Source organism: Seriola aureovittata, chromosome 4 (genome assembly GCF_021018895.1).
Source record: "Seriola aureovittata isolate HTS-2021-v1 ecotype China chromosome 4, ASM2101889v1, whole genome shotgun sequence".
Taxonomy (NCBI): domain Eukaryota; kingdom Metazoa; phylum Chordata; class Actinopteri; order Carangiformes; family Carangidae; genus Seriola; species Seriola aureovittata.
In genome coordinates, this window is record NC_079367.1 from 25,198,185 (window position 1) to 25,342,363 (window position 144,179).

Here is a 144,179-nt window from a genome sequence, read left to right on the forward strand (position 1 = left end):
GTATCAGTGATGTTGGACAAAGTGTTTCATCTTTTTCCATCCTTAAAGAAGATCCTGCATTTTATCAGTGTATTCTAGCCACCAAGTCATTGCAGACTCTTTTCTTCAATAATATGCTTGTCAAGTGTATCTTCTCTCTCTTTCCCTCCCCTCACTCCCTTTTTTTTCCCATGGTGGCTTATAAGCAAACAACACAGTGCTGTGAATGGATGCTCAGTGCTCCAGGTTAATGTACTTCATTAGAGGTTCAGTTTTGCATGTCTGGCTTAATTTAACGGGCCGGAAAGCCTTGGGACAATTCTTTTGACATTTCAAGAATGCCAGGCCCGGCATAGGAGGTTTATGTTTATGTGAAACCACTGACAGAAAGAGCGAAGGGGTTTGGGAGAAGCTACAGCTTACTTTGCCTGTTAATGATGGTTTAGAGCCTAAGGAGACAGGATGCAGACAGACCCAAGGAGCACACAGCTGGAGTAAAAAAAGGAGGGGAGGGGGGGGCATTGCAAGGTAAAACACTGCCAGAAGGGGGGTCATGTCTCCCCCATACATGACAGCAGCAGCTATTCATACAGAACTCCCTTTTGGTTTTCTAGTTTCCACTCAATACGTACTACATTAAACATGAATGTATACAGAAATGGAATATAATATATGTAAAAGAAATGCTATTATTTATCATACTGCATTCACTGCATATGTATGCACAGGCAACATAAAAGGCAATGTGAATATTAGATGACTTGACTTCGTTTTTATGACACAGATTTTTTATGGGGCACATTTGGCACTACAGTTCATGCAGCGCCAAGTTATCCATTGTTTTCCTGCTGGTTTGAACTCCTTATTGAAAGCAGGCAAAACTAAAACTAAAATACATTTTTGAAAACCCATAGTGTTGTGATATGTTCAAAAGCCTCACAGATAAGTGTAAAATCTGGATCCTGAAAAAACACATTGAAATATCTTAATAACTGACATAACAGCAACTGGAATCATCATATCAGCCCAGGAATTATACAGTCAGTGCAAATGAACCAGACTTTGTGAAAAATGTGCAATAAAAGAGCTGTCATTGATGTGTTTACTTTTATTGACTGCAGTGACCAGAAGGCAGGCAGCATAGACAGGAAACAGCAAATGGGTGCAGTAGACACAAAAAATAAAAGGTCATATTAAATTGACGAACATGGCTGGATAAAGATGGCAGAAGGTTTAGTTAATGGCTTATACATAGTCCAGTCCTCTTAAGGAGAACCTGCTCATTATGTCTAGTGAAGGCAAAGGTTATTATATTGCAGTGTCTTCCAGACCGACCAACCTTTCTATCATTGAGACCCACTGTCTTGTGATGTGTTGGAAGACTTGTGTATGTTAGGTTGTTCAATCTGAATTATGTGTTTTCCAGATCACAAATGTCAATGTATATGGTGAAAAACATTGTGTGTGACTTTAGTTAAACAGTTACAGTGTACAGTGCATTACATCTGAACACAGTGTTCTCTAAATACAATATTGTCTTCCAGGCTATATTATCCATGACCTTGAAGAAAATGCATCTTTGTTGACACTAATGTTAATCCTCACTTTTGTTTCTCCAGTTATAAAATATCATATCTGCTTTGTATATTAGTTTGAGTACATTTTTGTATTTTCATCTGATTATATTAGTTTCATGTTACAATTTATAGAATTGAAATGCACTAATCATATTTACTCATATAAAGCCACACGTAACCTTATGAAAATGAAAATGACAATAATGCTTGATATAATCTATTACTATGTTGAAGATTGAAACACATGTCTATTTTTGGTAGCTAGTCAAAGTAAAATGCAGAACAACTGCTGAACCTGTATCATTACACTCACACCTGACATACTCCATTAGATGCAGCACATATGCATCATACCTTTTGCAAAAAAAAAAAAGATGGCTCTGTTTAAACTGGCAGTAACCCCCTCTGTGGTTTGCTGTGTGCTGCAGTGCTTGTTTTGCTAACTCTGCTCAGCTCCAGGAGACTTGTAGCTGCTGTTGCTGCTCCTGCAGCTTTACATAAACAAGCTGGCAGAATACAGTCCGATCATTTAGCTTCGGGAAGGTTTTGTGGAGGCAATCATAAAGATTGCATCGCGCTCAAAGGATTTGTGCTTCTGGACTCATCAGCTGTGGTTGTACTTGTTGGCAGCTTGCACATGCAGAGGTGTAGAATGAGGCTTCTTGGTGTCCGCAGTGTCCTTTTGTCGAAGTGTTTTAATTGCGTATGTGTGGAGGCCTGCCTTCCCCCTATAAATGAAATGACCTGGTTGCAGTCAGTCGGATTACGTCACCTGACGACCTTTCACCTGAGGTCATCTCTGCCCTAACAGAGCAGCTGTGACCCGGACGTCGCCGACAGACACTCATCAGAAGGAATATTGGGAATTTATTTCACTCTGAAAAAAAGAAACAACTGCCGGTAAGTGGCATTTGCAGGGGTGTCATGTGCACGTTGTTTTGGTTTGTTTTACAAGAAGAAGTGAGCATGTTTGTGGTTAGTGTTTATTTGCAAGTCCAAGCCATTAGCACAGTCAAGCAGCTGTTAGCCGCCAACTAACGACACAGTTGTGTTGCGAGGGTAAGTATGAACACACTTCTATATGTTTAATGGTCTTAGTTGCTTGCTTTTTTCATGGGCAAATTGTATTTCTGTTCACCACTATACAAGTTTACTCTTGAAGTAGCATCAGAGACAGTAGAGAAGAGGATCTTTGGTAGCATTAAAGCAAGCTGGTGGCTAATTTGGCTAATCCACATGATGGCACCGATTATTTACTGGTGTTTGCCACTGGCACAATTTATAGTTTCACTTTAAGTAACTTGTATGTGTACAATTTATTGATAATGCTACTGTGATGTTTAACAGGTGATAATCAATGATACAGTATATTGAGGGATACCATGCTACACACTTTTTGAATATGGTTTGCCATAATTCAACAGGTTATGCTGTAAATTATGTTTGTGTATGTTGTTTTAAAATCATGTTCAATGTTCCCCTTTATAACTCTGAGTACCTGCCCCTCTAAAGGTCACTGCACAGCCCTGGTTGGCAGCTTGGGACTTCCGTCTGTCTGCTCAGATGCAGAGGATCTTTACTTCACTTAAACAAGGTAAGCGTTTACTGTATGTGTTAATGAAGGACTTGTGAGTTCATGTCTTGGCAATGTGTTTGGTCATCTCTGCCCTTGCTGCTAGCATAGCTCTATCTGTTTGCAGCGTTTGCATTGTAAATGACTTGTTGCGGCTGAGCTTTTAGTTGTTGTTTGTCATTGTGCAGTTCAATATTTTCTTGTGCTGTTTGTGTAGTGGTGAAATATGGCTGGTCGTGTTTGTGTATGATGGTTTTTGCAGAATATTTCCCTGCTGCCTTTTTTTTGGTGATGTTCCATAGCTGACTGTAAACAGGTGTGCTGCTTATTGGTCATAGCGATGTAAACATACCTGTTGTCTTGTGCACATACCAGTAATTATGTCCCTGCACAACTGGCTTCATGGAAAATTCAGCCTGGCTCTGTCTCTTGCGCACACACTTGGGAGTCACTCACATCCACATTTGTTTGCATACTCTTCTTGTTCAGCTGTACTTTAAAGAAACATTTCTACTCAAAGCTCTTGGTTTATGTGACAGCTTGCTTTATTATTTTTATATCATAATCATATCTAAACTGCTGAGCTGCTGTTCTGTGCTTTAGCTGCTCCTCAACTCATATGCACTCATTGCCAGCCTTTTGAGGGTCATCTGCTTTTTATCAGCACTTCATAACTTTCTATAAGAAGAGGTTCTTAGCTATACTCCATGAATTCTGACCATGCCACGAATTCCAGTGATTTTTAATGTCTGCTAATTATCCGCTCTAGAGCTGACAAGTCTTAACCTGCTGCTGCATGGCAGGTGCATTGCTGGTTTTAGATTTATACATCTCAATTCACTGGATAGTAAATTTCCTGTAATGGAATAATGTTTTACTGAGAAGTGGTCACAAAGCAGCTTCTGCTGCTTGTTAACACAGACTGAGTAGATTTTGTGTAGTAGTTGGCAACCTGCTCTGTTTTTAATCTGGTTATGGAGGTTTCATTTATGGTCGTCTCTACTGTGCGGAGCTTTATATATGTTTGCTGTGAGTGACAGTGTCAGAAACTAGATGTCAAATATCAGCTCTACATACTACATGTATTCACATAATAAATTCATTCCATTGCCACCTTGGTGACTTGACCCTGGCTTTATATATATATGTGTGTGTGTGTGTGTGTGTGTGTGTGTGTGTGTGTGAGTTAAAAACAATTCTGTTATCAAACAAGGCAAAGCTTGGAGAATTAAAGCTGTTGTGTGAGTGGAGGATTTTCAGCTCCTGTTTAATATTTTAATATTGTGTCTGGTTACATTTGCCATTTGAAAGCATTTTTTAATCACATTAGGACACACTGGACACACAAAAATCGGATTTTACTCACACTGCTATTCGGAAATTTGAAACCTCTTTTGGCAACAAGCAGGCTTCCATTGTGACAGGCACAAAATGCACCTAGCTGTTATAAATGCGTATCAACATCAACATTTTTAATTAGATACAAATAACATGATTATAATAAATGTAGGATCTTCAGTGTCTAAAACTGTCATAATAATTAAATGTTTTGAGATGAGATGATTGACAGCAGCCATTGCTTTGACATAGAGGTCAGCACACTAAATGGTCCACTGCCCTTCTTGATATCCATAAAGAACCATGGCTAATTTTTCAAAGAGCAATTTTCAAATGAATTGCACATTCTCACTGTCACGTTCACTGAGACTCTGCAAAAGAAAAAAAAGAAAAAATCACAGCTTCCAGCCTTCAGTATACAGATATAGATGTGTCACTCATACGATGACTTCTTACATTTGTTTTGGTTTTAGCAGCTTCCATGAACCTCTTGTTAAATCCGCTCTGGAACCTGAAAAATGAGAGTGTTTACTCAGTATTCTTTCAACACAGCAGTATTTGAGCCACAAGGTCAATCCGGATTTCAATTTAGCCTCACACAGTGTAGTTCATTAATACTGTTACCAAGTCGCACAAACCCAATCCAGTGAGTGTAGGCATTTCACTGCATTTCTTATTCATAATATATGATACATTTCTAATTCTAAGTCAGTTTATTACCCAAAGTTGTCAAGCAGTGGTGTTCATTAAGAGTTTTAGATGTTCTAGGTTACTTAGGGTAATATTCTAGGTTTCTGGTATCCTAGATAAAGACAGCTACTACTCACTTATTTACATACACCCTCATTTTAGTTACTTTTGGTTTTATGGGGCCAAAACCATCAAATAGGTTGTACCAGTGAAACGAGGAGAGATTAATCTTTCAATGTTCCAGCCCTCTCTGGGTTTTCTGCAGAATAACCTATGTTATATTTTAGCAATGGGGGCACAGACAGATCCCAAATAAATATTTTACACCTATAAATAATTCTATTTGTTTCTTCTGCCTGTGAGGAGCTGGTGCTACCTGCTTTGCAAGCTCTGCAGGCCTCTGTCACACATCCTGAATAATACGTGCGACACCTCAGACTGCATCTCCAGTTTAGAGTGCAAAGTCAACAATGAGAAAACAGGCAGCTTATTCTGCAGTAAAACAATGGAATATATATTACCCTGAGGGCTTTCTTTATTTTGCTTCAGTTTCCATAATGTGCCCATTATTGTAGTTCATCATTACGAATAGTACCTTAAATGTGAAGAAAGTCACCTCCATAATGCTATATAAACATGGAAATCATATTTTCCATGCTGTTCTTGAATTAATCAGGTATGATAGTTCTTTATAGAGGAATGCAGGACAAGGTTTACCATTAGGGCTTTATTTGATATTCTGTTCAGCAGTTATACTTTTGTTGTTTCCTGTAGTATGTTTAAGCTTTTTATGTGGGCAGTGTTTTTGGCGTGCCTCAGGGAGCTGCTATGGTCCCGCTCTCCCTCTGTGGTTGATGATACTAATGAGGCAGTTTGTGAAGATTAAGACCATTATTCACTCATGTTGTGGTGCACAGAGTGTGTTCCAATTACTGTATCTTACCTCCAGCTAGAACAGAGTTAAATGCTGTACTTACCTTTCTCTTAGGAGTGCCGGAAAAGAAGAAAAAAAAATGTCCAATTTATTTGTGTGGTCAAGTTGAGTGTAGGAAATGGTGAAGTGAAAAAAGGATTGACTAATAACAAAACTCAGCAGGAATTTTTTGGTACCATCTCATTAAGCAAAATGTTTATTGTATAAAACAACCGTATTATTAGTTTTTAAGTGACTTATAACACGGATGTATCCAGGGTTTAAAGGGGTTTATCCAGTATTTTGAATTCCTGTTGCACGTAAATATTTTTCTGCACTTTATACATATAATGTCATTCTATTCATTTTAGATTATCTTACTTTGGTATGTGATTTACTTTTCAAATGAATCATACAGATTGTGTCATTAAAATATGCTATATTTTATTTTAAAATCTTAATCACAGCCCCTGTGCCCCATTGTAAACTGTTAAACAGCTAACCCACTAACTGCAGCTGGTGACCGCAATCCTTGTTCTGCTCTGCAGCTTTAGCGTTAGTGTTTAGAATCACTGTTGATTGACCATGGTGATAAGATGAACATGTGATAATTGCACTCAAAACTATAGTTAAATTAATCTCCCTGCTACAGTTCAGGTGCTAAAGGCGGGTTCTACACCCAGAATAATCACATAGACTGGCCAGTTGATAAAAGAACTGCCGGCCCTTTTCGCCACTTTTTTCTTTTTGAACTTCTGGCACTTGAACTCTCTTCCATTTTACATTTCCTCTTTACTTTCTCTTCAGTTTTTCGTCTTCACTTTTTGTCCTTCAAGATTTCCTTATAACTGCTCACCAGTCTTATTTTACCTCTTCTAGACTGGTTTTCCTGCAACATTTTCTCTTCATTAAGATTTGGATCTTTACTTGAAAAAAGCCGTGGTTTGTAACTCAACACCAAACTGAATGAACCCAAGTTTTGTTTTATATACTTTTGTACTTGAGCAAAGCCTCGCTTTGATAGTATTTTGGATGTTTTGTAGTCTGGCCAACAAAATTACTTTCAAGACTATTTGAGTCTGGTTAAAGAAATGAACTAAGTAAAGCGAAAGAAGTTGAGAGGAGAGGACATGTGAGAAAGGGGGCAGAGACGGTAAATTTATCTAAGGGATAGTGCCAATTTAAGGATTACCAGGAGAAGAAGCAGTGTACCTTTCCGTCACTGCAAGACCATGTGGAGTTTTGAATGGGATCAGTTGGGATGGCAGACGAGACTGGTTGCAATGTTAAGGAGAGGGAACAGAAGGAACGCTTACCGGCAGTGGTGTGATGGCGGCATATACTCCATAACATAATTGCACTGTCAAGAAGGAGATATGGCCGAAGAACAGCCAAATAGGAGAAGGTCAGAAGAACGAAAACTGAAAAAGAAGTGCTATGATCTGGCAAGGGCAAAGAACTGCATTAACATTGTTGAGGCTTTCCAACTGAGAGTTGAAAGGCATGAAGATGGATGCGGAGGTTGCTCTGTTTCTGTTTTGACAGGTTTTCACAGAGCCAATAGGTCAGTACTTTTTTTTTTATCCTGTTTGCCAATGTTTGTGATTGCTAACCCCCACTGATTACTTAGCAAGCAGGTACCAGTGTCACATTTGTGTGTATGGTGATGTTAAATTACTTGCTTGGGGTTTGGCTTATTTTCTGGTTTGACAAGATATACTGTTAGTTATATTAGCAGAAGAGTTGTGAGTATCACAATCTGTAGCTGGTTTGCTCGCAACTGGAAACTGCCTCGTCTTCTCAGCATGTTAGCTCTGTATCGTGGTATTTGTCTGTACGATGTGCAAAGGGTTTTATAGCCACAAACACGTTAAAACACAAGTTTGCTATTACAGCGGGATTATTTGGATTAAGGGTTCAAATATGCGTTGTGTTCAAATATCAACAGTCAATCTCCAGAAACGCTTACTCTTCCTCTAAAAAATCTACTCCATCAAGCCTGGAGCAAGATCGCCAGATCAGCTGAGGAACTCCGCTATCTTACTATCATTGCTGGGCAACCGCTGTATCCTGGGTAGCGTCACGTCGCTGTAAGAGTAAGTGAAGAAGTTGGGTCTAGCTGAAAAGGGCTCAACTCCAAGACGACATTTCGAAAGTATGCAGAAAACTTTCCTTCTCCTGTCTGTGATAAGAGTTGGTGTTGAATTATCAATTTTCCCTTTTTTAACTGTGATCAGTTCATTTTGTCATTCAGAGATCAACTTCATCAATTTGATTCTGACCTCTCTGTCATGTGTTCATTATTATCATTATGAATGCCTCACTTATTTAGTTGTTTATATACATTTAGCTATAGATAAATCCTCATTTATCACAAAGTTGTGGTCTTTTGTACTCCTGCAAAGCAGAGACAGAGACCTGTATCAAGAGTTTACTACCTCTGAGTATAGGACTGATTCATTTGGTTTGTCTTTCTTACTTCAATCAAAGATGGTGACCCAATTTTCCACAAGTGCAAATTTGAATTCAAGTGTAGTAGTCACTAAATAAGAAACATTAACAGAAAGGCACATGAAAGCAGGTCTGTTAAATTGAGTTGAAGAAGTGAATAAATTATGAGATTTACTGAGCCACAGGCAGGTTATTCTGAGGTCTGGAAGTCCTGATGGCAAAGGCACCATCACCTCTCATCTCTAATCTACAGTTTGAAACAATCACTAGAAACCTGCCCAAGACCGTCAGGCTGTAATTTGTCTCAACTGGAGTCAAAAGATCTGTGATGTACTGTAAGGAGTTTAAACCCTGACAACTTCAAAACTGATCGGAAAATCATTTCTGAAAATTGTGCTTTCATCAATTCCAGCTTTCCTTTAGTTATGATGATTCCAAAGTAAAAAATAATCCAATTGAGATCCCTCATATTTTGAAACTCACGGCTGAAAATCATACCGGGTATTCCAGTGAGATTTTTTTAAGACTCAGACCAAAGTTCTGAGAAGTCTTACTGCACAGACATCGTCAGGCACTTCTGTTTTAATCATAAATCTTGAATCTTAACACTGTGTTCTACTAAACTGGTTCAAAAAATAGGACACACTTCAGTTGTATTCTGCTATGTTTTGAGAAAAAAAAAAAAACTAAATGAAAGGAATTTTCACATAGTTTCCTTAAAGCCATTTTGTGGATGGAATATCAGTTGTGTTTCACTTCTACATTGTTAATGATACAACATCTGTGTGTATTGAGGCTTGTTACATTATGTAATTCCATGTCTCACTGAAAGAAAACTACTCCTGCGACAGTGTTTTGTTGTAAGTAAGACATGTTATTGTAAACATCACAGAAATGTGATGTTTTTAGTTTAGCTTTGATTTCAGTTCGACCTCAGTCCTCATGTGCATTTCTCGGCCTATGGGGCATCCAAAAGATGAAAGAGAATATAGCTTTGTAATGTGTCTGAAGTGGATTACAAAATATACTGGTAAGTGGTCTCTTCTGAATGAAGGTCAATATGTAACAGAGCAGATGATATCATGCTTATCATTCCCCTAATCAAACACCTTTCTGTAGATATGAGGAGGGATCTGAGTGATGTCATTCTCAGTATTGCTTCAAAAAAGGATCACTCATTTACAGATAGCACTGTTGATAGCACCAACCTCCTCCAAATAGCGAGTTAAGCTTTCAAGCTGCAACATCCAACTGTCAAGCACTGTATCTTCGACCTTTCTCTTTCATTCTGCTCTAATTGAAGTTCAGAAAGTCTGCATCTCTGCAAATAACAGCAGGGTTGCACGAAAACAGGAATGGCACACTAGCATATGCTCCTCCAAGAATAACTTCCATTGTCTAGGTAATTACAATGGCTGTTCTACAACCTTCAGAACTAAACATATATATTTAACTTAGTCGATGCCGTCATTTCAGCAGGCAATGATAAGCTGTACTGAAATAGGTGTCCTACACATACACATACAGATGGTAAATACCCCTTGTCATCACTTGCAGATCTGTCTAATACAGTGGGTGGTGGAGCATAACATCATCATTTTAATTTCACTGGCCACTAATCCCAAAAACTGTGAGCTACCGGTAATGTATGACAGCAAAATGTCACATGGCAGAAAAAATAAAACGTCTTTATCTTTTCCCCTCTCACTGGTTGATGGATGTCTTTATTTTGGTTGGGTGTACAGAGGCTAAACCGAGTAGACCATTATCACAATTCCATACCGAATTTATAAACCCCCTTCACATTGTATCGCATAGAAATATACTTAATTGCAAGATTGCACAAATTTAATTTACAGGTGCTTAAGCTGTGATCTATTTTTTTACATGCACAAGCTATTTCAATAATATGATATAGCTACACAGGAAAACATTTAATTTAGAGACATGTCCACTGGCATTTTAAGATAAATCACATTGTCATATAAGCATGGTTGTGTTTTTACTGTTTTTGTGAATACATTGTTGATAAGAAAGCTGGGCTGCCTGCTGTAAAGACCTGTAGAAAGGACAGGACATGTCTCATGCAGGGGCGATAAGGTGGCTATTTGCAGTACAATCTTATAGAGTAGACAGATGGCTATATATATTATAATATTTATTTTAATGAAACATTTCTTTTAAAAAGTAGCATGTGTGATTTGTACTTTATTCTCAAGGTCACTGATCAAAGTTGGATATTTGAGACACATTCAGATGAGCTGGTAATTTATGATTTGTATATTGTATGTCACCCCCTTAGTACAGAACATGTACTTCTATATTTTTTCATTTCCATTTTCAGTGTAATGTCACAGTATATAAGTTGTTTGACTGGAAGAAAACAACTCAACTGAAGGACTCGGATATTAAATTATTCTTTAATTTGCCTGTGACTGACAAACACAAAATATAAAACACAAAAAAGCAGTTCAGATGTAAATTAAATGTAGTGAATAACGTTTTGTGTGGACAAAGTCAACATGTATTTAAAGAGACATTTATTTAAAATCCTAATGCACTCTCATTTTCCTTTCCACAGTTCCTTTGGTTGTGTAACAGGAAGTGTAGTTACATAGTACATTGACAGCTGAGGGTCACAGAGAATTGTATAAACTCTGACAAGTGTCTCAGGAAGTAAGCAGTGAACCTGGAGAGGAAATTAAAAATTAAGTGGGTCCTATATGCCGTGCCAAAACTCCAACATCATAAAGTGCCGCTCTGATATTCAATGTGATTATAGCGCAGAGTGGAAATCTGAATGTTAATCACCTAGATCTCTTGATATAAATCATGTCTCAGAAGTAGTATTGGGCTAATCACACATGCATTTGCTGTTCCTAAATGAATGTTCCTGGTTGACAGCAGGTTATTGTGTGTGTTTGGATACTCAAGGAACTGTCCTAGGTGCTGAAATCTTGTGTTGAACCTCCTGTCATGGTTGCATTAGTTTTCATGAAAGTATACAAATTAACAACACATAACATCGTAATGGTTAAGTCTGAATAGAAATGCACAAGTAAAGCCTTTTGGTAAAACATTTTAATTATTGAGTTTAAATTGAAAAAAAAAACTGAAACTGTTTTTTTAGTATATTGTAATACTTCTGTAACCTGTAAAATGTCTTGAAAGGTAATTCTCAAATAGCTTTACCGTTATTATTCAATGCAGAAATAACTCAATGCTGCTGTATATTCTGTTGTGACAGATGGGGAGATAAAGACTGTCACATAAATCCAAACTGTATCTGAAATCATTTGTAAATTAATAGCTTAATTTATCACAGAAAATTAATCTGCATCTATTTTTCATAAGAAATAATTTTTCATTCAAAAATGCCAAAGATTCACTGGTTCAAGCTTCTTAAATGTGACAGCTTTTTAAATCACAGTAAGCTTAATATCTTATTGGACTTTTTAACTATTTGCTAACATTTTATCACATTAATTGAGGAAATAATAAGCAAATTAATCAATAATAAAAATAATCGTAAGTTGCACTTAAAGCCGAGACTATTTGACTTACTTATTTGACCTTAAATATTTGATGTTGCTATGGCAATATTTAACAATGCGAGGGCTAGTTGTTGTCATTAGATCTCACAAACATGACGTGTTATGCGTCTTGTCAGTCACACACTGAAAAGAAAGTCTGTGAACATAAAGAAATTAATGCCAATAAGAAGACATTATTGAAACTTAAACCTAGGAAACTAGGCATGAAAGACTCACTGTGTCATTAAAGCTATATTACCTTGCTGTGTTTGTAGCAGAGTCTTAATTTATCACATACACTTTATTCTCCTGCCCAAGGATAAAACGAAAGCTGCTGTACTGGATTGATATTGCAGGTATACATTTGAAAATATTTAATGTGTGAACTGCCTTACTAATAACATGAAGCTAAACTGACTTCACAGACTTCACATTATAGAGAGTACTGATATCAATTTATATAATTCTATATGCTGTAATACTTGAATATTTTACTGACCCTGTTTCACAAGGATTTGGATGATCAAAGGTCTACTATACAGCGGAGTGCCTTTTATGTTCTTGGTATTGAATGAATATGTCCATAGAAAGCAAAGTATCGAACTAGCGAGAGTTACATGCTTTTCTGTCCTAATATTCATGCTCCTTTTTTTAGCTCTATTTTATTCTCTGCCAACTGCAGAGGCAAATATGTGGCTCTTTAGCTGCTAAATGCTCCACTGTGCTCACTAACTTTATCTGTCTGAAGGGAGCTGGCAGTACCTTTCACATTATACATATTCAGTTCATTCATTGCTAAAATAAAAATGCTGATTAGAAAGTTTTGCAATCTTCACAGTGTGAGGTATCAGCATATAGTATTGTTTTGGTATCTGACTAAAGCTCAGGTAATGTTTAGGCACTAGGAAACATTTTAACACCACCCAGCCCAGTCTACAGCAAGTTCAAGATAGGGTTGCAAGAGGTGGAAACTTTTTTGAATTCAGGGACAAGTTAGTAAAGTACGGACTCTCTTGCTTTTATTAGCACACAACAAAGAACAAAATATAAAGGTAGTTATTTAAGAAAATGAAAGTTTGCTGTCGGGTAAACCCAAAAGACAAATCTTTTGTTACTTAAAATTACTGAAAGCTAAATATAAATTGCTTTGATGAGATGTTTCAAAAAGGTTTCATAAGATGATATGATGTTTGGTGCTATCGAAGCACAATCGTTATTACAGACATGAAATACTGTATAGTCTGTCCACTATAACACATTATTGCAGAGCTATATTTTGACAGTAACATCATTCAGTAATGGCTTTACCAGTGTTACAATGTTAGAGTGTCTCTATTCAGTAGCGGTTCTCCCTGATCCTATTGATTCCTATGTGAAGACTGTCCACATGAACGTTTTTGTCTCTCTTTGCCCGAGCCTGTATTGTAACTGATTACAATGGCGTTACCTTCTGCTTGGCTGAATGCTGTGATTAGAAGACTCATTATATTGTCATGCTCTGATGCTCTTTTGCTCCCCATCTGGTAGCGCACACAAAAACTTACTGATAGAAAGACACACAACTTCACAGGCCTTGTTGGCACTTCAACTTGAGAGAAAAGCGATAGGGAATCAAAATTAAGAGGAACACCCCCACAAACATAAAAGCCTTTCACTATACGCATCTTGAAAAACTGTTCAAGGGCATGATCCTCCAATCGCAGCGTACACACCAACCAAACAAAACAAAATTTAAGAAACTAGAAAATTATAGGCAGCACGCCCTTATAAGGGCTGTTATGTTTGTGAATTGCTGACTGTGACGAGGGCTGCGCTCTCCATTTCACCCCGCGGATCATTTGCTGTCTCTTCAAAACTCTTACAGTAGCTGTTGTTCACACCCACCTCCACTCCCACTCCGTTCTTTTCCCCTCTCAGTCTCTCACTTGCTCTTCGTTTCCGGCTGTGTGAAGCTCATCACATGTTTTTAGGATGCTTTTCTGGCAAGCACAAATCCAATTTCTGGTGACTAATCTGCATTTTTTTTTTTTTTTTCCAGCCTCCTCTCACTAAGCACTTCTCACCATTTGCTGGACAGAGATGGAAATAGCGCAGGCAGAGGGCACAGCTGCAAATGTTTAACCTTGCTTGCAGGTCCAATTGTTATGCTCAGACTTTTATTAGCTGTATTTGCAAAGGAAGATAAGTCTTGAATATATGCAATATGAGCCCACTGTAGTTGCTTGGTTTGATTTGCATAGCTTTACATTTTGCCTGTGGGGAAAGAAATATAGCCATCCTTTTATTAATGGATATTTTCAATGAACCGCGAATTTCATTGTTAATGTGAAAGCATTTTATCAGTGTAGTGAACACTTAAACGGCAAAAATATGTATTCACACCCTTCATAAGTTCACATTCATGGTGACTTCTACCTGACCCCATGACAGTAACATGGCAAAAAAGGACAAATATTTATCAATGACATTGCAGCTCTTTTGTACTGGCACTAACCAGCACTGTATTGGCAGCTGAATCACTGTTCTTCATGGTGCTGGTGCCTTGATAACATATGCACAGTGAGAGAAATCCAATTGTTGAGAATCATGTCAGCTGAGCTGGCGGCCACAGCTTTTGCTCATGATTTATTACTAAAGCGCTGCCACATTTGCCAATAGGAAAACACTTTCAGTAGAGTTATGGGGATATACAGAGATGGATGAGAGTAAAAATTGAATAACATTTCTCCTGCGTTTACCTCACATTCTCTCCAGCCTTCTTCTATTTGTGGCCAGGAAGAGAAAACTGGTTACATTTGATTGAGTCTGAGTGTGTGTGTGTGTGGAATTTATTTGCAGAATGTATTTTCATTGTTATGTTTTAGCGTTCTTTGCTTATTTTCTTGTGTCGGAAGATGCCCTGGTGTGTTGCTGGCTATTGCTTCCAGACCAGTGGCGATATCAGAGCAGGAGCTGCCGCCAGCTCTGTGGTCGAGATACTGGAGTATCACTTCCTTTGCCACTCTGAAAGGAAATGCGGTTCCTCTGTTGTCCAGAGTGACTCTTGTTATTCCTTGTGTTTTATCGCCGACCCAAAAGTCTGCTTGTTACATCCGTCAGGCCCTGTATCATCCTACCCGTTGTGTGGCTGGCGTGTGAGACTGTGTGTGATGTTGCCTTATTTGTTGAGCAGTATATATCTTCGCTAAAGATAACCAGGGTTCCAATCCTGAAACCACTGATTAAGATATGGACCCCACCCTTCGTACGCAAAAGATATAAAAACAACAATTCAGTGGGGTTGAAACATTTATATATTTTCCTTACTTGTAATCACAAATATTACAATATAATTCAGACACCTCTAACCCCGAAACCATTTCTTAACCTTGACGTTAGTTGAACGCCTCGTCTGTCTGCCTCACTCCATCAGTGGCTGATGTCTCTCCTCCTGTGCGTCATCCAGACACTGTAGTTGAATGTAATTAGCAGTAGCTAACTAGCCTGTTTGATACACCTTACCTTCAAAGTTTCTGAATTAGACTGTGTCAAATATCTACAGATAAACTGCAATGTTAGCTAGTGTCTAACTTTTGTCTCAAGATACAGTTTATCTATCTAATTTTAGCTAGCTGAGAGCGCACCCTTTTGTTTCCAGTGTTGGCTTGGTGTTTCATTACCTATATAAAAAGTCATATTATCTAATTTTAGCAAACCCTGGTGCTCATTCGTGAGCAGTGAGACAATGGGTGATAAGATAGAGATACATTTTGACATCAATATAGAGTTTTTTTATTTCATTTTGAGAATCTTTTTGTGGCTGTGGTGGTTTAGTTAGTCTTTAACTTTTTGACATTAGCTTGAAGACAACTGGGGTGTCTAGTATAAAATAGAAACCCCCTTTTCTTCACTCAGGAGTTTTACCTGGTTTGGTAATTGAACAATATAATATATTGAAGGCTAAATAATTTTATTAGCAGTGCTGGAGAGTAATTAAGAACATTTACTCAAAGTACTGTACTGAAGTAGTACTTAAATAGTACTTAAGTACTATTTTGAGGTACTTGTACTTTACCTGAGTATTTCCATTTTATGCTACTTTATGCCTCTACTCCACTACATTTCAGAGGGAAATATTGTACTTTCTACTCCACTAAATTTATTTAACAGCTTTAGTGAAACAGGCAAGGTACTGTAAGGACTTTAATACTTAATTTCAATGAAGCACACGCCTGCGCTGTAGTGGGTGTAGAGGAAAAAGGGGGAAAAAAAGTGTACGGCTGTTTTGTGCTGCAGTGTTTATGTAGGAAATAAATATTTTGTCTGTGAACAATTTGTTGATATGTTCAGTAGCAATGTGTTTGTGAATTGTCAAATATGTAAATGAACAACATTTCCTCATTACCTTAATAGAGACAATAATCTGGTCGCAATAATGTGTCGTACAGATCGTTATCTAGTTTAGTTGTATAGAAACTTAATTTTTAGGGATGTTTTGTTTTAGCTATAGATTGACCTCTTTTAAAGGGGACAAAACCAAGTCTTTCTCATTTGAAGTAATAGATTTTCTGGCTAATTTTGTTAAACTGTGCCAGTATATGGACAAAAACTTCTTGTGGATTCTGTTGCTCTCATCGGAAAAGCATATAACGATGAACTGCTCCCCAGCTTGTATTGAATTCTAAGCTCAATGGTGTATGTCATCTGCAGTGTCTTTCAGAAATTCATTTTGTTAACCACAAATTGATTCTTTGTTGCTATGGTAACAATTTTCTTATCTTTGCTCTTCAGTGGTTTGATTTGATATCATAGTTCTCAGTAGAAATAAAGAAAATGAATGTGTGTAACTTCAATCACCTGTTCAGAGTATTTCAACGTAAGCAAAAACTATTGTGTGAGTTCTCAGTTTTCTAACAATAGAGCTGTCAGCTGTTGATGTGGTGATATTGGTGCGACGTGTTTATTCCAGAGAAGTTATTCAATTTTCCATATGGATTGCCTTTACACTGTAAAGTGGCCTGCTAACTCTCCACTATACAAAGCAGCAGCACTCCTATGGAAATGTGACATTTGCTTTGTTTCCCGCCTTCTAATGAGCCAGTTAACATTCAGTTGTTCACCCTAATTGACTCTTACGCTAACCGGATGGAGGCACAGGACTCCAAATAATTACTCTCTTTATGAGCCAATGTGTAATGAATTTAAGTGGCATATTTACCAGTTGGCTGACTCTGGGTAGAAGTGATGGAATAAAAAGATGTCTTTGACAAATTAAAGGCAAAACCAACATAAAGTGTCTCAGTAAGGTGTTGGGTCACCACGTGCTGCCAGAACAGCTTCAGTGCTCCTTGGTATTGATTCTACAAGTGTTTGAATTATGCTGGATGGAGGACCACCATTTTGACAAAAGATATTCCCTCATTTGGTGTTTTGATGATGGTGGTGGAGAGCACTGTCTTACGTGTTGGTCCAAAATCTCCTATAGATGTTCAGTTGGGTTGAGTTCTAGTAACTGTGAAGGCCACAGCATACGAAACATACAGTGACCTATGGATGGAGGCATTTTCATTCTGGAAGAGACCACTCCCATCCAGACTGAAATATTTCATCATAGGATAAAGGTGATCACTCAGAACAACTTTGTATTGATTTGCAGTGACCCTTCTCTCTAAGGGGACAAGTGGAGAAACCATGCCAGCAGAATGCTTCTCACAGTATGACGGAGCCACTGGATCACCGCACTGTAGGGGTCAAGTATTCAGGCCTGTACGGTGTGTGCCACTCATGCACTTGATCACTTGTCAAGAATATGGTGAGGGATGACTCATCTTCACTTCCACATCTCTGTAGACTAGTAGCTGTGGTTTTTGCACCACTGAACTCTCAAATGCACATTCATCTTTGTAATTAGGGGTTTATGCACTGCAGCCCATGTAACTATTGACAGACTGTTCTTGCTCAAACAGTTGATCATGTCCTGCACTGACATTCTCAGTCACCTGAGGAAGAGTTTCTCTTTTTTTTTTTCTTCACATATTGCACTAATGCACGTGCATCACGTTCATGAAATGTGCTGGCAACCACCAGTTTTGGCCATATTTACTGACGTCTTTCTCATAGATGTAAATGCAGGTGTCACTTTAGTTACTGTCTCTATCAAACTCCAGCCAGTTGAGCTTCTTTATGACTGAAGCTCCTGCATCGGTGCCCCAACAATGAACCCTCTTTCAAAGTCACTTAGATCTTTTCCTCTTGTCATCTCGACACAGAATGAGAATCAACAGAGCTTAATTGGAATATTAATTGATTAATTGTACTTTAATTGCATTTATTGTGTTTCTCCACTCATATATTCCAATGTTTTCCTTGAATTTGTCACCCATCTGTATGTAACAATGTATTTGTAGACTCTTTTGACATTTTGAAGGCAATGACAGCTGTTGGAGTTCTAGAGTGCTATTAATATTCAGACTTTCCTTGACACCGTAATAAAAATATAATTCTTCAATCGCCCGCGGTATAAGTAATGAGGGTAATCTGATGTCATGCCATCACAAGTTCATTGTTGAAGCATTCTCAAGGCTGAGTTGGTCAGGTAGAAAGAGAGAGAGAAAAAAACACATCACAGAAAATGTGAAGTACCCAACAACTACACATTGTTGTGAAGAATTAAGTCAAAATGGACATTGAGATAAAATTCCCCCTGAATTATTTTCATAGTATTGGCTTTTTTCTCAGCCATATTTGCCATTTTAAAGCACTCATCAATGCAGGTTGACAGTTGGCATAAAAAGGCTGAGGAGAGCTCAACTTCTCATCTTTGACATCATGTGTGCAGCAACCTTGCAGGTACTTCAACATGGCAGAGGGAGAACTGAACGAGCCGAGGAAGGAGCAAACTGTTTTCATTGATAAACAAAGGGAAATGTTGCTGAAACATTGTTGAAAAAACAAAAAAACAAACAAACAAAAAAAAAAAAAAACTCAAATGTACTGTTTAATAATTTCATCAATACATATAATGTGTTTGTGTAACTGGAGTGCATCAAGCTATTAGAGTCAAATTATGTTTGAAATAATGTAAAAATCTGTCTGATAATTTGACAGCTTTATCAGAACAATTCCTGACAGATTTACAGTACCACTCAGTGACTGTTGCCATTATTCAACGACTCAACCCCCTGAGGAAATACGATTCGGAAGAATAGAGACTGTTTTCCATGGAGGACTTTATCAAATCATTTTATTACAGAAAGAAATTGGATTTCACAAACCCAAGCTGATTGTGAAAACCAAATGAAAACGTCCATGTCCATTCACTTAGATAGGGGATATTCATAATTATGCTCTCAGCAAACAGGATATAACAGCAAAGTTTGCAGCAAAACTAGCTGCTGCTAATTACTGAGTTTCTATATTTTGAGACATGGAGTTACTTTTCACCTGTAAATAAGACTGTGAATAAATACAATCACGTGTCTGTGGCTGCAGTGGACTGTATCACATCTTCCTCATTTCATAGTAAGAAGTTAAGATACTTCTCTTCTCTTGGGCTAAATTTACAGCTTTACCTTGGCTCTCAACACATAGCACGTGATTCCCTGACGTAAATAGGGTACCTCCAGGGAGATTCATTCCCATCCAACTACTAAGCCTCAGGTAACTAAAAGGAAGACTAGGCAAGTCAAGATTTGACACATGCTACTGCAAATGCAGCTTGTTAGCAAGTCGGTAATTAATAACTTGGAGCCACAGCTTGAAAGGATTTGTCAGTCTTATTTAGCATTTAGGGCAGGAATGTCAACATGAATATAACTTTCTGTCAGTGGTGGCATTGTTTGTATCACATTAGATACGTGAAATGATTTATGCTCATTAGTGTTTTATACTTAATGACTATTAAATGTACCCCATGTCTTTTTTTTCTATTGCAGATCTGTTGTACTTGAAGGTTCATTTTTGAATAATAGTTGTGATTTTTAAAATAAATAGTAACTGGAAATCTTTTTTTGTGAAAAACCAATTTCTGACCAGTATTTTGATTCCAATTCACGTAGACTCCAGGTTTGTTTTGGTTATCTACATTTATTCAACACCAAGAATCACACATTTCGTTTCAATATTAAAATAATCATCGAGAGAAAGATGGTTGTCGTTCGGGTACTCCAGGTTTTATTCAGTCAGTATAGGAAAAGTCAATTTGTAAGGAAAATGTATTTGGGTTGATGGTGTCTTTGACTTCACTCAGTAATCGTGGCATTCAAAAGTGGCATTATATTTACGGATAAATGCTCTATAGTTGTAAGGAGTAGTACAGTACAGTGCAGTTCAGTGTAAGAATGACAACCTGATGGTAGGTCACAGTTCTGAAAAAAGTTTTGATATTACTCAAGGCTAAATGTTGAACTCTCCACATTTAGACAGTGAACACAATCTGAGCTGAAGGCAGATGCAGGGTTATCATGCAACAGTCAATGAGTTAACAGTTTGTCACCTTTGACAGCAACCATCTCCTCTGTTGAAGTGTCCTTGAGCATGACATAGATTGTCTATCAGGCTCAGGGACTCTGTTGTGTTTCTGTGGCTATTGAAAAGATGAATTCTCCTTTCAGGGGTCCATAAAGTGTCAGAAAAAAACACCCATCTAAAAGAAAAGTAGAAAGCTGTCAGCAAAATTCTCGCTGTGCAGTAGAACAGCATGATCATGAAGGCAAAAATAATGTATGCTCAGTAACGTCCTTGTGTTTATAAGGCAAAAGAGAACTTCATCTGCATTATTTAAGACCTGTGTTGGACCTAACTGCTGAGATGGATGAACCAAAGGACAAAATGTGGATTGATCTCCCAGAACTTGTCACCTAATTTTCTTTCTTATTTAAAACCACTTTACTAGTTACATCTTTTCTCAAAGGTTAAAAAGTAACATCACAGAGAGTGAAACCTAGTATAGTGACTTTGACCTACAAATAATAAACTTTCTAAAGTAAAATATAAAATGCCCTTAAGTAGACATAATTAAAACATTACAGCTTACTTCTTACTCCTCACCCTCTGGCCAGCCCACAAAGGTGAGGCAGGCATCAGAACGGGTCTGATGAACTTCTCAAATATCTGGGCTGTGGCATCTGAGGACGGCCCTGTGCACTTGGCATTGCTGAGGGGGTCAGATTTTGGATGAGCTCCTCAAAGCATATAAGAGCATCCTATAAAGGCTCAGCAGAATGTTGAACACCAAGGTGCTGCTTATTCCCTGCCTGCAACAGCATGGTGGAGACGGACAACAGACAGCAGATTATTATCTGCTCCGAAGCCTCCGCATACAAATGACTCCATCAGTCCTTCATCAGGACGACTTTCCCCCTGAATGTGTAGTATCATCACTTAAAGGTTAATGCTGCTGAGTTTAGGAGTTCACATACACAACTACCAAGAACCCCCTAGGGAAAATTATGTTTTAAAATAGATTGTCCCATTGAAAGCACCAACGTAAGATCCAAAAACATGATCCCACATGAACTGATCTGAATAATGCAGTATTTACTTGGTACCAAACTTGGAATGGTGCTTATATTCCCAAGTGGGGTTCTGTTTACTGCTGAAAGCAAACCAAATCACGTAATGTCTTACATTTAACTCATGCAGCCAGAATGGATTGTAGCACTGATAGAATTGACCTCCTACACAAGTTTCTGACTCCCCTCGCTTCTGCTTTAATGCTGGTGGCATGAATCTGACGGACTAAGGGCAAAGACTGCAACCGTTCAAGCAGGTCTTTGAGGCTGTACTCGACACAGCTAAGTGCTAACATCAACAAGCAAGCTAACATGCCGATATTAATGCTGATATTCATCATGTGTATGATATTCATCAGGTATAATGTTTACAAAGTACACCTGAGGCTGATGGGAATGTCATTAGCTTTCCAGGTAGGTAGTCATAAACTAAAGTATTGGACAAATTAAGTTTTGTGGTGCTAAATTAAGAGTCTGAGGATCGCCAACATAATTAGAATTCATCCTCAGGGAAATCTGAATTTGTAAATCAAATTTCATGGCAATCCATTCAATAGTTATAGAGGCATTTCACTCACAAGGGTGAACTTTATGGTAGTGCAAGTCAGGGCATAGCAGCATACATCAGCCGAATGTCTGTACAAAATCTCATGACCACAGTAGTTGAAATATTTCTGGATCAAAGTGGTGGGCTGACTGACTGACATTTCTATCCCTGAATACATCCACAACAAGTGTCTAGGTCTAAATGTCTAAGTATCAAGGTAACATGTCAGCAGAATAAGAATAAATACTGTAATAATAATACCAAAGTCATGAGGTTCTGGGTTTGAGGAGCTCTATCAGCCTTAAACGATAAATCTCACTGATAAATGCCTACCACAAAGGTCACCCAGATGCAAAGTCATGTGTGGACAAAAAAGCAGCAAGGTTAGCAGCTGGTTTTCATGTTACAGCTTACACTGCAAATAAGGGGACTTGGAGTGAGTTGCTCTGCAAACTCATCAACTCCTTATGCTCTTAATGCTGCCGTTTCCTTTGGTTCCTTATTAATCAACTCAGGTAAACGCAGGACATAAATCTTACAGACATACTTTAACTGTATTTCAGGCACATACTGTAGGTCCATATTAGTATGAGAATGAAATAAAATACATGGCAATAACAGAAATAAAATCATCACAATTTACTAGTCCACAATGAATATAACACATTTGTTCCAATGTTTCCATAAACAAGAGTAGCAGCTTGTGTCTCTAAGTGCAGGCTCGGTTATAATTACATTTTATGAGGCATTTAATGAACACATAAATTTATACATAAAAATCCTCAACACAGCATGAAAGGTGAGAACATTAATTGTCACAAACATACGACTTGCACTTGTCCATCTTGCAAGCTTGAGCAAGATTTTGAATGCATCATTATATACCACCTGAAGCTTTTTCCATTTTTGCTGCACTATAGCTGCACCACAAATGGTCTTTGTAGAGTGGAGTCTACAGTTGCTTTTAAAGAGGGCTGTTTTCCCATCATGTGTACACATATGAAATTTGCGTGCCAACATGGTGCATACAGTTTGCAACAGTGGCACCACCCATCGTCCTCATCACATGGATCATTCCTGATGATGTGACCTAGATATCTTTGTTCACTTCATTTAGCACTTGGTCTGCCACAAAAATGTTGGTTTTGACCAACATGATAACAGTCTTTTTACAGTTAAATTTAATGTCATGCCTCACATCATAACTTGAGCATGCACTGAGCAGTTGTGGTGAGCCAGCACTGTGGAGACAGGACAACTGAATCATCGGTGTACAGATGGTTAATGAAACTATCCAACACCAAACAGCCATTCTTACTCGCTTTAAACTTTTCAGGCAGACCAACAGGTTGAAGAGAACAGGTGACAGTATTCCACCTCGTCGGACCCCATTGGTCGCTAGGAGCGGTGCAAATATACTCTTACCCCATCTAACTTGCATGGTTTGATGCAACAAAAGTGTAAGATCTTTGCCAGGTATGGGTCCCCTCGCTCTTGTAGTTTGACAAATAATTTGCCACAAGTAACTCGGTCAAACACTTTGGATGCATCCAGACAACACATAAATATTGTTGTTAGCCTTTCAAGCCTTCTAACTTATTTCAGTGTGTATACACAAATGTGTGCCGTCTTTATTTTTAAATCCAAATTCTCAGTGGTTCTTATGTATTCTTGAAGTCTATTCAAGAACAATTTAGAGAGCATTCTAGCCAAGGCAATTGGTCTGTAATTTTCTATGCTAGATATTTTACCGGTTTTATCTTTGACAACTGGCACTAAAAAGACAGACAACATAGAGTCAGGTAGTAAGCCATGCATCAACAATCCAGAAAATCTGATAGCAAGTAGCACAACAAGTCGATGGCTAGCATTATTCTAGTAAAGCTTTTTGGCCACGAAACTCATTTCTCTTAATAAAGCATAATAAAGCAAAGTGATACAGCCTATTTGAATCTAACCCTTGCAACTTCCTTTGTTGACACTCTGGGCCATTCCTATCTTCTCCTGAGAAAACCCAGTTTTTAAAAGCTTCTTTGGCCTCTGCATGGAGTTGATACACACTCATTCCATCCTGGCCGGAAATGATGTTGATTAGCTCTAATTGGCTGAATGATTTACTGCCATCATTTATTTATTTATTTATTTTCCCCCTTTTATTAGGTCGTAACAAAACAAGTGAAGACAAGTGTAACAAAAGTGACAGAATACTGCTATTATTTAAACAATTCACAATTTAATCATACATTATACATAGATCACTATTGTGGTTTTGGTTCTTACAGTAAATATGGCTACACATAATAGCATCTAGTCACTATATCAGTATTACCTAGGGTTTTATCAGTCAAAGATTTGTAATGCCAGAAGTCATCTTCTGTAAGCCTTGACCAATCTAATTTCCCACTTTGTTCATGGATATCATTTCTTGCCAGCTCAGGTAGACTCACAACATTTATAATTATAGAAGCAGGTATGTGGTCTGTTGTGGTCAGGTCATACAAGATCTCAATTTTCTCTCTGCAATCATGAGCGTCAGCTGTACGTATGCAGTGATCCAGAGAAGATGTCTTACATACAGTATATCATTCATGCTGTTGGTATATACAACAAAGGGAGGAGTTGAAAATGTGAGCATCTGGGGTCGGAGATGTGGTTTTTGGGGCACGTGAAGGCTTGGAAGCTTCCTGACATGGCGAGATATTTTTCCAGCCAAGCAGACATACTGATCCAGAGAACCACAGCAGAAAGGTCAGCGCCTTGTGAAGTAATCATGGAGTCATTGGTATTTATCAACAACTCTTTCAAATCTCCAGATATATTATGGCCGTTTAGTGCTATGGAGCAGTAAAAATCCCACTTATTGCTCCTGTAAGGCAGACTGATAGCGAAAGTTGAAATCTGGTGGCATTCAGCGGGGAACCGAGGGTAACCATCAGAGGGAGCCGAGCTTCCTCCCTTACCTAATTACTCAGTGGACCTGTCCATGCCTCCATGTCAGCACTGACCTCACACTGATCCAATTTGACCCTTGGCCCACACAAGGCGGTCTCTGGTGTCACTGCCAGTCAAGAGGTGGTCAATGAATCCCACCTTAATAGTCATCAGTTCAGACCATCTCCAAGGAACCATGAATAATCCCCATCATTCATCTCACAGACAGGCCATATAACAACAGCACAGGGATCCTAACTGCTTATTTTGCTATAAAGCTCTTGTGGGCCATACTCACTGCAGTGAGTGCTTTATAGTGATGAATAAAGACATATTTATTCTTCTTCTTCCTAACATTTATCTCGTTTAGGTAATGTCTGAGGCCAAGTGTAAGAATAAGGTTATGGGTGGAACTAATGAATATTGACTATTGATCTGTAAGATGTCACAAAATGGTGAAAAATGCCAATCACAATTTGAGCCTGAGGTGGCGTCTTCACTTACCTTTCATGGTCTCACAAACACTCCAAAAACCTCCAAAACCCACCTCAAAACCCTAAGATATTCAGTTCACAATGGTATAAAACTCATAGGCAGGAAATCTTTACATTAATTATTGAATTATTGAATTATTTATTCACTTTTGGTCAATCTAATTTATCATTAGACTAAGTATTTTAAATACTGGATACTTTATTTCTGTGTCTATGTTTTGTGTTATGTATTTTTTCACTATATTTAAAACAAAACAAATACTATGTACCTAGTTTGTAAGGTGTTGTGTTTTGTGCCTCTTTACCTTCAGCATACAATGGACTTTGGGGATTGTGCATTGGGAATAATGTTAGAATCCCAAACTCGTTGGAAGTCTCTGCAGTATGTACACACACACAACACATCATACATCAAAATGATCAGAAATATAAGAGGCAATTTTGTTTTTGAGCCAAAAAACTGTGAGGCATCATGTGCATAATCAGAAGCACAATGCTGAAGGATATTTTAAACAGCATTTCAGTTAAATAGCAGACTTTCTGATTAATGGATTAAACTATACACTGCCCTCTGAATTGGGGCTTTGATTGCCGGCTGGATTTGATGACTACAAAAGAGAATATATTTTAACCTCTATGTGCCCTGCTCTCTGTCTGTGAGCCTTTATTGCTACAGTACCTGCCAAGGGCTTTCCAATGAAAGGTGCAATTTCTGCCTTTGCAGTCACTTAAGAATACTTTACATGGGTTTAATGAATAATCAAGGAAAGCAAAGTGCTCCTTGGAGCCACCTCACACATTTAAAATTCAACATTTTTCTGTATGTATAATGAAAGTTGTATGAGGGTCCGATGGTATCACTGGCCACACCATCATTTGTCTGCTTTCATGTGTGACAAACCTAAATTTAGATATATGTACTTTTCCACACAGTATGACTTCTGTGTCTTTGTCATCGCACTGGAGCATGCTAGAGATGAATGGTTCTATTTCAGACAGTGTTGTGTGTAGGATCTGTGTATAGGTTGAGTCATCACAGCTGAGTGTGGACAGGCTGATGGAACATTCGCTCAGACATGCGTGCTAATCTAAATGTCGCATAAGGTGGTTTTTAAATAAAATCAGGGCTGCTGTTATTTTATTTGGAGGACTTGATGAATTTAAGTGTGGATTGTCATGTTAATTCCCTGTAGATTTACAGTGTGTCATCAATATAAACTGCTAGCAGAGCACTGATACTGTTACATTAGCTTCTGTAGGTAATGGAAGGCAGCTGAGTGTCAAAGGAGCTATTTGGACATTTTTCTATTGCTACATAGCCAACGTTGGCATTAACAGCTGTTAAGAAGAAACGTTGTGAGTTGATCATCAGAAAGTTAATTCCTTCACTTGCCAAGAGCTGTCTCCAGTGGTGGAAAGCAGTGCAAATTTTAACTTTTGTTTTGCTTCTATTTCTATCACTTCTTGAAGACATGAATTTCCCCCAGGGGATAAATAAAGTACCTACCTACCTACCTACCTGTCTATCTATCTATCTTTTTTTCTTTTTTTTCTACTGAAGTTAGCATGCTAACCAGCTATCCCTGGCCCAGTCTTGTCACTTTGTGATAGTGAGAAACTGGTCCAGCCCTCTCAGAAGTAGTGCTATTATGTATTGTAAACACAATGGCTGATGGCTTAATGGCTGAAGCTCTTAGCAAGAGTGGTCTGTAAACTGCTGTTAACGCTATCGTTTGCTTTGTAGCAATAGCAAAACTTTCAAATGGCTCCTTTTTTAAAGTTTTCTCAGTGCTCAGTATTACCAAATAACCCAGTCATTGTTTATTAGTCAATTTAAAATGTTAGAAAGGACAAAAACTGTGTATTACTGTGTTAGAGACCAAATGTATTATGTGTTTCAGAAACAGGACATTCACTAAAACTTTTATTTCTCAGCCTCCAAAGCAGTTATAAACATGCAATAAAAACCACACCAGGTTCTTTGGATGTGTTGTTGTGAGAGTGACGAATGCTCATGTTCAAGTACTATGATTGCAAAGAGAAAAAAGTACAGCAAAAGCAAGAAATTTCTTTATTGATCAAAAGTTGAACCTTGTCAGAGGTAAAAGGTAAAAGGGATAAATTGCGTGGAGGAGGTAGGAAGACGAGCGATGAGCTGGAGCTAAAATTGACAGAAGACGTACGACGGTTGCCCAGAAAGACGGCAGGCACTTCACAGAGACTGTGATTGCAAATTTGGTCACATTTATTACACGGATGATTGAGAAAACGTTACAAGATACGAATCTCATAGCTATGGTTGAAACTGCTGTGTGGATTGATATGGTTGGCCCAACTACAGTGGATACTGAAAACTACAGGCTGTGAGAAGAGTCACTTGTGAAAACGGACGGGACAAAACTGAAGCCTTATCTGGTGTTCAAAGGGGGTATCCGGGAACTCAAACAATGCAAAACATCTGTGGAGTGGTGGTAGCCCCCTACAAAAATGGCCGGATGAATGAGGATCTGAATCGCTGCCACAAAAGCGGAGCTCAAGTGGGGCTACAACATAACCATGGCTGTCATACCAGGAGGTTGGACACAACACATCCAGGCTCGTGACATCGTATGGCATCAGCCATTCAAAGCCAGTCTGCATGAATCCTATGACAACTGGATGGCAGGGGATGTGGACACGGAATACACCGCTGGAGGGAACATGAGAGCCCCAGCTCTTGTTTGTGTGTGTGTGTGTGTGTGTGTGTGTGTGTGTGTGTGTGTGTGTGTGTGTGTGTGTGTGTGTGTGTGTGTGTGTGTGTAAAATAATTTTCGCAATACTGGTATTGTCCTTCAAGCTATGTGGTTTGACAGTGGCAGCTGATGGCAAGATGGGGAGAGCTGGCTGAAGTTGGAGAGGGGGAGGAGGAGGAGAATGATGATGAGGAGGGAAAGTTAAACAACGAACTGGTCGTTGAGGATGATGATGATGATGATGAGGAAGATGGTGGTGAAGAGTAAGAGGAAGACTCTTGGCCTTTGTCATTCATCTTACAGTATTCCGGTAGTCATCATTCATTTTCATTTGTTTTACATTGATGTGTTTCAGCCAGGATTTGGCTTATTGTTCAGCCTTTGGCCTACAGTGTTACCATATTATAATAACTGCCTCGCCTACAAATAGCCTTTGTGTTCTTTTATGCAGTTTATTAGACAAAATATGGTATATAAGGCATTCAGCCATTTATTGCTGTTAAGATGGGTTTTCTTCTGGGTGCTCCGGTTTCCTCCCACAATCCAAAGACATGCAGGTTAGGTTAATTGCTGACTCTAAATTGTCTGTAGGTGTGAATGTAGCGTGAATGGTTGTTAGTATGTCAGCCCTGTGGACTGGCGACTCGCCCAGTGTCAGCTGGGATTGGTTCCAGCCCCTCTGCGACCCCTGAAGGATAAGCCGTATAGCTAATGAATGAATGAATGAATAAAAAAAAAGGCATAAATCCCAATAATTTAAGAGACAATGTGGTGTACATAATTTTTTTATATGCAGGACTGATTTGTCTAAATGGTTTTCACACTCAAAATGCAAATAAAGGTTGAAATAACTTGGGTAACCTTTGGCTTTCATCCTTTCTAAGGCAGGCTTACGGTATTTTGATATGGGTCTCTCTCTCTCTCTCTCTCTCTCTCTGTCTCCATGAGGTTGGCCTACATGCATTGTCTCTTGGAGCTAGATCAAATTAATGATTTGTAATTGATATGTTTTTCAATAGTCTGGTCATTTTTAAAGAAGTAGCTTAATATTCATAATGGATTAAATGGTTGATTTGATAGTATTCTATCTATTCTTTGCTGAGCAACAGTGTTGTGTGGAAGGAATTAAAGGCCTGTCCCAAACAAGGACCGGTTCAGTTCAGTGATATATGAAAATAGTTTGATCCTCCAGCCAGAAGATTCACTGGAGAAAAATGGCAGAATATTTCCTTGTGCAAACACATTTTGCAACAGATTAGTTGATTGAAAGTCTTTAGTGCCTGCTGGTCCTGATGGGCAGCTCTCAGAACACAAGATTCACCTTTAATATACTGCCTGCAGTCAGCAGCAGCTTCTCTTTGTGGTTGTAACACTGAAAGAAAGTTTTAAAACGGGGTCACTGTTGTTTTTGAAGAACCAGGCAAGGGAAAATAGTCTCCTCCTGGGAGCAGTTTTATGTTCGGTAACGTGTTATAATTACAGCATATTCGGTGTTTGCAGTGTGCTGCAGCTCCCAAACACAACCAGACAGTTAAACAAAGTATAGTAACAAATGTGCAAATGTCATGTAAGGATAAAGTTAATTAAGGCTACCTTTTGATTTCTCTGGAGTTCCTCACATGTTGAATAGGAGTATCAGTGATGCGGCGTGTGAACAGTGATGACGCACAACTATTCCTTAATTGTGAGCAAATTTACAAGTTAAAACTGAAATTAATCAGTCAATCGACATATTTTCAACAACAACTTTCTTTTATCCACAAAAATGAACATCTTTTGGACTGTTAGTTGGATAAAACAAACTATTTGAAACATAATTTCAGGCTCCCAGAATACTGGCTTCGCTTTTTTCACTGTTTTTTACATTTAGATTATTAAAAAAAAAAAAAAAAAAAAAAAAAACATGCAGCCCTAATGTGAATAAATGACTTGTCTCAGTTATTTATCTGCTATCTATTCAAGTAGAGGACTCCTCCTTGATAGTTCTTTTATAAGCTTCAATGCAAAGCACATTTAGTTTAGCTGTAATGAAAAGTGCTGCTTAAATGAACTTGCCTTGACGTACAGTATATTCTAATATTTGACATTTCTCTTCACGCACAGATTTACTGTTAAAGCTTCTGGAGGTGTCTGCAGTTACAACAGTGGTACATGGTGTTGAATTGATGACGCACTTATCTTCACAAACACACCATTGTACTCTTAACATTCAAAGCAGGTCACTGAACCTCACTGAGGTGAGCTCAGTTTGATGTGTCATCGGTTTTCTAAAAACATTAATATGTTCATTTTTTTTCAACAATGTTATATGTTATGTTATAAAATACTTTAAAAAAACAAAAACATTATGCATACATACTTACAAATATCCAGTTTTGTAATAATATAAACATATACATGACATATACATAGATACATACATAAAATGATTAAAAATAAATACATTGAATTAACTTATTCGTAATTTATTTAAAAAAAAAAGAAACACCAGAGGGGGTACATTACAATAGATGCATCAACAATGCCTAAATATTCAACACTTGCTCTACCTTCATCTACATCACTTGCTTTTATGACCTATTACAGATGCTATAATTATCTTTCCCCAGACTCATAAAAGGCACAAGTCTATAAATTATGAATATATGCTAAGGACAATAAACTTAAGTTCCACAGCCATTTCTATTCACAAAATCTCTTGCACTACCAGTCCAACATCTTCCCAAGATTCCCCAATTCTTGGACATTTTCATATACAATGGGAAATGTTCCTTTTGTCCTCCCTACACCTGCTACATAGATCTGAGATTCCTGGGATTAAATTGTTTTTCAGGTGTGATGTATACTCTCATTAACCTTTTGTATTGCATAAATGTTAAACTCGTGTTAGCAGTTTGAATTTTAACTTTATTGCATGTCTTGTTCCATCTTCCACGCAGTATTTCCTCTTGTAGATTGTCCTTCCCTTCTTTCAATTAATATTCAGAGGCTTCTAGTGATCATTTTTATGTTGTTTCACCCTTGTTCGTCTTTGTCACAATCTGCATCTTTTTTTTTTTTTTAAGTTGTATGCCAAGTTTTCTTTTTTGATCAAATCATTTAAGCATTTATCACTTATTTGTTTGGTTGCAATTGCACCGTTTTAAAGTTGCCACACAAAGTATTTGATGATAAAGGCAGTGTTTTCTGCTTTTTCGGGTCTTATATGTATTGCTAAATCCAGATGCCCTTCATTTTAAATCTTATACAGGTTCATGAAAGGAACAAACAACAAAGGGACCTGTTTGATTTCCAATCTTGTTAGTCAGGAAAAAAAATGTTTTATCTATCAAACAGTTTTTATTCCAGGGTGACCACTTTAATATCTGAAAGAACAGACAATCAACTATTTTCTCCAGCCCCAAATCTTGTGTTTGGAGCACAGGGAGAGAAATTTTGTTTTGGCAGTACAACAGATCCATACTGTATGATTTTCTTCAATCAGGGAACAGCACAAAGCTTACCCCTGGTGGGTAAGCACAAAGCCTTCAGCTCCTGTTTCTAAGCCAAGTGTATTTGCTCCCTGTGCTGAGTTTTTCCCCTCATTCAACCCACTCCCACCAGTATCTAGTGTTCACTGCTGATGCATTTCATTACATTTAGGATATAGGCTTCAGTTGCTTTTTTAGTTTCCCAGCCAGCATGCCGCTTCATTTTCCCCTCATTGCTGACCCAGAGGTTGCTTGGTCAGAAGTCATTGGACAGTAAAATCCAGTCCATTCAAAAGCGGGGCTAAAGATTAGGGAAATTCCATTAGCATATGGTTAGGGGTGACTGCATTTCAGTCCTGTTTGAACTTCAAATGTCATCTCACTACCAATTACAATCTAAATTGCAATTTACCTCAGTTAATTACCTTAATTAATATTCAATGGAACACCAAAAAGACTCCTACTTGATTTGTTCCAGTTTTAATTTAACATATCACGCCTCATAATCTGGCCATATGCAATATGGGTCTCCTTCACTGGTCTCTTCCACTTGAACCACCTTCACATTTACATATTCTAGACTTTCACAACAGGACAAAACACTAAACAATGATTTTATACATGTAGTTTGGTCACACAAGTGACTCATCATGATAATAAGAGCAAACATAGACAAAAGGAAGCTTTGTACTCATAAATCATAAGATAATATAAATTTTATAATCCAGTATATCATAGTACATAATGCCATAATGGATTTTAGTACTAACCCGTCTGAATCTGTTAATTTTGGGGTTAGCAAAGCTCTCTTGGCAGATTTTGACAGGGATTTAAAGTTGAAAGAAAAGCTGAATAAAGGTAGCCGAGAAAAACAAAGACATACACAAAGAATATGGGGAACGATATACTGTTGAACAATATGCTGGTGCCTGTAAAATAGATGCTGCCAGAGCAGTTGAAGGTTTGGGGCAGTGTTTTCATAGGTGATACCAGCAGGCAGTTGAAAGCTCTGGCACTGTCAGAACAGTTGTTCTCTCTGGAAATTAGTTCAAACGAGAAGAACTTCCATTTCATGCTCCCCGTTTGCTGCCTTTGTCAGCTCTCCAGACAGCAGTTCATTTTCTCCTTTCTCCAAGCCGACGCTCCTCTACCCGCTCAAAGAGTCGTGATTTCAGTCCAAAATGTTGCTGCATTATCGGTGGTACATGCAATTAAAATCTTTGCATTCATTTAAAACAGAGATTGTTAAACAAAAAATGCAATTAGACCAATACAATCTACTCCAGTTGATGGATGATACTATTCAAAGCACTATGTTACACCAGCCCAAGGCATAAGCAATGAAATAGGCTGAAACTGCCACAACCCCAATTCCTGTGGTAGCTGTCCTTAAATGTGGCATTTTTAGTAGAATGCCAAAATCCCAAAAAGACACACACAAAAAAAATCTTAATTTCTGGTATTTTCTTGGGGGATTTGGAACGAATATATTCTTGGATTATAACAAAAACAATTTAGAAGAGAGGCACAATATCAAGTACTTTTTAGTTGAATTTTAAATTAGGATTTTTGTTTGCTAGCATAGGTATGTTTTTCTGTCACTTAGGTGCTCGTAGTATGGTAACTAATTGAGCAAATAAAATTTCAAAATTGGGCGCCATAGTGGTTCAGTGGTCAGCGCTGCTGCTGTCGAACCTGTAGACCAGCTGGGGCTTTTCTGTGTGCATCTTACATGTTCTCCTAATGCGTGTGTGTGTGTGTGTGTGTGTGTGTGTGTGTGGGGGGGGGGGTTTTCCAGGTGCTCCCGTTTCCGCCCACACGCATCAAAAGCATGCAGTTTAGGCTAGTTGGCAACTCTAAATTGCCCATAGGTGTGAATGAGAGCATGAATATTTATTTTTGTTTCTGTCTCAGCCCAGTGATTGACTAGCCACCTGCTCAGGGTGTATCCCCTGCTGCGACCATCTGGATAAAGCGGGTATACTAATGGATGAATAGATAGAAATTCCAAATGTTTTGCATTGGATGTGTTCCTCCATGGAAGTGATTTTGGGGAACTGTTGAGGGTAGAATAACCAAATTGAGTTTAAAGTTGAGTTAATTGTTGCTTTGAAGGATTTTTTTTTTTTGAAGGATTATATCAAACTCTCCTTAGCGTCCAAAAAATCTTTCAGGTCTAGTATCATTAGCTGTGTAGTGGGTGGACCAGTATAAAACAGCAACCCATCCTGTGGGCATGATATCTGCTGTTTTACTATGGTACACAATTACAGTTCCCTATTAACGCACATCATCTCTGAGTGGCTTTTGACTTCTTTAAAACCAGCGTTATTGATGAAATAAAAGATTTTTTTATTTTTTTTATTTCAAAGTCTTATTAAATGTCTACTGAGCTCAGTGTTTCTCTTGCTCCAGCCGGACTGTGGCTGGTTTAAAGCTTGACAAGTGAACTGGCCAGAAAGCAGTAGTATTTTTCTGCTACCATTTAATTGAACTGGAATGAGCTGTAAAGCAAAATTAACAAAAAGTGAATGTTTTGATAACTGTAAGTGCACTGAAGTTCAGTGATTGTGCTTTTATTGTGCCAATTCCTACTTTCAATTATCTGTTTTGTTTCATTTCAAGGCCATTTAATTACTGCCCCGACACAAAGTGTCCACTTAAAGTGGCAAGTAAAAGAAAACAATGTCACAATCCCAATCATCCCAAGTGCCACTCAGATTTTTAAAGCATAAATTTAGAATGCCATTTTGTGAAACTGCTGTTCATTCAAGAACCTGATTCATTTTTTTCCTTTTATTTTGTTTTGTCGACCATTTTTTTATATTATATTATATTGTACAAACAAGTTGCGGCAGGCATGAAGCTAGATTGCAATGGAAATGTGACATAAAATTAATAAATGAAAACATTTGTTTATGTTGCATATCACGTTCAACTAATTGGCCACATCACAAAATAGGGAAATCTTACATGAAACAACACAATTCATTACACAGGTAATCCAACTGCTTAATACTTTCTTTCAATTTTAGTTGTCTCCCTTTAAAAGAAAACAGTAGGTCTAACCATAAAACACCAGGAATTTATGTCACAGCTGAATAAACTGAGTTTAGATTCCTGAGTGACTATCTGCTGTCTCCGCATCAGTAATGTACACTGATAATAGAATATGTACTGATAGTGAATTTTGGAGCCTAGAGCAAAACTATAAGCTTTTATCCAGTCCAGCAGAATTGACCCCAGATCTTGGACTGTGGAGGAGTAGCAGCACATTTCTTCTACTTTCCTGAGCTTGTGTTAGGAGGAAAATGAACCTAATACCTAAGATATGATGCATATGTACATTTACTAGCAAGTGGCAACATTTTCCAATTAATGAATTGTGCTCCTCTTACTTCAGCCCTTTACTTCTGAGTTGTTAAACTGGTAAACAGTCATATCACTCTTACCTCTTCATAAAATCAAGGTCATGGATTTGACATACCTTTCACTTAATGTACCTCATGCGTTGATGGTATGTTGTTGTACCGCTGTAGCCCAAAGGGCTCAGAGTATGTGCAGTCTCCATCTTTTTCTTGAAGTATTACAACAGTAAAGTCCCCTGCGGTCAAGCGCTGATAAAGTATCAAGCTGCAGAGTGACCTTAGACAAATCAAGAACTAAAGTGCAGGTGGGATGAGGTGACAGTACACGTGTTGTAAATCAGGAGGTCTACCGGTTGACAAGAATGCCATAAGCGGAGTGTTCCAGCACCATCGACAGATCCCAAGAGCAAACGCAGCAGTTTCTATACCGGAGTGCTGAGATGGCAGCTAAAAGTCAAGATGATCTCATATCAGATTCTTGCTTGTAGCTCCAAAAAGTAAAGCACCCTACTTTTGTCTGATATTTTATGAATGCAGGAAACAACACTCATGAGGTTTGACACCAAAAAAAAAAAAAAAAATGTTGTAGAAAGTAAAAATGTTCACTTCAGAGCTCACGCTGTGCCCCTTTTTCCCTTGTTTTGAACAAATATTTGACTTTTTTAACAATGACAAAAACAAGAAACATTTTGTTTGAATCATTATCCATTTTAACGACTGTTTGTCAGTGGTTAAAGCAATGACGGGCTTAGTTTAACTAGCGAGTTAACAGGCAGGGTTGGAAAGCTGTTGAACTGAAGTGTCTTGACACATGTTATGGCTTTACTAAAAGACTGGTAGTCTTTTTCTGTAGAAATCACTATTACAGCTCAACTGCATATTAGCTTAACTGCTTTTTAAAATGGTATGTGCCCACCACACAGAATATAGACCTTTTTATATCATATTGAATACAAAAAACTTAACAACAAGACAGACTATTATGAAACATGTCTGGCGGCCTAAATAAGATTTATTTCCCCACCTTTATGTCAAATCAACAATTGTTGAAGTAGGAAAGGCCTTTTTGGTAAAAGTCTTACCTGAGAGCAAAAGTGGCTAATCCACTCAGAATTGAGTCTTTCTGTTCGCTCTGTTCACCACAGGTTCCGACACTGTGGCCTCCAGTTAAAAAAAAAAAAAAAGGTTCAATATCCTCTTATACTTCTCTTTTAATCATTTCAAAAATAATATCTCCTGACAGGCTGTGTGGAAAATCAATAACACAGACTTGGACTCTGATTCATTTTTGAGAAATTTTGTACAGCATTTTTTTTTTTTTTTTTTTCAATTTTTGGGACTCTGGCTCAAATGCCAAGCTGTGGTGCTTTGCAGTATATAATCCATATGCAGTAGCTCGAGCATTAATTCGTCTTTATTCAGTATTGTTTTGTTCGATTGTTTTCATTTTATGGATGAGAATAAAATGAAAGTACAAAAACCCCTTTGAGCTGTTCTGTCTTTGTTGGGTAAAAACTAAGCTAACTAACACTATCTAAACTAGCATTATCACTAAGCTTTATTCCTCCTCAGCACAAAGTAAGTGAGCAATTCTCCAGATTCTAGCCTTTTCTTGTCTGAAAATAACTGGTGTTGAGTAATCCGTCTGCGGCTGCCAATCACCTACGCACTCGCACTATTTGAACTGGGAATTTTCCCTTCTGAAATAACTAATAGCTTTATGTCTGTTTTTGCCCTGGGCTCACATGATATGGACATGAAGGTATAGAATTGTGTTCAAATACTGCAGTGGGCAGAAGCTGGAAGCAGAGTTGGAACGGCTGGCCAGTAGCCTTTCATCAAAAGGGTGATGATCAGTCTCAGGTATGCTGATTTAACCGTGTCACTGTGTCCAGTGTGTGATAGGGACAGGAGAGAGCTGTGATGGGAAATGTGACGATGGCATCCTTTGGCTCAGAAACTGCTGGTAAATGGCGGAAGTGACAGACGAGAGGGACACGCTCTAGCAGGCAAGACGAAATTGAATCCCGTCTCGCTTAATGCCTCTGAAATGATGCGTCTCTTGCTCTTGTGTGTGGACCTGTTTATTCTCCTCCCCCTGTCCGCTGTTCATTTATTACGTAGAGACATTAACATTCCTGGTTGTCAGGCAGACTACAGTCCAGGTAGCTGAGGGGCTGGAATTTTGGAGAAAAAATCTTTTTCAAACTTGATGTCAAGGCTCTCACAGTGCTGCAGTCTGTAACAAGCTGTCTGAAGTCGTGGTCCTTCACTCCTGGCTACAGACTGCATACCAATAAGGATAGGTGCTTATCCGATCAGTCACTTACATGCATGCTAATTATTGGGATCAATGTGGTGTCAGTGTTGTTCAATTTTGTGCTTTGTCGAGATCAAGTTCAATTCAAGTTCAGCCAACGTCTTTGTTTAGCAAAAAAAAAAACAGACAAAACAATGCAGAATACAAAAAGACAGCTTGAAGGTTAGCCCACACATTTATAACATAGAATGAAGAATTTGATTAGTTCATGGATTCTAAACAACAAATGTTGATTGGTCAAATGATTGACAAGAAATATGAACATATCTTGTGACTAATTATTGTGACACCATGTAAAGTGAGTCTGCTTTCCAACAGGTGGTTGGAGTTCTTGGCAAATTGAAAGCAATTCAGACGTTAGCCACGTTTTAAAGAGCGAAAATTATGGAATTATGATGCGTCTAGTTGGGGTGGATTTTGATGTTGGTGATGGTAGCTAAAGTTTTCTTGAGTTTTGTCTTAATGAAGGAGGGTCCCACAGTGTCAGACTTTTAAAACCCTTGCTATCGTGCAGTGTGACATCACTGCTACACAGGGTGTGGAATAAGCAGATTGTCACCACTAGATGGCACTGCATACTCTTTAAGTGCTGTGGAAGCATGAAGTATACATTTTTTTTGATATAACGAAATAGCACTATTCCTCCTCGGTGTGATGTCATAAGTGGAAAATTTGAATTAAGCAGTAGGGCCATCGGTACTGTCAGCAGATGACATCAGTTACAGTGTTTGGATAATGCTACAAACCTGCTTGTCCACCAAAGCTTAGTGTCTAACCATGGTAAAACTGTTTAACCTTTAGTAAAAGTACCTGCTCAATAATCAATTTAATCATTATAATATTATACAGAAGGTATTCTTAATGAGATAGGTTGTACTTTTCAAAATAATATCCCTTTTAGTTCAACTTACAGGCTTCATGACTCTTAGTAATGTAAAACTAAGGAGTAGTTGACAAAATGATGGTGAATACAGGGTGTAGACACATTGAAAGCATCTTGTTGAATAATGTGATGCCATACACGTATACAAACTTCACAAAAGTATTCTTTAGGGCTCTTGAACAGCAGGTGTTGTTTTTATTATGTTTTCCTCCTGTATATTTTTTCATACAAAATTACTTTATGCTTAGATATGTGTAGCAGTGTAACAGTGTATTTATAGAAGCATAATATTTATAACAGTGTAAGAAGCAAATTGTTATTTTTCTCTAGTTTCCTCTGACTTTGATCAGTAACTGGTTCTGCCCTGCTACGCATCTGATGATATGAAGAAAGATGGATCTCTATTGGAAATGACTGTCTGTGGACCGTTGTTTCATGAAAATCTTATCAACACAATGCAGATGTCACCCTTCTTCCAAATAACCTGCCATCTCCTGAGAAACAAACAACATAAACATGGGTTTTTAACTGACACAATCCCCATTGAAAAGACTCGGCTCCAACTCGTGTGACTAAAATCTTATTGCCACGCAGCGAGGGCGCTGATCTGTTCCAGTCACAGAGATGATTGAGGAATCATTGTCCACCTGAGTATTCAGACTTGGACTTGATGCTGTCACTCACTGCCTGTCGCTGTCAATTACACGTGGGTGTCGAGAAGTGTGAAAATTCAAATGTCCCATGTGGCGCTGGGCTGCCTCTGCGCGTCCTTGCTTCAAAGTCAAGCAAGTAGCTGTCCTCTGATGAGACGGACGATAACTACACACTCATACCTTCAGCTGTAGGAAAACATAGGGACTCTGTACTCTGGACACATACACAGATAAACAGATTTTAATCAAGCCATAGGGGCCCGTCAAGTGACTTGAGTGATTTTTATGAACTGTACAGTGACATCTCACATTAGTAACGTTTAGTCATTTATCTTTGTTACACCTGCTGTTTCTACCAGGCAGTGAAGTGGAGAGAATGAGTAAAGGGAAGCAATACTATTTCATCTCAACATAATTTTAGATGATGATTCTCAGCACACAAACACACACACATGCACACACAGTATGTATATTTTTCAGCGAATTAGATATTTTCATTTTGTGGTGTTTTTTTTTTTTGTTTTTTTTCTGTTTTGGATTAACAGCACTGAGAGGGATTTCAGTCTCTATTCTTCTCTGTAGATTCAATGAATCCAGCTCCGCTGGTCTTCAGAGATATTGTGTAGGAGCTCTGAGGAAACGAGGCACACCCACAGGGCCCACATTACTATTAAAGACGGTGTTAGAAAGAGGGACTGTTTTTATGTTTGTTTCTCCCAGGGCTAACAGCATCTTCCAGCAGAACTACACAGGTCAGCAGGGGCTAAAGCCAGCTTTGCATTGAGAAAAGCACCTCAGGGAAGATAGGAAGCCGGGATATGTTGACACACAATTCAGTTCTCAAATGGAAGCATTCCATGTGGTGAATACAGAAATGCCAACACAGCAGACAATAGGGGCTGCTGCTCTTTTGCTATTCATGCACATATCGCACGCCATTATACACAAGGACGGATGACGAGTGTTACAAAATCTATCCTGAGTAGGAAGCCTGTCAGAGACATATTTAATTGATTTGCAAGCTCAGGACAGTAAAGTGTAAGCGGTGAAGATCTCACAACACATGCTGTCCGGTTTCAGCAGGAAAGTGGCTCACTTGTTTCTGGAGAATTCGGAGTGTTAAATAAATGATAGCAATTAGCGAAAAGGCTTTAAAAAACAGATGTTTCCCTTTTTAAGCAAGGTTTTATCCCTGCGGTTGTCGCATTAAACATAACAGGAGGCCATGGTTGCATTAAGTCGTTTAAATGCAAAATTTGTGACTGCATTCACCAGATATGTGCACATGTAACAACTTAATGTGCGCTCTGTGTGTCATTCTTCCTCTGAGGATATTTAAAGACACCCATTTCAACTAATTTTAAGTCATTGTATAAATGCTAATATAAAACCTTTATGTAAGGCAACATAAGATGACAGGTGAGTGTGGAGCATGAGCAAAATTTACATACATGTTGTATATACACAATTGTATAAATTAACTACATGTTAATTGAAAAACTGTTAATAGATAAACTAACACACAGGAATGTTTTTTTGTGTTTTTTTAAGGCAAATTCAGTTAAGTAAATATCTGACAAATCAAAGTAGTTCATTACTGCTATTGAGCAATCCTGTTAATTTATTTACAGCATTGCATTTGTCAATAGTTATCGACAAGCTTCATCAAACTATCGTCTGGCAGTATATAGCACCATAATACCTGCAGCTGTAAACACAGGTAACTGCATTGTAACTGAGTGGGAAAAATTAATTTCCCACTTTTAATTAAATTAGCTCTTTTCACAGTAAGAGGAAAAAATGTATGACATACTGATATAATTGGAACACATTCTGTTATCAGTATGATTTCTATAGATTTTGCTGCACAAGCAGAATACATCTTATGAAGTTTTTATTGTGAGTTAACACCACAGTTTAGAATTGGCTCTCGTTGAATCGGGGCACCAGTCCTCTGGGAGGACAACAATGAATTACTTAATTGATTAATGATATCAATCTCATATCAGAAGCCATGACTTCTCGATTCAATGGATCTCCAGTCTCTACGTCAAAAGAATACAACAGGACAACAACTGGGTGTAAATAAATGAGTTTATTTAACTAAACTACTATCTACAGAATGAACAGAAGGTGTAATAATCATAAAGATGAAAATAATAAGAAAATGAGCAGTGTGATGAGTTGGCAATGGTGGGAGAGAATATGTTATGGTTATACATTATGGCTATACAGCTAATGACGCTACATCTACGAATTAGGTTTGATGATTAAATATTGCTATATTTCGACATCAACCCAGTCATGAGCAGAGTGTTAAGACCGGCCTACTGTGAGTTGCGCTGTAGTTGAGGACCCTTGGCTGAAACCCAGGTGGCTGTGGTTGCCTTGGTAACCCTGGAGACGTGGGATCTAGGTGGATTCTCTTGGAGGCTGTGTTCCGGCGTTGACCAGATGACTCTAAACTGTCAAAAATCTTCAAAAAGGAAACCATGATGATAATTAAAAAGTTACAAAAATTACTCTGAGGCACTTCGGTTGTTTTGGTTCAGTTGGTTTATAACATTAAAAGACTGGTGTGTAGTGAAAAAGAATGTTACTTGGAGCATATGGCAAAGAAAGAATAAAGGACGCGGACAAAAGGATGAAGTGCAAAATGGCTAAGAGCAAAGAGTTTAGAGCTCCAGAGCTAACAGAGCTATTGAGCAATGTGTGAATGGATCACGACTGTTTTATCCCCTGGGGGCTGGCGCATGTTTCAGGGGCGTCATCCGTCTTCTCCTGTGTTTCAACTTGGAGAAGAGCGTAATTTTTCGTGGAACTTTTGAATAGTTTAATTCTAGAGTTTACCTATAAACTCTTCCACCATGACCATAAAACATTGACTGTGAAAACAATGATGACAGACAGGAATAATACAAGCGTGGATTTCATATTAGATCCTTCAAACATGTGGTTAACTGATCAAACAACAATATAAAAATTTACTAAAGCTAATACCGGTAGTATAAATGTGGATTACACAGCAGTTCTTTGACTGTAATAATAGTTAGTTACAGAACAGCTAGATATTTAATTTTACATTCTTCCTTAGATCGGTGTCTGTGAACAGAGTTCTGCTGGTCACTACCCAGGATTGGAATTTGGGTTGTAGTTTATAACTCTTATCTATAGAGGGGCAGAGGAAGGGAGGTAGGTGTGTGTGTGTGCGTGTGTGTGTGTGTGTGTGTTCATGCATGGCACAGAGAGGCCAGGATTCACACCTTAGTCATAATCAGTCCTTTTGTTGTTACTGGTCCTATATAAGAAACAATCAAATATCATTAGACAGAGTCTTATTGTTACAAACTGGAGATTTTGCCTATATTCTCCAGTTGCCTGGTGTCCATTGGTTGATCCTCTGGAACTGACTCTTTTACCCTTGGACTGGTTGTGTATCCCCTCTGACATGCTTAAAGCACGGTCCCTTTGTGAGAGAAGGCTCCTTTGTCTCTGTTTCCTATCAATTTGATAGTTTGATGATGGGAAGAGAAACAAAGTGTCAATTGTGGGTCCGTAACTCTGCATGTCCTTATAATGAACTTCTTTAAAGGCTTGTGACTGATCCCAGGCCAGGTATGTCTGCTACATGAGGTTTGAGTCTGGAAACAAATGCATAAGGAATTGTTGCATGATCCTGTCAGATGCATATTTGACAAATCAACTACAATCCAATACTTCATGTTTATGGAGGCTTGTAATTAATATTTGGTGATATGGATTAAATCTTCTATTATGGCGATACATGGCATTTTCTGTGTCTATGTAATTTTCTATTGTGATATTGTTATTTATTATGATATAGCATTTTTTTCTGGAGGTTCAGTTGAGACACTTTTTTAGTAGAAAATGACAAACTAAGGGGCTGGATAACACTGAAGTAACAATGCTGTTTATACTTTACTATAAATTATTTTACTATAAATGCATAAACTGTAAATTAGCTTCATTGCTCACAGTATATTATAGCCACAGAAAATAAAGGTATAGACACCTGTAAAATTAAAATAGCGAAATCTCTGACGGTTGGCAAATTGTGCAGCCTTTCTAAATCAAAAATCCAAAATATAAATAGCCGTAATTTTGTTTCCTCAGCTCAGACCTACTTTTTTTTTTTTTTGTAGTTTGGGAGAAATTGGACAGACTTTGCAGAATAACTACCATGTTTTTCCAGCTTGAGAGAACCAGTGAGATGATTGCCCAGTCCTGTATAAGAGGTGTCCAAGTTGATGCCTCAGTGAAGCGTAAAAAATGTTTTGCAAGCAAATTCACTCTGAATTCACGCCCTGCCACACCACAGTCAACAGAGCAAACAGCCAGGAGCCAGGCTTCATTTGATCCCCAGTAATTGTAAACAATGATCAGACAAAACAGTGACACATTTTTTACAAGATACATTAAAGCTCTAAGTACATTTTCCCAGCTGGATTTCCAGCGTGTGAACCGTAAACCTGAGCAGGGAGGCTTGAGATGTGGTTTACATCATCATCGATTAGCTGTTAGAGATCTTCCGGTGGGACGGCTGGAGGAGGGAGGAGTGACAGTATTGTCACTGCGTACATCACAGTCTTGGAGGACTATCACTGCTCTCCAGACTGATACTGATAGCATCTGTGTTCGTCTCTGGCCTACCGCAGATGCTGACCTTCTATCAGATCCCCAGCCTAATCATGCAGTCCTTCTGCCTTCAGCCCTCCAGCTCTGGATCCCATGAGGGCACTTCCACCGTGTTGAAATGAAAACAGTTTAAAGCACTTTCCATTTGCCACTCTACAGGGAGGAGGTGATTTGTCCTTGGGGAGGTCCGCTCAGTATAATGGTCAATATTATCTGCAGTGTATGCTGCAGCCAGTCAGTCTTTGTATTCTTCAAAATAATCATACCATATGGAGCTGAATCTACGCAACCTTCACTGAAATGTTGTATTTTCTTTTCATCCCCAGTCGCCAAATCATAAAGGCAAAACAAAACTGAGATTTCAAAGTGTCCAGTGCCATTCATGTGACTGTTTTAGTATCCCAGTGAAGGCATATCATTCTCACACTTGAGCATACCCAGAGTCCATTGTGTAACAAAAGCCTGGAGCGGTGAGTGGGATGTGTCCCCATGGCTCCGGCTCTATTCTTAAACATTGTTGATTTTTTGGACTTGTATTGTCAGATAGTAAGTAAACTCATTTTTTTGAAGCATGGGCCAGTTTTTATCCATAAAGGAAAGGTCTTTGGCCCCTGTTACTATAGCAGCAGAGCCTGACTGAATCTGCAGTCTCTCTCCATCTGTCTCTTTCATTCTTTACAGCCATTGTATCAGTGGCAATAGTATTGATATTAGTAGCAGTGTTTAAATTTTCTGAGAAAAGAAAATGCTATAAAGGTTCAGAAACCAGTAACTCAGTGCTCTTTTACTTGGACTTGATATACACTGTATTTATTGCAGCTAATTGATGTGATTCAGCTCATTAGTGGCTAATGGACAACTTCTTAAAAATCATTCATGCCTTTAATTCTTTAGAATTAGTGAAACTCTTTCGGGGTGCAAGCAAGCATTGCTTGAGCATAAATGTTCACTCAAGGTTAAAAAAGGTAGAAGAGTTAGAAAAAGATCTCCTTGTCGAACTAAGAAAACTCCATCTCCTCAGAAAGATGATGAAATGTAGTTGAAATGTCTGGAATAAGACAGTAAGTGGACCTTAAGTATACATTGTACACTTTTGTACACTATCATGTTTCATACTTTAAAGGAGCAAAGTTTTTCTATTGCTACATAGCCAGTGTTAGCCTTAACAGCTGTTTACCTACCAGTCTTGGGTGAGAGATTCAGCCATCATTGTGTTTACAAGACAAGAGGTTATAATACGTAGCACTACTTTTTCAAGCCACACTGGACACTACAGTGAGTATCAGAAAGTTAGGAGGCGGTCTGACTGGGCTGGGGCTAGCTGGTTAGCATGCTAACTTCGACACAAAACAAGTAAAGGTAAGTAAACAGCTATTAATGCTAGCGTTGGCTATGTAGCAATAGCCAAAACGTACAAATAGCTCCTTTTAATATTTTGGTTTGTTTTTGTTATGTTAACAAATAGGAAAATACTCTTACAATATGAAGAGCTTAGACTATGTTCAGACCAAAAGCTCAGCTGGAGATAAGAAGCAAAAGCATTTGAAACTTTTCAGATCTCATTTAAACCACAGGTGGTGAAATGTAATTCAGATGTGCAACCCTGTCTGACCACTAATGACTCACTGAAACACAGAGGAGAGCCAGGAAGAGAGCAGATGTCTTTGGTAAATGAAGAGTGTTTCACCTCCCCTCACTGCACTCCAACTAGAAACGACCATCACAAAAGCAGCATTAGCAGCGGTGAAGCTCTAATGTTACCTTCCTATTGCAGCATGCAGTTGTTGGTCAGAAGAGGCGCCCTTCGTTCAGCAAACACACTCTTGCATCATTCATGTCAATCAATGTTGCAATGACAGCAAATCATTAAACTGTCCAATCTTGTCGTGTTGCTCGTAAATTACAGCGGTGAGAATCAACCTCGAAGTTCAGAAAAGAATTGGGGGGGGGGGGGGACAACTTTTGATTTGGCTGTCTGAGCCTAGTGACAACTGCAGCTGCATTTCTTCTAATGGCTATGAGATGCTGACTCCGAGAAAACTGTATTGACGTCAGATGAATAATTCTCTATCTCCTCTCCAGAAATTCAAAGTTAATATATTTTTTCACAGTGAGATAGAGGCTCAGTTGCTTTTTCCTCTAATGTTCTATTTGGTGGCAATATTTGAGAAGAATTTTTCCATTAGGGATATAATGAGCCTCAAAAACAAATGTAATTTGTGTTTGCATGATTGATAGGTGTCGCAGGGTATCACAGTCAACTTTAACCAGACTCCTCCTCCTTTGACCAACTCGGGCAGGGGCTGGAGTTGTAATTTTATATTGTGGTATCAATAGTACAATGATATGCTATATTTTCTGTGTTCATGGGTATGGTGTGGAGAGGCTCTGGAGGCAGAGCAGTTGTCTAGTAATCAATGGTTCCCAATTATATGACTCAGCCAATGAGTGTGTCGAAGTGCCTTTTGTACTCCTAACTGCTCCTGGTGCTGCGCTGTCAGTGTGTTAATGTGTATGAATGGGTGAATGACCCATACATTGGAAAGCGCTGTAAGAGAAGCGCTATATAAAATGCTGTCCAGACCAAAATGTGTATCAAGGAACATGAATACCTGACATGAAGGTTTTCCCAACAATGCCATGAAACAGCCCTGCTTGATGGTTTCCAACCTTTCTCACAATGACCTATAACAACCAGAAATATTTGAGGGCAACCAAGCTATAAATCCTATGGCAAAACTACTAGTGTTAGACAAACTTATGTTTTCTGATTTATTTATTAGGGCTGCAACAAATTAATATTTCCTTATTGATAAGTTTCCCCATTGTTCTTGAGTAACCAGATATAATTTCGTCTATAAAGTGACAGAATATAATGTAAATGTCCTTCAAATATCGGTATATGTAACCGGTCTGTAATCCAAGGATATTTAGTTTACAAAGCCAGAAACAGAGACTGGTTGACATTTTTGATTGGAAATTGACAATAAAATGATATGAGTGATATTCAATTGTCAAAAAAGGCCATGAATAATTTTCTGTTCATCTCCAAGTCAGCTAATCAACAAACCGTCTCAGCAGGAGACTGTATATATTATCATATCATCTAACCCTGGAACAAATGGTTCTAATGTTTTCTCTCTGGCTCTCAGAAATGCCAAGACAGCAGCGAACACTAAACCCAAATCCAGGATTCCAAATCCCTCCAGAAACCTGTTGGTGCTGTCACAGATGCCATGTCCATGTCTAGACAGTCTGTGGTCTGAGAACAGTGTTAGCTACTTGGTTATGTATGGAAGTCACCAACAGCAATATTTATAACTCAGCTGCCTGATTATGGCTGGATGTCAGTCAACGAGCTGGAGAGCACAAATGATAAATTATCAGTTTTGTTAACTGCTCATTCAAAATCGCACAATTTGCATTAATGCTCCATCCCCACTTGGAAGTAGATCCTGTTGTTTGCTTCTCTTTTGATTCATGTTTGACATGAGAAAAGAGGAACAGTTGCAGCATTTGAACAAAGTGCAACAGACATTTTAATTATGACAACAATGAACCACGTGCAGAGGAGCACACATTACCAAAGCACTTCCACTGGACTGTCGAAGTGTGTTTTCACACAAAAGCCGTGCGTGATGTGCAGCAGAGAGGAAAAAAAAAGCATTGAAGTTCAAAGGCAGTATTTCAATGAGCTTGGACAGCACCTGTACAAAAGGGCTGTTCAGCTTAGGTGGTAGCTTTCTACAGCAGGAATTGAAATGGTTGTCAAAACAAAGTTTCCCTGAAGCTGCTTGCTTGGGTGGGAGGGGGCTGGAGGGGGGACACAAAGAGAAAAAAACATAGGTAGTGACACACACACACACACACACACACATACACACACATACATATACATTTTGACAGACAACTGCACAATTACACACCTGATTTAATGCAGTGATGTTCCTCCACAAATTGGCTTTTCATGGCAAAACTTAAGTATAGCACTGACCTATACGGTCCCCACCAAATTATTATGAACACTCTGCTGTGACACCTGCTTAATATAATTCACCTTTCCACTATGTCTCAAAGGCTAAATCGTGACCTTGGGGAATAAAAACGAAAAAAAAAAGAACTCTAAAATGTATCATTTAAGAGCTTACTTTTAGAAGGCAATTTCCTTAACCCTGGTGGCACAAAAGTTCAGAGTATGGATATGTCTCAAACAGCCAAGCCCACAGGCACTGTTTAAATTTATATCCACTGTACAAAATACCTGGATTTCTTTTAAAATCCTGGGACTTCAAAAATCAGATATCCAATCACCATAGGAGGCAACAGTGGGGAGAAACCTGTAGTGCACACAGCAGCACATGCAGAGACAGTGGAGACAAACAAGTAAGGGACTGATGAGAATCAGGAAAAATAAGTTATAAAAGGGCTCTTGATACTAGGGGTGTCGAGTTGTCAGATGAGCTTTTAAAACTCTGTGAATTTGTAATTGAACAGGTAAAAGTGTTTGTGCAGATTGTGAAGATCATATTGCGGACTATGAACTGTGATTTGGCTCAAAGCTGAGTCCAACACATGCCAACTACAGCAAAGATAATGGAGTATGCTTTTATCATGTCCGTGACCACCATGTCCACTTCCAGGGAGGGGGCGTGTGCTTTTATGTTAACTCATGTTGGTATAATCTATTTGCAGCCCTCGCATTCAACTTTTATGTATTTCACTGCGCCCGTTCTCCTTGCCACAAGAAATTCATTGTTTATGAGAGTGGTTTATATTCTTCATAGAGCAAGTATGTTAGATGCAACATCCATCATCATTAAACATGGGCACCGTTTGCATAGCATTTCCCCAGATACCCAGCATTTTATACTCTGTGGTTTAAACACCTGTAGCTGGAGTACGAGACTTTTACATATAAAAAAAACATCAGTTACATTCAAGCACTTGCCAAACAAATTCACGCAATGCTGATTATGCCTGTCAGTGCCAGGTAAATCTGTCCATATTCCACAGTATACTTGAGTTTTAAATCTGGTGTCTGTAGCGACCTTCCCGCGCTGCGCACCAGTTGTGATGTGTTTTATATCAACTGGCAAGTTTGCCAGAGCTGAAGATAAGAGCAACCTATGGTGGAAAAACCAAGGAAGCGTCCAAGAAAAGTATCTGATGCTCCAGATAATAAAGAAACTCAGCATTCAGTGTAAGGATTACAGTTTGAAAAAGAAAGTGATTGACGGCAAGGACAGATTTCTACTGGTGTGGCTTTTCTTCAATGGAGAGCACTGAAAGTAAAGAAAGGACTGAGGGCAGACACAGATGTCACCTTGCTGCTCTTGGCATTTGCAAAATATTTGGAATAGGCCACACAACTATTACATTTACTCCACCTAAATAAAGGATTATTGTCTTGAAACTGTGGAACTTTCTTTGTGTAATTACTCTAATTGTCAAAAGTGGGAGACAAAAGTTCTGCACATACTGCACATTTAAGAAGCCCATTGGTCATAACGACCGGTGTGTCAGCTGTCCAGCGAGATATAGTAAAGTGTTGGATTTGTGCTATGGCACAATAAAGACAGCCTGTAAATCTTATGTAATGGTGCCACTAGGCTTTTCTGACTACAACTGCATCATGGTAGCCCCAGTCTATCAACAGAAAGGTTGATCTGTGGTCTGTGTGGACAGGTTATTTTTTATCAGTGAACTGAATGGCTGTTTTCTCGGTACCAACTGGGATGTTTTTAAGATTCTTGACTGACTCAGATGAACTGGCTTTCACTGTATTGGGTTATATTACTTTTTGTGAGCAAATGATAATTCCCAGGAAGACATCTACATTGTATTATCCAAATAATAAGCCCTGGTTTAGTAATTCCTCCAGGAATATTCTCAATCAGAATAAGATAGATTTCCACTAGAGTGACATTCATCAAGAAAGCGATGCTCAAAAGTTGGTGAAAAAGGAAATAAAACCGGCCAAACTCAACTGAAGTCAAATCAAATGTATTCAAATCGCAGACAGCAGAAGAAGATCAGAGTGATAAAATTCAAGGTAGAGCATGAATTTAAGAATGACAATTCTCACTCCACCTGGATGGGCGTAAAATCTATGCTGGGAACCCCAGGACTAGAAAAAAAGGGGTGTATAACCCTGATAAGTCTGTCTCCGTGCTGGCAGAAGAGTTAAACCACTTTTATTTGAGATTTGATTCCCATGATTTTAGTGAGTCAAGGTTCATAATCAGGTTTGCAGATGATTTGATGATTGTCAGCCCCTTACAGGACCATGAGGTGGGTCATCGTCCCAGCCTAGAACAGATTCACCAAATGAGGTGATGACTCAAACTTGCAACTCAATGTCTCTAAGACAAAAGAGAATTTCTACGCCAACTTTCTATCGACTTTCGCCCAAATCCTCCTGTCATGGCACCCACTTTTATCAACGGAATAGCTGTGGAGACAGTAAGCCAATATAGTAATCTTTTTTTAAACATTTTCAAGCGCAAAGTCCTTTCCAAGTCAAAGGATTCACATAGTAAAACATTAAAATATCATACCCCATGTGAGCCTCCCTGTAACACATACAAAGTTTAGAATATAAAATATGTATATTATATATTTAAAACATATATGAAACAGCAGTGACCCCATACGTAAACAAATGGAAGTGCTAGTGCAATACAAAATAAGCAAATAGAACATATATAGACAAATAAGATGCAAATATAAAACATAATCTCGTATAAAGTGGACAGATTGCTAATGAAAGACCAAACTGAATTCAAAACAGATAAAAATGCAAAATATGTGTTAGTGCATATAAAAATACAGATGGTACTAAAACAAGCACAATTTAGATTTGTAATCACAATAAAACGAAATAAATTAAATAAAATGAGAAAATACAAAAGTGGTGTAATAATAGAGAAGGAAAGCATTGTTAAACATAGGCCTTCTTGTGAAGTCGAGTCTTAAGGATGCACTTACAAGCAGCTGTGGAGTCTGCTGATCTCACACTGAGAGGAAGGGTGTTCCCCTTGTGGTTGATGGGACAGCTAGAAGTGTTTGATCAGCTGATTGTAGAGCCCTGTGTCAGCTGTAAGGCGTTTAACATACTCTGGAGCCAAACCTTGGATGTCCTTGTAGGCAATTAATAAAACTTAAAAATGTATGCTCAGCTTAATGGGCAACAAGTCCTGTGATGCTAAAAGGGGGTCGATGTTCTGGATAAGTTGTAATTGTGCAACCGTAGGAGATGGAGTTTAAGCAGGTAAAGACAGAGCTACAGGTGTCCGGGCGTGAGGATATAAAAGCATGTATGAATTGTCTTGTGTCAGAAACGTTGAGCATGTGTATCTTGGAGATGTTTCTTAATTACTAAAAACTGATTGATAAAAAATGATATTTCTGTTACGCTGCTCAAAGGGTAAGTGGCTATCAAAAATTACACCAGGGTTCTTTGAACCAAGTGAATGGAGGAAGGACTGTATCTGTAGTTTTATATCAACACCTCCCCTTTTTTTCTGCTATTAAACTGTAAAAAGGTAGCTGCCATTCAGTCCTTGACACCGGACAAACAGGAATGCAGTGTGCTTAGACTGTTCAGTGCATGCGGTTTATATGAGCGGTGTAACTGGGGATCAGTTATACCTGATCTTCAAAATGTTTCTCTCATCTTTTATTGATTCACTTTTAACTTTTCCAGTGATTTGTGAAAGATTGCTAAACTTTGCTAAAAGACTATTGGCCATATTTATCAAGTAAGACTCAGTCAGAGGGCAAAGGCCATCCTGGACCCTCAACCCCCTCTTCATGTAGCATCTTGACTTCTAATCTCAGGGAGGAGATCCACTTTCCCTGGGAGGGTCAAATCAAACAGATAGCTGAGATCATTTGTTCCCTCAGCTGGTGGGTTGTTAAACAAGCTGTAGGCCGTGCTGCCATTGCACACATGCTTTAACAGAGTTCTGATGGACTCTTGGTGCTTCTGTAGCTCGTTGCAACTTTATTATGACAACATCTACTGTATCATTGTAATTGATTAATGTATTTTTTGAAATGTGACTTATGATGTGTATTGGTTGTGTTGACTGCTGTCTACAAACCAAATTGCCCCTCCGACACAATAAAGACTAACCAATCCGATTCAGTCTGCTGTAATGCATAACCTAATGTGGTGATAAATCAACCAGTAGATCTGCAGAAAATGAATCAACAACAATCTTGATAGAAGTCTTTAATTAAACAAAGCTGACAAACATTCTCTGGTTCCAGCTTTTCAAATATGGGGATTTGCTTATTTTCTCTGATTTATGTTATTAATTCAATTGTATTTGGATATTTGACAGTTGGTTGAACAAAACAAGCAATTTGATGACATCAGCTTTGGCTGTGGGAAATTAGGATGGGCATTTTTCACGGTCTTTTGAAATTTTATAGACTGAACATTTTAAATAACTGCTAAAATGATAACATCAGTTGCAGTGTCAGGTTCAGATTAATGAAGAGTTTTGCCTTGTTTTCAGAATGCAGTGATAATATAATCCACTGTGTGACATGAATGCAAAATCTTTTTTTATGTGCTGAAAGGATGCACTTAGACAGAATTGGTATTGTTAACCAGAGCAGCTGCTTTTAATAACACTCCTCCACACAGAGGTCTGAGCAACACGCTCTCTGACTTGGAGGTGCTGATCTTCATCTTACACTGAAGCTTGAAATTGCTCCGGTGCACATCGGAGCTCACCGGAGGTCAAATTAAACCGAATGAGCAGCATCATCCACAAGTAGTAAAGGGGGAGTCGCTGCCTCAAGTGAAGGACTTCAAACATCTCTGGGACTTATTCACGAGCGATGATAAAAAGAAGTGCGAGATTGAGCAGACGTTAGGGGCGTCTGTTGCCGACTTTATATCAGGTTGTAAAGACAGAGCTGAGCTATAAGCAAAACTCTCCATTTACTGGTCAATCTGTGGTCCAGCCCTCATGAAATGCTTCAGACTACATCAAGCAAGTCAGAATGGGCCCCAAAAAAAAAATCAAACATCTTTAAAAAAAAAAAAAAAAAAAGATCTCATGTCGGCCCCAAACCGCTGGGGTCTGAATAATAAGGTGTAGAATCAGTTCGATATTGCCTTTAGATGAATGTGTGATCCTCCGGTTGTCGGAGAGTATCATTCATGCAGCAGGAATGTGCGATCGGTGGATATTTTTCAGCTAATAGACGACACGCAGCAGCAACAGAGCTTCAATCTACACCTCACAGTGGCTCGCACAGAAGAGAAAGAGATGTATGTTGGGATATTGCTCCTTCAAATACCTTGCACATCCTTCAGTCATATGGGATCACAGCACTGTAATGTTTATTTTTTTCCTTAAGAAAAGGTAAAGACAATGATCTGGTCTCCAGAAGGTGCATTCTAGAACTGGATTGATTAATCAATAAGTTAATCAACAGAAAATTAATCAGCAGCTATTTTGATAATGGATAATTGTTGATTATTTGGAGAAGAAGGAGAAGTATCAAACATTCTCTGCTTAAAGCTTTTCCAGTGTGAAGATTTGCTGTTTTCTGTCATTGAAAATGATTTGTTTTTGGGTATTGGGTTGTCGGTCAGACCAAAAAAAGACATTTGAAGATGATTGTTATTGGTGCTTTTTGTGTCATTTAATTGGCCAAATGATTAATATACAAATCTACAAATAATCAAATTGAATGACAATGGAAATCATTGTTAGCTGCAGCCTGACACACTAATAGGCATAGCCACCATAACTCAAAGAGGATGACATGTTTGATAAAGGAAAAAAAATTATGATAATTTAACAATTGTTTTGATTCATTGTAAATTCTATATTTTTGGATTGTTGGGTTGATAGAACTAGATATTTACCCTGGGCCCTTTTTGACATTTTTCCGCATTGACAAAAAGTTAACTAAAATTATCACAACTTACCGTTAAGATAATCAAAAGTAATCGTCAGATTAATCAACACAAAAAATCAGTCGCAGTGTAATTTCATAAAATTCGACACAGATGAAATTCACCAGTTGCAAGGAGTGCAAATGTAGGGTTAGACGGGCTAAAAACCACAAACATGCTACACCAGTTTTCACCAGGATCGTCTCGGTTTTTGTTCAAACAAAGCCCGCCATCAGAACAATCTGAAAGCTTCTAGTCACATAAACAATATACACATAATGGCTTTAAAGGTATGATTATAGAGGACTGGATGTGAATGTGGTGGAGCATCTTGACTGATTTTTTTGGAGGAGCACTTGCAGCTCATTTGTTCTGAACTCCCCAAACAAGCGCACTTGTCTCTAAAGGAACTCATTTAGTGATTTCCTGTGAAGCTGAAGAGATCATTCCCCCTCTATCTGCTTATTGTGATTTGTCTTCTGTCTTAATAAATAGACACTTTGTTCGGCTCTCTTGCCAGAAATAACATAGAATTAGATGAGCACCTGACAATGAGTTGTGATTGTATACTTCTCTAATCCTTTGTGCCTTGTAGTTGTTATGAAGCCTCTTGGAAAAGTTTGCTCAGATAAGTTTGTCATATCATAAATAAATCATGCCTTTTAAAGCTTTGCAAGGGATCAATTCTGACTGCATCTCTGCAGGTTTCGATATGTGCCAGAAATACTGAAATGCCTCCATGTTTTGTGTATCCTGGAGAACAAAACCACGAGCGCCAGTGTTGAAAATAATACGTTTGGCTCTCGCTGTTTCAACCGTAATTCAGGCCCTGTCCTTGCACTTCCCAGCAGCTTTACCGCACGTCCCACTGTACCGCTGAGATTCTGCTCGGAGGTCAGGCCGTAACACGGACTGACCAGCCGTGATGAGGGGTGCGGGGTTTAGGATCAAACCATTTTGCCGGGGTCCCGCTGGGTCAGCTCAAAGAGAAGACAGAGAGACGTGGTAATCCTGGAGATCTCCTGCTGGCGTCCACATCACCAATCACAACACTCGGAGGCTTATCTCACCGCACGAGTGAATGGCAGGGATGTGGTCCGCTTCAGTGAGTATTGTCTCGGCCAGCTCCACCTCTCTTGAGGGGAATGTGTTTCTCATTAGAAATACAATCAACAAACACAACAGCTCGCAGGCATCCATAGAAGAAGTTAAACACCATGCATGTCCATTACCTGCTCTGTCATACATGTAATCGGTGCTGTCCGCTGAAGACTCACGGTGTCTGCTGAGATTTAGCTATTTGTGCTGAGGCAGAGCTGAAGGACACAACAGCTATAGATTGGTTTTCCCATTTCCATTACATTTAACCACAATGGGGGTAATTTTCCATCCTTGATGAATACAACAATGGAGCTTACGATGGAGGGAATGCGATAACATTTTGCTCCAGTTTGCAGCTGCATTTGAGATTTCACCGACTACACTCGTGACTTCCTGAGTATCAGCTAGGACTGGAGACCTACAGTGTAATGTCTACCAGAGATGCGATTTGAGGATCTCTGACATACAAAACGATGGCAGCATGAAAAGGGACGTACTGATCAAAATAAATAAATAAAGGATGCGCTCATAAATACTAAATCAAATGTGAAATGATTTCTTTTCTTGTCACTGAGCTGGGAAAACACTGTTGCTGCCGAGCTCTGTGACAAGTTTTCAAAGACAGGTGTGTGGAGCACTCTCAAAAGCCTCTCTGACGGGAAGGAGAATCCACGCAAACATGCTTACAAAGATTATATTTACAATACACAGAGGATTGGCAACTGTCACCCTGGAGGTAATTATAGATGGAAATCAAATGCTTAACCCATCTGCTGTGTGGGGTTGTTAAGATTATTTGCAGGTGTTGAAGCTGATCTTTTCTCTCTGCTTTTAAGAGACGAGCTGTTACATGGGTTTAACTAGACTGCTGTGTGTGATGCAAAAGTGAGAAAAATGCATCGCATTCATTTGCATTGAAATAGGATTCAGTGTAATTTACAGTTTAGTACATTTAACCCTGATGTTCTGTTTTTTGGCCCCTGGAGACCTGATGCCCTCCTTAACTGCTCAGAAGACACACTTAACATTGTTTTATCAGTTTGGTACTTTTACTGATTTTATGAGAATTAAACATGATTTTGGACTAATGGCATGTTTCAGGGTCCATTACAGAGCAGCCATCCAAATGAGTCTATTTCCATGTCTCATGTTAAAATTTTAATTTTATTTAAAAGGGAGCTGGACCTCTCTGAGGACTAATTAGCTACTCTGTCGAATACAACAACAGACTGTGAAATAGTGACTGTTGGCAAATAAAATGAATATATATTTGTTCATGCATTGGCCCACACTTTTAAACAAACATTTAAAACCAACCATTTCCTTATTTAGTGTTAAAACAATGCTTCATTTTCATCATTCATGTGTAATCACAGTTTGTGTTACCACTTCAGCACTGTTATAAACATATTGGTTTTTAATCAGGTCGGATAAAATATTTAAAGGAAAAAGATTGCTTTTGCAATTCCTATTATTATTGTGCTTACACTTACAGCAGTGGGGTCTTTGGGATGGTCAGCACTTAAAGGGACAGTTCAGGTTATTTGACATGGGGTTGTGTGAGGTAGTCATGCATAATCAGTGTATTACCTGCAGTAGATTCAGATCACTGCGCTGCCGGTTACGAGACTCAGCAGGGAACATAGCACACTAGCAGAGCAATGAGCTACTGTGGACGGGGGCCAGCAGAACAAAAGGTGTTTTAGACACTTTTATAAAATGCACACTGAAACAATCCAATATACTAACCATCATCACCCGAACTATCATTTTAATGTGTAAAGCCAATAGTCAAGTCCTCTTCCCAATAAAGTCTATAAAAATGTGTATATATATATATATATATATATATATATAAATATAAAATTTCAATTTCCAGAAAATCAAAAGAAAGTGTGACTTAATGCACATTTCATCCTTTCTATGTTTTACAACATTGTAAACTTATTATGTTTGTGTTTCGTGCCGACACTTCTCACTATTATCTCACATTTTGTCACTAATGTGCATTAAACTGAAAATAGGATGGAAACTCTTCATATCAACAAACCACAAGACAAAAGTAAAACAGAAAATAAAAGACAAAGGATGATGAAGTCATTGAAGAAGATAAATAATAAGAGAAAAGTAAAAAATATATGGTAACATATAACATAATCAGATGAAGTTCTCAATGGTTGTTATCATTTATCTACGTGGGAACATAGTGACACTGCCCATCAAAGTTTGACATGTAGACAGATGGAGATGACAAGCATGACAAAATAACACATCCTGGGTATCGATGTGCCTGAAGTCCTCAGTTTCTAAACATGTTGTACGTACAGATTCTTTCCTACATAACTGATCTTGTCATACTTTTTCTGAGTGTTCTTCTCAATAGAAGTTTTGAAAGATGTCGATATCAATATTCTAGCAGTTTATAAAGCAGAGTTTTGCAAAGCAACCAGACATAAATGAAAGTGAAGTGTAAGTTTGTGAATCTTGCCAAGTGGAATCCACATCTGACACATGAGCAATAGCCAAACCGTACAGCACGAAGAAAACTCGCCAGCCGCTGTCGACAGGGTAGAAATATGAAATTGGCCTTGTCTTATCTCACACCAACAGCGTGAACACAGGGCTACATCTCACCTAACTCATACATTCCTGTGATTGTTGCAATATCGGCGAGTTTCTACCCCACCAATTCTGAGTGTCCTGCGACGGCTCGGCGTTATGTGCTGACTGAGTCATCTTGAAACAAATGCAGAGAAATAAGCTTAGCCTGAAGGGCAGAAGAAACTGTATATCCTCCAGACATTCTTCCTCTGAGATAACATGAGCTGAGTTTTGAGGATGCTGGAACATTATACAGCGGGAATCCATTTAAGGTGCTGGCGTCTGTGGTGAAAGCAGTGTGTGCTGCACTGCTTAATCCTGAAGAGATAGCTTCATTAATTGTGTTCATCCCCCTCTCTGTTGCACCAGCCAAATGCTGGAGTGTTGAATAAGTAATGGAAGTGGAACTGCTGAGTGACGGGAGTCTAACCTCAACTGTCTATATGTGCTGGGTGTACTGAGAGGCCTGTGAATGGATCAGTCTCATCAATCAACAGTTTCCGCCCCTGAAAACATGTGGCACCACGGCAACAGCTGTAATCTCTTAGAAACATTAAAATATTAGATTAGTTACCAACAGAAAGTTTGAAGTTAAAAAGAAGCTTTAATTGATTTGTTTGTGTTTTTGGATTAAATGACTGGTGGGTGAACGTACGGAACAAATTAATGCAGCGATTAGTGTAGTGTTGAAATAAGAAGTGCGAGTAACATCAGTTTGTAGGCTAACATACAATAAGCAATGAAGGGAATGGACATTAGCCTTGATAATTTCATCATTTATTAGCTGATGTTTTCTTCTAAAGTAGCCTCTATGAGACAATAAATTTGCCAGGAGGCAATTGAAAGCCTAAATTTCTCCAGAATTTTTAACTCTCTTTGTGGTTTGTTAGCTGGAAGTGTTGCTCCAGGCTATGTGATATGCTAAATAGAAAAAAAATCCTGCCAGTTCACAAATCCTAGAAATCTCAGGTCTAAAGGTTAGAAATGTGGGCTTGTAACCAGAAGATCATCATTTCACATTTGCTGCAGGCTGAGAATGAAAGTGAGTGAGTGAAAGCTTTATTTACTTCTTAACGTTTCCACAAAGGTGCCCTTAAGGAAGGAAAGGGGGGGGGGGAGAAATCCACCTGAGAATATGGTGAGAAGATTACATTTCATCAAGTTAATTTCAATTAAGTCATCTATTTTGTAATGAGAAGCCGTATTAACCGATTCCCTGGGTTAGTGAAGTCCTACATTTCCCAGGATGACCATCAATAGTTTCCAGGAAAAAGAGGGATGAGAGTGACCATGTAAGAAAGATCAATTGTGTGAGGTTCCTGAGAATAGAAGAAGACAGGTCACGCCCGCCTGTTACACAAAACACAACATCTCGTTTGGCTGCACAGCGCTGTGAGCTGTTGAAGCCGCTGAAGCTGCTGTCAGATGATGAATTTCTTCCTGAGCCGAACATTGATCGTTTTTGAACACTCTGCGCAAAAATCCCAAGTCCATAAAGAAGCCTTTCCTTTTTGCCTCTGTAGGGACAAAAAAAAAAAAAAAAAAAGAAGCCAAACCTAATGTCTACTGATGATGTTTCAGTAGCTGGAAAGAAAATCTTAAAATCTGAGGCTTCTATCTATCACACTGTGTCATTTGTGTTCAGCAATTTATCCTCAGGAATTAGAAAAATGCAGCCAACAATGTTATAGATCCAGTGTGACCACCCAAAATAACAAAAAGTCAATAGCAGAACTGAGGGGGAGGAATTGAATTTTATTTCAGGACCATGACCTTAACTGTGCTGGTCTGAGATCAGAGCCGAGGCTCAACATTGACACAGTTCCACTGCATATATTTCTGAATGAGAAATAGTTCATCACAAATTCAGTTAAAACAGAAAGAGATATTCCAGATACGTACAAAGATACTTACAGACAGTTATATACATTTTAAGTTTAGCCATGATATGGAAATCCTTTGATCTGAAATACTGCAGTCTTAAACTTCCTGTAGGAAAACTCAAAATGATTAAATTGATAATGAGATTTAATTTAATTTTAATCTCAATAGTTCAATTATAACAATTCTAAATTGTTATTTCTTAGCTCTTTAAAAGTTTAAATATTTGATCTGAGGCAGTCAAGAGTAAAATTGCACACCACATGACACAGTTACAAATTCTTTTCTACAGCACTGATAATACATTTTTAAAAAATGCAATTTGCAGATACAGTCAAGTAGCCGGGAAATGTGTCACTTCACTGAGCAGTGGATTCTGTAAGATACCCCATCAACACGTCCACACAGTCTTTAAAGATTGATTAGGGGAAGAAGTCATTCGAGCAGCAGTTAACTTGTAATCAAAGCATCATTTCTGATCGATATTCTATCTACAAGATCCTAACGTGACCCTTGAAAATGCTGAATATGAGCCACAGCGTGTCTTGCATTTGTTCAGTCCTTCTCAGGTTATTGATATGGGCCTGAAGACAAAGAAACTGAGAGGAAATTTTCAGAATGATGGAGCGGCGGCGGGAATTTCTTGGAGGGGAATGAGAAAATGAACAAGACACAAACATAGAGAAAAAGACCCTCTCAAGGTCATCAATAACCCTGACAGTGACCACAACAACACTGTCCAAACACCTCAACCTACCTAAAATATTATCTCCAGGCTGCAACATCTACATCTAGCCAAAGTCGATTAATATTGATTCTGCATTTGAGAAAGCATGTGTGTCTTCTCAGGTGGAACCAAATTACTTTGAAACACCCTAGGAGGGATCTGCTTCTGGGAGAATGCTGAAAACCATTAGTTGACTGGACTGGGAAAATAACAGCAAATTAAGGCAAATAAACAATAATAAAAAGTCTGCTGTTTCAAGCGGAGTAAGATCAGTCAAGAGTAGCCAAAAAAGCCTGCAGTAATGTTAAACACCAGATCGATGTTTATGTAGGATTAGGCCCCGCTGCTGCTCAGAAACGTGCAGAACCTGTGAAAATGATGAAAGTGTCAGAACCTCATGCACACTCAGATGTTTGTGAATATCTTAGTCTGTGTTATCCTGTGCTCCTAAGCTTCTTATCTCACTGCTGAACCTGTGCATGTGCATGAAACGTCACTCTAAATCTCTCTCTCTCTTTCCTGTACATGTGGTTATTTGTAACCTTTACATCCAGATAGCAGGAGCTGATTAGTATCAACTAAATTAAAGAGGAAGCAGACAAATAAACATCAGCAATATGTTTTACCTGGTGTTCAGAGCACAGGCGACTAAGTTTCTCTGACCAGATGCATTTTTCAGCAGGTTATTTACTTAAAGGAGCTATTTGGGAGTTTTGCTATTGCTACGTAGTCAACGTTAGCATTAATAGCTTTTTACTTACCAGTCTAGAAGAGGCATTGCGGGTTCAGCATCAACCTTCATTCCTTTTCTCATTAACATCCAGTGGTGGAAAGCAACGCCAGTGTTAACTCTCTCTTCTATTTCTTTCACTTCTTCTACTGAAGTTAGCATGCTAACCAGCTAGCCCCTTTTAAATTGGTAGGTGGCAGAGAAAACTTACAAATAGCCTTTAAAGTTTTTCCTCTTTTATCCTCCTTCATGATCTGTAATTATTGACTTGACACATTCATATAGCCTCTTCCTCAATCTCTAGTTCTAATGCATAATTAATGTAAAAAAAAACAAAAAAAACAACAACTATAATTACAGACCTTATAGTAAGATTTTAGATAGCATGTATTGTGAACTTGAAGGCTTTGAACACCTGCTTCTACCTAATGCTTTTTTTCAGTTGTCCATTTCACACCCATCAGTCAGAAAAGATGCACTTTAATTTTTACTAATATAGCTCCTCAGGCTGTTTAATAGCATACTAGCATTTCATTTGTCACTTCAGCCCAAGTTGTTTTGCCCTCATGACTGCATTGATTGCGTTTCGGGCTGTGAGCATTATCAATATGTTTGTGGATTAAACTGCAGGGTGCATCCAGTATAGACAAGGAAGTGGACTGCAGCTGCTTGCTTTCCTTGTGCAGTTGGTGGAGACAATGTGTGGAGTATGCATGCTCCCCATGTCGACACTGTCTTTGTTTTTTTTGTTTTTTTGGCACAATCCAGGTGAAGTTAATTGGCAGCTCTAAACTGCTTGCAGTTGTGAATGTGAGCGTGAATGGAATACCTCATACCACATCTCACCCAGTGTAAGTCGAAATAGGCTCCAGACCCTCAAGTATAAATTGGTATCCTGGTGAAGTGAAAGGTAAAATACATTTCCTTAAGTGTAATGCTAACTGTGAATACTGTAAATAACTAACATTCTTAAAAAGGTCCCATTCTTTATCATGTGTCTTTTTACTTTTGATACTTCTGCTAGAAATCACATACTTTTACCTAAACTGATCAAACCTCAAAATCCTCTTTTTGACTTTTTGTCTTATTGTGCATCAAAATACCATTACTTTTATTTCCAGAAAGAAGAAATGAAATTCCTTTCTCCGCAATTTATTACAATATCCTTTAAACGAGACATGAGATGTCACATGACATGATGATAGATCTTGACCTCATCCGGCAACTTTTATTTTAATCCTCTTTCAACCAGAATCTCAACTACTGAATATGGAAACAAAGCAGCACTAAACTGCTCTCTCTCTGTGTGTCACTGAAATGGCAGAAGAAAAAAAAAAAACAATTCACAAATCACACTTTTGCACAAAATTCTCCCTGTGGGTGTTATCATTAGCAGATCTGCCTCAGGTCTGTCTGACAAGAGTGGAGGTCAATTGACAAATCTCATCTGTGATTATCGCTGTAATTCAGGCAGTTGCAAAAGTGGATAATCTGGGTCAAATCTCATTCTCACTTCTCAGAAATTGACAGTCATCTCGTATGCATTAATGCCAACCCACGCATATCAAATGGGACATCTTGAGGAATGATTTGACCACTCGTTTCAAGGGGCTGATTATCAGACAGAAATCTTCATCGCAGCAGACTCACAAAGTACACTAGAGATAAATCAGACACACTTTCTCATTTATCGTTAATGCAATCAAAGGCCCCTCTCTGAACAGACTCTCGAATCAACATTTGGTGAGAGGAAGGGGAATCAAACGTGCCTCGCTTCAAGTTTTGCCAGCGAAAGGAGATGGTGTGCTGAGACAGGCAGAAAGAGAACCGAACCCTGAAAGCCTCAACTGATTGGTTATTTCAGCAGAACTCTGCAGCACGACGGGCAGATAATGAGCTCTCTTTGATCAGAGGAACATTGTTGTATGATGATCATCTGTGTGTGTGTGTGTGTGTGTGTGTGTGTGTGTGTGTGTGTGTGTGCGCAGACACTTGTGCCAGCGATGGTGCCTGATGAATATTCAAGGAAGATTGTCTGCGGTAATATCCCTGAGGAGCAGCTGGCTTGTTGTTACACACACATGGGAGAATTGCCACGCACCTTGTCACAATCACATGATTGTTTGAAATGCTATTGGCACGGTAGATCATGAAAAGGCCTTTTAAAGGTAACTCAGGGTTTATGCAGTACGAGGAAATGCAAACAGGACAGGAGAAAGACATGATGGTGAAGCACAAATTCTCCCGGACATTGTAAACATAACAGTTTATTATCAGTTTGATTTCTTTTGGATGGCTGAAAATGATAATTGCATGCTAATTATATTATAAAGCGTATCAATTAATCATTTAAACATAAACAACAGCGAAAACATTCATCACTCTCGAGTTGGGAAATTTGCAGCAGTAATTGTTTCTATTTGGTTTTCCTAATTAAAGAAAAAAATGAGAGTTAAATTGTGTTTTGCTTTTTTATTTACTTTCCTGCTTTACTAAACCGTCCTACGCCATCCCCAACTCTTTTTTTATTTTTCCACGAGACCCTCAGGGGGGCAACAACTACAGTAGATTTATCTTCTGAATGCAGCTTCCTCGTCTTTTTTTTTGGAGGCAATAATTAATCCCTCATTTATAAAAAATAAAGCTGCATAGAGATAAGGGACTGTGGTCTGGGAGTCACTTGGTATAACCTCTGCATCACACAGCCCAAAGCCTAATTGTTGTGTCAGCTGCAGTTGCTCTCACTCAAGCTGGCAGAGCAATAGAGGACTGACACGGCTTTGTTTTCCCTGCACAGTCACTCTCCACAGAGGGTCTGCACACATTCTGGACCACCTTTTATCTATTAAATCCATTCAAATCTCATCCCACAGCTGTAAATATTCATCACTAGCAACATTATGAGCTTTATGTTTCTGCTTATAAATACTTTATGGTCTTCAGTTTAAAAAGTGTTGTGTTACTGCCGAGTCCTGCGAGTGTGTGTCCTACCAAAAGTCTTTCCAAAGCAGTAACTCCACTCGACCAAGACCATCCATCTCCACTTATAATGTGCATTTAATAAGAATTAAATTGGCGGGTGGATAGATGTGGTTTGAGCCGCGTGATAATGACAGTTTGACTTTTCATGGCTTTGATATGTGGGTGACAGCCGTCTGTAAGGCCTAATGGAGCCGTTCCACCAGCATCTGTTTAAGAATGCTTCATTGAGTTTACAATTAGTAAAGGCCACGGTTCACTGGCAGGCTGTGTGACCAATGAGAGTGGGCAAATCCAAGAGCCTTTAACACTTTTATCACAGAGTGGGAAGAGGAGTTGGGATTTTATTTGGTGAGCAGAGATTCCCTCTGTCAGGTATATGCGACCAGCACAGTCTCATCAAAGTAAGTGTAATATTCTCAGTATATAAGATTATTTAAAGGACCAGTGTGTAGGGTTCTGCTGGCTGAAATGGAATATAATATTAATAAATATGTTTTTAACAGGCCCAGTGTATAATGACTTGAAACTAAGTGTTTTTGTCAGCTTAGAAAGAGCACTTCATATCTACAACAGTAGCGCAGAATGGACCAACTAGCGAGGGCTTTTACTGTTTTTATGTTACCTGAAGGCTGCAGTAAGTTTTTACACGATTGGAAAGTGAGGGGTGAAGGAGGGGGTAGATTCTACTAAATCCTACACACCGCTCTTTTAAACAACTCCCATGACAAGACCAAAATCAACAATGTCTCTTAGTATTTCCTGTCTTCCCTACCCTGCACTTTGTTATCAGGCTCTACTGAAGATCTTAAAAAAGAAAAACAGGTCACAAATATCATTGTTTAGAAGGGCTGAGCAGTTTCATATAAAAGGTTGGGTTTTTTTTCCCAAATGTTACTCAAGCAGCGGTGAATGGTGCAGTGTTGTGGGGCTGTTTCAGTTGTACATGAGGGGATTGGTCCATACAGTCTTGGCATATCATAGAGAAACATTTCAATGGTTTTAAACGGAAGTAAACACACTCTTTGTTTTAATAAATGTAACTGTAAATTTGTCTCTTTGTCAGCTTTGCCATTGTTCCATACTTGTTGCCATAGTAGCCACTGTTCAGCAAAATGAATATAGGCTTGCCTTAAATGCAAAAGAACAATCAGATGTTGTTTTTGCTCTTATTCATAAATATATGGTGAAAACATTGTCCCCACCTCAGATCTGTAAAGAGCACGTTAGTGGCTCAGTGGTTACAGTATGACAGTTTTAGCTCTGGTCCAGTCTATATGGAGCCTCAGTGTTTTTAGTGTGGGAGTAAACATGAGCACCTGGAGAAATCATACATAAAGACTTTTGTCCATAATTGGATCCTGTAAATTTCCTGTAGGTGTGAGCTTGGCTCTGCTTGTTTGTCTCTGATTCAGCACTATGATGATGAACCACCAAACTGTCCTGCCTGACGCTCAGTGCATGCTCCAGATAGACTCCAGATCCCCATGAACCTGAATGGAAATAATAGATTTACAAAATAGATGGAAGGTTGGACACTATTACAATAAGAAAAATTGCCTGATATTGAAATAGAACATTGAGTGTCAAAGTGTGGAGGTCAGAGTGGTGGTTGTTATTTTCACTGCACTTCACTTGTATAACCATGGCTTGATTTAACATAGAGAAACTATAACCTCGACTAAATGTCTAGTATTTTGCAGAACTTGGGACAACAGGTAGGTCTGGTAACATTATGCCTTTTGCCTTACATGAGTATGGTTGTAAGCACAGAGAGTTGCACAGAGGGATTGCTTTTTTTGTGCATTTGGAAATGGAAATGCCTCAGTCAAAATTCCTTCTGCTTTTAAAACTGTCCAAATGCGTCACTAGACAGAAACCACTGTGTTGCATTTACAGTAGAGACAATGTCAAAATGAATTTCACTTCTGCTGGAGTAAGATGTGTGACTTGTTGCAGTGGCTGTATGGTTTCGTTTCCATTTGCCAGAGTTTCTGTCACATCAGGGACACATGACATGGGTCACTGAACTGCTGCGGCTCGCATGCATGTGTGTGTATGTCTCCACGCTGCCGGCATGTCTTGTGCAGGTCAGCGGCGGCGCTGCTACTGCCAGCTCTATCTTTCTACATTGAGTTCACCTTGGATAATGGCCATCAATAATCAAATGTTTGGTTTCTTTTCATTACAAACCTTATTAACCTTATTTACCCTTATACAGAGCAACACACACACACACACACACACGCACACACAGTGAGAGTAAGAGCACCAGTAAAATATCCAATATCTCATCTGTTAAATTATTGACATAATATTTCAGCCTACATTGGGTTTCTGCTATGACTATAGTTCATGTGGCCTCCACAGCTGCTGTCTCCACATTCAGCTCCTAAAATGTCTGTCACATTTTCAGATTCGGCCTGGACACAGAAACTATAGTGAAAAGTGTAGTTTTGTGCAACTGAAGCTGTCGATGATGTGCCACAGCCTCGAGGCGTGACACTGCAGGCTGTGTGGCAGCTCTGACCTGTTAAGATGGGCGCTGAAGTGAAAACCAAGCCGTTCCACAACCGCACACGCAACACAGGCAGTGTGGACCGAGCTTTTCACCAGCTAATTACCCCCTGCAGATCGAAACTTACACTAGTGCTGCTCAAGCGCTCTCCATCTTGTAGCAACTTTCTCGCTAGTTCCACACTTGTTTACACTCCATTCAGAACTGCTAGTTACTTAAGCTTAGCAGTTAACGATTCTCTCTCTCCCTCACTCTCCTGCTCCCTGTTGCACGGTGAGTCTTGGATCAACTAATGAACTTGTTCATAAGGTTGTGGAGTTTTTGCCACTTCAGGATAGGGGATTGTCAAGTTTATTGCAACTTTGCCAATATCTGCTGCCTCACCTTCGACACACAGCTCCAGTCTGTGCCTGCCTGTGCACACAGGATCTCTCAGCGTTGATAGACTGTTACTTGTGACATTCATACCAGTCAGATGGCGCTGTGGCCGTATTTTCACTGGAAATTGGTTGAAAAAAACAATTCCGATCATCGTAAAAATGCTGATTATTGGATCTGATAATCGGCCAGGCTGAAATTCAATCGGCTCGTACTGGTGTGTATATAAATGTGCTTTATTTAATTGTACAATCTTATTGCCAAACTGTGAAAAGGTCATTGTAATATTTTATTCTCTGCAGCCAGCACAGGAAACCTCTACCGCTGCCCCGTCTCCCAGAGGTCCTTTATAATCTCTAGGACCTTATTCACAAACCCCTCCTCGCTCCAATCCCAGCGAGTGGCCCTGTGAGTCAGGAGAAGTGCAGCATATGGAGGTGCCCCCCCCCCCCCCCTTGCTGATACCCAAACCAGTCAAGTGAAACAAGGCCTCTCCATGGCAAAAGCAAAGAGCAAGCACTTCATCTCTCACCTCAAAATCATTATTACCTGATTAAGTGTGATTAAGAGAAGATCATTAGCAGCTGCATGTCCTGTCAGTAGTGATTACTGTGATGGGTGCGTTATACCCAATGAGCTCATCTCCAGGCTTAGCCACTTTAATGATTAGGGAAGCATTGTTTAGCAGGGCTCTTGGCTGAAAGGTTGACTTGCCATCGTCGAGCAGAAAGTCAGAGTGAGGTGAACATCCCACAACTGCATTATAATGAACTAAATTGTTCGACAAGGCCAATGACATTGAAAAATTATTTTTTTTTACTCCAGTTCTTCTGCATTGTGTACTTGTGTTACTCATGTACAATCTATTACTAATAACACTGATTCTTTGGTTGTCCATTGGTTTCATGCCAGAAATATCCCATTCACATTTGGATTAGTGTGAAAGCCTGACAGAGAAGGTGAAGTGAGAGGAAACCGGGATGATCTAGTGATTGGGAGTGTGTTTTTCTGTGTGAGAAAAAAACGTGAGACACGTTAATACTGGAGCGCGTTTCCAACGGGACTGAAAATGAAGACGTTTCTCATCACATTACTTTTTTTTTTCTTCTAGAAATAGATGTTGAAAAGGTTTCTCAGCCTCGTCTGACATAATTTCTTTTCCTTCACAGCCCTACCTTTCTCAAACTGGCTTGTTCAGCGGAAGTGATGTGTGAATTCTTTTGCTGAGGTATGTGCAAAAGTTAATTTGCAAAGCCTAATCAATGACTCTGTGTAATCACTAAAACAGGACCTGGAGTCTCATAGAAAAAACATACTTGACTTTCATCTTCAACTTCATCTTAAATTAATTTTTCTAATTTGGTTTCATATGTCAGCTGAATTATGGAAGAAGAGTAAATAAATCCCCAGCTGTACCTAAGCGTGATTGCCTCAGGAATTTGACTGCATTTGAAAAGGATTCAGTTCCCTGCACTATAAATATCTGGAATTAATTATCATTAGTGAGGAACTTTGCAATGCAGTGATAAATGCAAATTACCTTTCGCTTTTCATCCAAAGCTATCTCCACATCAACATTAAAGACACTGATGCCAAGTTAAGCTGTTATTAGAATTTCCTTTTGCACATGTCGAACCTGAGTTGAAGATGCAAAATGTAAAGAGGGCTGTAAATGTATTATAATGCACAGCTTGTTAAGAGTTGAGATGAAGTCATCTCAGAAAGAGGTGATGAACTCCCCACACTCAGCCCTGATTTATTTATTGAAGCAATGTTTCGGCCATAGACCTTAGAGTTTCTCAGTCATCTCCACTTTGCAGTTAAACATTGGTCAGAGGCAAAATGAGGGGCCTCAGTGACTGATGGCATGATAGCCATGTGGGGTGATGTTAGACCCATCATGCCTGTCATTCTGGCTTAAAGTGATAGTTTGGGATATTTGACGTGGGGTTGGGTGAGGTAGTTATCTATAGTCAGTGTATTACCTGCAGCAGATTCAGATCAGTGTGCTGCCAGTTTAAGCGGCCAGGAGCACTGGCACAGAAGCTGAGTGATGAGCTGCTGTGGACGGGTACAGCAAAAAAAGTATTTTAGCAGCTTAAAAACATAATCAAAGAAAAAAGCTAATACCAGTTTATGTGTGCACTTTATTTTAAATATTTTCAGTGCTCTATCTTGCCATGAAACAGCCCCTTCATTTGGAACTACATTTTTTCAACTGTAGAGCTACCACATTCCTACGCACAAGTGCACCTACATTTAGGTCTGTTGATGGCAAAATAAAGCGGTGAAAATATTCAAAATAAAGCATACACTTTACATACACATTAGTTGTTTTCTGTGGGAATTTTTTTCAGTGGAAATAAAACACGTTTTTGAAGATGGTCAAGTCCACAGCAGCTCATTACTCAGCTTCTGTGCCCGTGCTCCCGGTTTCTTCTCCGAAATGGGAGCGTGCTGAAGGCGACTGTACTGCCAGTAATACACTGACTGTGCATAAGTATCACACACAACACCACGTCAAATAACCGAAACTATCACTTTAAGGTGTACCTAATAAAGTGAATACTCAGCGTCCATTACAGCCTTTTATGAAGAAGTTCTTATCAAAGAGACTCCTGGGTCAAATTAAATGGTCAATATTTAGAGCACTGAATGTAAACACATAGAATATGACCATTCAGCTTCAGTAGATACAATAAACAACCTGACAAGAAAAGAAGGGGATGAGCACTCAAATGTAAGGAATATAAAAAGTGAAATGGAAAATAAATAAGATGATTAAAATTATTTAAAAATTGTAAGAAGCTCAAAGACTCTACAGTATGTTAGCCTTTTTCCTGATCTGTGCTGTTAGATCTCACTTCTTCTGCAGTTTTTACCAAGTGAGTTACACTGCTTGATGAGGGCTTAGCTTGATAGTAAAGACCATACATCCTACACGAAAACCAGTCTGTTAATCCTCAATTGGGATTGAAGTTTACACACCACAGGGATTTCCTCGCAGCCGTGGTTGCAAGATAAATCTGAAAGAATCACAAGATAATTAGTGGGACAAAAACAAAATTGAAACTTTTTTTTTTTTTTTTTCATTTAAGGGTATTTTGTCTTGTGCTTAGTTTTAGATGATTCATATAAATATATTGAGCAATCTAAGAACACAAACCAGCTGGTTAAACTGCTCATTATTCAAAGACATTTGCAACTTAAAGTTTCTCAAGCCAAAAGTTTTGGGAGACATTGCTGTTAATGTCAGATACGGAAATTCATTGGAAGACTATTTTAAGCAGATTGTGAGTGCAGTTGATAAATCACTCTATAAGGTGTTTTAGTTATGGTTGATTAGGAAAATTGCAAAATTGTTTTATCTGTTAAAAGCTTGATTGACACATTTCCTTTCCTTTATTCAGCCAAATTATTTATTCTTGTCTGTACACAACAGGACAGGTAACAGGAAGGGATCGACTGGTAAAATTCGGTAATCGGTATCGTTAATTTTTTTAACAGAGAAACCCGATAAAGTAAATTGATTTAAAAATGCACTACTTTGGCTCCTATGCAGCCGCCTGTCTCTGGTTTGTAGTCAGCACTCTGTGGTCTGAAGCAGTGTCCCGCCCAAAGCACAATCTGATTGGTTACACGTCACAAGTAATAGCCTATCACGTTGAAGGCTGCTGTGTACACAGATGGACACAGACCAGAGCAGCTGCGGTTAACGAGCGGCTCCGGTTAACGAGCGCAGCTGTGTGTCCAAGGTAAGACAGCAGACATCGCCAAAGTTGTAATAAACCTTCACAATCCTCCACACTGAAGTTACAACAGCACCGCACTCTGATGAACAAGTTCATCTGTTGATCAAAGCTAAAGTAACTAGCTGATCTGAACAGCATGTAAACAACTACTGAATCAGTGAAAGTCGCTAAAAGGAGCAGAGAGCTCTGGGTGCTGCCAGGTGTTTCAGTTCACAGGTGAGGACAGCACCGAAATCAACCAGCCTGTGCATACAACTGATAATTACCAATATACACTCAGTTGTCAGTTTATTAGGAACATCTAGCTAAAACTGATGTAGCGTAATACACCAGTCCTGCAGTAAATCCTCCTTCATGGAGGTTATAATTGTTCAGTTTGTAATAAAATTGTTTTAGACAGTTGTTGATTCAACTGTATGATCATTATGGAGGATGTGGTATATGTAGCTGTGTTACATTATACAGAGGTTTTTTCTGTTATTTAGCTATTTTCACTGATTATAAACGGGGTGGCTAACATAACAGAAACACCCGGATGCTGCGGAGAGTGTCCCTATACAAATATCGGTTATTGGTCTCCTTGATTACCGATGATCGGTATCGGCCCTGAAAAAACAAAATCGGTCGACCCCTGGTAACAGGTAACATTCTGTATTGTGTTATGCATATTATTATTTTGTTTTATTTTGTACTGCTCACCTCTCATGTCGTTGCAGCTTCCTGCCCTTGTGTGTTTCCCGTCCTTCATCAGCCACACCTGTTGCCGTTCACTCACCTGCCCCTGATTATCCTCGTAGTCATCCCTGTGTACATACGCTTCCCCGTTTCCCCTGCCTCCTTACCAGATTGTGTTTGTTCCCTTGTGTGTTCACGGCTTTCTAGCACGGTTTTAGACTTTGTTAGTTTCCCTGGTTTATGGATTTTTGCCAACTCCTTGCCTTCTTTGTTTGCCTTGTTTTGGACAGCCTACCTGTGAATGACCTTTGGGACCTCTAGTAAAGACTTTCCCTTTTTGAAATCAACCTTGCCTCCTTTGAGTTTCTCTGCATCTTAGTTTTTGTTCCCAGAGTTATTACAGGCACAACATTTGTTATGTCATAGTTACTGGGAAAAATGATCTGAATGCCCTGAGAGCATAACCTGACGCGCCAGATGGTTTGTTATACAGAACCATCTGGTAAGGCTTCGTTGGAAACTGTTTGGAAAAGGATGATTGGTGATTGGATGAACCATCTGTCTATCACTGTCTATCACAGACTAACTTCAACCAGCCACATTCTGCATCCTTCACTACCAGTGGAGCCAGCTGGTAAATTAAACTCTTACTGAAGTCAGTCAGGAGAAGAGTGAAAACAACGTTTCCATTGAGTAAAGCCTTCAGTGCTCTCTGCTAATCTTTCAGTGAAGAAATACTCTCCAGGTCTGATGTAACTGCTCCTATAGCAGTGTCTATGCTAACCTCTTTAGGAGCTGCTATTGTTAACATGGTCACTTCTCACTGTTATCACACCTAAGAAACGCCCATAACTGCCAGTAGTTCCTCCCTGATGGGACGCTGATTGGTCTGAACCACTGTGGTTCAGCCACAAGCAAATAGCTTGGAGCCTGGTAAGATGGATTCTCGCTTGTGAGAAATCCAGCTGCCTTGCAAGGTTACTCAAGGCAAGTATTAAATGTAAATTTCTACATAATTTGTTTAATAATTTTTTGAAAATTACATCTTTATTAGGGCTGTGTATTGACAAGAATCTGGTGATATGCGTATCATGATACAGGGGTGATGGTTCAATATATTGCAATACTGTAAGCAAGGTGTTTTTAAAATCAAATTTGAGGAAAATTGTCATAGTAGAAAGACCACACCTCCATACACATAAAATCTGAGTAAAATAATATTTTCTTTTTTATGCAGTCAGAACAGTGGGATGTGCATTTGCATTTACCACAGTCCCTGTAACACCTGACCTCATACTCATACCTGCAATCTGAGCAAAGGAATTAACATTCACCTTTATCAGTAAAAAATAAAAGTGTTCACTCTCTACAACACTGAGAGGACACATATCTTTTAGTGTTTCCCACAGGTTGAGAATTTACTTATGGTGGTGGGTGGAGGGGCATGTGACCAATGTGCACGCAGAGACTCATGCAGTCTAGAGGGTTAGAGTCTAACTCAGGTTATTTTCAATAGCTGCTCACAGTGAAACCTTTAGTCCCCAGTCAGTTGCTGCAGTGTACACAATTCAAACATTTGGCCGAAAATGTCTTTGTTCAAACAGAGTAAATAAGGCGTTGAAACCGAGTGATTTTGTCTTTTTTTGACGAGTCTTAATCTACCTTGGCGGGCCATCCAAGTAGAGACTCAGTGAGGAGTTGATTTTGGCATGGCACATTTTAGAAGCGGCAAGGCTTTTGTCCATCTCCTTAGTAACTTCTTGACTGTGGAAGCTAAAATGAGTCCACGCTTCAGCTCTATATACGATCCGGGAGCCGCTCGAATTCTTTGCGATTTAGCTATTGGCCTTGATGTTACCGGTCAGCTAGGTTTGCTAACGTTAGCTGTGTACCATTATATTACTTACAGGATTCGACTCCTCCACTCCAACATAAAAATATAAACTAAGTATTTCTACCAAATTATTTTTCTGACTTGTGATTACAGTTATATTGTATATCTCAGTGACATAGTAGTTTTCTTATGCAAAACCTAGACCCAGGTTAATCAAAGGCATGCTGATAATTGGTCAAACACAGATTAAAAAAGATTTGATTGTAAAAATACATATTTCACTTTGTTTAACACTTGGATTTTGGGGCTGTATAATAAAGCTATTGGACTCCTGCTAATATACATTACCTTGCAGTATAAGAAGATTAATGTAATCAATTTTCTACCTTGATTGCCTGTCTTTAAAGTTTAAACAACGGATAAAACTTATACTGTTAATTCTTTCTATTTATACTACTGTTCTACTTCCATTACAGCTGTATGTCCATTTTGATTAGGAAGCAGAAACTGAACTTCAGAATTAAAAGTTGCCATGGTGAATATTATTTCCATTTTATCTGAGGAAAAGCACAGTCTGGCACATGTCATCACATTAGGCTGTCTGAGTGGAATTAGAGTATAAAAACAAGGCCAAAATGCCATTAAATTTGCATCATTGGCTTTGAGTCGAAAATCACTGGAAAGTTCATTTACATGTAGTCAGAGGGAAAATCAATTTCAGATGCTGATTCTGTTGATCCCCCCTTTGTGGATACAAATAGCCATCAACAGAAAGGCAGGCAAATCATGCCGTTGACACAAGGCTATGCTTAGCAAGCAGCTAAAAGTGAGAGGGTCTGCACTAAAAAAAAACCCACACAATCCATCTGCAAGAATGGTGTATCGAACACACACCTCCATATAGGCCAGAGTTTTCCTGCATTTTTATTCTACATCAGTGTAAAATTCACGATCCAAAGACGTTTAACATAAACTATACCTGCAAAAACAAACAAAAAGAAAAAACAAATATTTGTGATATATACTGAAATTTGCATTTTAATGGTGTACTTTATATTACATTTGCTTTCAATTAATCAGATGTTTGAATTATGGACTTAAATGCATTTCCAGCACAAGCTTTCCATACGTCCAATTTTTTACAACCTGCTCGGGTTGCATGAAGCATAAAAATGTCGCTTTTAATTTCAATTTGCTGTGTGCACGGGGAAGGACAAGTTAAACATTTAAGAATATTGATTTGGAAATATGACTTACCAAAACTGCTGCTGTCACTATTTCCTAGCTGTTAACAGATCTGTGGCAGATATACAGCACCAGCACAACCATTCATAGCGAGTGTGATCAGAGAGGAGGATACAGCTCAAGCAGAGAGCATCAGATAAAGATGCCTCCTTTGAGGAATTGCATGGAATGCTTCCAAACAGACTCTAAGATTGGTTTCCAATTCCTCCCATCAGACAAATTGAGCCCAGTGGCCAATTATTCCCATTGCCAATTAACCTTACAACCAGCCCCCTCTCAGCCCCTGCGTGAGTCAGCCTGCCAAATTTGCTTTTGCCTGTCACGTCCACACCGCTGATGAAAACAGACAGGAAAGCTCTGTGTCTCCGCATAGACTGAGCCAGATATCATTGTGTAATCCATACCAGCTCCAGCAGGGTTTACATACTCTGTTACAGGGACACTTTGAATGTGAGGCTAAGATACGACACAGACTCAACTTGGAGAAGCCTGAGAGGCAACAGCAGAAAAGTCACATTGTTTTTTTTTTTGTTTTTTTTATATATAACCTGTATACTTTTGTCAATAGAATGTCAATTCCATTCTTTCTACATGACATTGAAGGATTTGATGAGATGATGGGCCCTTTAGCTTTTAACTGTATTGTCTAGTGTGAAGATTGGTCTTGAATTAAAAACCTAAATTAAAAACAACTGTGGACAGACATTAAGAACAGGACATCGATAAACAACATGACGTGCAAAAGACATAATATATTAAGGCTCTTATTAACTTTCAGCAGTGCAGATGCTTGGACAAGCGGCTTCACTGCGAGTGCTATTGTTTACATTCGTGTGTGTACTGCGAGTGTACCTAGAGGATTAAAAACTATCCACTCGGTGGCAGATGAGAGCCAAAGGTTACCATTGTTAATAAGGTCATGGCAGGAAAACAGAGGCAGCAACAAGCTCTCCTAGTTTCTCTTCATAAATTTCCACCATTGATATTGTTGTTTATTACCTTACTTCACATGGTGATTTACTATCATATGAGCTTAATTAATCTTGCAGATGTATAGCCTTAATTTTTTAATGCTTACCGACACTTAAAAAAATTACATTTTCCACTGAACTAAACTGCAACAGTAAATGTGTTTTGAATGAAATGTACCTGCGACCAGATTCCATTTACTTTAAATGTAATGAGGATGTGTAAATCAGTGACAGCATTTTGAGAGTTTCTGATGGTTGTAAAAATCTGTAACCTTATAAAGTTGTATGGCCAACATGCAAAACAGCAAAAAGTTGGCCACTTACACATCCAGCAGATACAGAACACCATTAGCATTAATTGGGTTTGTGTTTTTGGCCACCTGGTGAGTCCTAAATTCAATCTCCTTTCCTCTCTGATAAATATCTGGCTCTTTAATACCTACAGTAAATGCAACAAACAAAACAATGAGCTGAAAGACTTCACAGAGCTGAGGGGAACTGCCGAGTTTAGTTTTAATTCTCTTGTCAGTCTGTGCAACACCTTTGACATGTAATTAATTTTTTTGAAATAAAATAATAATTAGTGCCGCTTTAAGTATATCAACGCTAAGAGATGCAATTCTAATTCGTCATTATAAATGAGAAGGTCAGGGTGCAACTTTAAGTTAGTGAAAGAGAATAAGCAGTAGGTGTTTTAATTGCATTTGGCAATAAGGACATTTTACAGTGAAAAGTGATTTCTTGGCAGAGAACATCATCTCTTCTGGTGTGTGAGGTCATAAAACAGAGCAGCTGTCTTTACATTCTCGTTGAACGACTTCTAAGCACAAACAACTAATTTATATTTCTCAGTGCAACATGAAATGAAATGTGTCTCAGTCATCATTAAATCTTGGCTCTCTCTGTGTATGGGAAATCTTCACACCTTTACGTTACGTCTTCCACCTACACACCAAGGACTTTCTATTATTATGCCTCAGCAAAGAGAACCTACTCCTGCCTATTTCACATTAACATACAGTATTATCCATTTAGCTTATGCTCACTTACAATAAATGAGTAGGCAGGCCTTTCGTGTCTTGCTCAAGGGCGTTTCAGCAGTGCTGCTGTGGGAATAGACAAGACAATAAGTAGCAAAACTTTTCTGCCATAATTGCTGATGCATACAAAGAAGCGATTCGTATATCCAAACACATACAGGCGGTTCACACTTCAGAGAGTGAGTAACCTTCATAGAGCTGGGATTGAGAATTGTATTATGGCCACACGTAACGCTGTATGTCAGGGAAGACCAATCAGATTTCAGGTGATGCGTCGATTGCAGAGAAATATGCTTTTACAGTACCCTGCCATTACCACTGTTCATCAGTCGAGTGCATTTATCTTGTACTCCTGGCTTGATTAGTTTTGGAGGCAGTCTGCAGGTGATCTGCATCTTTTCATTGCTTTTCACACATGGATTGTATAATGGTTAGAAAAATGGATGCAGAAGAAAACCAGAAAACAAACATTCAATAATGTTCTAAAGATTTACCCACAACGGAGCATTAATTTCCACAAACAATATTAGATTTTTCTTCTCAGTAGCCCAACAGAAAGCAACTTAACTTGATCTATGGATTTCATTTACTGTTATCTAATATAGCGCTGTGAATCTCATTTGTTCTGGAGCTGAACACTGAGGCTTATTACTGTGAAAGACAGTGTAAATGGTTTTACAATTGAACATGGAATGTTTCTTTGGTGAGCGCTTCGCAACATATATTTTAGTTTCCATTTCTTAACTAGGCATACGTGAAGTTGGTGTGGAGGAAAAGAAAGTGATGACGTATATTTTTACAAGTTGTGTGAAGTGACTGTTAACATTTCTTTTTGGAAGGTCAATGAAACAAATACAGAGATGCAAAACGACCAGAAAAATTCAAAAACACCTACAAAGAGATGCAAAATGACTACAAAACAAAAAACAATAAAGAGACACAAAACTGCTACAAAGACGAGCAAGAAAATTAGAAAGACACACAAACAAATGACAAAAGTACACAAAAAGAGATGCACAAGAGCTGAAAAAAAGATGCGAAACTGCCACAAAGAGACACAAAACTACAGAGACAAAAAATAAAAACTGCAAAGAATAACAAAATGGCTACAGACACAAAATGACAAGAAAGGCACAAAACAACCAAAAACAGACACAAGATGGTCGCAGAGAGGCACAAAATGAACACAAAGAAGACTCAAAATGACAAGAAAGAAGTTTAAAACAACTATAAAGAGACAAAAATTGTTTGTGCCTGTTTCAATACCTGGGTAATATGTGGGGGTTGGCTTTTACATGTGTTTGTGCCAGAGGCCCAATGCCTCATACTGCGTCCATGGTTTTCAGTATACTCTTTCTACAATGTAATCAGTGTGTAGGAACTGATAAATTAGTTAAAACAAGTATCAACATCATTACCATATATACTCAGTGGGCAGACGTGTGCGAAGCCACTTGAAAAGAAAAAAGCATATTATAGCTCTAAAATTACTAAATCAACCCTTTGGTTTTTTTTCTTCTTCTTCTTTTTTTTTTTTTTTCACCTGAGCACAAGTAATACAGAAATACAAATTGTTAATTATAAATATCAGGCTATTTTATAATTTAAGGCTATAAATTAAAAATCTCCCCGTGTGGGTTTTCCAAGAACATTATACTTAAGTATTTTAGCAGATCGCTAATCTGAGGATGTGGGTTACAAAAGAGAGAGAATCACCTGCTGCGAGGGTTATTTTTCTCGGAAGGAGGCCTCACATTTTATGCTGTTATAGCTGTTTCATGGTGGTTTCATCATCTGAGTGCAACTAACGATGGGATCTACCAATTCTGCCGGACAAAGTTGAGAAAAGCCATTGTGTCTGGTTCTTGTTAATACAGTTCATATATATTTACACCAATCAGCGGAAGTGTGGGCGGCTTATTTTGGTGAGAGGAGAATGCAATGTAGAGACTTGAGTCTGGCTCCTGAAGGCTCCCCTGGAGACTCCGCTGTCATCTAAGGGTCATGACACCTCCCTGCGTCTGTATTGTGACTGACATAATTGCTCATAACCACGAAATGATGATGTCATGGTGCGTACAATGCCAGTGAATGCTCAGAGCAACACTGCTCTTTATTCTCCTCCTATGAATCTGCTTTGTAGGTGCTTGAGGTTTAGAAAATGGTGCCAAGTCTTGCCAAACATTTTCTCCTTCCTGTTGGCAAGAACAATGTGGAATCCTTGCCATGGAAGGAAAGCATATTTCACACCCATACACACCTACACATCAAGTGGGATAGATTAGAGACAAGAGGCTTAGGGCATGAAAAGCACAAATAAGATTTCTTGGAGCATTCCCATACTGTAGCATGCTTGCAGCTTTCCGGTTCCTTTATTACCAGCCTCATGTGTTTGCTTGCTGTGCTTTGTGCTAGCTGAAAGTACAATGCACAAACACTGCAGGGCATTCACAAAGGAAAAAGCCTAGTGTAGACAATGCTGGGATACTTGAGGAGAGCTTTACAGTTTTAACATGTTGATGCGAGGCCTTGTGTTTACTAAAGGGTGACGCAAGAAGAGAGGCCACATTCTTCAAGTAGATGGATGTAGAAGGCGGTTTGCAACCTTTTTTAACTTGAGTGGTGGGTTTGCCTCCAGACTCTTCTGCTTTCGCAATCTATCATTAACTTGATGATTTCAATAAATCGAATCAAATCAAGTTAAAGGACAACGGTGTTATTAAGGTATGTTCCCTGTAGACGCCTCATATCTTCTAATATTACTTACACATTAATTAAATTCATTTTAGTAGGTCTTTGTGCTGCGCATATATTCAAGATAAAAGGGAATTAACAAGTCTAAGAACACTGAAGTCAATACTTGTGTCCTTGTGGAGAACATACAGTACCTCCTTAGTTGTGATAGAGAGAACAAACTTCTGAGAGAAGTGAGAGCAGAGCAACTCCTGATATTGATTTTCAAATCTTTTAATGGTTTTATAATGTGGATAACAGCTCTTTGTAGAGTTCATGCTTTATTCTCACGATGGAAGTTGGTTTCCCACATTCGCTCTTCTTCAATAACCAACAGACCTCTTGGATCTATATTTGCATAAGGAGCACACCTAGGCCAATAGACGTCGTGTGATGTGTCACTGAGGGAACAAGACAAGCAGCTTTCAATCTGGCCTTCTCAGGAAGCTGCTTTTCATTAATGACTCTTCTCTGCAGACTGAGAGGCTGCAAGAAGCACAATCCATGGTTTTAAAAAAAGAGACATTAAACATTGTTTCACACATTAATATTATCACATTCATCATCATGTGGATCTGGTGTCGCTGCTCTGTAAAATGTGCCAATCACAACGACACTATCACCCTCAATATAACTCTTCACTGTAATGAGCATAAGGCAAGCAAAGCATTACTTTCTTGCTTTAGGGTGATCTTTGTCATTAGCACTGTCATAGTTTGCCGTGGCTTCTTCTTCTTCAGCTGAATGAGAAAAAGCACGATCTACAGTAAATGCTAATTTGCTCTGGTTTGACAGAATGCACTGACATGGAAGAGATTACCTTTGACTGGCTATCTCTGAAGCCAGCAGACAGTCAGCTTTCAAATGTGAACTCACTTTCATACTGTATCGACTTGTGTTTGCTATAAGAAATGTTTTTGTTGAGTTTAGCCCATAGTTTAACTGCTCATCATCTGAAATGAGGGCTACAGCTGCTGATTATTCACTAGTTTATTAGTTCTGTTTCGATGAATTCTTTGATTTATAATATAAGGTCATATGTCCAATGCAGATTCCAGATCCCACAAAAGGGATTCAGTAATTATATAACAGAGAGAAAAGCTTCAAACACCCATATCGGACAAACTGAAACCCACAAATGTTCGGTATTTTTATGTAAAACAAATAATCAGTCATTAACATGTTTTTTTTTTTTATGTATATTATTATTTTGATTAAAAACCAAAAACCAAAACACACTTGAGGTCTCACTGTAAGTAAATGAGTAGATTAATTTCATTTCAGTTCTCTAATCAGTTATTTGAACAATAGTTAGAGCACTTGAAGTATCTGAGGCTGGTGTCCCTGATACTGCTGAACCTCTGTAGATCCAAATCTAATGCATCGTGAGTATCTTGTGTGGGTCCAGAGAGATGAATAAATAAATGAAGTGAAGCACAGAGGACTGACCAGGCCCCTCGCTGCAGCAGGGGGGCCTTCAAAGGGTTTGGGTGCTGTAAATCATTACACTCAGCATCACTGATGATCAAAGGCATGAGTTGCAGGTTTCTCGTGCACTCGCTCGCGCTCTCTTTCTCGCCCCCTCCTGATCTAAAAACACCACTGGACCACATTAATCCACCCGCCACATGGTTTGTTTTCAGAGCATAATCACAGAGCGCACAGTGAACTACTTAAACCATCTTAATGATTACCCCTGTGACTTACACAACTTGACACAAGGCAGTATATATTAGCTCAGCATGCAGCCACTATTCCCTCCTTTCAGGCCGGCCTCCCAAAATGTTGTGAGCCCCTGTATCTCAACGTGAGAATAATATGCTGCTGCCATGCAGGGAGTGTGAGGGAAAAATACCTCTAACCACCTTAAAAGGTTTAGGCAGTATATGTGACTTACAACAAGACAGAGTTTCATCCTGACATGAGATGAAAGCAAAGCAGTCAACCAGGACCAACTCCTACTCTGTGTCTTACATGCGATCTGTTAGTTTCCTAAACCTAACTCTAAAATGAACAAACAATAATTTACTTGCCTTAACAGACAGAACTATTGGAGTTCATGCCGATTCAAGATTATTCTAAAAAGCTGGTTAGTAGGAGAAAGTGAGAGAAAAAAAGAAGTAACAGAAATAGAGGGGAGTAAAGGAATGAAGTTTATTGCTGATCTTGCAATGTTTCTTCTAGACTGCTAAGTAAACAGCTGTTAATGCTAACATTAGCTATGTAGCAGTAACAAAACTTACAAATAGCTCTTTTAGAGGTTAGGACAGGTGTTATTCTATATTTTTCTATTTGTCAACAAAAACCATTAAAAGGACCAAAAGTGTTAGTGCGTCTTTACTTTCCTACCCTGTCTGTGAACCTCAGCCCCAATGAACAGCAGTCAACTGGTTCCTACTGAACATGTGCATTTTGGTGTGGTTACAAATATATATTCCTATTTAAACAGGAGGACAATGTGCATTTTTGGGGACTAATTTCAGCTGCGGATTAATACATATTTGCTGGTCTAGTGAGTATTTCATGTAGCAGGGATTTAGTTATGTCGTTCACCTAACTGGGTTTATTTAGTAATGATATAATAAATGGGACTTAGAAATGTAGTAAAATGAACAACAGCAACAACTATATTTTCTTAACACATGCATCAAGCAGGACAACTCCTGCCTTACGGCAACTCTTAGTGGACACACTACCTCAAATATTGAAACACACAGTAAACACACAGTCTGCTATAGTAATTACATATGTCTTGCAGGAAATCAAATGTGTGGGATCATTTCCAGAGGCTAAAGGACGACCCCAAGAAGATGACATGCAAACTCTGAAGGCAAACATTCACCTATCATTCATCGACCTCAAACATGGCTTATCATTGGAAGCATGTAAGTAGCCTAACATTAGCAACTTAGCATGGCCGCTCGTTCTGATATTCTCCCCTTGCTGGTTGTTATGACTGTGACGCCCCTCCCAGTGTCTTGGAGGTTGTCCTTGCCCACATCAGCAGGCAGTTGGTTGGCATGGGAGGGTCGTCAGCTGATGCTGTTCACCTGGGCCTTCCAGAGTATAAAAGCTGGCCCATGTGTTCAGTTATCCGCTCCTTTCCAACCGCTGACATCCATTTGTTTTGATATACGGTTTGTTTTTGCACATACAACACTCCCACAGCACATATACCACTCATCCATGCACTGCTTTCATGGTCTTTTCTTTTGGTTATAACACAATGTTTGTTTTTTAGTATAACTTATATAATGTAGTATTACTCATTAACGTTAATGTTACTTGTAATGTACTTTAACACCCCCACTCACCCCTCACCCCTAAAAATCTATATTTCAATAATCAAATTAATATCTTAATATAAGTATAGACTAATGGCTCATCCTAATCCTAATGTGAGAATATGTTCAACGTGTTTCATCAGTCAGGGCTGTTACAACTCTCAGTGTATACCAGTGTATTTAAGATGCTACTTGTACCTGATCAAGGCCAGAACAAATCCGGGTTCTCCATGTAATTATGTACAGGAGGTGTGTCCACATCCAATTATAGATTATTGTGGGGGTTGGCAGTACTCATGCATATTGTTATTTGTTCACCGTGTCTGAGCTGTATAATACAGAGCTCTCTATACTCAGGGGCTTTGAAAAACTGCGTATGCATATATCTTTAGTGTTGAATCTTTACAGTTTTATGCTCCTGGTTCTCTTCTGTTTACCCATCATTTCCAGGAAGTATCTTGTGGCCACTGAAGGCTTAAATTAGCATTAGCCCAAGGTTAATTGTGTAGGAAATAAGGGGATACTTTAATATAAATCAGCTTCTGTTGCATTGTGGAGTAATTGTCATCACTCTGATTACAGTTTATTAAAATTACTTGCAATCTACATAAAGTGGTGCTTGTACTTTAAATATTCTTGCAGAAGGGAAACTGAGGAAAAGAATAGTCAATATTTGTAATGTTTGGTATTCAGTACACAAGCCATTGTCAAAAAAGTGATGAGCCTTTCCATCTCAGATATTGTCAGACATTTGTGATAACAGCTCTGAATTACGAACCCATGACGTTTCTTGAGAGCTGTTTGAATTCCAGTTTGAAAAGTTTTCCAACTATGTTCCTGCAATTTGAATAAAATACTTATTTAATCATTGAATCAACAACTATGATAGGTGGCAGAGAAAGCAGAAAATGGAAATGTTGATTTCATTTCTGTCATATTATTCTCTTTGGGATCCAATTTAACCTCTGTCAGGCAATAGATCAGATGAAATTGATGTTCATTTTGAAGACCCGTGATATACAGATAGTCAATCAAAAATGAATGTTGCAGGGTTTCTCTCTCTCTCTCTTTCTCTCTCTCTCTCATTTATATAGCCTTAGCTTTTCAGAGCACTGGAAGACAAATTAGACTCCCCACTCAGAGTCAATTCATTTTTTTTCCTGATGTGGAGCTTTGGAGGGCCTCTTTTCACTTCACCTTCACACTTCACAAAATATAAATCACACTGACATCATGACTATGAGTCTGCAACTTTGTATTTTTTCATACTGTATATATAGACATCCATATACAGTATTATAGACTTAAGTATAGTGCATACATATATTTTTAGATGGAAAAAAATAGAGGAAGATATTAAGAGACGGAGAGCGCTCTCAGCATCAATCCCAGCCCATACCCATAATTAAAATGAATATTTTATCCCATATTAATTTTTTCAGCTCAGCTCTACCTCAGCCATTCCAGCGGACTGCCGGTCCAAACTGGACTCATTACTGCAAAACTATGTTTGGAACAGTAAACGTCCTAATGTTAAATGGTTTCTTAGATCACATAAAAATTACAAACCTTTATTAACTTTATTAACAGGTGAACAAAGCCGAGTTAGTCTGAAGAGCGACTAAAGACCAGGTGTCAATCATCTCCTTTTATACAGCCTAAGAATGTATCTTTGTCCACATCATCAAGTGGAAAGTCCCAGTCACAGGTAATAAATAAACTCCTGCTTCATCATGTTTATAATATCAATTCTTAGCAGCAGGTTAGAGTCCAAGATAACTTTATCTTTGTTAATAACCTCACTCGCTCTACATTGAACAGCTGTGTAGCTGTGCATGTCTTTTATAACCTTACAACCTACAATATAACATCCATTCCACTCTTGTTTACAATTCCCATGAGTTAATATTACACGATGAGTATACGCAAATGAAATCATATTAGTTATATGTTTACAATGCAAGAGGTCAGTTGGAGGATGGGCCTTTCCTCACTTTTAGCTCCATCACTGGGCATTTGCAATCAGGAACCTGGGCTACTTGTTAGATGGTGAAGTCATTGCATGGGAAAATATTAAAAAGCTAAAAGCTCAGGAGAGGGGTAGTTCTGAATTCAGACTGCATGTAGAAAAAAGATGGTGGAGATCTCTTCATGACATTTCACTCGGTCTCTGGCTTCAGTATTTCATAAGCTGCAATTATATTCAGAATCAATATTTCTCAACCAATACTGCTCATGACTATACATTTGTGGTCAGCCCTCATAAAGATTGTCCACAATCTAGGCTATATATTTCTATATGTCTATATTTTGTCATATTTCAATGAAAACAGTTTTATTCTGGTTTGCCAATAAAAAATGAAAGAAAGAAAAAAAAATCTCCCTACAAGCTTTGCAAACCAGATAGTTTCCAAGCACATCTGAAGTCAGATCAGTATGTCGATGTGACGTGATTGTCCCTCAGTGGGTTAACTGTCAAATTATCACATTGGAATAAAATGGTCTGATAAAATGTGCATATAGAAAGACACCAGGTGTACAAGGCATAGAGAGATGTTAACACGAGTCAATTAAGTGCACCTCCCACCTGTGATGGAGAGCAGATTCATTTCTATTTAACAACAGAGGAAATGAAAGTTCATTGGGTAATATTGTTGTGAAGAACGGCCAGATGGGACAGCTTTCAAAAATAGTAACAGGGGAAGGGAAAAAAAGAATCAGTGGGGGGAAAATTAAACTATGACTCTGTGACAGTTTCACACGTCATTGTAAAATGGAGCGTCCCTCTGGTGGAATGGTAATAAGTTTGTTAGATTACTTTTGTTTAACCTTTCTTTAACCTTTGTTTAGGAAAACAGGCCCGTTTCAACTGAAATGATCAGAGCTAGTCACAGAGTTTTAGTGAAATCCAGAAGTGGCGGCTTTGATGGTGTCAGAGTCGAAATTACTTCATTTTAAACCAATTATTACATAATTTACAGATTCAAAGCACACCGGCTCTTTGTTAAAGCTTCTTTAAACAAAGCAAAACTACTTCAGTATGACGTTCAAAAATGAAAACGCTCTCTGCAGCATTCTGTTAATTTACAGTCCTTAATACAGCAACAAATCATGGAGTAAATGAACTTCAATGTCACTTCAGTGCTAACATCACCCTGATAGTGGCTCTGCTCATGTTTATTTCATTCTTTAAAAGACAATTTTGCAATCCCGACTGAGCTCATAATAGGAAGAACATTAGTCGAGTGTGTGACTGTTACTGTAAATGTGAATATACTGTATATACAACATTGATAAATAACAAACTGGATTGGTTATGGTATAATAATGTATAATTAAGGCGTTATGTTCCAGATAGGCAAATGATTTTGCAGGAAACGGCACAAAATGTGTGAAATGTGGAAAATAAGGTGGATTCAGAGACGCACAAGTCACATAAAATAAAGAGCAGGAAAAAGTGGAGAGGAGTTGTGGGCAGCAGATTTCATTTGTTACAGTTAACACAGGGCACATGATTATCCTTAATTACAGCCATAAATTAGAGCAGAGGTAGATTCAGCTGAAATCTAAGATGGCGAGTGGGGACCTAAAAATAACTCCATCATGTTCAGTGTCAGCTTTGCTTTGAAAATCATTAGAAATGATTTGCTTTCCTCTGCATAATGAGCCGCAGTCGTTGCCTGGAGTGATCTGAAAAAGCAGTGGTCCGCTGGCTTTCACTGCTCTTCCTGCTGTGAGCAAACCACAGCAATTAGGAGAGGCAAGATACATAATGTACAAAAGTCATTTATGATGCTATATGTTTAGAGCAACAAAACCTCTTCCACAGAGATAAAGGTTATGATGTTCTCTCTGGCTTCCTACTGAGAAAACAATTGAGTTAGGTTTGAGTTTACAATAATAATTAAAAAAAAAAAAAAAAAGTTAAACCACAGTCCCTTGTGATCTTCTTGATGGAAGGTTTGTGTGCTTGTGGATGTTTTACAATGGCAAAGGTCAGATTTTACTCCCAACTTTGCTCACTGCAGCTTCCTCACAAGACGCAGAATTAGTATTAATGTAAAAAAAGTGTTTTTAGTATGAATTAAGTAGGAATAGCCAGCCCATAGAAATAGAAATCGGCTCTTTAAACGACATAATACTCATGTTACAATATCCTGCTTTAATTCTAATTTATATGCAGTAGATTAAACAGTAATCAAACCGATCAGTCCCACAGCGCACCTAGCTCCAGCCTCCAGGCTCAGTGATTCTCTGTCATTCAGCATATCCCTGCTGAAGCATGAAGTTGGCTGAAAGAAAAGCTCCACCCAAAAACTGTAACATTTGTATTAATTACTCAATATGTCTGTATTTTTCCACAGAATATAGACCTGGAAGAAAAATGGCAGCCATTTAACAAAATTCCTGCAAGAACTACCCATGCAGCATCATCTATAGCAGCTATCCAAAAATGATCACTGTATTCCTCAAAAATAATCTGTATTCTCGCAAAGATATTGTTAAAATTAGAGTTTGAGGTTTAGTTTTTCATTCTTTGTTATTTAACTCAAAAGATCTGATCCACATAACACTGTGTCTTTGTGTGTAGCTTTAATGCAGCCATTAGTATGACAGAACAGTTCTCACTAGAGATTAGGAGTAAAGCACTACACAGGAAGTTCTTGTCATGGATAAAAAGTAGTGAATAGTCGAGCTTATTCAATCTTTTTATGCCTCCTCACCGGCGTCTGTCAGGGCTGGAGGCATTATGTTTTTGGGTTGTCTGTCCATCACAAATTCATACGCTAATTATGACATATTAACTCACCTCATAACTCAAATATCTGTAAGCATAAAATGAAGTGATGACTTTTTATACCCAAATGGTCAAAGGTCAACATCACTGTGACATCATCATGTCCTGCCAAAACACTTCTGACTATTATTCAACGCTGTAACTCAGGAAGGGGAGGAGCTTGTGACCATAAGCCCTGCAACATGGCTGCTTGGCGGAGGCAAGCAACCACCAGACGGTCATTTTTATGTGCAACTGATACTTATTAAAGTGTCTCTGACGTGGGCCTTATTTTCATTGTTTTGTTCATCATTTCCAATCGTTCCGACAACTTCTTAACATTATCATCCATTAGGCAAATAAGAGGTCAATGAGAGGTTGAAAACCAATCGATCATGTTGTTTAAACCAAATTATTTTGAGGTCAAAGCAAAAGTGAATGCATCTGAAATTACAATTATCCTGTGTACTGTAAACTGTAAAGTACCAATATAGTGAAATAGACCAGGTCAAATTTGAAAGTAATTGTGCAAAAAATCATTTCCAACTGCCTGTCTGATCATTGGGCTGCTTGTGTTGCCTCAGAAATTAAAGCAGTGTTGCTGCAGATATTACAATTTAAGACGGTGAGTTACGGATACAATGTCATGTAAAATGGTCTCCAACTTGTTTCTTTATTATAATATTAATTATTATGTATTTATATTTATTATATATGTGATGTAAGCTAGATGTCTCTGTGCTCTGCTGATATTTACCACAGAGCTTTGTATTTGCTGGAACTGTCATATTTCTAACATGATTATTGTATGGTACATTTCCAATGAAACCATGGCACTCCCAACATACAGTAAGTAAAGGAAACTGTTTGCTTCCTTGTGAAGTAATGGTGACGTATCGCTCAGTAGGATGCAGCTTTGCGGTGTCTGTGTGTGCATGTATGTGTTTTTGACAGAGAGCCAGAAAGACATCTGTTTTGCTTGTTTTTCGGTTCAATCATGTCTATTCTCTCAAATAATAATCTCTAACATTTATTTTCTGTATGGCTTCAGTGCCACACGGGCTTGTATTTTCAAGAATGCCGTGTTCGAGTTCTGCCAGAATTAGGGCCAAAAGAGGTTTCTCCTGAAGGTGCACACCCACTAACCTTTCTCATCAGGGTTATATTGTAGAAACCCAGCAATCTTCTGCTGTTGTAGAAAATGAATTGTGATGGCAGTGCAGCGAGAGTGGGAAATCAGACAGGCTAGGTGCATCTGACAGTTTGTAAAGAAGCGGCACGAGAAACCACAAAGATCTCCGAGTCTCGGAGCCCGTGAGAGACAAAGCCAAGACATGTGATTGCAATCAGGGGGGGAACAATGTTGGGTGTAATAACTGGTTGGATATCAACTGTTCCCCACAATGTGTGCAAGATACTCCCGTCGCTGACAGTACATCCACCGCAGAGTTTGATTAGGAGCGTCCGGGCGATGGGCAGAGGAGGTAGGGAAACATCATTTCACTCTAACTGCATCCTAAGCGGCAATGACTCATGACTGCTGTGCTGTCCTGCGTGTAAACAGAGAAACTTGTGGAGATTGATGGTTGTTGTGGTGGTAATAGCAGGCTATCTCAGGGCCTGTCCAGGTTCCATTCAAACAGATCCCTCCCTCAGGTCTCCAGATAAAAATCCCATCACGGGCGAAGGTGAGGACTGATAGAAACAAAACCGCGGCCCGAGTCTTCAGAAGGCCTTTTGTCTGCTCCGCGGGGGTCTGTGTGATACAAAGTCAGCTTTAAGTATAGCACATTTCCAGTCATCTGCATGTAGTGCAAGAGTCCATTATGTCTTGCATGGTTCAATTGATTTTGATGATAATGGCTTATATATCATTTCTCTTGCATCCATCCCAGCATAATTAATGTGTATAATTAAGATTTCCATTACAACAGAGCAGCTGTTGTTAGCTTCATGCTGATAATGGACTTAGATCGGACTGAGATAAATTTGCTTTGTTGATTAGGTTAGGAATTACTCAGCTGTTTAGTTTTGACTTTGAGCTTCTTGTTGTACGTTATGTAACCAACCTAACAGCAAATGACAGTTCCTTTGTTTCTCAAGTGCCTGACTGCTGTAGATGAGATTAAGGAGATGTGAAGTATGTAAAATACGAGTCATGCAGCAGCTAAATGGTTGATTTCATGATGATAATGATAATAAATGCACTAGGGGCGGCTGTGACTCAGGAGGTGGAGCGGGTTCATCCACTAATCTGAAGGTTGGTGGTTCATTTCCCGCCTCCTCCACTGTCTTTGGGCAAGATACTGAACCCCAAAGTGCCCCTGATACAGTATATCATCTGTGTGTGTGTGTGTGTGTGAGAGAGAGAGAGAGAGATAGAAAAGCACTATGTGTAGAAAAAGTGCTGGTGGAGTGGGGTTTGCCTGCTGGATTGCTAGCTGTTTGACTGTTGGGGACTTTCTGTTATAACTATTAGGGATGTAACATTTCTGAAACCGACACTGAAACCACGAGACAAACTTCCATGATCTCATGTTGCGATACTGGAATGTGGAACCATGACGGGTTTGCAGCAGGGGACGGCTACAGCACAGTTTCTCTTGTTTTATCTTTAAATCAGTAAATAGCTACGCTGTCCGTTTCATTACTTTTTATTCATGTAAATATACAAATGTCAATTAGATGGTAATCTGTCTGATCCATACACAAATGTAATGTATGCTCATATATTGAATTTCCATATATGAAATACTATGATACAAACAAAACCAGCAGAGAATTTAATGTAAATTCAATGTAAATTCAATTTTTTCTGGGCAGTCTTAATGAATTCTTTTCTTTGATTTTTTTTTTTTTGGCATGCAAGCCAAAGTTTCAGACCCCATTGACTTTGCACAACAAAACCTCTGGAAGAAACCACAGCTTCTCAACGTCACTCAAACGGAGAGCATAAATAAGTCCAAACAAAATCACCAGTACATCCATCCAGAATCTGAGAGACATAAAACCCTGATGGTTGCGTATGATTGACATGTGTTGAGTTTCAATGGGAATTCCTGCCGGCACTTGCTCCTCATTGACCACTATGACAGTGACATAAAGTCCTCAAATGTGTAGTGTAGACTGGAGACTGTGACCAGTTGACTGCAGTCAAATATCTACAGCAATGATCCTCAATAATTGGATACCGGTCTATACAGCAAATATGATATCTGACAAGAACAGACATCAGGTATCCAATCCCACTCCACCCCACCACCACCTCTTCCTGCAAGTGTGAGCAATAAGGAAAAGGCAGATTGTGTTTTTCACTTGTTTGTAGGTGCCTACATCCAAAAAGGTTGAGATCACTATTGTCAATCCCTCGGCTGGAGTATAAATCCTGTTTAACACTGAAATGTCTGTGCTGGTTGTAATCCGATTAACTCAACTAATCTGACTATCTTTATAGCTCCCTTTGATGCTAGGTCCTCTATATTGACTTAAGTCCATTGAAACTGCATGCCAGAGTCATAGGTCACGTTGATCTCATTTGTTGGCAAATCATATGACAGTTAATATGAGAGGGCAAAATAAGCCTCTCAGCATTGATTGCACCTGTCATTTACACGGTGTAAGAGAAACCTGTAAGAAAGAAAAAAACAAACAGCTGCTTCGTATGTGGCTGTCAATGCTCCACTAGCTGCCTGTATGACTCAAATATCAGACTATTTACAGCCCATTTATTAAATCTTAAGCCATCATCTGCATGCATACTAGTTTCTCACTAGTGTGCATTAAAACTGTGCATGTGGTGCAGCCGAGTCAGACTTCTGCTTAAGCATGTTTTATCTTAAGTTTTTGGAAAAGACCCCGCAGCGTGAAGTGGAGCCAGCTAGAGCTGCAGGACGGGTAGCATTATCTTGTAGGGATGGAACAGTTCGGGGCATGTGCGTATTGTTCGGTTCAGGGCATGTGCAGAAAAGCCTTGTGCCAGTAACCCAGTGAAGTTTTGTTCATGCTAGCGGCAACACGTCCAGTATCTTGGCTCACCTACGGAGACATCACCCCGGTGCGTCAATTTGACAGCGCAAGGAGTTGAGAGTCGGGTAGGAAAGAACCATTTCTACTCCCTGCAGATTTTAAACTGCCTCTCAGTGAAAAGTCAGACAGGGCAAAAGCCATAACGAAGGGGTTATGGTCGATTATTAGGCTGTATATCTTATGCTGATGTATGGTATTTCTGGAGTGTAGAAAAAATAGAAATAAAAAAAACAACAACGTATACCGAACCGAAAAACCGTGATCCCGAAGCTGTGATACGAACCGAACCGTGGATTTTCTGAACCGTTCCACCCCTATTAGCTTGGATGTAAAGTTAATGCTCTGCCAGCAAACAAACTAGTATCAGTGTCCACAGCTTCCACTCACCTTGGAGTTTAATTCTGGTCACACATGGACAATAGACTTTCAATAAAACTACCAATTTACTTTATCTATTACTGTTTGCCATTACCCACACTCACAACAAGGCCGCAGTACACGGTACAACCACCGTGCAAGCGGCACATTGTAAACACATCGTCACGCACAAGAGATAGCACTTTGCTTATCTGCAGTATTCAATGTGTACCCATCACTAATCTATAAAACAGGAGAAATAAATAAGCAGAGGAAACTTGGTGCCATTCCTCTGGTCTGTTTTGCCAGAATGGCACATAAGACAGCTGCATCCTCAAGGTAATCCCGTTACAAGCAGCGCACTACCACCCGCTGCTGCCTGGAGTAGTAAATATATACTGTATATCTTATTTATCTTTATATCTGTTATTTAAAATTTTTTTGTTAACACAAAAGCTTTGAAGGACTTAATTACATCACTGTATTTACACAAATAATACATTACATTAAATTGCCAAAAATGTGACCACATATTTTGTGTGGGTCACACGAACTTTAGTCAAAGTGAAGAACAAACATCTTTTTATTCCAAGAGTTTTGATGTAATCGCCTAATGTTTGCAAAGAAGTAAAACAAAGACAAAATACTCACCTCGTGTGGAATAAAAACAATAACAACGCTCTGTTCTGTTGGGTTCCAGCGACAAACACGTGTGAACCATCCAAACATTTTAAATAACAATGGAAACGTTCCAGGTTGCAGGGTTAGCGGTAGAAAGCGCGGTGGATGGGTAGAGACGGTAAGTTAATGAGACTTCAGAGGCGCAAATGTTAATTTGGCGGAAAAGGTGGTGCAGATAGTCTGAACCCAGGTGGAAAGGTAACAAGGTGGACAAGCGGACATTACAAGAGCAACCAATGGGAACCGATTGTGTTTACTCGGTTAGGGTCAGCAGACGCTGGAACACTTTGAAGTTGTTCTAAAAGAACAACGGCTAAGATCGAGTGTGGAGGAAAGGTTCCATCTACGCTACCTACACTTTGCAGCTGCAAGGGAAGTACACCAAACTCAAGCTTGATAGCATTAGTTTGCAAATTATTTACCACTATGACTTTGACTTTACTTCAGCTTGGCAAAGATACTTAATCTGTATGACTTTGCATATCGCATATATATTATAGCGTCTCTTTTAACGTAAGTGTCAGCTAACAATCAAGCTGTTACACCAACTCTTTCCTCTCATTTTGCTGAGGGGAGAGTTAGCTAATAAACCTGAGGCGGTGTTAAATGTTTTAACTATTTAGCTACCTGCACACAATAGTTAATGTTCAATACACACATTCCTAGCGATTTTGGCAGATTTCCTAATTCATGAGATGTTTTTTCTGTCTCAGCAGATAAGTGGTGTGAGTTGTTGATTTCATGGGGTAAACTGAAAATGTGAGTGTTGCGCCATAGTTAAGGATGTTCAACAATTACATTTGTCATTGCTGTGGTGTTTCTGTGTGTCATGTTTACCGACCACCGGATGATGAGTTTTTTGATATACAATTCAATCAGTTTGTAACATAAAAATTTGATTTAATAACTTTTGGACTTTATGGTCTTCTGGCTCAGTTTGTCACAAAAATTGACTGATCCCCTCTCTTGTTCATATATACAACAGGAAATTCTCCTTTGGCAGCCCAGTACTTCATGTTATCTGTGGACCAGACCATTGTGAACAGCCACATCACTGTCTTCAGTGACGCTCTTGTGTTGATGTTTGGCTCTTACTACTGCATGAACATTTCCTACCCAGAAGCCCAAGGAGCAACATTGGAGTTCTTGCAGAGGTAAGAAAGCATAAGTTAATTCATTACATCAAAACAGATATAGGATGACCAGAAAAATGCAATCTTAATGTCATGCAATCCAAAACAACAGCCTTGCAATAAACCTCACCTTATCAATTCTGTGGCAATTTTGACGGCTGCAATTTGTGTTGATGTTTAATTGGACTGCATTATATCCTTTCTAATGTTCTCCACCTATATTTTTATATGACTGAAAGACTGGGGCTCTAAATGAAGGCTACATGTTCTTGCTGTGTTTGTAAAAGGCTTCGTCGGGTTGGAGTCCTGCACAGGTCCAGTTTTAAAAACCTGTTCCCGCCCCAAGCCTGCAAAGACCACACCCAACCCCTTATTTGTAATTATCTCCTAATTAATTGGCTTGTCATTTATAGCTATTGACTATTGATGTCACCATTCAAACAAACAACAGTTGTCACTAACATTTTATCTGTTGTGGCTAATTCATGTTAATTCATAATCTCCACAAACTATTATGACTATTAGTCAAGTAATTAGGTAAGATCACTTTTACATGTTTCATTTAAGAGTAAGACTAAATATGACTGAAACTGCCTCCAGATCTCCTTAAAATGAACAATTCCTGGTTACCATTCATAAAAATATGATATGATATGATGGTAATGTTTATTGATATTTATTTTCATTTGCAGCAAGCTGTAGCACATAGACCTGAGCAGTGCTCAAATGCTGAAATGATTAGTAGATTAATAGATTGACAAATAAATAATTAATCTAATCTAATTAATTAATTCATCTTTTAAGTTATTCATTCAGCAAAAATAACATTGTCTGGCTCCAAATGAAACTTCTTTTGGGTTTCTTACTGACTAAAAAAACTGACTAACAAGTATAAAATAAAACAAGACATTTACAGACTTCACCTTAGTCCAGTGTATTGTGAAGAGCATTTTCACTGTTATCTTCGGTTTATAGGCAAAACAATTGAAAAACAATGCACAAAAAAACCCCAATAAGATAGTTGTCTATGAAACACATACGGCTATTCCTTTATATCCTATTATATCCTTTAGAGTGTTGGACAGTTGTAAAGTTGTTTTTCATCACCATTCCAATTGTCTGTCATTCACTACTGGTCATCAGAGGACTACCAGCTGAGAGTACCAACACATTCTTGTTTCTTGTGTGTATATATGTATGTTTTGGCTATGTCTCCTATTTATTCTTGATTCATGCTCATGTCGAGCTGCAGCAACAGGCGCCAAATGTAACAGAGCTTCTGCTAATGTTTGTTTATGAAATAATGACAAAACAAATCTCAACTACCCAAGAAACCTTTGAGTAGACAATCGTCAAGTTACTTTCTGTTCCCTAATATTAGTACAGGCAATATATCCCAGGTAAACTAACAGACATACAGGGTACTCTGGAACAGGGAGAACATGCAAACTCCTACCACAAACATACTCTGTGCCCACTGTTCTACTGCCTTTATTGCACATGTATGAAAAGAGTATATTACAGTAGAGTCCACAGTTTAATACTGAAGTTATTGTATTTCATTTGACAGATGCCTTTTCAAGATAAATCCCGACGAGGAATCGAAAGTGGAGAGGAATGCTTCAGAAAGCACCTGGCGGCCCAGTCCAAAGGTTCTTTCCCTGATAACAAAAATTGTAGACTATGAATCGAGGGAATAAAAAAAAACATTCTTCAGAAAAGAAAACATTGGAGTCTGGTCTCCCTCCTCTCACATGCACAGTAATTCATACCAGTCTCACATAGTGTTTTCTAAAACACTCACTGTATTCTTGAGTTTGAGTGTGCGTGAAGTATTGTCAGAGTGTACCACTGTAACCCAGATGCATACTGGTGTATACTGATGTATATATGTGATAATAACATATCCCCTTATAGGTGACCTATATGGCAACATCACTCTTGATATAGGGACATATATGTAATGTATTACATTTCTATGAAAATAGATTTATTATCATCTGCTTATTGTCATCAGTTCGTCCCAGACAAATGTGATGCGTTTAAGCTGTTTCCAATGTATTACACATTACACCTATTGTATTGTCTTCCAACTGCATGTGTCACATGACTACTTTGGTTCAATCATGATCATTGAGTGATCACGCCTGTGGTAAAAGTAAGGCCACTTTAATTAACTCAAGATGGATAATAACCCTGAGACTGCAGACAAGTCAGCAGTGTAGGATCTGAAAGGTCCAACTGAACTCACCATTCATCATCCACCATTCAGAAACAGAGCCAGACCCATGAATCAGCCTGGCCGATATATGGGCCAACATTCGCATATTGCACATACATTGTATTTACAGTATGAGGGCTGATGAGTAATTGGAAATTACTGTACAGAAGTGCCTAAATATGTTTTAGGTAATGTAGAAACAGTGTCTCCATTTACTGAGAGCACTGACAAATTGTCCTTACGAGGAAACAGTATCGGCTGGAAAAATCCACGCCATTGACTATAGTCAGAAAAAAGGTTAATCTATTATTAATATTTATAATTATTATTATTGTTATTTTATAAAAGAGGAGAAAAAGGTCTTGTTGGGTCTGTCAGAGGACCATTGATTAACAGAGCTGAGCAGTGTGTTGCAGCAGGGAAAAAAAGCATGCATTTTAATTGAAGTCGGACTTTAATCTATATGTAAAGTATGGTGTATATGCATAATATATGCAAAAGTAGAATAAAAATATCAAAAGCAGATAGTGTTAAGTACTTAGTAGTGCTAAGCACAACGATCTCTATCAGTATGATGCTGGTAGAAAAAAATAAAGCGCAGAGTACACTGTCATAATGAGCAGTGTGTCAGCTTGCATACATGGCTTTTTATCTTTTAATGTAGACTGCATTAAATCATCTTGCACATGTGCTCCTTTTATATTGTAATGGGAAACCTGCAAGTGTATATTTAGTTTGTGTCTTCCTGCATGTACAGTACATTCATTCTCCAGTCTGTCATATCATTCCTCCTCTGCGAAAAACCTTTTTTGTGCGGTGTTCTGACCTTTCCATTATGAGTTTTTTTGTGTCACATCAGGACTATAGCGCCTTAGACATAATTGTTTCTGAGGAGCCAAATAAGATTTCAATCCAAATTCACAAACATTCTCAATGCGTTTGACTTGCTGATGGAAAAACAAACTCGTCATAGGCTTCACAACACATCATATCCCAAATATATTTCCGTCAGAGTCTGAGCCATTCACACCCTCAAATACATGGGAAACTTATGTTTAGCTGTCACATACTGTCAGTCCGGCTGTCGCGGGATTTTAGAAGTGTGCAAATACAAAGATAAATATGAAAGTGTATGTGTGGGGCGAATAATGAAGGGTTTGCTGTAACTGTCAGACTCTCACAGATCACAGCGTGCATACAGGAGATTATTCCTGGGGAAGTGACATGTCGATGACGTGCAAATCTGTATACACAATTACTATTATACAGACTTCAAGGGGACAGTGGGAGTCATAAATCTCCAAGAATGCGGTCACATTCAGGAAAAACAGTCGATTGATTTTATGCTCGGCAACATTTCAAACGTTTTTATTTAAAGTTTAATTATTTCAAAAGAGACAGATGAGGTATGAGAATAGAGAAAAATACTGTAACACAATTCAAATAATGTACTGATATTACAATTTCCCATTTTAGCTGACAGTGGCTACTGTGCTCCTCAAAGTGATTGTAGCTGTTACTGAAAATTGTGACGTATAGCCACACTATAACCTGTGTAATTTTAACAATAAAAGCCTATGAATTAATAGTCTTATATGAAAATTTAGCCCACCAATAAAGCCTGCAAGTTGATGGTATTCAAGGTGACACTAGCGAATTTTGGAAACCCATAACAATTTAAAGTAATCAAGAGCGACGATGGTTTCTAAAAATATTTTTAGACCCATTATTGTGAGGTAATGATTTATATAATGAATCCTAACGCTCAAGATATCCAAGATTATCTAATTATCTAATCAATTATAACACAATGGCAGTTTTTTGTTCAGGCGTATTTATTTTATCCACTTTCTGGTGATCAAACCAAATTAGGAAGTACAGAAGACTGCTATGCCACAGACCATTTCATTTTAATTTAAGATGTGATCTTTAGGAAATAATATTTAATTCCTCAAGATAACGTCATTAAATTTTTATCTCGGGATAACAGTAACTATAAAGTCAATATCCGCTCTCACCTGGAAGACTACGTAACATACATAATAACAGAAGCAAAATGTCACTGAAATGCCAAATCCTTGTAACTAATTAAGAGAAAGTGTGATTAATTTAATTTTACTGCCTCCCTCACATCACATCACACACACGTTCAAAAAGTTTGACAAGAATAATATAAAATACTTCCTGTTGTTGGGTTGTTCTCCTGAATTATCATTGCATACTTTTGTTTTTAAAAAAAAAGCACAAATTCTTGCGTGAATATTACAGTTTTGGATTGACTTTTAAAACCTGCAGTGACGCACATTTTAACATACTGTATCTACTTCTGTCATGCCTGCCCTGAGCTTTAAATTACATTATAAGAATGAAACGTTCTGCAAAGATGCTTCTGTGAGTCTGAGACCCAAAAAGTGCCTGTCAGAACTTTACAGAGCTCATTAGATTTTGCTTTTAAATTTTTAAAAACCTGTCCAATAAAATATGCATGAAGTACATGAACTTGAATGTCTTGTAAATACACATTTTCATATTAACCCCCCCCCCCCCCCCAACGGACTGTTAAATGAATTTTTTAAGACCAATTTATGTATGCGTGTGTTTATCACGGGAAGGTAACAGTTATGTTTATCCGAGTTTAGGCATCAGTCCTGATGTATTATACAGTGCGTACACAGTGTATCATATTTCATGTAAACACAATAATGTATGAAATCAAAGAGCTTGTTCAGCACTTCACAGGCTCATTAGCTTGTAATAGAACATGGATAATACATTTGACCTTACACAGATCCAACTTGGATTGAATCACTGTCTAATAAGAATACATTCAGGTATAATTACAGTGTCCAAAATCCAAATCTAGTCAAACTACACGATGACAACTTATCACCATCACCAGGATTGAACTGCCACTAATTAAACACGCCTGTGAGGAATTTAGAATAATATAGTAAGACAGTATGGTTAAAGTGACAGGCTAACAGTAGTGTATCATCTCACCAAAAACATAGTCACCAAATTCCACAAACACAAATTCAGGTATATCACCTGCTCCTGGCTGCTCGTTAGTGCTTCCATATCTTGTTCAGTTTGGGGTTCGCCAATAACCTAATGGTTCAGGTGCATATAACATAAGCACAATGTCCAGGGTTGGATTCTGGCTGGGACGTTCCCGCTCTCCACATGTTTCCTGTCTCTCACACACTGTCAGTTCTCAAATGAAGGTAAAACACGAAACAATCTTTAAAAAAATAAATAAATAAATGAAACTTTATGAAAAAACCTAACATGAACAATATCACTGATAATGACTGATGACTACACTCTTTTATTTCCATACATTTCACATCTCTCTTTTGCGTAGCGCGCTACATGTATATGAACAAAAATTGCAGGGGGGCTTGAACATGCTCTCATTATCCTTGCACACATGAGCTCCTGCTTTGTGTTAGCGGTTGTATTTTTGTCGAAGCATCAGAATAAGATTCAGCAGCCGCCGGGTTGACTGGGAGCATGAGCACAATACCTGTCACAGGTTTTACCTACAGTTTGCAGGTAGGTGGATTTCAATCTCTGCATGTTTGTTCAGTTTGTTTTTTTTCACCTAGTTGCACAATAATTTCATATAAACCACACATAGCAAACAAGGGTAAGTATATCATAACATTGCTGTCATTAGAAAACTAATTCATCACTGTTCTACTCTACAGAGTGAGTACAGCTGCAGCCATGTTGAAAGCAAACAGGTTCCAAAAAACAGTTCGACAGCTAGCACGCTACAGACAACCCGGAGGTTACAAACAAAGCTGTTAGCTGAAAGAAAGATGCTATAACAACCATATTAGTAACAGAACATGCTCTTAACAATAGTATAGACCACTAATACTAATCATAATAAGACAATCAATAGCCTATCCTGGTAGAAGTTAATAAGCAGCCATAGCAACCAGTAAACATTACCAGCTAGTAAACTACAAAAGAAAAAAAAAGCTAACAAGCAAACATGTCAGTCTATGGAGAAATCTATAAATCAGCAAACATACTGTTCCACTAACAAAAGGCAGCAGCAAGCATGTTTCAGAAATACAAATTGTTCAAGCCTTTCAATACTCAGGAGACTCACAGTGGCTGTGTGCATGACCCCGGTCTGTGTGATTCCTTCTTCACCAGATTCACAGACTGCTGCTTCAAACACTGCACTGTTCTTCAGATGTCGCCTTAAATGAAAAAACACTGTTTAAAAATTCCGGCTTAACTGAACATTTTATGTTGCACTCCAGGATCCAAAAATCTACCTACAGGAACACAGAGAAACCTTTTAATTTTCATAATGTCCCTGCTCATATTAATCTGACATCTCTGCCATTCAGTTCCCGGCTGAAATGATTATTCTAGTGACATTTTGCAGTTTTTTTTTTTTTTTTATAGAGGTAAATACTGAGGGAAATAGAGGGGAGAGAGTAAGTGCAAAATTGAGACATGCTTGAATGAAAACTGAATGAGACCTGGAACAGTGTTCTGGTGACCTTTTCTAATTGAGTAGTATGAAACTTTTCGATAGGGTTATACCGTAATGCTGTAGATGACATTTGCATACACACGAGGCATTAGATTAGTCTTTGGGTTTTAAATGGAATCCATACTGTATTAAAAGTAGGTCAAATGTAAAAGGAGCACATGGTTGTTCTGCCACAAAAGCACGTGTCAAGGCAGAAATTATGAACGCTGTCAGGTAGCAGGTTTGGAAACCACAGAGGACATTTACATTTGTTAAGATACTGTGAAATGTAACCAGCATGCAACCAACCAGCTCAGCTTTAATTCCAAGACCCAAGACTCTCATGTTGAAAATCATACGGACTAAAGACCATCTATAACTGCATTTTTTTTAATAAATCAAGACAACTGTGTTGATTGGACTTTTTTTTTTTTTTTTGCCAAATGAACACTATTAGAAATATGCAGAGTTGGCTATTAACAGGTCCTGTCTGCAGTGTAGCCATGGATATACAGACAACTATCACTGGATTACTTTGATACTGAAGAAAACTCTCAGCGAGGTTCTGGAGCTGGAAGAATAATAAGCATAGTGTTTTTCATATCTAAACTGATTCACGGCTGCTTGTTCACGATGCACATCATGTCTCTGTGGTAAGACTTGACTGAGTTATGACTCTGAGAAGGAGCACGAATTTTGAAAATTGCAGCAATCGAATGTGTCACACCCGGTAGTTATTGTCATTAAAGGTGAACTGCAGTATATTGGTCTTGTTTTTTAGGTTGTTTTTTTTTTTTTTTTTTTGGATAGAGATGAAGTCGACTTTAACTAAAGTACTGCAGTGGTACTGTGAAAGTAATAGAAGATTAAATGGGTGATTTATCATTTTAATACCACAATGTGGAAGTAAAATCATTAGTTAACTGCTCATTCAGTTATAGGTTTCTCTTATGATATTGATTGTATTAGTAGAAATGAATTTGCTCTTGTTATACACTGAAGAAACGGACTGTCCTCCTCATCCTGTTCATGCTTTAAGAGATCAAGCTGCTGCTGGTTGGTCTTTATGTACCTTTAAGTTTCTTATGTCTTAGGACACATACACAAGTAGCAGACGTGTATGTACATTTAAATCTCATGTGAGTTATATAATAATTGACCCAATCTGTGTTCATTTATTTGTCCCTTGTTCTTGTTCTATAAAAAGGTTCATCTGACCCTGTGCCGCTGGGTCAAGGAATGATTATAATTGCCAATTTAATGTGAGCCTTGTGCCCTTATTGATTGATAATAATCTTTTTATTAATCTTTGGGTCGATCAGTGTCCGTGCTTTCATTTCTGTGTTTGTGTCCAGTGTTTCAGCAGAAAATCTATGACAGTCCTGATGAAACAGGTTTCACATCCATATGATTTTATATTTCTTTAAAGATTTTCATTTCTTCAGGAAAAAAAAAAGTTATATCTCTAATATTATGGCTTATATCAATTCTTATGTTATTTTATCAGCAGTCAAGGTGTGTACAGTTCTCACAGTATGTTTGATGGGCCCATTTCTCCCCTTACCTGAAGAATTTTGTCTCAAACATTTTTTATACCACAATAATGCTACATGTTCTGTACCAGAAAATGATAGAATGATTCGTGGAGACAGTCAATAAATGCTAAGCATTGCTTTAGGTAAAGGTTTAGTAGTCTCAAGTGATAGTAAGGTCTTTTATCCTGACATGTACTGAAGAATGGAAACTTAACCAAAATGAAAAATTATGCATGATGCAGCCTCCTTTTTTATTCCATTTATTTAATTCTAGGGAGAGCGCAGCTGTTTCAGCAGGCGGCCATCATCAGTGTCACCAGATTTAAGATGGGCTTTTTGTTGTTTGCAAACAGTAACTGTCTCAGAGCGGTGACATAAAATACTTCTTTTTTTTTCTCCAGGACTGTCTCTGTGTTTGCATGTGCTATCATCAACCCCATGAGAAAACGAGAGAATGTTTTTACTGTTGACTGAGCATCTGGTTTCAGTATTTAGGGATGTGGATACAATCATAACCCTCAGTAAACATAACATAGCTTTATTTTAATCAGAGTGCAGAGGAAGATGTCATGTTTTAATTCCTTATTTGTTTTCACTCATTACCTCCCTCTTCCCTGCTTCAAATGCAGCAATCTGCGACACCCGCCTCCCTCCGCTGTGGTCTTTTCATTTTTCCAAAGACAGCCTTGTAAGTGTGCACACACACTGACATTTTGGGGACAGGATTACACAGGCAGACTGACGCCTTCACTGATGGCCTTGAGTAAAGTTGTCACAAATTGAGACAAGTATCAGACCTGTATAAATTTATCACAAAATTAAGGCTTTGACATAAACCTTCTTCCTGTTACTACGCCTGTGTGTATATATTCTGTATCTAAAAGGGATAAATGAGGCATATATTCACTATTGACTTCCCATGACCCTCAGCGGCAGTGTGTTGCTTCAGCGCTCTCAGTTGACTGAAATGAATGGCTTCTCTGGTGAGAGCTTAAGATCAAGTATGATACTTTCAGTGCTTTGAGAGAGGAAAAGCACTATTTGCTTTAAAGGACACTGACAGAAATCAATCAATCACACTATTCCCCAGATATTTAACACTCCAAGTTCTCAACAGTGAGCAGGGAATTGAGTTTTCAGACACTGGTTAATCATCATTTTGCACCAAACATTGACTTGGTTAGTGTTACATTACTGTAATTCACACATCATCACGTTGTGAGATTGTGGCATGGACACACTACAGTACATACACTTTACACTTAGAATTCAAAACCTGAGAATAAAATGGCACAGGCAAAGGGAGTGCGATTGATAACAAATAGGGAAATGACTACAAGTACAGGTAATGGTGGAACTTTGTCAGCATGTTTTATATGCATTAGTCACATGATGAATTCTTTTACACATAGCTTTTTAACAGGAGGTGTGAATCTGAACTGGGAAACTTCACATGTCGGCAGCTTTCAACACATGGTTTCTAAATGCCATGATAATTAACTGTGCATGTTTACACTCATGTTTATTACAACAGAAATCCCAGGAAGAGAAATGCAAAAGTCCGTTTTTGGTCCGTGTAACTCAGTGTGAGTAAGGTGTGAGTCTGGAGGAAATGTTTCTGTGTAACGTTGCAACAATTGCTCCTGACTCATTTACTTTACAGTGATGGTCTAACTTCTACAATTTGATTTTTTCAATCTCAATTTCAATCTGTGCAGCAGCTGCATCTGCACGTGTTTATGTAGCATGGACACGCTGCAAAACAACGTTAGCTTCATGGGCTAGCGTATTTAGCTTTCTTGTCCTGGGCAGTACAGGATTTATGGATATATATACCTTTTAAGCTATATGCTGCATATTTACATGAATGCAGAGTCTTCCTCATGAGTTGGCGTCTCTGCCAAATGTGCATTTAGAAGTAAAAGCGACTCAATCTGTGCACTAACTGAATGTGAACAAGTCCTTATGTATTTCCAGAAATACTCTGTCGGTCATTCACTCTTATTTAAGTTTAAATTTACTGCAATTTACTGTAAGGACAAAAACTGATAACTGTTTTCATTACTGGTCAAGCTATTGATCTTTTACCAACCGTTAAGTCTATTTGCAGAAGCTAAAAAAAAATAATTGACAGTGATAGAACCAGAGAGAGCAGTGAATGCCCACATCTGAAAAACTATAACAAAAAAAAAAAAATGTTTGTCATTTCAACCCTGTCTCCTATAAATAATGTTTATATTAATTCGCAACTGGAATACATTTGCTGAGAAACATTATGCTGCCTGAATGTTTTTCTGTCTTTATCAGCATAATGAGTAAATGTTGTTCATTAACGGATCCACCAAGTAACAAAATATTGATAATGAAGAGTACTGCACGACATATTTTATTTGTTTTCCTATAGTATCTGCTCTTGCAATATAATATCTTTGTATTTGCTAGAAAAACAAAAACATTGTCCGGGAACACACGTTTTGTCTGAAAAATAATTGGCAAAATACATTTGTACTGTATAAATTTAGTTTCTAGAAGATATGCTCCAAACAATTAATTACCTATTCAAATTATTGTCTATTAATTTTCTTTCAATTGTCTGACTGATCAACATTCCAGCATTACTTAATACACACCAGACCTCCCCACCTCCTTTCCTTATTAACATTTCACTGACTGTGTAAAGGCAGCCAACGCCTGGCCTGATGCTGGACACAGCAAACTTCATGTTATTCCAGTCAGTTTTAAGAGAAACATTGGTCACAGACAGACCACTGACTCCTGGATGGGGGTAAAAACGATGGATTACACTCGTCAAATGCAGCAGTTTGTTTCTCTGAGCTGCTGTTTGTTTGGATTTGTGGAAACAGTGGCAGTCAGCAACTCACAGAGAAAACAAACCTGCAGGAGAAGAGACAGGAGGAGCAGCTGTGCAGTGAAAAAGTACATCAACAAACAAAGAAGCTCAGTTATGTTGCCCCACAAAATGAGGCAGATCGGTAATGGGGCAAGAAGTTGAAAATGTGTTAGCTCATGTTTCTTACACACTATGGGGAAGAAAATGCACAATGTGCTTTGTCGGCCAATCAGTGCAATTTTCAATATGCCAGGAAAGAGGAATGAGACTTGTCATTCCCCAAGTTGCGATAAAATTTTATTGGCGCTGTCCTAGATATTGTGTTTCACTGAGTGACAGACAGATGAGCCGCCGCTGCAGATCCATAGCTCTCCCTTGATTTTATCATAAAGGACAACAAAAAAAAGACAGAGCTCCTGTACTGCTGCTGCTGTCTATCCGTCATGGTCAGCACTGAACAAAAAACTAGAGCAACAAACCTGTCATCCCTGTTTGGTAGATTTACTATGGGTGTTATCTGTTGTTTACTGGAAGTAGATGACAAAAAAGTTTGTGGACACCTGCGGCGGAGGACTGTCTGAGGCAATGACACTGGAGTGGATGTATTATTAGCTTCCTACTGATCTCATTTACAAAGTGATTGGTTTTGTGTGATGCCTGTGTGTCCTGCTGAGATATACAGACTGAGGAGTGACTCCCTCTTTGTTACATCCTCCTCACCCAGGCTCGCTTTGTGCACAGCAATCCCACGGTAACAACATCCCACAACCAAATGTGCTGCTCAAAGAATGGACGAAGCTTCGCGCCTGACACCGAGTCAGAGAGTGCACAGTGTTCGTGCTGCAGAGTCTGGAGTACATTGAAGTGGATTATGCTTGGAGAATGAAATGCTGTGGTTTAAGAGCATCTTTTATATCTTTTATAATGGGGGGAATTTAGATCTACTGCTGAACTCATGCAAACAGATTACAGTGATAATTGGTTGAAAGTTCAGCTGGAGGGATTCTTATAATATACTAGTGGAGCTTTACAGCAAACAAACTGTTTCTCACCAACCCACATCGATTATTGGGGTCTAACAAACAGGCTACAGTGCATTTCCTCCCCTTTAAAACACATGCAAACACAGTTTTTTGAATATTTTAAAGTGCATTGCTATTCTCTTCTTCCCAACCTTTTGCTGGGGCATTGCTACAGCGCTGACCATAAATGTAGCATGCTAAGTTATGCGCAGGGTTAACAGGATTTCCACTATAGATAACTGAAGCATAAGTTTTTTTTATAGATGCATATGATCAAGCCGCATCATGCTTTAATTATATTCCTTTCTTTATATTATTTCATGTACTGTGTGATATATAGTGACAGTGAGGTATGACATACTTGTATAACTGTTCTTACAGTATATTCAGGTAGTTTCTCATGGGCCTTGCCCTGAGTAGGCGACATCTGCCATGCACTTGTCATTTTTTTCAGTTTCTTTGTTTGTTAGATGTGTGTGACTAAAAAGGAGAAAATAACTGAGCCTGTCCTCAAATTGCTTTTTGTTACCTTCACTCAACAATCAGAGAACATAAGCAGCCTGAGCCGTCCAATTCTAGTGTTTCCCACCTCGTAACCTCCATATCAGCTACAGTGTAACCTCAGAGCAAACACACAAAGCCATTATATCCACAGAATAACTGTTTAATGCACAGCTAGTATATAACAATGGCTTTACTCCCACCAGCTGTTGGTTGTTAAGGTTCCATATTGTATAAAGTGGGATTTCCAAGTCTTTTTTGATTATAAAGCAGGTCTAGGTTCTATATTAAAACTGTGAAAGTATCAAAGCGCTCAGTCCACAAAGAAATTCACATAGCTTGTATTCAGAGACTGAGCTTTAAAATGAGCCGTTGGGACTTCTGTCAGTCATGCCCAAGCCCCGCCCACCTGGACCCACCATCCAACCATTGCAGAATTTGGTTTCTCTGAGTGTTTTCTTAAAATCTGCTATATATGTAATTTTTATCAGCCAATCAGAAGAGAGGCTCAGATCTTCATCTCTTCTAATTGGCTCACCAACCTGTTGTTACTAGAGCTCCAGAGAGAGGCCTGAAAGAGATGTCAATCTACATTGAGATGGTTTTTGGTTCTTAAAACCACTTCTTATGGATCAATACTTCAAATAAAACACAAGAAAAGTGTAAAATTGGAACTTTTAAAAATTATATCATTTGTTTTTACTACACATTTGCATTATCACCACCTGCAGTAATCTGTGGTACAACATGAGATTCAATCAAAACAGGGCCTTGTTCCATAGCACCACTTTAAATTTGCATGATGCTTAAAATTTGGAAAAAATATCTGGCACATATTTCCTGGGGCTGTCTATAAATGTAGATGTTACATTTCTAAACATTTAATTTTACATTATTATTATTATTACATGTGATGGCTTGTTCAGTCTTGGATAAGGTGAATGAGTTTTCTAATGTCCTTGTATAAAATCAAAAACATCTTCATAAATCATAAATAATGTTCCTCTGATTAATTCACCTGCACGCTCTCCCCACTGTTAGCTTCACCGTTCTCATATCAATCAACTCGTATATTTTCACACAGACATTTCCTGTTTATGCCTCCTTCTCATAGCAGGAAATTTCTCAGGTTATCGTGATTATACATAATCCTGCCCTTACTGAGGAAAAAAAAAAATCTGTTTCACCCCGTCACTTTCTTATAAATCCTTACGACAGAAATGAAAAGGCAACATAATGTTCATTTGTGTGTTTCTTTGTTTCACAGTCAGTTAGTTTTCCTTTTTTTCTCCCACATCAATTTACAGAAAAAAAGCGGTTTGAATCAGAGGTAGCACCAACGCGCTGCCATTCACTGTGTATCATCTGAGCACAGGGTCTTATCTGTGACCTTTTCTCAAAGTCTGTGCTCTCAGATTCTATCTGCTTCATGGAAAAGGGACAACTGGCCAGTTTAAATTTGAACTGAAATTGCCTTGATATTGTCTTAGCCTCTGGATGGGTTATGCAGTCAGGGAGTGGAGTTGTTTTCTCTTTATCCATTTCTCTTGGGTATATTTTTTTTTTGTAGGCAATTTTTCATTCTGCTATCGCAGCCTCAACTTTTTGTTTTTCAGCGTCCTTGACATTCCTTTGTACCTAAGTGACTTTGTATTTCACCGCCCAGTTCGTTGCAGGTTCACAAGTGTTAGACAGAAGCAAGTCAGAAAGAAGATGTCATCGGTTTTCTCTCACTTCATGTATTTAATAATCACAAGATTCGTAATGTCCCTTTCTATTTTGAAGAAAAGGAAGCAAAAAGAGGAAGCATATGAGCATGAGAGGCAGGAGAAGAGAAGTGAGAGAGAGCACGAGAAACAAAGAGAAGCAGAAGGATAAAGGGCTGCGGAGAGTAAACAGGGAAATAGCAGATGAAAGCTTGAAGATGTTGAGGGATTTTCTGGAAGTGATTGGCTGTCTTTGTGGTCTCAGGTTTTTATAATCCCATCCTGTGATGCTCTAATCTCCCTTTTCTTTTGTACAGAGTAAATACCCTCATTACATGGGGCAAAGCTGGCGATTTGTTATAAAAATGGAAATGAAGAGCCAAGAGAAACCCTTTATTAAATATTTTTCCTTCCTATGCATACCCTGTCAGGCCAGTGGCACCCACACGATTACCATTAAAGATAATCTCGCTGCAGCGCGTGGGACCTAAAGGCTCATTGAGGAACTTTGAGGCACTCATGAACCAGCAAAGCAAACAATAGTGGCTCTGGATTTTCTCACCCCGGCTTCCTGTCAAGATGTTTTTTGTGGTCTATAATTAAATGGGAGAATTAACAGCAATTGTACATTTCATCCTCTCTGGAATCCAGGTCGCTGATTTCTTTGCCATCTGCTCCATTTTTAAATCAGTCATTCCCATTTTATCTTTTTTCTTTAAAAATAAAAAAAAAAGGAAAAAAACCTTTATATAATAAACCATTTCCTGATCAAAATGAAGCATGAGTGTCAGCGCCTTTGTGGGATGAAGGTCACAGGACCTTGCCAAAGGAAAAGAGTGGCTCATTTGCATAATGTTTCATCTCACATCTCTCAGCATATAACATGAATTGTGAGTGTTAAAGCTCAGCACCTGTGGCCACAAATGCAGATGAGAGCGTATAGTGTAACATTAGCATTATCATTGATTTTCTCTCTTTCCATTCATATTAGATGGTTGAACTGAGCTGGGAAGCTGTTTGTAGATATACTGCACATATCTTTCCATTAATCATTATGGAGTACAGCTGAATAATAGATCAATATAATATTGAAACCAGAGTATGTGATATAATTTGGTTAGTATAGCATCAGTTGTCAGCAGATTGGACACCTCCTGCTATAATGAATGCAGTGTAATAACCTCTAGTCAAGTTTATAATAGAGATAGGCTGAGTCGACTATGTTGTCATTTGTATTTTTCCATTGCAAAATCTCTCGGTACACACTGTGATCACAATAATCAAAAATATTAAACCCATATCCGCTGATATAGCATTTTCAGTTTTTTTTAAACCGATGTTGGTATTGGGCTCAATATCACAACAACAACACCAACAACAATATTTCAAAATGTAAATGTTTTATGTTTTTTTTCCATATTTTAAAAGGAACATGTTTGACATTACAGGAAATATATTTATTCACTTTCCTGCTGCTTGATGTTAGAGGAAAAGACTGATACCACTGTCAGGCCTGCATGCTAAAGATCAAGCCCATAGTTTAGCTTTGCATAAGGAATGATATCAGGAGGAAACTGATGAACTGCCTAAAGGTAACTAAATTCATCACCGCTAATTAGCAATATCTCGTTTGTTTGATATGTACAAAACGTGCGGTTTATTCTTATATGTTGATATTGAGTTATTTATTTTAATGTATCATAATCTTTGAAGTTAAAAGTGTTCCTATCCGATTATACGACTCTAGAAGTCACGTTGCATGTTACTAACTTGTATGAAACTAAAAACAGTTGCTGCTTTGCAAAATTGTTGGGCAACTTAGATGTTTAGATTCTTATCCATCACACAATAACATCAAGGAGGCGTCTGAACGGCCTCAAGTTCATTCTGCGACATGAAGAACAAGAAGAACAAGAGGTCCTGCAGCAGATGCTCTGGTCCCCACAGAGCCCCGATCTCAGTATCATGGAGTCAGTCTGGGATTACAAGAAGAGACACACAACACTGAGACAACCTGAGACAGCCTTTTGTTTTGCCAGTTGTTTGTAATGTTTTGTATTATACAGTGCACCTTGACACCAGAGACCACGGTGCCATAATGTTTAGTTAAATTTATGGAAAGAATTAGTCAGCGTTTATATTTTTCTGTAACCTTAACCAAGTGCCCTGAGTTGCTGAAACATTGCCATAAAAATCACGGCTCAGCAGCCGTGAGCGGATACAAATGAAAGCTGTCAGTGAACATTTCACAGATACATCCAGCAAGAAAATTTAAACATTTGGAAGATATGTTTATTTAAGACATTGATTCATTACATGAAGAAAAACTTCTGACAGCATTATTTTTCCCTCAAAATCAAATGACTATATAAACGTAATATGCATGAATCCATATTATCTACTCCCATTACAAAAAGCCTTTATCATTTTTTGTCTAATACATGCATGTACTATACAGCGCATGTTCTGTCTGTGTCTTTGTGATTGCTCATCCTCAAACCTCTCCAGCAACAATATTCTTCCGGAGGATTTTTGGTATAAAGCTATTCCATATTAGCCCTCTATATTCATGATCTGAATGGCAAAATTTATTCATGGTGAAACTGCTTCCCAAGAGAAAAAAAGTTTAAAAGGCTGCGATAGCTCCTTTAGTCCATTACCACAGTAGAAACGGAAGAGATGCACCGACTCCTCCAAAGACGTTTTCATTTGTGTGCAGGAGGTTTATTGATTTACACAAACTTATCAAGTGGGTTTTGTCTCACGCTGTTTATATGCACACAATGATTTGTGCCCCTGTGTGGATTATGGGAAGAATTTCAGTGAGCTGTTTAAATGCATAGCAGTAGAAGTTAATATTTTCACTCAATCATCCACACTGCGGTTTTAATTCAAAAGATTTGTCACATAATTGCTGCCCTATAGCACACGAGCCATGTCAATCATTTCCCCTTCGTAATGTTGTTACATTATTTCCCTCCCTGCAACTTGCCCAGAAATTATTCAGTGCCGAGCCTTGAGGCAGGAGGGAGGGATGTAAATACAGATAGGGGCTGTAAAAGTTAACGGCCCGCTTTGTGTTTGGCAAGTGTCAAAACTTGTGGAGAACGAAATGATCGGTGTGATTCAGAAAAGCATCAACATCTGTACAAACTGTTCAATAAACTGCAGCACTTGACGTCTTAATGCTGTTGTTAATGCTCTGAATATGGCCCTAATTGAAGCAGCTTAATTAGATTAACACGTTCACATGACATGCAGCGAGTGTACCTCGCCATTCTCATAATCACATTAACATCAAAGCATTAGTGTGCGTGTAAAAATGTACTGATTTCTTTATGGAACGCCTGCTTCCGTTGAATTGGATATCTTAAAATGCCAAGCTTTACCTCCCACAGCCAGGTTTTCCCTCAGGCAAGCTATTATGCAAGAGAAAGTGGACCGGCTATGTGAGGCAGAGTGTGCTGTTTTTACTTCTTCTTTTTTTTTTTTTTTTTTAAGAGAGCGAAGAGTAATCATGTGCACTCTAATTTGAAGCTTTGGAGACTGGTAAAGAAAGACAAGGCCACTTAAAGGCCCTTTCACCCTCTTCTGACAGTATTTTGTTTTCTCTCCATTAGTCTGAGCAGTGTAACCAGAGGCTGCAGTGACCCCGCTGACACTCTGTGAAGTGTCATTTGTTTCACACAGAGGAAGACTGCAATAGAGAGCGGAAAACATAAAAAGTTTCTCAAAAATTCCTTCAGCCACGAGCAGAATTTTTCCAGTTTTTGTACAGTCGCTTGTTAATTTAGCAGGCTGAACCACTGCTGCCAATTATTACTCTATTATTTTCTGCTGGACTGTAGCCTGCTATGATATATTCTGAGCTATTCTCTTCTGTTGTACGCTACAGCTGAAACGATTAGTCGATTAGAAAAAATAATCTGCAACTAATCAATCATTTCATTTTTCTAGGAAAATCATTCTGTGGTTTCAGCTTCTCAAATGAGGTTTCTGATAATTCACTGTAAACTGAATATATTTAGGTTTTGAACTCTTCTTTGAACAAGACCAGATCAAAACCTAGTATATGGCTGTGCCGTGTCAGCCGGTTTCAGCCCTTTGTCTATTTGATTCTCTCCTACTCACTGTGCTCTCAGTGGACGCTGTCGTTACCAGCGGCCATGGTTCCATCTGGTTTTTGAGTGCCTCAGTACAACAGTATGTGACCTGCCTACAGCAGGACTAAAATACAATGGCAAAAGGTGAAGTGAACCTTGGGCGCTTTGTATTTACAATGCACAGGTTAAGAGAACTGCAACATGGACTTGAAGCGTGACTCGAGAGGTGGTCTCAGTGAACCTAACTTAGACCTCGAGAGGTGGCCTCGGTTTGACTCACTTCAAATGCGCTATGTTGGCAACACTGCAGGCTGTAAATGTCCTTTAATATGAACTGTTTACGCCAATTCATTTTGAAAGAGGAACAGCCAATGGGGAAACTCCAACACTGTCACGTAGCATTCGGCTGACCAATGGTGAAACTATGATCACTCAGTCAGTCAGTTAGCGACGTTCACGATTATAGGGCTGCACCTGTTGTGGTCCAGCCAACAAAACAAGATATTTGAAGACGTCATCTTTGAGTTGTGAGAGGTATTTTTTCACTATTTTTTGACATTTTCATAATTATTAATTGAAAAATAATCTTTAGATTAATAGTTAATGAAAATAATTTTCAGTGGCCGCCCTGTTGTATTGTAACTATTCCCTCCTTTTATATTCTAGAGCATTTTATTCTGTTGAAGTGTATGATTCTTCTTCTTCTTCTATGGTATTCTATTCTGTTGTTTTCCAATCTCGAGCAGAAAACGATCAGTTGACTAATCGATTTGTTGATCAACAGAAAGTTAATCAGCAACTATTTTGATCATTTGATTCTTTGATTAATCTTTTCAGTCATTTTTTCAACAAGAACTTGAAGCCAGCCAAACACTCCCTTGTTCCAGCGATTGTGAGGATTTTCTGATCTGATGAATAGAGTTGTTTGCCTTTTTGACTGCAGATCAGATTAAATAAACTGTCTAAATACACGGATGTGGGCATTAAGAGATTGTAACAGGCATTTTTCACAATTTTCACTATTTTCCTTAGATCAAACGACTTATCAGTTAATTGAGAAAATAATCAGCAGATAAATTGAAAAAGAATAGAAGAAAGAAAAAAGATAATGGTTAGTTGCACTCCTATTCTCATCTATTGTACTCTATTATAGTCCTGTCTAGTATTGTCTGTTCTTTTGTGTAGAGCGTTTCTATTTTATGTTATTATAGTTTATTTTATTCTACTCAAGACTCAAGTCTCATCTTGTCAACCTTATTCTGCTCCGTCCATGTTGCGGTCTGATTCGGGCTGTGATATTGGCTGGCACAGCAGTCATTTGTCTGCACGGTGTGTGTTTGTGTGTGTGTGGGAAGAGGATATGAGAGAAGCTGACATTGTAAACTTGGCTGTTGTTTCCACCAGACGTGGTGTTAATCATGCATATTTTGCCAGCATCTGCTGTGATGCATCATATATGTTCTCTTGCTCATTATTCTGTGAAGCTGGCCCTAGCCTTTATTGTAAGTGCACCCATCACTTGGATGCCGACTCCTGTACAGCTCATTTCTTTGCTGATCCTAAGATGTAGTTTCATCAAAGGCTGTTTGGTGGGGCACCGACTCCTCCTGCTGAAATTTGTTCCTGTCTCATTCTCTGGTAACTTTCAACTACAGCCGAGTTTGGTGCGAACATTGTAATTCAACTTTTGATCTATTGGGAACCACTTAAAGCAATGATAGCTTTTTAATTATAGAGCTTCACTCTATAATGAATTCAGTTCATCCCCCAGATCTTTAACCTGTATAAACACTGGCCTAGCTCATGAAAGCATCCACTGAAAACAAACTGTTGTTGGCCCAAGGCATACGTGCTTTTATATTAGATATTCACATTGAAAGTTAGAGGTTCCCTGCAGAGTTTCTGACCTCTACTAACTCTATGAAATAGTTTTTCTATGAGTAGGTCCTTGTTTTGTCCCGCACGAGGACACGTGCACGCACGCATGCATGCAGCTGACGTGACACACAGTCACACTTTACACTGATCAACAGGTGGCGGTAATATGCCGAGATATGCAAAATGCGCCAACCAAAGCTGGGACGAACAGTGCGCGCGGTAAACATGGATGTAAACAATGTTGGATTTAAAATATTACAGCGTTGCGAATGTTTTATGAGGAAAGAAATGTGCTTGACATTATTTTTAGACCTCAAGGATACACACAATGCATTTTGATGAGTAGCTATGAATAAACATAGCTTTTGTTTGTTTACAAGAAAACTCCACAGGGCCCTTTTAAGTGTTGACCTGTGTTCAAATCTCCATTAAGTCTGTATAATCCTCAGAATTTCACATTAGAACATCCAGATAGATGATAAGGTTGAAATCAGCTGTAGCAAACAGTATTTTTCCAATATATTCATCACAACATTGCAAACGTTTTTAAAATCACATTCAAAATAATCAAAGTGATGTTCAGCGCAATGAGCAGGGTTCCACTCTTACGCAATAAATCAGACAAAACTATTAATAAGTCATGATTATGTTGTTAAACAAAACAATCATGACTCAGGGGTCCACTTAGTAGCTGTTTTTGGAAATTTTAACTGTCTTTAGTTTCTAATGTTCAGTTTTGTTTATTTTTTTCCACAGTCAACTACTCTATAGAATTGAAGAGATCTTCCTCAAAAATGTGTGTGATGTGTGTTAATGTGAAACAATGAGTATCAGCTGATTTACCATTATCACATTTTTGTAACTGCCTCCAGCATCAGTCGGCATCTCGTTCATGTTGGCTCAAGATTTGAGGATGGAGGATCATTCCTGACCTTGGAAACCATTTGTGACAAAATAACCTCAAAGGTCGACTTACTGGCCTTTTCTGAGCTTTTAGCTACATCTCACAGTCTTTATCAAGTATATTTTTGTGCTTTTGAAAGCTCTTAAAAAGCTTGTAAGTTGATCTTCCAAGGTCAAGAATAAATTTCCCTGCTTCACATTATATGTGAAATTGTTGAGAATCTTTAATGCGGACTCAAATTTTGTATAACAATAACAAAATATCATCAGGATGTGACTCTTCTGAAAGTAGGCAATCAGTAATGTTGACCTTTAACAGTAGATAAATTATCACCAACTCTTACAGAGCATGTTTTCACTGAGGGAAGCTGAAGAAGCCACAGGCGAAACGTGTTGTTCAGCCTGAATAAAAGTCACAGTGAAGTCATCTCAGTGTGCCGTGCTTTATTCCGATTTTCCCTGAAGATGTTCCTGCGCCCGACCGACACCTGATCACTAATATTGGCTGTGCAAGGGGAGTTTTGTTCCATGTTTTTATCTGGATTTAAATCTGCATCAAAATAAATACAGTAACAGACAAAAAAGAAAAATCCTGGATCCAGAATTACAACATAAACTGTCATTTTTTCATGCTCTACAAGAAGGTTGGTTGGTCCTCTCTATTTGAGAAATGTGACATGCATTGATTCCTATTTATTTACAAAGCCTTTCTGGGGAAATTACCATCTTACATTACATCTTTACATCTTTCTTTCTTTAAATTGTATTGTAAGTTCTTTTTTGACTATCTGTTCATGAATTGTTTTTATTATATTTTTTTTTATGTACATTTTCTATCTCAACGGGGTTCACCTGAATAAATAAAGGTAATATAAATAAACTAGAAAATTCCAGGGAAATTTTGAGTGCCACGGGGGCTACTGCCGGGATGAGTACATGATTTATTTCCAGTGTTCAAAAGTCACCCTGATCATATTCTGGTTTTGAGAAATGTCTTGATATAAAAGACTCTGATATAAAACAATGTCACATCCCTCCATCATGTATTATGTCGGAAATATCTCATATTCTGTCTTGTTTTTTTTAATAAAACAAGAGGCAACATGTCTTCAAACTGGCATTTAAAGGGTTAAAATCCTGAAAACTAATAAACATTTGGTAGGTTTGAGCAGAACTGAAGTGGTTTAAGAGATTTATGCAAAAAAAGCAGAAAAAAATATTGATATATGATGATTTTATAGCATTTTCTTTGTGTGTCCTTTTTTGGACGCGAGGAACCCCAGAGGGTACAAAATGTGTTACCAGTGTATAATAGACCTGTAACAGTAACTGACATTAGATTTTAAAAATATGTAAAGAAAGACACTTTCTTGCAGAAATCCATACCTTCAGCTGTAACACAGCCAAAATGATCAGCAAATCAAAAAAGAAAAGTGAAGAAAATGTCCAAAAAAGGACAGAGGGACCCCTGAGGGTTAATAAATCCCATGAACCGCTATTTAAATTATCACTATTATGTTTTTTTCTGTGCTAAATTAAACATTACTGGGGAGGAGAGCAACGCGACTAGAAGTGACAGCGAGAGAGGGCTAGTAGCTTCTCCTCTCCTCTGTCTCAGCGGAGACCGTCACAACTTCATTCACTCATTTAACAAAAGAAAAAAATTTAAGACCTAACATGCGGCTAATGTAAAGCTAGCAGAGCTTGGAGAGTTGGTTATCTGGTTGCTAGGCGCACGCAGGCACGCACACAGGTCAGGAGCTGCCGTTGCCATGACAATGTGAAAATCTGCCCAGAATTTGGCTTCTACATGGCTTCAAACAACTGCAAATTATGAGAAAACCGTTACTTCTTTTCATAAACCAAAAAGACCGTGCCAGACACTGAAGCCAGAAGTTTCTACAGTCTCTATTTTATTCAGATATTCCTTAAAATGAGTGCGTAAGCTCAGTGCGAAGACAGAGTGAGATTCTTTTGAAAAAAAAAGACGATTACATTAGGTGTCAATGAGAGTGAGACAGGTATTGCTGCCGGACTCGGCACCCCCGTTTAAATTTTGTGCAGGCCCTGCCTGTCAAAGTTAAATTTTATGAATCCCAACAACTATGTCTACATTTTCAAAAATAATTATTTGTCTCCTTTTTACGGTTTGGCCGCGAGCTCGAGTTAAAAATAAAAATAAAGGTTATTTTTTACTGCTTCACGCACTCTAGCCAACTGACGCTTTCACTCTAACTTTGAAGAAAAAGTGATTTGCACTCCTCCATTGAGTGCTCACAGTTTGAAAAGTTTACATGTTATGTAAAAACAGTTCCTGTCTTTTTGAGAGAGCAGAAGTTTTCCTCCGTTTTATAGTTTGAATCACATTTCTACATGCAGGTATGAGAGAGCTGGGTGACTCAGAAAAAAGGTGCAATTTTGTAGAAAAAAGGTGGGTTTCTAAAGAAAATTCCAATGCATTTCTAATGCATTATTTATTCCCAGTTTTTTGGGAATAACTTTGGGAAAAATTGGAATTTTAACACCAAAAGTCATAGCACCCCTTTCGGGATCAAGACGCACGTTTTGATGTATATATTACCGGGGTTTTCTCAAAGCTGCGGGACAAGTTACGCGCCGAAATTTGGCGGAAGAATAATAAACGCGAGACAGAATATTAATAGATCCGCCCCGAGGCACTCCTCTCAGCTATTCTAGCTGTAGAGGAGTGCCTCGGAGCTAAGCACCCGTGGCACTAATAATGCAGGGTAGGAGCACCACGACTATATGCACTTATGTAGCCATGGTGACCAAACAATAATCGACATGGTACACTAATGCAAAGCTAATCAATAGGCTGCCTCATGCAAACTGTTTTCCAGATCACAGGTCTAATCTGCCTCCTCAGATGTGCAAGATAAGGGCAGTTGTTTTACAGACAGACAATCTAGAAAAAGGAGTATTCTGCTGATTATAATTTCTGACAAATGAATGATGATGATTTATTTTTAATGTTTATTTTTTGTTTGTATGAAATCTTGATTTGACTCAAAAACTGCAACATATCTTTGATTTATTGTTATTTTGATTCCAGGCACCTCTTTCCATCGTTTAGAAAAAAAAGAAACTGGCAAAAGCTTAAAAAGCAACAACCAAGCGACATTCTCTAAAAGAAAGAACTTGTTACAGTTCCAAAGTTATTTAAAATAATTAAGCAAGAAATAGAATAGTGACAGCTGCTCTGTTGTTTGTGGCCAAACATGATAACAATATATACTAGAAATAAAACTCAAGGCCCAAAGGGTTATGTTTTGTTGTGGTTTGTGTTTCTAAGTGTTTAAGTCTCCATTATGTACTGGTATAGAATGAAAATGCAGCAAGAACAAGCTCATTGAGGCAGCAGCAGCACATAGATACAGTATAGATGGTGAAGTGAAACAGCCTTGGTTCCAGATGAATGTCCTCTGCAATCAGGATCAACATAAATGCACAGAGTAGATAAAAAGTTTTCTCTATTCCATCTTTCCATCCACATTGTTTAGAGCTGTTTAGCTACAAGTTTCTTCATGTTTATCTGGCAATGAGAGAATCCTACACATCACTTGCTCTGATCCAAGGGTGGCTGGAAAATGCGCTTACAGTGTTGACAAATGACGCTATTGAAAAACTGACATGAAGTCACCAGTTGACATCGTATATGAATCTGAATTTACACATCAGATCCTTCTCTCCAGTGTCTGCTCTCAGTGGAGGCACAGTTACACAGTGTATGGAGCACTGTGATCGTCAGAAGCCCCAGATTAGACATGAAACAGAACAAATCTGCATTAGCTGTACGGTTTTGTCTCCAAATGCACATTCATCAAAACATAAAGGCTTTTCCCCATGGTTTAAAAAAAAAGTCTTCAATTTGTCAATTTGGAGTAATAAAGATGCCAGGATCTCAGCAGTTACCAAATCTAGTTACAAATTTGCTAATATCCCATGAGAATTGGAGGCATCCAGAAGAAGTCATCAATTACAAATCAGCTAGAATTAAAGAAAAAAAAGGGAGAAATTTGGCAATACTGCGTTTTGACCATACATAACTGGTCAAATAAACTGGACAACAAAGAGAAGTATGTAGATTTTACAGCTTTCAGCATGTGTTGTGTTTGTTAATTTAATTTAGTCAATACAGCAAAAAAATCTTCTTTGAGTGATCTTTTCTTTTTTTTCCCATTGCTTAATTTACTAATTATGACAGCACATGAGGAGTCAAACTTATTGAGAATTCAAGCAGGGGCTAATTATTTTCTGTAAAAATAAGTGGTATTGTACCTCTTAAAATTAGTAAAATTTGAAGGATGGAGGCACAAATGGCTCAACAAAAATGAACTTATTTGCCAACAGGTTGAAGCACATAGCAAGCAAGGAACCAATCAAGAAACAGGAAGCAGGAGAAGAAAAGAACAGACTACTGTCAGACACATACACAGAAATACCCAGAACACTATTTTGTTGCCATGTCAATGTTTGAACAGGAAGGATTTCCCTGTAGTTCCAAAGGCCAAACGCATGGTGCCAGTGGATGGATGGGTAGTTGGACAATCACATGAGTGACATTACAGTAATTTCTACCTGATTCAATTAAATTAAAAAAATTAAGAAAATTAAAATAACACATGGATCTTCTCGCCACATTGCCAGATTATGTTTCTTCACAATAGAGAAAATATTGTGTTGAAGCCTGAATTTTAGAACTGGTGTTTTTGGCAATGTGCTCACCTGTACATGAATGGCGCTCTGCGTTCTAAGTAGTTTGGCACATACTCAGCACCAAGGGTATAGGTTTGCATATGGATGCACATGTCACATATGGATGCACATGTTGCATATGGATGCACATGTCGCAATTTGGAGTGAAGTCATATTTGATCTTTCCAAATGTGTCCTCCAAGAGGCTACTACTCAATGACAACTTATTTAGGCATGCTAGCATTTGATTTACTGAAAGGGCGGGGGCTATCTTAAGGCTCACATCATGTGGGAATATCACAGTGGTACCTAACTTCACCAGAAAAATGTCAACTGATGTTATTTAACCAAGTTAGCTAACGTAAACTAGCAAGATGGCCTTGGCTTCTGTCTTCTATGGGCTAGCAGTCAAGTCAATTGTCAAAAGTAAACATAAAATGGTGGATATGTCAAACTATGAGTTGAATTTCTGTAGAGAAAAGCCATGAAAATGTCAACATGAATTCTATGACTGTTTTTATGTCTTACTATACTATGACATTTTTATGTCCTACTATACTATGACTTTTTATACCTTACTGTAATATAATGTTTTTATGCTTTATTATACTATGTCATTTTGATGCCATACTATGATATGATGTTTTTTGACGTTTTATGCCTTACTTTACTATGACGTTTTTTGATATTTTTTTCCATGATTCCATTATTACGTTTTTGGCGTTTTTATGCCTTACTATACTATGACAATTTTTGAAATTTTTATGCCTTGCTATACCATGAAGTTTTGTGCCTTACTATATACTATGATGTTTTCATGCTTTGCTATAGTAGGAGCTTGTGATGGGGCAGCATGGTGATACAATGGTTAGGACTGCTCCCCAAAACTGGGAAGGTCTTCGGTTCAAACCCTATTTTGGGGCTTTACTATCCTATTTCGTTTTTTGATATTTTTATGCCATACTTTATTGTGCAATTTTTTTGCATTTTTATGCCTTACTATACTATGATGTTTTCATGACATTTTATCATAAAAGGATGGTTCATAATATTTCACTGATAAATATACTATGATATATTTTATGCCTTGCTATACCATGAGTTTGTGATACGGCAGCATGCTCGTACAACGCTTAATACTATTGCCTCACGCTGAGAAGGTCAATGGTTCAAACCCTGGTTTTGGGCTTTACTATCCCGTGACATTTCTATGCCATACTATACTATGACGTTTTTTTGGCATTTTCATACTTACTATAATATGATGTTTTATGCCTTACCATACGTTTTTATGAACTTCTGTGCCTTTATATACTATGATGTTTTTATGAGATTTTATGCCATACTGTAGTGTGACATTTTTTGACATTTTTATGCCTTACTTTACTGTGACTTTTTTTTAAATTAAATGCCACTCTTCTCGCCATACTATATGTTGATGTTTTTTGGTATTTTTATGCCTCAGTATACTATGATGTTTTGTGCCTTACAATATTATGACGTCTTTTGACATTTTTATGCCTTGCTACACTGTGACGTTTTTTGAAATTTTCACTCCATACTATAAGATGGAGATTTTTGGCATTTTTGTGCCTGACTATACCATGACGTTTTAACCCTTCCTATACTATAATGTTTTTTGACATTTTTGTACCTTAGTATACTATGAATATTTTTAGCATTTTTATGCCTGACTATACTATGACGTTTTTTGAAATTTTATGCCATACAATACTATGACGTTTTTTGACATTTTTATGCTCTACTAGAATATGACTTTTTTTGGCATTTTTTTGCCTTACTATACTGTGACGTTTTGTGCCTGACTATACTATGACGTTTTTTTGTCATTTTTATGCCTTAGTATACTATGACATTTTTTGAAATTTTATGTCATACTATACTATGACGTTTTTTGCCATTTTTATGCCTTATTATACTATGACGTTTTTTGAAATTTTATGCCTTATTATACTATGATGTTTTTTTGAAATTTTATGCCATACAATACTATGACGTTTTTTGCCATTTTTATGCTCTACTATAATATGTATTTTTTTGGCATTTTTATGCCTTACTATACTGTGACGTTTTGTGCCTGACTATACTATGACGTTTTTTTGTCATTTTTATGCCTTAGTATACTATGACATTTGTTGAAATTTTATGCCATACTATACTATGACGTTTTTTGCCATTTTTATGCCTTATTATACTATGACGTTTTTTTGGCATTTTTTTGCCTTACTATACTGTGACGTTTTGTGACTGACTATACAATGACGTTTTTTGACATTTTTATGCCTTATTATACTATGACATTTTTTGAAATTTTATGCCATACTATACTATGACGTTTTTTTGCCATTTTTATGCCTTATTATACTATGATGTTTTTTTGATATTTTATGCCATAAAATACTATGACGTTTTTTGACATTTTTATGCTCTACTATAATATGACTTTTTTTGGCATTTTTTTGCCTTACTATACTGTGACGTTTTGTGCCTGACTATACTATGACGTTTTTTGCCATTTTTATGCCTTATTATACTATGACATTTTTTGAAATTTTATGCCATACTATACTATGACGTTTTTTGCCATTTTTATGCTCTACTATAATATGTATTTTTTTGGCATTTTTATGCCTTACTATACTGTGACGTTTTGTGCCTGACTATACTATGACGTTTTTTTGTCATTTTTATGCCTTAGTATACTATGACATTTGTTGAAATTTTATGCCATACTATACTATGACGTTTTTTGCCATTTTTATGCCTTATTATACTATGACGTTTTTTTGGCATTTTTATGCCTTACTATACTATGATGTTCTATGATATATCAAGGAGTAGTATACTGATATTTCATATATCTTGCTATACAATGACTTTGCAATGCAGCAGCATCGTGGTGTGATGGTTAGGACTATTCCCTCACACTGAGAAGGTCAAGGGTTCACACCCTGGTATCAGACTTTATAATCCTGTGATGTTTTTTGATAGTTTCACGCTACAGTACAAAATTAAGTTTTTTGGCATTTTTATATGCCTTACTATACTTTGACGTTTTATGCCTTACAATACTATGACGTTTTATGATATTTCACGGAGTAGTATACTGATATTTTATATACCTTGCTATACAATGAGTGAGTGATCCAGCAGCATGGTGGTACAATGCTTAGGACTATAGCCTCACACTGAGAAGGGCAAGGGTTCAAACCCTGTTTTTAGGCTTTTATATGCTGTGACATTTTTGCGCCATCCTAAACTATGATGTTTTTTGACATTTTTATGCCTTACTATACAATGATGTTTTCATGACATTCTATGCCTAATGGACAATAACCTTTTATGATATATCATGGATTAGTATGCTAAGATATTCTTAATATCTTGCTATACCATTAAATTGTGATGCAGCAGCATCGTGGTACAATGGTTGTTATTGTTGCTTCACAATGAGAAGGTCATGGGTTCAAACCCTAGTTTGGGGCTTTACTCTCTTATGATGCTTTTTGATATTTTCACACCACAGTATACGATGAATTGTTTTTCCATTTTTATGCCTTACTATACTATAATATTTTATGCCTCACAATACTATGATTTTTTATGATATGTCACGGAGTAGTATACTGATATTTTATATACCTCTCTATACAAGGCGTTCATAATGCAGCAGCATGGTGGTAGAATGGTTAGGACTATTCCCTCACACTGAGAAGGGCAAGGGTTCAAACCCTGGTTTCAGGCTTTTATATACTGTGACATTTTTGCGCCATCCTATACTATGATGTTTTTTGATATTTATATGTCTTACTATACAATTATGTTTTCATGACATTTTATGCCTAATGGACAATCGTTTGTGATATATCATGGATTAGTACTCTAAAATATCCTTAATATCATGCTATACCATGAGCTTGTGATGCAGAAGTATTGTTGTACAATGGTCAGGACTGCTTCCTCACACGGGCAAGGTCATGGGTTCAATCCCTGGTTTGGGGCTTTACTGACCTATGGTCCTTTTTGATATATTTTTTGCCTTACTATACTATGATGTTTTTTGCCAATTTTATACCTTATGATACTGTGATGTTTTTTGGCGTTTAATGCCTTACTGTACTGTGACGTTTTGTGCCTGACTATACTATGACGTTTTTTTGTCATTTTTATGCCTTAGTATACTATGACATTTTTAGCCATTTTTATGCCTTATTATACTATGATGTTTTTTTGAAATTTTATGCCATACAATACTATGACGTTTTTTGCCATTTTAATGCTCTACTAGAATATGACTTTTTTTGCCATTTTTATGCCTTACTATAATGTGTCGTTTTGTGCCTGACTATACTATGACGTTTTTTGCCATTTTTATGCCTTATTATACTATGATGTTTTTTTTTAAATTTTATGCCATACAATACTATGACGTTTTTTGCCATTTTTATGCTCTACTATAATATGACTTTTTTTGGGCTTTTTTTTGCCTTACTATACTGTGACATTTTGTGAATGACTATACAATGACGTTTTTTTGTCATTTTTATGCCTTAGTATACTATGACATTTTTTGAAATTTTATGCCATACTATACTATGATGTTTTTTTGCCATTTTTATGCCTTATTATACTATGATGTTTTTTTGAAATTTTATGCCATACAATACTATGACGTTTTTTGCCATTTTTATGCTCTACTATAATATGACTTTTTTTAGCATTTTTTTTGCCTTACTATACTGTGACGTTTTGTGCCTGACTATGACGTTTTTTGCCATTTTTATGCCTTATTATACTATGACGTTTTTTGAAATTTTATGCCATACTATACTATGACGTTTTTTGCCATTTTTATGCTCTACTATAATATGTATTTTTTTGGCATTTTTATGCCTTGCTATACTGTGACGTTTTGTGCCTGACTATAATATGACGTTTTTTGAAATTTTATGCCATACAATACTATGACGTTTTTTGACATTTTTATGCTCTACTATAATAAGACTTTTTTTGGCATTTTTTTGCCTTACTATACTATGACGTTTTTTTGGCAATTTTTTGCCTTACTATACTATGACGTTTTTTTGGCATTTTTATGCCTTACTATACTATGACATTTTATGATATTTCACGGAGTAGTATACTGATATTTTATATACCTTGCTATACAATGAGTTAGTGATCCAGCAGCATGGTGGTACGATGGTTAGGACTATAGCCTCACACTGGGAAGGGCAAGGGTTCAAACCCTGTTTTTAGGCTTTTATATGCTGTGACATTTTTGCGCCATCCTAAACTATTATGTTTTTTGACATTTTTATGCCTTACTATACAATGATGTTTTCATGACATTCTATGCCTAATGGACAATAACCTTTTATGATATATCATGGATTAGTATGCTAAGATATTCTTAATATCTTGCTATACCATTAAATTGTGATGCAGCAGCATCGTGGTACAATGGTTGTTATTGTTGCTTCACAATGAGAAGGTCATGGGTTCAAACCCTAGTTTGGGGCTTTACTCTCTTATGATGCTTTTTGATATTTTCACACCACAGTATACGATGAATTGTTTTTCCATTTTTATGCCTTACTATACTATAATATTTTATGCCTCACAATACTATGATTTTTTATGATATGTCACGGAGTAGTATACTGATATTTTATATACCTCTCTATACAAGGCGTTCATAATGCAGCAGCATGGTGGTAGAATGGTTAGGACTATTCCCTCACACTGAGAAGGGCAAGGGTTCAAACCCTGGTTTCAGGCTTTTATATACTGTGACATTTTTGCGCCATCCTATACTATGATGTTTTTTGATATTTTATATGTCTTACTATACAATTATGTTTTCATGACATTTTATGCCTAATGGACAATCGTTTGTGATATATCATGGATTAGTACTCTAAAATATCCTTAATATCATGCTATACCATGAGCTTGTGATGCAGAAGTATTGTTGTACAATGGTCAGGACTGCTTCCTCACACGGGCAAGGTCATGGGTTCAATCCCTGGTTTGGGGCTTTACTGACCTATGGTCCTTTTTGATATATTTTTTGCCTTACTATACTATGATGTTTTTTGCCAATTTTATACCTTATGATACTGTGATGTTTTTTGGCGTTTAATGCCTTACTGTACTGTGACGTTTTGTGCCTGACTATACTATGACGTTTTTTTGTCATTTTTATGCCTTAGTATACTATGACATTTTTAGCCATTTTTATGCCTTATTATACTATGATGTTTTTTTGAAATTTTATGCCATACAATACTATGACGTTTTTTGCCATTTTAATGCTCTACTAGAATATGACTTTTTTTGCCATTTTTATGCCTTACTATAATGTGTCGTTTTGTGCCTGACTATACTATGACGTTTTTTGCCATTTTTATGCCTTATTATACTATGATGTTTTTTTTTAAATTTTATGCCATACAATACTATGACGTTTTTTGCCATTTTTATGCTCTACTATAATATGACTTTTTTTGGGCTTTTTTTTGCCTTACTATACTGTGACATTTTGTGAATGACTATACAATGACGTTTTTTTGTCATTTTTATGCCTTAGTATACTATGACATTTTTTGAAATTTTATGCCATACTATACTATGATGTTTTTTTGCCATTTTTATGCCTTATTATACTATGATGTTTTTTTGAAATTTTATGCCATACAATACTATGACGTTTTTTGCCATTTTTATGCTCTACTATAATATGACTTTTTTTAGCAGTTTTTTTGCCTTACTATACTGTGACGTTTTGTGCCTGACTATGACGTTTTTTGCCATTTTTATGCCTTATTATACTATGACGTTTTTTTGAAATTTTATGCCATACTATACTATGACGTTTTTTGCCATTTTTATGCTCTACTATAATATGTATTTTTTTGGCATTTTTATATGCCTTACTATACTGTGACGTTTTGTGCCTGACTATAATATGACGTTTTTTGAAATTTTATGCCATACAATACTATGACGTTTTTTGACATTTTTATGCTCTACTATAATAAGACTTTTTTTGGCATTTTTTTGCCTTACTATACTATGACGTTTTTTTGGCAATTTTTTGCCTTACTATACTATGACGTTTTTTTGGCATTTTTATGCCTTACTATACTATGACATTTTATGATATTTCACGGAGTAGTATACTGATATTTTATATACCTTGCTATACAATGAGTTAGTGATCCAGCAGCATGGTGGTACGATGGTTAGGACTATAGCCTCACACTGGGAAGGGCAAGGGTTCAAACCCTGTTTTTAGGCTTTTATATGCTGTGACATTTTTGCGCCATCCTAAACTATTATGTTTTTTGACATTTTTATGCCTTACTATACAATGATGTTTTCATGACATTCTATGCCTAATGGACAATAACCTTTTATGATATATCATGGATTAGTATGCTAAGATATTCTTAATATCTTGCTATACCATTAAATTGTAATGCAGCAGCATCGTGGTACAATGGTTATGATTGTTGCTTCACAATGAGAAGGTCATGGGTTCAATCCCTAGTTTGGGGCTTTACTCTCATATGATGCTTTTTGATATTTTCACACCACAGTATACAATGAATTGTTTTTCCATTTTTATGCCTTACTATACTATAATATTTTATGCCACACAATACTATGATTTTTTATGATATGTCACGGAGTAGTATACTGATATTTTATATACCTTTCTATACAAGGCGTTCATAATGCAGCAGCATGGTGGTAGAACGGTTAGGACTATTCCCTCACACTGAGAAGGGCAAGGGTTCAAACCCTGGTTTCAGGCTTTTAAATACTGTGACATTTTTGCGCCATCCTATACTATGATGTTTTTTGATATTTATATGTCTTACTATACAATTATGTTTTCATGACATTTTATGCCTAATGGACAATCGTTTGTGATATATCATGGATTAGTATGGTAAAATATCCTTAATATCATGCTATACCATGAGCTTGTGATGCAGAAGTATTGTTGTACAATGGTCAGGACTGCTTCCTCACACGGGCAAGGTCATGGGTTCAATCCCTGGTTTGGGGCTTTACTGACCTATGGTCCTTTTTGATATATTTTTTGCCTTACTATACTATGATGTTTTTTGAAATTTTATGCCATACTATACTATGACGTTTTTTGACATTTTTATGCCTTAGTATACTATGACGTTTTTTTGGCATTTTTATGCCTTACTATACTGTGACGTTTTATGCCATACTATACTATGATGTTTTTTGCCATTTTTATGCCTTACTATACAATGACGTTTTTTGAAATTTTATGCCATACTATACTATGACGTTTTTTGAAATTTTATGCCATACTATACTATGACGTTTTTTGCCATTTTTATTTTCTACTAGAATATGACTTTTTTTGCCATTTTTATGCCTTACTATACTGTGATGTTTTATGCCATACAATACTATGACGTTTTTTGCCATTTTTATGCCTTATTATACTATGACGTTTTTTGAAATTTTATGCCATACTATACTATGACGTTTTTTGCCATTTTTATGCTCTACTATAATATGAGTTTTTTTGGCATTTTTTTGCCTTACTATACTGTGACGTTTTGTGCCTGACTATACTATGACGTTTTTTGCCATTTTTATGCTCTACTAGAATATGACTTTTTTTGGCATTTTTATGCCTTACTTTACTGTGACGTTTTATGCCATACAATACTATGACGTTTTTTGCCATTTTTATGCCTTATTATACTATGACGTTTTTTGAAATTTTATGCCATACTATACTATGACGTTTTTTGCCATTTTTATGCTCTACTATAATATGACTTTTTTTGGCATTTTTTTGCCTTACTATACTGTGACGTTTTGTGCCTGACTATACTATGACGTTTTTTGCCATTTTTATGCCTTATTATACTATGATGTTTTTTTTAAATTTTATGCCATACAATACTATGACGTTTTTTGACATTTTTATGCTCTACTATAATATGACTTTTTTTGGCATTTTTTTGCCTTACTATACTGTGACGTTTTGTGCCTGACTATACTATGACGTTTTTTGCCATTTTTATGCCTTATTATACTATGACGTTTTTTGAAATTTTATGCCATACTATACTATGACGTTTTTTGCCATTTTTATGCTCTACTATAATATATATTTTTTTGGCATTTTTATGCCTTACTATACTGTGACGTTTTGTGCCTGAATATAATATGACGTTTTTTGCCATTTTTATGCCTTATTATACTATGACTTTTTTTTGAAATTTTATGCCATACAATACTATGACGTTTTTTGCCATTTTTATGCTCTACTATAATATGACTTTTTTTGGCATTTTTTTGCCTTACTATACTGTGACGTTTTGTGCCTGACTATACTATGACGTTTTTTGCCATTTTTATGCTCTACTAGAATATGACTTTTTTTGGCATGTTTTTGCCTTACTATACTGTGACGTTTTATGCCATACAATACTATGACGTTTTTTGCCATTTTTATGCCTTATTATACTATGACGTTTTTTGAAATTTTATGCCATACTATACTATGACGTTTTTTGCCATTTTTATGCTCTACTATAATATGACTTTTTTTGGCATTTTTTTGCCTTACTATACAGTGACGTTTTGTGCCTGACTATACTATGACGTTTTTTGCCATTTTTATGCCTTATTATACTATGATGTTTTTTTTAAATTTTATGCCATACAATACTATGACGTTTTTGACATTTTTATGCTCTACTATAATATGACTTTTTTTGGCATTTTTTTGCCTTACTATACTGTGACGTTTTGTGCCTGACTATACTATGACGTTTTTTGCCATTTTTATGCCTTATTATACTATGACGTTTTTTGAAATTTTATGCCATACAATACTATGACGTTTTTTGCCATTTTTATGCTCTACTATAATATGAGTTTTTTTGGCATTTTTTTGCCTTACTATACTGTGACGTTTTGTGCCTGACTATACTATGACGTTTTTTGCCATTTTTATGCCTTATTATACTATGACGTTTTTTGAAATTTTATGCCATACTATACTATGACGTTTTTTGCCATTTTTATGCCTTACTATACTATAATATATATTTTTTTGGCATTTTTATGCCTTACTATACTGTGACGTTTTGTGCCTGAATATAATATGACGTTTTTTGCCATTTTTATGCCTTATTATACTATGACTTTTTTTTGAAATTTTATGCCATACAATACTATGACGTTTTTTGCCATTTTTATGCTCTACTATAATATGACTTTTTTTGGCATTTTTTTGCCTTACTATACTATGACGTTTTTGACATTTTTATGCCTTACTATACTATGACGTTTTTTGCCATTTTTATGCTTACTATAATATGACTTTTTTTGGCATGTTTTTGCCTTACTATACTGTGACGTTTTATGCCATACAATACTATGACGTTTTTTGCCATTTTTATGCCTTATTATACTATGACGTTTTTTGAAATTTTATGCCATACTATACTATGACGTTTTTTGCCATTTTTATGCTCTACTATAATATGACTTTTTTTGGCATTTTTTTGCCTTACTATACTGTGACGTTTTGTGCCTGACTATACTATGACGTTTTTTGCCATTTTTATGCCTTATTATACTATGATGTATTTTTTAAATTTTATGCCATACAATACTATGACGTTTTTGACATTTTTATGCTCTACTATAATATGACTTTTTTTGGCATTTTTTTGCCTTACTATACTGTGACGTTTTGTGCCTGACTATACTATGACGTTTTTTGCCATTTTTATGCCTTATTATACTATGACGTTTTTTGAAATTTTATGCCATACAATACTATGACGTTTTTTGCCATTTTTATGCTCTACTATAATATATATTTTTTTGGCATTTTTATGCCTTACTATACTGTGACGTTTTGTGCCTGAATATAATATGACGTTTTTTGCCATTTTTATGCCTTATTATACTATGACTTTTTTTTGAAATTTTATGCCATACAATACTATGACGTTTTTTGCCATTTTTATGCTCTACTATAATATGACTTTTTTTGGCATTTTTTTGCCTTACTATACTGTGACGTTTTGTGCCTGACTATACTATGACGTTTTTTGCCATTTTTATGCCTTATTATACTATGATGTTTTTTTTAAATTTTATGCCATACAATACTATGACGTTTTTGACATTTTTATGCTCTACTATAATATGACTTTTTTTGGCATTTTTTTGCCTTACTATACTGTGACGTTTTGTGCCTGACTATACTATGACGTTTTTTTGTCATTCTTATGCCTTAGTATACTATGACATTTTTTGAAATTTTATGCCATACTACACTATGACGTTTTTTGCAATTTTTATGCCTCATTATGCTATGATGTTTATTTGAAATTTTATGCCATACAATACTATGACGTTTTTTGCCATTTTTATGTTCTACTATAATATGTATTTTTTTGGCATTTTTTTGCCTTACTATACTGTGACGTTTTGTGCCTGACTATACTGACATTTTTTGCCATTTTTATGCATTATTATACTATGACGTTTTTTGAAATTTTATGCCATACAATACTATGACGTTTTTTGCCATTTTTATGCTCTACTATAATATGTATTTTTTTGCCATTTTTATGCCTTACTATACTGTGACGTTTTGTTCCTGATTATAATATGACGTTTATTGCCATTTTTATGCCTTATTATACTATGACGTTTTTTGAAATTTTTATGCCTTATTATACTATGACGTTTTTTGCCATTTTTATGCTCTACTATAATATGACCTTTTTTGGCATTTTTATGCCTTACTATACTATAATATGACGTTTTTTGCCATTTTTATGCTTACTATAATATGACGTTTTTTGCCATTTTTATGCCTTATTATACTATGACGTTTTTTGGCATTTTTATGCCTTACTATATTATGACGTTTTTTGCCATTTTTATGCCTTATTATACTATGATGTTTTTTTGAAATTTTATGCCATACAATACTAGGACGTTTTTTGCCATTTTTATGCTCTACTATAATATGACTTTTTTTGGCATTTTTTTGCCTTACTATACTGTGACGTTTTGTGCCTGACTATACTATGACGTTTTTTGCCATTTTTATGCCTTATTATACTATGATGTTTTTTTTAAATTTTATGCCATACGATACTATGACGTTTTTTGACATTTTTATGCTTTACTATAATATGTATTTTTTTGGCATTTTTATGCCTTACTATACTGTGACGTTTTGTGCCTGATTATACTATGACGTTTTTTGAAATTTTATGCCATACAATACTACGACGTTTTTTGAAATTTTATGCTCTACTATAATATGTATTTTTTTGGCATTTTTATGCTCTACTATAATATAACTTTTTTTGGCATTTTTTTGCCATACTATACTGTGACGTTTTGTGCCTGACTATACTATGACGTTTTTTGCCATTTTTATGCTCTACTAGAATATGACTTTTTTTGGCATTTTTATGCCTTACTATACTGTGACGTTTTGTGCCTGACTATACTATGACGTTTTTTGCCATTTTTATGCCTTATTATACTATGACGTTTTTTGAAATTTTATGCCATACTATACTATGACTTTTTTTGGCATTTTTATGCTCTACTATAATATGTATTTTTTTGGCATTTTTATGCCTTACTATACTGTGACGTTTTGTGCCTGACTATACTATGACGTTTTTTGCCATTTTTATGCCTTATTATACTATGATGTTTTTTTTAAATTTTATGCCATACAATACTATGACGTTTTTTGCCATTTTTATGCTCTACTATAATATAACTTTTTTTGGCATTTTTTTGCCTTACTATACTGTGACGTTTTGTGCCTGACTATACTATGACGTTTTTTGCCATTTTTATGCCTTATTATACTATGACGTTTTTTGAAATTTTATGCCATACTATACTATGACGTTTTTTGCCATTTTTATGCTCTACTATAATATGTATTTTTTTGGCATTTTTATGCCTTACTATACTGTGACGTTTTGTGCCTGATTATACTATGACGTTTTTTGAAATTTTATGCCATACAATACTATGACGTTTTTTGAAATTTTTTGCCATACAATACTATGACGTTTTTTGACAGTTTTATGCTCTACTATAATATGACTTTTTTTGGCATTTTTTTGCCATACTATACTGTGACGTTTTGTGCCTGATTATACTATGACGTTTTTTGAAATTTTATGCCATACAATACTATGACGTTTTTTGAAATTTTTTGCCATACAATACTATGACGTTTTTTGACAGTTTTATGCTCTACTATAATATGACTTTTTTTGGCATTTTTTTGCCATACTATACTGTGACGTTTTGTGCCTGACTATACTATGACGTTTTTTGAAATTTTTATGCTCTACTATAATATGACTTTTTTTGGCATTTTTTTGCCTTACTATACTGTGACGTTTTGTGCCTGACTATACTATGACGTTTTTTGCCATTTTTATGCCTTATTATACTATGATGTTTTTTTGAAATTTTATGCCATACAATACTATGACGTTTTTTGCCATTTTTATGCTCTACTATAATATGACTTTTTTGGCATTTTTTTGCCTTACTATACTGTGATGTTTTGTGCCTGACTATTCTATGACATTTTTTTTAAATTTTATGCCATACAATAATATGTATTTTTTTTGCCATACAATACTATGACGTTTTTTGAAATTTTATGCCATACTATACTATGACGTTTTTTACCATTTTTATGCTCTACTATAATATGTATTTTTTTTGCCATTTATATGCCTTACTATACTGTGACGTTTTGTGCCTGATTATAATATGACGTTTTTTGCCATTTTTATGCCTTATTATACTATGACGTTTTTTGAAATTTTTATGCCTTATTATACTATGACGTTTTTTGCCATTTTTATGCTCTACTATAATATGACCTTTTTTGGCATTTTTATGGCTTACTATACTGTGACGTTTTGTGCCTGACTATACTATGACGATTTTTGCCATTTTTATGCCTTATTATACTATGACGTTTTTTGGCATTTTTATGCCTTACTATATTATGACGTTTTTTGCCATTTTTATGCCTTATTATACTATGATGTTTTTTTGAAATTTTATGCCATACAATACTAGGACGTTTTTTGCCATTTTTATGCTCTACTATAATATGACTTTTTTGGCATTTTTTTGCCATACTATACTATGATGTTTTTTGAATTTTTATGCCTTACTATACTATGACGTTTTTTGCCATTTTTATGCCTTATTATACTATGACGTTTTTTGAAATTTTATGCCATACTATACTATGACGTTTTTTGCCATTTTTATGCTCTACTATAATATGTATTTTTTTTGCCATTTTTATGCCTTACTATACTGTGACGTTTTGTGCCTGACTATACTATGACGTTTTTTGCCATTTTTATGCCTTATTATACTATGACGTTTTTTGAAATTTTATGCCGTACAATACTATGACGTTTTTTGCCATTTTTATGCTCTACTAGAATATGACTTTTTTCGGCATTTTTATGCCTTACTATACTATGATGTTCTATGATATTTCAAGGAGTAGTATAGTGATATTTCCTATATCTTGCTATACAATGACTTTGCAATGCAGCAGCATCGTGGTGCGATGGTTAGGAGTATTCCCTCACACTGAGAAGGTCAAGGGTTCAAACCCTGGTTTCAGACTTTACAATCCTGTGATGTTTTTTGATAGTTTCACGCTACAGTACGCGATTAAGTTTTTTGGCATTTTTATATGCCTTACTATACTTTGTCGTTTTATGCCTTACAATACTATGACGTTTTATGATATTTCACGGAGTAGTATACTGATATTTTATATACCTTGCTATACAATGAGTGAGTGATCCAGCAGCATGGTGGTACAATGGTTAGGACTATAGCCTCACACTGAGAAGGGCAAGGGTTCAAACCCTGTTTTTAGGCTTTTATATGCTGTGACATTTTTGCGCCATCCTAAACTATGATGTTTTTTGACATTATTATGCCTTACTATACAATGATGTTTTCATGACATTCTATGCCTAATGGACAATAACCTTTTATGATATATCATGGATTAGTATGCTAAGATATTCTTAATATCTTGCTATACCATTAAATTGTGGTGCAGCAGCATCGTGGTACAATGGTTAGGATTGTTGCTTCACAATGAGAAGGTCATGGGTTCAAACCCTAGTTTGGGGCTTTACTCTCTTATGATGCTTTTTGATATTTTCACACCACAGTATACGATGAATTGTTTTTCCATTTTTATGCCTTACTATACTATAATATTTTATGCCTCACAAAACTATGATTTTTTATGATATGTCACGGAGTAGTATACTGATATTTTATATACCTTGCTATACAATGAGTGAGTGATCCAGCAGCATGGTGGTACAATGGTTAGGACTATAGCCTCACACTGAGAAGGGCAAGGGTTCAAACCCTGTTCTTAGGCTTTTATATGCTGTGACATTTTTGCGCCATCCTAAACTATGATGTTTTTTGACATTATTATGCCTTACTATACAATGATGTTTTCATGACATTCTATGCCTAATGGACAATAACCTTTTATGATATATCATGGATTAGTATGCTAAGATATTCTTAATATCTTGCTATACCATTAAATTGTGGTGCAGCAGCATCGTGGTACAATGGTTAGGATTGTTGCTTCACAATGAGAAGGTCATGGGTTCAAACCCTAGTTTGGGGCTTTACTCTCTTATGATGCTTTTTGATATTTTCACACCACAGTATACGATGAATTGTTTTTCCATTTTTATGCCTTACTATACTATAATATTTTATGCCTCACAAAACTATGATTTTTTATGATATGTCACGGAGTAATATACTGATATTTTATATACCTTTCTATACAAGGCGTTCATAATGCAGCAGCATGGTGGTAGAACGGTTAGGACTATTCCCTCACACTGAGAAGGGCAAGGGTTCAAACCCTGGTTTCAGGCTTTTATATACTGTGACATTTTTGCGCTATCCAATTCCCTCACACTGAGAAGGGCAAGGGTTCAAACCCTGGTTTCAGGCTTTTATATACTGTGACATTTTTGCGCCATCCTATACTATGATGTTTTTTGATATTTATATGTCTTACTATACAATTATGTTTTCATGACATGTTATGCCTAATGGACAATCGTTTGTGATATATCATGGATTAGTATGCTAAAATATCCTTAATATCATGCTATACCATGAGCTTGTGATGCAGAAGTATTGTTGTACAATGGTCAGGACTGCTACCTCACACTGGCAAGGTCATGGGTTCAATCCCTGGTTTGGGGCTTTACTGTCCTATGGTCCTTTATGATATATTTTTTGCCTTACTATACTATGATGTTTTTTGCCATTTTTATACCTTATGATACTGTGATGTTTTTTGGCGTTTAATGCCTTACTATACTGTTACGTTTTGTGCCTGACTATACTATGACGTTTTTTTGTCATTTTTATGCCTTAGTATACTATGATGTTTTTTTGAAATTTTATGCCATACAATACTATGACGTTTTTTGCCATTTTTATGCTCTACTATAATATGACTTTTTTTTGGCATTTTTATGCCTTACTATACTGTGACGTTTTGTGCCTGACTATACTATGACGTTTTTTGCCATTTTTATGCCTTATTATACTATGACGTTTTTTGAAATTTTATGCTCTACTATAATATGTATTTTTTTGGCATTTTTATGCCTTACTATACTGTGACGTTTTTTGCCTGACTATACTATGACGTTTTTTGCCATTTTTATGCCTTATTATACTATGACGTTTTTTGAAATTTTATGCCATACAATACTATGGAGTTTTTTTCCCTTTCTATTCTCTACTAGAATATGACTTTTTTTGGCATTTTTATGCCTTACTATACTGTGACGTTTTGTGCCTGACTATACTATGACGTTTTTTGCCATTTTTATGCCTTATTATACTATGACGTTTTTTGAAATTTTATGCCATACAATACTACGACGTTTTTTGACATTTTTATGCTCTACTAGAATATGACTTTTTTTGGCATTTTTTTGCCTTACTATACTGTGACGTTTTGTGCCTGACTGTCAGGTTTATACCACCTAAGACATTTAATACTGAAACACAGAAGAGAAAGACAAGGGCGTTATTTCTTACTCGCGAGGAGAACGGACAGAGATTTGCTCAGTTACAATCTCCAAACCCGCTCTGAGCAAACTCCACCGTCTCCTCTCTTTTTATTATCACACAAAGAATTTCAAACATTCCTCCAGCAGCAAGACATTGTTTATCTCAAAGGCCTGAAGGTCATACCAGTGTAACATAAAGTATGTCAAAGGTAATACAACGAATAACATAATACAATGAGTGAACATAATCAATGAACATAATGAATGAATATGATGTGTGAATATGATATGGGGGTGATTGTGATACATGGTATAAATGTTTATTTCATGGTATAGAAGTAGAACAGACTGATCCCAGTCTGTTCTGTACAGCGCTCGTGCCAGCCTGTGGTCCTCTCCACCACCTGCATCCTGTAAAACACTTCATTACGAAAACAACTACATATATGGTTAGGGCAGTAAAACATGTTAAAGATAAGACACATACTAACTTCAATAAATCAGAGCATGTTCATGTTAAGGGCAAGGTACAGACTAACCACATATATGATCTAAACAGCAAGGCAGAAATGTTCTATTATCAAATATGAGATAACTATATATACAATTATTCCAACACTGACTATACTATGACGTTTTTTGCCATTTTTATGCATTATTATACTATGACGTTTTTTGAAATTTTATGCCTTATTATACTATGACTTTTTTTGAAATTTTATGCCATACTATACTATGACGTTTTTTGCCATTTTTATGCTCTACTAGAATATGACTTTTTTTGGCATTTTTATGCCTTACTATAATGTGACGTTTTGTGCCTGAAAATACTATTACGTTTTTTGAAATTTTATGCCATACAATACTATGACGTTTTTTGACATTTTTATGCTCTACTATAATATGACTTTTTTTGGCATTTTTTTGCCTTACTATAATGTGACGTTTTGTGCCTGACTATACTGACATTTTTTGCCATTTCTATGCATTATTATACTATGACGTTTTTTGAAATTTTATGCCATACAATACTATGACGTTTTTTGCCATTTCTATTCTCTACTAGAATATGACTTTTTTTGGCATTTTTATGCCTTACTATACTGTGACGTTTTGTACCTGACTATACTATGACGTTTTTTGCCATTTTTATGCCTTATTATACTATGATGTTTTTTTTAAATTTTATGCCATACAATACTATGACGTTTTTTGCCATTTTTATGCTCTACTATAATATGACTTTTTTTGGCATTTTTTTGCCTTACTATACTGTGACGTTTTGTGCATGATTATACTATGACGTTTTTTGAAATTTTATGCCATACAATACTATGACGTTTTTTGAAATTTTATGCCATACAATACTATGACGTTTTTTGCCATTTTTATGCTCTACTATAATATGCATTTTTTTGGCATTTTTTTGCCTTACTATACTGTGACGTTTTGTGCCTGACTATACTATGACGTTTTTTGCCATTTTTATGCCTTATTATACTATGACGTTTTTTGAAATTTTATGCCATACTATACTATGACGTTTTTTGCCATTTTTATGCTCTACTATAATATGTATTTTTTTGGCATTTTTATGCCTTACTATACTGTGACGTTTTGTGCCTGACTTTACTATGACGTTTTTTGCCATTTTTATGCTCTACTAGAATATGACTTTTTTTGGCATTTTTATGCCTTACTATACTGTGATGTGTTATGCCATACAATACTATGACGTTTTTTGCCATTTTTATGCCTTATTATACTATGACGTTTTTTGAAATTTTATGCCATACTATACTATGACGTTTTTTGCCATTTTTATGCTCTACTATAATATGACTTTTTTTGGCATTTTTTTGCCTTACTATACTGTGACGTTTTGTGCCTGACTATATTATGACGTTTTTTGCCATTTTTATGCCTTATTATACTATGATGTTTTTTTAAATTTTATGCCATACTATACTATGACGTTTTTTGCCATTTTTATGCTCTATTATAATATGTATTTTTTTGGCATTTTTATGCCTTACTATACTGTGACGTTTTGTGCCTGATTATACTATGACGTTTTTTGAAATTTTATGCCATACAATACTATGATGTTTTTTTTAAATTTTATGCCATACAATACTATGACGTTTTTTGCCATTTTTATGCTCTACTATAATATGACTTTTTTTGGCATTTTTTTGCCTTACTATACTGTGACGTTTTGTGCCTGACTATACTATGACGTTTTTTGCCATTTTTATGCCTTATTATACTATGATGTTTTTTTTAAATTTTATGCCATACAATACTATGACGTTTTTTGAAATTTTTATGCTCTACTATAATATGACTTTTTTTGGCATTTTTTTGCCTTACTATACTGTGACGTTTTGTGCCTGACTATACTATGACGTTTTTTGCCATTTTTATGCCTTATTATACTATGACGTTTTTTGAAATTTTATGCCATACTATACTATGACGTTTTTTGCCATTTTTATGCTCTACTATAATATGTATTTTTTTGGCATTTTTATGCCTTACTATACTGTGACGTTTTGTGCCTGATTATACTATGACGTTTTTTTAAATTTTATGCCATACAATACTATGATGTTTTTTTTAAATTTTATGCCATACTATACTATGACGTTTTTTGCCATTTTTATGCTCTACTATAATATGACTTTTTTTGGCATTTTTTTGCCTTACTATACTGTGACGTTTTGTGCCTGACTATACTATGACGTTTTTTGCCATTTTTATGCCTTATTATACTATGACGTTTTTTGAAATTTTATGCCATACTATACTATGACTTTTTTTGCCATTTTTATGCTCTACTATAATATGTATTTTTTTGGCATTTTTATGCCTTACTATACTGTGACGTTTTGTGCCTGACTTCACTATGACGTTTTTTGCCATTTTTATGCTCTACTAGAATATGACTTTTTTTGGCATTTTTATGCCTTACTATACTGTGATGTGTTATGCCATACAATACTATGACGTTTTTTGCCATTTTTATGCCTTATTATACTATGACGTTTTTTGAAATTTTATGCCATACTATACTATGACGTTTTTTGCCATTTTTATGCTCTACTATAATATGACTTTTTTTGGCATTTTTTTGCCTTACTATACTGTGACGTTTTGTGCCTGACTATACTATGACGTTTTTTGCCATTTTTATGCCTTATTATACTATGATATTTTTTTTTAATTTTATGCCATACAATACTATGACGTTTTTTGAAATTTTTATGCTCTACTATAATATGACTTTTTTTGGCATTTTTTTGCCTTACTATACTGTGACGTTTTGTGCCTGACTTCACTATGACGTTTTTTGCCATTTTTATGCTCTACTAGAATATGACTTTTTTTGGCATTTTTATGCCTTACTATACTGTGACGTTTTATGCCATACAATACTATGACGTTTTTTGCCATTTTTATGCTTATTATACTATGACTTTTTTGAAATTTTATGCCATACTATACTATGACGTTTTTTGCCATTTTTATGCTCTACTATAATATGACTTTTTTTGGCATTTTTTTGCCTTACTATACTGTGACGTTTTGTGCCTGACTATACTATGACGTTTTTTGCCATTTTTATGCCTTATTATACTATGATGTTTTTTTTAAATTTTATGCCATACAATACTATGACGTTTTTGACATTTTTATGCTCTACTATAATATGACTTTTTTTGGCATTTTTTTGCCTTACCATACTGTGACGTTTTGTGCCTGACTATACTATGACGTTTTTTGCCATTTTTATGCCTTATTATACTATGACGTTTTTTGAAATTTTATGCCATACTATACTATGACGTTTTTTGCCATTTTTATGCTATACTATAATATATATTTTTTTGGCATTTTTATGCCTTACTATACTGTGACGTTTTGTGCCTGAATATAATATGACGTTTTTTGCCATTTTTATGCCTTATTATACTATGACTTTTTTTTGAAATTTTATGCCATACAATACTATGACGTTTTTTGCCATTTTTATGCTCTACTATAATATGACTTTTTTTGGCATTTTTTTGCCTTACTATACTGTGACGTTTTGTGCCTGACTATACTATGACGTTTTTTGAAATTTTATGCCATACTATACTATGACGTTTTTTGCCATTTTTATGCTATACTATAATATATATTTTTTTGGCATTTTTATGCCTTACTATACTGTGACGTTTTGTGCCTGAATATAATATGACGTTTTTTGCCATTTTTATGCCTTATTATACTATGACTTTTTTTTGAAATTTTATGCCATACAATACTATGACGTTTTTTGCCATTTTTATGCTCTACTATAATATGACTTTTTTTGGCATTTTTTTGCCTTACTATACTGTGACGTTTTGTGCCTGACTATACTATGACGTTTTTTGCCATTTTTATGCTCTACTATAATATGACTTTTTTTGGCATTTTTATGCCTTACTATACTGTGACGTTTTATGCCATACAATACTATGACGTTTTTTGCCATTTTTATGCCTTATTATACTATGACGTTTTTTGAAATTTTATGCCATACTATACTATGACGTTTTTTGCCATTTTTATGCTCTACTATAATATGACTTTTTTTGGCATTTTTTTGCCTTACTATACTGTGACGTTTTGTGCCTGACTATACTATGACGTTTTTTGCCATTTTTATGCCTTATTATACTATGATGTTTTTTTTAAATTTTATGCCATACAATACTATGACGTTTTTTGCCATTTTTATGCCTTATTATACTATGACGTTTTTTGAAATTTTATGCCATACTATACTATGACGTTTTTTGCCATTTTTATGCTCTACTATAATATGACTTTTTTTGGCATTTTTTTGCCTTACTATACTGTGACGTTTTGTGCCTGACTATACTATGACGTTTTTTGCCATTTTTATGCCTTATTATACTATGATATTTTTTTTTAATTTCATGCCATACAATACTATGACGTTTTTTGACATTTTTATGCTCTACTATAATATGACTTTTTTTGGCATTTTTTTGCCTTACTATACTGTGACGTTTTGTGCCTGACTATACTATGACGTTTTTTGCCATTTTTATGCCTTATTATACTATGACGTTTTTTGAAATTTTATGCCATACTATACTATGACGTTTTTTGCCATTTTTATGCTCTACTATAATATGTATTTTTTTGGCATTTTTATGCCTTACTATACTGTGACGTTTTGTGCCTGACTTCACTATGACATTTTTTGCCATTTTTATGCTCTACTAGAATCTGACTTTTTTTGGCATTTTTATGCCTTACTATACTGTGACGTTTTGTGCCTGACTATACTGTGACGTTTTTTGTAATTTTTATGCCTTAATATACTATGACATTTTTTGAAATTTTTATGCATACTATACTATGACGTTTTTTGCCATTTTTATGCTTACTATAATATGTATTTTTTTGGCATTTTTATGCCTTACTATACTGTGACGTTTTGTGCCTGACTTCACTATGACGTTTTTTGCCATTTTTATGCTCTACTAGAATCTGCCTTTTTTTGCATTTTTATGCCTTACTATACTGTGACGTTTTGTGCCTGACTATACTGTGACGTTTTTTGTCATTTTTATGCCTTAATATACTATGACATTTTTTGAAATTTTATGCCATACTATACTATGACGTTTTTTGCCATTTTTATGCTCTACTATAATATGACTTTTTTTGGCATTTTTTTGCCTTACTATACTGTGACGTTTTGTGCCTGACTATACTATGACGTTTTTTGCCATTTTTATTCATTATTATACTATGACGTTTTTTGAAATTTTATGCCTTATTATACTATGACTTTTTTTGAAATTTTATGCCATACTATACTATGATGTTTTTTGCCATTTTTATGCTCTACTAGAATATGACTTTTTTTTGCATTTTTATGCCCTACTATACTGTGACATTTTGTGCCTGACTATACTGTGACGTTTTTTGTCATTTTTATGCCTTAATATACTATGACATTTTTTGAAATTTTATGCCATACTATACTATGACGTTTTTTGCCATTTTTATGCTCTACTAGAATATGACTTTTTTTGGCATTTTTTTGCCTTACTATAATGTGACGTTTTGTGCCTGACTATACTATGACGTTTTTTGAAATTTTTATGCTCTACTATAATATGACTTTTTTTGGCATTTTTTTGCCTTACTATACTGTGACGTTTTGTGCCTGACTATACTATGACGTTTTTTGCCATTTTTATGCCTTATTATACTATGACGTTTTTTGCCATTTTTATGCTCTACTATAATATGTATTTTTTTGGCATTTTTATGCCTTACTATACTGTGACGTTTTGTGCCTGACTATACTGTGACGTTTTTTGTCATTTTTATGCCTTAATATACTATGACATTTTTTGAAATTTTATGCAATACTATACTATGACGTTTTTTGCCATTTTTATGCTCTACTAGAATATGACTTTTTTTGGCATTTTTTTGCCTTACTATAATGTGACATTTTGTGCCTGACTATACTATGACGTTTTTTGCCATTTTTATGCCTTATTATACTATGACGTTTTTTGAAATTTTATGCTATACTATATTATGACGTTTTTTGCCATTTTTATGCCATACTATACTGTGACGTTTTGTGCCTGACTATACTATGACGTTTTTTGCCATTTTTATGCCTTATTATACTATGACGTTTTTTTGAATTTTATGCCATACTATACTATGATGTTTTTTGCCATTTTTATGCTTATTATACTATGATATTTTTTTTTAATTTTATGCCATACTATACTGTGACGTTTTGTGCCTGATTATACTATGACGTTTTTTGAAATTTTATGCCATACTATACTATGATGTTTTTCTTTGCCATTTTTATGCTCTACTATAATATGACTTTTTTTTGGCATTTTTATGCCATACTATACTGTGACGTTTTGTGCCTGACTATACTATGACGTTTTTTGCCATTTTTATGCCTTATTATACTATGATGTTTTTTTTTAATTTTATGCCATACAATACTATGACGTTTTTTGAAATTTTTATGCTCTACTATAATATGACTTTTTTTGGCATTTTTTTGCCTTACTATACTGTGACGTTTTGTGCCTGACTATACTATGACGTTTTTTGCCATTTTTATGCTCTACTATAATATGTATTTTTTTGGCATTTTTATGCCTTACTATACTGTGACGTTTTGTGCCTGACTATACTATGACGTTTTTTGAAATTTTATGCCATACAATACTATGATGTTTTTTTTAAATTTTATGCCATACAATACTATGACGTTTTTTGCCATTTTTATGCTCTACTATAATATGACTTTTTTTGTCATTTTTTTGCCTTACTATACTGTGACGTTTTGTGCCTGACTATACTATGACGTTTTTTGCCATTTTTATGCCTTATTATACTATGACGTTTTTTGAAATTTTATGCCATACTATACTATGACTTTTTTTGCAATTTTTATGCTCTACTATAATATGTATTTTTTTGGCATTTTTATGCCTTACTATACTGTGACGCTTTGTGCCTGACTATACTATGACGTTTTTTGCCATTTTTATGCCTTATTATACTATGACGTTTTTTGAAATTTTATGCCATACTATACTATGACGTTTTTTGCCATTTTTATGCTCTACTATAATATGTATTTTTTTGGCATTTTTATGCCTTACTATACTGTGACGTTTTATGCCTTATTATATTATGATATTTTTTTTTAATTTCATGCCATACAATACTATGACGTTTTTTGACATTTTTATGCTCTACTATAATATGACTTTTTTTGGCATTTTTTTGCCATACTATACTGTGACGTTTTGTGCCTGACTATACTATGACGTTTTTTGCCATTTTTATGCCTTATTATACTATGACGCTTTTTGAAATTTTATGCCATACTATACTATGACGTTTTTTGCCATTTTTATGCTCTACTATAATATGTATTTTTTTGGCATTTTTATGCCTTACTATACTGTGACGTTTTGTGCCTGACTTCACTATGACGTTTTTTGCCATTTTTATGCT

At 37.1% G+C, this 144,179-nt stretch overlaps 1 long non-coding RNA gene across 3 annotated transcripts; it reads left to right on the top strand.

The window, feature by feature from the left end:
• Window positions 1–2,041: 2,041 nt before the first annotated feature.
• On the top strand, window positions 2,042–97,658 carry LOC130167201 (uncharacterized). Of its 3 annotated transcripts, XR_008827248.1 has the most exons (7): window positions 2,042–2,456; window positions 3,069–3,150; window positions 67,606–67,664; window positions 81,445–81,571; window positions 92,528–92,570; window positions 92,797–92,965; window positions 94,515–97,658. It is a non-coding gene; the product is annotated as an uncharacterized LOC130167201 (long non-coding RNA). The 3 variants fall into 3 exon arrangements; XR_008827250.1 differs by lacking the exon at window positions 67,606–67,664 and having other exon boundaries at window positions 2,047–2,456; XR_008827249.1 differs by lacking the exon at window positions 92,528–92,570 and having other exon boundaries at window positions 2,050–2,456.
• Window positions 97,659–144,179: the final 46,521 nt, after the last annotated feature.